This window comes from Mercenaria mercenaria, chromosome 12 (genome assembly GCF_021730395.1).
Source record: "Mercenaria mercenaria strain notata chromosome 12, MADL_Memer_1, whole genome shotgun sequence".
NCBI classification, from domain to species: Eukaryota; Metazoa; Mollusca; class Bivalvia; order Venerida; family Veneridae; genus Mercenaria; species Mercenaria mercenaria.
The window spans coordinates 65489640-65623056 of NC_069372.1; the positions used below are offsets into that span (position 1 = coordinate 65489640).

Below are 133417 nucleotides of genomic sequence, written 5' to 3' on the forward strand. Positions count from 1 at the left end.
TGCATTCATTTTTGACCTGGGCGCAACAGGTCCGCCACGTAGTTCGAATAGGAAGTGTTTGTGTATGAACGTTATCCAAGAGTGTCGTAATTAAAGCAGACCTTTATCTTGTGAGGATATGTGCACTTAATAATAATAATAATAATAATAATAATAATAATAGCCCATCTTCCCTGTGGTCCTTTCAAACATAATTTTCAATCAATTTACATAAAATAGAATATAGAATGACATGCCAACAATTCACAAAAGATAATATACAGAGACAAATTACATCAGGAGAGATTAATTTTTTAACAAATTGTGAGCATTTCTCCTATTGAAAAAGTTACATAGACAATTAATCTAGAGTAACATGGGCAATGCATATCATACTGTCAACAGTCAAACAGTATGTACAACGCCAAAATTTACTAAAATGGCAAAAGTTAGATACAGTATACACATAGTAATTAGAACATACACATTTTTAGAAAATACACATTTTGAGAGACAAAATAAGTTTTCTTTAGTTTTATTTATTTATAATTAAGTCATAGTATTTCCTGTTATGTATTAAAAGATCTGTTATTTATACTTATACTATAAATATTTCTTTTTAAAGTTCTTCTCACCATTACTTTAGACACGGGCTTTAGGTACCAGCGAATTGAAGTAATTACGCCCCCGCCACAAACACATCCGCCGCTTAAACGTTCGAGGGCATATTGCAGTATCTACTATGGCCTCCCGAGCCGCCCTCATACAAGGCATATTGCAGCATCCACTGGTAACAGTTCGTGTCAAGCTCATATACAAGGCCTACTGCAGTATCTACTATCGCCTCCTCATGGTGTCAGTTTGAGCCGCGCTCATACAAGGCAGGTTGCAGTATCTACTATTGCCTCCTCACCGATGTCAGTTCCAGCCGCGCTCATGCAAGGCAGATTGCAGTATCTACTATCGCCTCCTCACCGGTATCATTTCGAGCCGCGCTAATACAAGGCAGATTGCTGTATCTACTATCGCCTCCCCACCGGTGTCATACAAGGCAGATTGCTGTATCTACTATCGCCTCCTCACCGGTGTCAGTTCGAGCCGAGCTCATACAAGGCAGATTGCTGTATTTACTATCGCCTCCTAACCGGTGTTAGTTCGAGCCGCGCTCATACAAGGCAGATTTCTGTATTTACTATCGCCTCCTCACCGGTGTCATTTCGAGCCGCGCTCATACAAGGCAGATTGCTGTATCTACTATCGCCTCCTCACCGGTGTTATTTCGAGCCTCGCTCATACAAGGTAGATTGCCGTATCTACTATAGCCTCCTCACCCGTGTCATTTCTAGCCTCGCTTATACAAGGCAGATTGCTGTATCTTCTATCGCCTCCTCACCGGTGTCATTTCGACCCTCGCTCATACAAGGCAGATTGCTGTATCTACTATCGCCTCCTCATGGTGTCAGTTCGAGCCGCGCTCATACAAGGCAGCTTGTAGCTTCTGATATCACCTCCTCACCGGTGTCAGTTCGAGCCGAGCTCATACAAGGCAGATTGCTGTATCTACTATCGCCTCCTAACCGGTGTTAGTTCGAGCCGCGCTCATACAAGGCAGATTTCTGTATTTACTATCGCCTCCTCACCGGTGTCATTTCGAGCCGCGCTCATACAAGGCAGATTGCTGTATCTACTATCGCCTCCTCACCGGTGTTATTTCGAGCCTCGCTCATACAAGGCAGATTGCCGTATCTACTATAGCCTCCTCACCCGTGTCATTTCTAGCCTCGCTTATACAAGGCAGATTGCTGTATCTACTATCGCCTCCTCACCGGTGTCATTTCGAGCCGCGCTCATACAAGGCAGGTTGCAGTATCTACTATCGTCTCCTCAACGGTATCATTTCGAGCCGGGCTCATACCAGGCAGGTTGCAGTATCTACTATCACCTCCTCACCGGTATCATTTCGAGCCGCGTTAATACAAGGCAGATTGCTGTATCTACTATCGCCTCCCCACCGGTATCATTTCGGGCCTCGCTCATACAAGGTAGGTTGCAGTATCAACTATCGCCTCCTCACCGGTGTCAGTTCGTTCCGAGCTCATACAAGGGAGATTGCTGTATCTACTACCGCCTCCTCACCGGTGTTATTTCGGGCCTCGCTCATACAAGGCAGATTGCCGTATCTACTATAGCCTCCTCACCGGTGTCATTTCTAGCCTCGCTTATACAAGGCAGATTGCTGTATCTACTATCACCTCCTCACCGGTGTCATTTCGAGCCTCGCTCATACAAGGCAGATTGCTGTATTGACTATCGCCTCCTCACCGGTGTCATTTCGAGTCGCGCTCATACAAGGCAGATTGCTGTATCTACTATCGCCTCCTTACCGGTGCCTTACAAGGCAGCTTTTAGTTTTTAATATCGCCTCCTCACCGGTATCATTTCGAGCCGCGTTAATACAAGGCAGATTGCTGTATCTACTATCGCCTCCCCACCGGTATCATTTCGGGCCTCGCTCATACAAGGTAGGTTGCAGTATCTACTATCGCCTCCTCACCGGTGTCATTTCGAGCCGCGTTAATACAAGGCAGATTGCAGTATCTACTATAGCCTCCTCACCGGTATCATTTCGAGCCGCGTTAATACAAGGCAGATTGCTGTATCTACTATCGCCTCCCCACCGGTATCATTTCGGGCCTCGCTCATACAAGGCAGGCTGCTGTATTTACTATCGCCTCCTCACCGGTGTCATTTCGAGCCGAGCTCATACAAGGCAGATTGCTGTATCTACTATCGCCTCCTTACCGGTGTTATTTCGAGCCTCGCTCATACAAGGCAGATTGCCGTATCTACTATAGCCTCCTCACCGGTGTCATTTCTAGCCTCGCTCATACAAGGCAGATTGCTATATCTATTATCGCCTCCTTACCGGTGGCATTTCGAGCATCGCTCATACAAAGCAGATTGCTGTTTCTACTATCGCCTCCTCACCGGTATCATTTCGAGCCTCGCTCATACAAGGCAGATTGCTGTATCTACTATCGCCTCTTCATGGTGTTAGTTCGAGCCTCGCTCATACAAGGCAGCTTTTAGTTTCTAATATCACCTCCACACCGGTGTCAGTTCGAGCCGCGCTCATACAAGGCAGGTTGCAGTATCTACTATCGCCTCCTCACCGGTATCATTTCGAGCCGCGCTCATACCAGGCAGGTTGCAGTATCTACTATCGACTCCTCACCGGTATCATTTCGAGCCGCCCTAATACAAGGCAAATTGCTGTATCTACTATCGCCTCCCCACCGGTATTATTTCGGGCCTAGCTCATACAAGGTAGGTTGCAGTATGTACTATCGCCTCCTCACTGGTATCATTTCGAGCCGCGCTCATACAAGGCAGATTGCTGTATCTACTCTCACATCCTCACTGGTGACATTTCGTGCCGCGCTCATACAAGGCAGATTGCTGTATCAACTATCACCTCCTCGCCGGTGTCTGTTCGAGCCGCGCTCATACAAGGCAGATTACATACAGTATCTACTATCACCTCATCACCTGAATCAGTTCGAGCCATTTTCATACAAGGCAGATTACAGTATCTACTACCATCTCCTCACGATGACAGTTCAAGCCATGCTCATACAAGGCAGCTTACAGTATCTACTATCACCTCTTCAGCGGTGACAGTTCGAGCCGTGCTAATACAAGGCAGATTACAGTATATACTATCACCTCCTCACGTTGACAGTTCAAGCCATGCTCATACAAGGTCGATTACAATACCTACTATCACCTCCTTACCGGTGACAGTTCGTGCCGCGCTCATACAAGACAGCTTGCAGTATCAACTGTCACCTCCTCACCGGTGCCAGTTCTAGCGGTGCTCATACAAGGCGCATATCGGAAGCTACTATCACCACCCCAGCTGTGTGAGTTTGTGCCTGCTTATCAAATAGCTTCCGGAATATCCACCCACTGCCCCACTACTGTGAATTCGGCCCATTACGAGTAAAACATCAGCAGCCGAGATCAAATTACAAATGAACGAACTTATTTTTAAAACCGGTTTCTGTTCTTTGCGCATGTGGAGTCGCACTGTGCTAACGAACCTCTGTGTTGAAATAACAGTTAGGGATAGACTGAGTTATCATTACATTAATTTTAGCTTATAAGCGGTTTTGTGTTTTTTTTTCCTTTTAACAACATCGTGTTTGCTTTTACTTAGCAATCGCGAATAACATTAGGTTCGTAATAATTCGTAAATAAGATTCATTAATATTTGTAAAATTTCAGACACCAAAGTCCTCGTTACTATTTGAGAAACAAGTATTGTTCATCTTTTATTTATAGACTTGCAAGCAAGAAAACTGAAGGTGGGCGTCGATGTTTTGTTACGCCAAAATAAAGAGAAATCGAGAATAAAATAAAAGAAAAAGAAAACTGTATAATATTATTCCATACAAGTAAAATTATCGAACGGGTTTTTTCTCTCGCGTTCACAGGTCAGCGTTAAAACTCGAAATCTTTACAAAGCAATGACACCCTTTTCGTGTTACATTGTAAATTGCTTGCCAAGTTGATGTCGATACAAGCTTAGTCTCAGAAACATCTTGTGTTACTATGTAAAGTAACTGTCTTCGTGTTTGTAAGGAACTATTTATTGCTGTGTGGTGCCGTTTTAGTAATTCATAATTCTATCAATGATATAATAAACGAATTCAAGACATGAAAAGTAAATCTGCACGGCTAAATAATAAAATGTAACCCTATAAGAGAAATGTTGAAATATTTGTCTTCGTTTCAACCTTTACCCTTCTAAATTTCTGAAATGAACTGGTCCATCATTCAATTTGGACAGTACCACTTGTTTATCAAAGGGGTGTTCACTGAACATTTACTGACTGAACAGCGAACAGTGCAGACCATGATCAACCTGCACGGATGCGCTGGCTGATCTTGGTCTACACTGGTCGCAAAGGCAGAAACACTTGCTGCCAGCAGGCTCAAACTCCAACACAGTGTTACCTCCCCTTACAGTAGATGATTGTTTGACAATATTCCTGCGCGGAGGTTGGTTAAAACTGCTTTATTGTGAACTCATTAATATTCTATAAATGCAGCTTGTATTTCACAGATATCACACTGATTCGTATTTCTGTTGGTGGAAATCCGATTTCATACTTTTGCTTCTCTGAATATTCATGACCCAATAAGTAATGAGTTCTCTGGTTGAGAAACAAACAAGGTAAAGGTATCTTATGATAGGATCATTATAAATGAGATTTATTCGACTCGAGTGGATTTAACTAGGTCGTGTTAGGTCGGATAACGGATAACATATGGCACTGTTGCGTCTCCTGTGACGGAGACCTGACAAATCCACTCGATCTTAATATAACATCTAAGTCAATTCAGCAGTGACAATATTCTTAAAAAAATTGTCATAGAGTTTATTGCTGCAATTGGAAGTGTCTCAGTTTTGTATAGAATACAGACGACAAGTGTTGTGTTTATGCCTCAAAGAAATGAGAAAATGGGGAAAATGTCGAATTATTCGCTTCCTTTTTATATCTTTTTATATAAAGACACAACAGATTTCCATCATATGAGTTTTCATTATTCAAAACTACATGTATACGCTTCTGAAATTTCCCACTTATCGCAGAAAGATCGTCTTTTTGTTTGTTTTGGGTTTAAGGCCGTTTTTTTTCAACATTATTTCAGTCATGTAACGGCGGGCAGTTAACCTAACCAGTGTTCATGGATTCTGTACCAGTACAAACCTGTTCTCCGCAAGTAACTGCCAACTTCCCCACATGAATCAGAGGTGGAGGACTAATGACTTCAGACACAATGTCGTTTATCAAATAGCCACGGAGAACATACGCCACGCCCGAGGATCGAACTCACGACCCCGTGATCCGTAGACCAACGCTCTACCTACTGAGCTAAGCGGGCGGGCTTAAAGATCGTCTATGCAAGACGCCGCTTCTATAAGTATAATAATATTCTTGCACATCGTACTGGCGTTTCCGGTGATTTTACCCATGCCGACAAAACCCATCTGGCACCCCGATGCCAGATGACTCTCGTGCTGTTAATGACAACTAGTGGTTCATGCACTGAGAATATATTGTTTATGTAAAATACGAAAAAAGCAGGTACCTTGATAGTTTCTCTCCGTTCCTTACAGTATATTTCTCGATTCAAAATACATTAGTTTACCGTAAGAACATAACGTTACGCTACAAACGATAAAACTAAAGTGGAACTTTATTATGCGTAACGCAAAACATCATGGCGTCACTTCTGCTTACGGACGTTAATTTCCCGCGCTTTGTGTTCATTCTCTACTAAAAGAAAGAGTGCTGTAAAGAAAGCCGGCAAAACCCATCTGGCATCCCCATGCCAGTTGACTCTCGTGCTGTTAATGACAACTATCGATCCATGCATTTTGATATATTGTTTATAAGAAAAAATCAGGTACCTTGATAGTTTCTCTCCGTTTCTTATACATTTTAGAATATTTCTTGATTCAAAATACGTTATTTTATGGTAAGAACATACCGTTACGCAACAAACGATAAAACTAAAGTGGAACTTTGTTATTGTGCGTCACTGAAACGTCATGAAGTCACTTCTGTTTACGGACGTTAATTTTCCGCGCTTTGTATACATACTCTACTATAGGAAAGAGTCCTAAAAAGAAAGCTTTAGTTATTCTATTATTTGTAAAATACGGTATGCAAGTAAAATTATCTGTCAAAATAAAAAGCTTATATGTATACGATATGCAAGAAAAAATATCACTCGGCCAGCCTCTTTACTGCCCATTGCGCAGGTACCCTCGGGTATTTCTATCCGATTCGTAAACACATCACAGATAAGAGTTATGTTTTTACGGACTTAATCTCATGAGTAGGGTACGAAATGGGATATTTATAACAACAACAACAATGGTAATGATAGATTATTAATAAAAACAAAATCCTATGTTTATGTCTGCTAAAGATTCCTGAGCACTTCGGAAGCCTGGATATTTTACCAAAATTGTCAAACCAACACAAACTGCCGTACGTACGGCTACAGTTTCGCGACAAGGTGTTATACGAGTCGAGCGCTGTGTGCGGAGAGGTTGAGATAAATTTGGTAGATACTCTATTGAGCGATTGTTCTGACTTGATTTAAAACCAAACAAGTATAGGTTCACTGTATGGCAACTACATCGGCAGCCTAAGCTTTAGATCTGTACAGTACCACCTCTCTTGAGTGATAAAATGCAAGGCTAGTATTTTTCGAGAAAAAGTCTAAGTTAATCACATGTATGACGTGTGTAACGGGTTGGAATTAGGTGTGTAACAGGTTGAATAGCAATTTAATTCATATGATCGATATAGAGGTTGATAAAACCAGATTATACATCCACAGTCATCTCCTACTATGGGAGTATTGCTACGCACGTATGGCGTAAAGTCAAAATCAATGCCGAGAACTGTGTATAAACTCAAATAACAAGACATGGATCCAACACCACGTTCTAAGAACGTAGCCCGAAAACACGAACCTCTACGGCAGTCTGTAGTTTTATATTTGAGCGTGTGTAAAATGTATAAAAACATCCATATGGACATCATAGACGATGAATACTTGACAACTTGTCCATTAAACTGTACACATCTACACCGAGATTTCAGTTTCGGTGTACTGCTTTTTGTCATCTGATGTAAAGGAAGACTCTATCTTAGACTAACTAACTAACTAACTAACTAACTAACTATGTTATAATTCATAACTAACTAACTAAAGAACCGACTGAATAACTAATAATTAATTTATAACTATAGTAATTAAATAACTAACTAACTATGTTATAATTCATAACTAACTAACTAAAGAACTGACTAACTGAATAAATAAGTAATTAATAATTTATAACTAACTAACTAACTGACTGACTGACTGACTGCCTGACTGACTGACTGACTGACTAGCTAACTAACTAACTAACTAACTAACTTACTAACGAACGAACGAACGAAGGAACGAAGGAACGAACGAACGAACTAACTAACTATGTTACAATTCCCACTGAAGATACCTGCATTTCTTACATACAGCACTTAGTCCAACTTTCACCAGATAATTCACGAACCAATAACTTTAAAAAGATTTTATATTGACTATAATTTTTCAGTATTTAGAATAATCAGTCAATGTTTAAACTAATCTCACACAACTGAGAATGTTCAGTTTTTTTATAGGTTGAAAGTGCTGAAATGTCCTATCTAGTTGTTGAAGTTCCCTTCAGAAACGACAATATACAAGTCCTTTATTAACCCACGGGTATGTTATTGCGACACGCAGAGTAGCGTAATGATACACGAGTATCAGACCACGATCGTATCTATAGATAGATGTTCAGTCTATGGCCTGCAACTCAATAGGTTTGCCCTGACTCCTTGATGCTCAGCAGCCACTATGCCGGTGCTCTAATCTTTGCTATACCGTTTATCATCGTTTGTCTGTAAGCTCGAAAACTCGCCTTTAAAGACCAAGATCTTAGTAGCCATAACTATTGTAGAAATTGTTTGTTCGCTTTTACTTTATGTTTGGGTTCAGTGCCCTTTTTTCGACACAGTACGTTATTTCTATAACGCCGGGCAGTTTAGCATTATTGTAGTATTCAATAGGTATTAGAAAAATTTATTGCCTAGATCTTTACCCATGTCATAAATCCTCAATATATATGTTAATATAATGAATCTGGTTTGACTAATTCAAACGTTGCGGTCGTAATTAGTAGGTGATTGAAACAAATTGAACTAGAACGAATAACGTATGTCTTCGACCGCTTTTAAAGCATTGTAAAATGAATGCCATCAAGCAAGGACCGTAACTTCAGTTAACATCATTAAACCATAACATCTAAATGATAAACGTAAGTTAGCTTGGCACTGATCACTCCTGTGAAGTTTGGTGGAATTCCAGTCAATGGTATAGGAGAAGTAACACAGCTACCATAGAGTTGACAAATCAAGAGTCACAACTGAGAAGTGGCCAAAACATCATGAAACTTGACGAATCAATGGCAATAACTCCGCCGAAAACCACCGAACTGGAATATGCCCATGATATGCACAATTAGGCACGGCAATGATTGCTTGTGTGAAGTTTGTGTTTTTCTTTCTCATGGTATCGGAGCAGTTGCTCGGACAAGGTAAAGAGGAGACATCAAGGGCCAGAACTCCAATAAAAATCAATGAACCGAAACATTCCGATAATATGCACAATCTTTGCCCTGATTACTCATGAAAGGTTTGGTGGAAATCCACACAATACTGTAAGGAAAGTGACTGAAACATCTTAAAATTTGACGAATCTAGGGCTAAAATCCACTGAAAATATGCCAATGATATGAACAACTATACTTAGCAATTAACACTTTTGTGAAGTTAGGTGTAAATCTGCGTGGTGTTGTAACTTTTTTTTGCATCAATTTGACCACCTCCTGCGTCGGTACAAACTGACATTTTTACGCATTTACCGTACGTAGAACATCGAGGAATAGAGTCGGTCTCCATAGCCGATAGGTTAAGGTCGCTGACATTGAATCATCTGCCGCTTACCGATGTTGGTTTGAGCACCGCATGGGGCGTAGAATTCTTCATTTGAGAAAACCATTCAGCTGACGCGTGGAAGGGCGGTGGTTCTACCCTGGTGCCAGCCCGTTACGAAATAATGCACGGAGGGACACATGTTGTCTTCCTCTATCATCTTAAGCTGAAAAGTCGCCATATAATGAATGACGTTAAACCCAACAAATCAAACATATCAGTGATTTGCAACTTCTTCTTTCGGTCTCTGTATTTCTTGGGCGGCAATATCAAATAAATACGAGCAATTTGCACAGTAATATTATTCAACTTTACAGTGTTATAAACTGTATTAGATCAATTCCAAACATCATGTGAAACAGACAGAGCTAATACAAAACATAACTGAGCCAATATGAGAAAAACAGGGCCGATACGAGAAATTCTGGCAGTTGTCAAGGAAAATAAAATAAGAAAATATGGAAACGCAGATTAATTAAAAGGATGAGACTTATCTTTAACAGACATTTTGATAGTGTGGACTATTTGTGCAATGATAAATAGCGATTCAAATGCTGGAAAGTGGATGAATAAATTGGCGAACAAGAGTGTCAGTTGTGAACTGCAAACAATTTCGGATAAGAAAAAAACGAGGCATGGGACTATATAATATGTGCTTGGTTGGTTGTATTATCTTCATCAACACATATGTGTATAATTTTGTGTCTCGTTGCTTGCAGCCTAAAAGGAAATGACTTTTAAAACAGTTTTTTATCACAGTTCAAATGATAAGATACTCGCTAAAGAAAATTAAATAGTAATTCCAAAAAATAAGGTAAGTTCTAGTTACTCTTGATTATGTCGCATTAAAAATATCTCTCAAAATTATTCTCAAGTACCTACATACAACTCATTCTGTTTTACTGGCGAAAATGATTATGATTTCTAAAATACGTCTGAAGATTTTTTCACCTGAACGTGCATAGCTGTCATAAGGTAACTCGCAGAGTTCTTACGGTGTTACCGTCAACAGTCAAAAGTTGAATAATAATATTATCATTAATCAAGCGATTTCATATTGGCCTAGTAATTTGTCCAAGGGTTGTCGTATTGGCCCGAGGCCGTAGGCCAATACGACTGCCCGAGGACAAATAACATGGCCAATATGAAATTGCTTAAGTAATAACATTATTTAATACAATGCATTAACAGTAGGTACCGCTGTGGACCAGTCAATGGCAAAACCAACACCGGGGGAGGGGGTATTTAAATCGACTTGCTGACCCAATCCCAACTATGTGACATTGTGAAAAGAAGAATCTTCTCCTGGTTAGTCCTTTACATATGTAGTGGATTTAGGATATTTCTATGAAATAGTTGTTCTTTTTGTATTCGTTACTTCTGGTAAGAGCTAGTTCTTAGTTATAGTGGAAGTAATAGTTAGGTCATACTGTCTTGAATAGCCAGGGACAAGGAAACGAACGTTTCTAATGGTTAGACCTCATTCATCTTGATTTGTAACAGCGGCGTCGATGGACTTGTTATAGTGATCGATCGTGTACAAGGAACGCTATAGTCATTCCAGTTTGCTATACGTGACAATATTGTAATACTTTGCACAATGTCGGCAGCGTTTCATAAATAAACAACACACGAAATCGATGTACTTGCATGCCAGGCTGGATTTTCCTGTGTTTTTGCCAGTGCGTAAAGACTCGTCTTACACCACGGGGTGTTAGATTAATGCGTGCTGTAATTTACTGTATGCAAGAAAAAAGCGACTGCCACTAGCGTAGGGTGCGGAGGGAAATATCTGACTCTCGGATAACTGTTTTTCGGTATCTCAATAGAGCATCGTAGCTGCAGTTCCTCTTGAGCCATATATTTCCATCCGCATTATAGTATTATATGGTGGCATAAACTGACAAAAGATAATCTGTTCAATCGCGTTAGCTAAACAACACAAAAAACATTTGCTTGTCTAGATTATGTTTGCCATTTGTTTCCAAATAAATGCAAATGAATATAAGCCACAAGAGTACCTAGAATTGCCATCAGTTAAGTTAATATGCTTCCCTTAGTTAACTGGATGATATAATTTCTTATAACTAAGTGGTTCACGAGAACGGATTCCATGTTTTTATTGGACATTTGGAATTCTCTGGGAATATTCGCTCTTCAGATAACTATAGTAACACGAATTTTATCTAGTAAGTATTGTTAACAGTTATTAGACAATCAGAATACTTTGGATGTATTTGCTTGTTATATAACATGCAACAAGAATCTTATATAGTCAAAATTTGTGTTACCAGTTATTGAAGAACCGGAGTACGCTGGAAATATTTGCATTTTAAGATAGCTAGCAACACCAGTATTAAATAGATAAGATTCTTTTTGCTGGTTGTCTGATAGGTCTAGAGTATTCCGAATCATTTGTGTTAAGATATTTATCTTACTGCAAAAAAGCATTAATTAAATAACAAGATGATTTCTCGATATCTATCTAGATAACGCGAATCTGTTCGTAAACCTTAACAATTTAATCTTATGACAGAAATATACCACGTTAATATTTTCCTTAAATAAACATTAACTTCCTTTATGCTATCCTTATATCTTTTATTTTTTCATTTTTTTTCATATTCATCATGTATTTCATAGTTAACATGCATTTATGTTGTGGATGTTTCCAGTAAACTATTTTGTGATATAACACAACTTTCTTGGACATGCTTTCAAGTATCAGTATTTAAAGTACATAGAATATATGGATACGGGAGAGGCGTGTGCTGTGGACAGTAATTTTGAAATTCCTGTAAAGCCATGTATGTCTCGAGTGTTTTAATTAGAATTACATATCTCGCTTATACCCCAGTCATAGTGTTTTTTTTTTTAATTCTACGTAAGTAACCTTGTGAAGGTATACCTACATATAAGGATTTTAATAGTTTTATGTTGTTGACTTAGTCATCTTACTAAATGTTAGGTTTTAGACTATGTAAATATGTATAGATCAAATTGTCTCATATTTCTGTATAGAATGGCAGACGTATTTTTAAAATATTGTAATTTTTTTTTTCATGCTGTACGTATGAAGAGACATAAATAAACTATTTGATTTGACTTGAGTGTCACGTTTTGGTCGTCATGTATATCTATTGTTGGTCTGCACTGGCCGCAAAGGCAGAATCTGTTGCCGCCAGCAGGCTAAAGGTTAAAGAGTTATTTTATACCCATGATAGGTAGGGCCAAATTGTAAGTACATTGTAAATATGTCTTTCAATTAATATATGTTACTTAATAAATATCAAAGGTATTTGAATGCAGGCAACAATGATAGATTTTAGTCCATATTCGCGACTAGTTGGTGCATTGCGAAATTGTGTATATTGATCATTCTTCTATGATACATGTATGAGGTCAAAAGAAACCAATTAAAGGCATTACACTTTATGAGACCCTTATCATCTAATTCAACGGCAAATGGAATATACATACATTCTTTGACAGACACTCCTTGACAGAAGAGGAAGGTGCATACTGTCTTAGTTACAACGATTTGGACTTGTTTCACAGAGCACAGTCTCGAGTATTTCAATATGTAGTACATCGCTACATCTCATTATGTAATTCTATGTGTGGGGAGCATAACATCGCTACATCTCATTATGCAATACTATGTGCGGGGAGCATAACATCGCTACATCTCATTATGTAATACTATGTGGGGGAGCATAACATCGCTACATCACATTATGTAATACTGTGTGGGGGAGCATAACATCGCCACATCTCATTATTTAATACTGTGTGGGGGAGCATAACATCGCCACATCTCATTGTGTAATACTATGTGTGGGGAGCATACGATGCACATACAAAATCAGTTTATATTAATGCAAACTGTCTGCGAATGTATGAAGCAATGAAAATATATGTTAAACTATGATGGTAGACGGGTCTAATATTCTTTTATGGTAATTGTGAATACAAACATGTATAATCAGGCTCAGTTAGTGTTTGAATAGTTAAAATACTTTCCTCAAACGGTTTGGCTTGTCTATACAATGACATATTCAATGGCGTTGTACATTTAATCTAACAAGCTTTAAAGAAATAAATGATGAAATGTAAAAAACGCACACAAAATTTTAAAAAAAAACTTAACACCTCCAGTTATCGCATTTAAAATAATTATCAAAAAAAAAAAAAGAAAAATCAATGCCATAAAGTCTCTAAAATACAGTGTCTTAATATTTTGTTTGAATGTATCAAGTGATTCACTTTTGCGTAATGCTAACGGCAGTTCGTTCCACAGTGTTGGGCTAATAGTACAGAAACTTTCATCATTGAATGTTTTGCACTTGTTGTATGGAACAAGATAACGACATGCACCATACAGTATGACATTGCAGTAACTCAGATTTGAAATAACTAGAGACAAAACTAAAATATCAGCGGCTGCTTTGGTTAAAAAATTTTCGGATGTTCTTAATTCGTAGGTTATTCGACATGGCTGTACGACATTTGCGATTTACATGATCTTTAAAGTTCAAGGTTTCATCAATAAATGCACCAATATATCTTATTGTGCTTTCACGTTTGATATCATCACCATCAATGTTAATCGACTATGTAAAATATTTGTCCAATTGAGGTCTACTACCAAACATGATAAATTCGGATTTTGAAGTGCTAATTGGAGAGGTCTATCAAGACCTCTCCATAGTGTTGGCTTTCAAACTAGAAGGATTTAGACTAACCTACTAATTTTACGGCGTTAGATTTCACTTTCTAGCGCAAATTACAGAGCCAGTCTAAAATGGCCCAATGCGCTTGCGCACAAGTAAGTTTTGAAATCCTCCAAGACGAAAATAATTGTTCATTTAAAATAAAGAAATATAGTGTAATACTATTGTTACAAATGTTGGAAACGGTTCAGTTATTAACAAAAAATATATAGATATATATTTACTATTCTTTGTTCGCAGTATTCAAAGATATGCATATGAATTGAATCACGTTAAAATGTATTTCGTTCAGTTAAATGAATTTATTGTTCATCTGGCGGAGATGTTAATCACGTGATCAAAACAAGGCGGCAATTCGACATATAAACCTTACAAACTGAGTAATAAACTAGAACAAATAAAATGTTTAGAATTTCTTTTTCAAATAGCACATTAACAATAAAAAAATCTCTGAAAAAAAATACATTTAAAAAAAGAATGATATATTTTTTCACTTCCGACAGTCGTCCATTCGATTGGGATTTTCTTCTAAGCTTTTCTAAAGCTTCTCGGAAGCTATTCTCTTAGGCCCAAACGAACGGGGCAGTTGACAAACAAGCCTGTCAGGTGAGGTTCTCGCAGAAATGGTAAGATGCTAATTTGGCAGTTTTCACCAGGGCTAAGTTCAGTGTACAATTATTGCAGTGGTAGCTTTTGAACATTTTTAAATGAAATTCAGTAACTAGAAAATGCTTGGGCCTATGTCCTCGGACTGGCGGAGGCTGATCATAACCTGAAGATGACTTATTGATTTTGAGGGCATTAGGTCATGGTCACAGTGACTGTGACCCTTAATAGGTCACAGTGACCTGCAACTGGGAAACTGTTTTTCGTCTATAGCACAACCTGCCATATAACCAGAGATATAGATAACAATTGTTATATATGTCTCTGATATAACTTTAAAAGGAGCAACACTGAACTTGTCCTAGGTTTCGTTTTTAAAAAGAAGCCGACTTGTTTTAGTTTGTTTCTATTCATCCAGTCATTGATTGTATGCGCACCGTTCGAGGTCTCCGAACGCTTGTGATTCTACGGAAGCAGATGTGGGATAAAAGCTTTATTAGTCCCCTACTGGTTGAAAACCAGTTTCGGAGACTATAGGAATGCACTTTTCCGTCATTCCGTCCATCCGTCTGTCCGTCCGTCCGCAATTTCGTGTCCGGTCCATAACTCTGTCATCCATGAAGGGATTTTAATATTACTCGGCACAAATATTTCCCATGATGAGACGACGTGTCGTGCGCAAAAGCCGGACCCCTAGCTCAAAGGTCAAGGTCACAATTGGAGGTCAAAGGTCAACATGGCTTTTTTCCTGTCCGGTCCATAACTCTCCCATCCATGAAGAGATTTTAATATTACTTGGCACAAATGTTTCCCATGAGAAGACGACGTGTCATGCGCAAAACCTGGACCCCTAGCTTAAAGGTCAAGGTCACAATTGGAGGTCAAAAGTCAACAAGGCTTTTTTGCTGTCCGGTCCATAACTCTCCCATCCATAAAGGGTTTTTAATATTACTTGGCACAAATGTTCCTCATAATAAGACGATGTGTCATGCACAACATTCAGACCCCTTGCTCAAAGGTCAAGGTCATACTTAGCAGTCAAATGTTAACATAGCATGAACAGGGTCTGTTTCGTGTCCGGTCCATAACTCTGACATTCATTAAGGGATTTTAATATCACTTAGCACAAGTGTTCCCCATGATGAGACGACGTGTCATGCGCAAATCCAGGACCCCTAGCTCAAAGGTCAAGGTCACAATTGGGGGTCAAAGGTCAACAGAGTTTTTTTCCTGTCCCGTCCATAACTCTGCCATCCATGAAGGGATTTTAATATTACTTGGCACAAATGTTCCCCATGATGAAACAACATATCGTGCGCAAAGCCTAGACCCTTAGCTTAAAGGTCAAGGTCACAATTGGAGGTCAAAGGTCAATAAGGTTTTTTCCCTGTCCGATCCAGAACTCTGTCATCCATCAAGGGATTACAATATTACTTGGCATAAATGTTCCCCATGATGAGACGACGTGTCATGCACAACACCCAGTACCCTAGCTTAAAGGTCAAGGTCACACTTTGAGGTCAAAGGTCAAGAGGATTTTTTCCTGTCCGGTCTATAACTTTGTCATGCAAAGCAGGATTTAGATATCAGTTGGCACAAATATTCCCCTGGATGAGACAACATGTCATGCGCAAGAACCAGGTCCCTAGGTCTAAGGTCAAGCTCATATTTAGAGGTCAAAGGTCAAATTCAAGAATGACTTTGTACGGAACATTTCTTCTTCATGCATGGAGGGATTTTGATGTAACTTGGACCAAATGTTCACCACCATGAGGTACCCTTGTTTTTAGAATTACGTCCCTTTGTTATTACTATAAATAGATTTTATTGTAACTTTTTTATTACTGGCGGTAGAGAAAATCGAGACCACTTTTCTGTGGTACAGCATGCATCTTACATCCAATTTTTAGGTGTATTTTGACCTATCTCTACCTGGTAAAGAGTTTCTTGTGGACTTATATTATATAGATTTTTTTTTAAAGATTAATTTCCCTTTGTTGTTACTATAAATAACTTACACGATAACAGTTTTATAATCAGCCAAAAAAAATCAATATGAAAACAACTGTGGGTTTTTATATATGCACATTTTAATCCAAGTGTGTTGTTTTAACATATTGTATATGTAGTACAATATTGTTTATACATCATTGACAGATATCAGTTCATTATGTTATACTGCAGTAGAGAAAATTAGGTGCCTTCCAGTAGGGGATTTTGTATTGCATGGCAATACTTCATTCACTTGTTTGCTATGTGATCATCAGCAAAACCGTACTGTAGACTGATATGGACTTGGGAACGACATCAAAAAGAGTTTCAGCATTGGTGAGACACGGCCACGGACCAAGACAACTGCCTTCACTGCATTCAAGCTGGCGGTCTGATGATGAATATGCAGTGTTGATATTAACCTTACAAGTACGAGGCCTTAAGCAGGGACTAACCTTGAATATTTGTTTTATTAAATTACTCAACACGCACACATAGCTGATTAGCTTTCTGAAATTCAGAATTGCAGTACAAAATGATTATCATTACCATTGAATCAAATTTGTTGACATTATCCAATCTTAACATTTACTATTTCTCCTTGTTATTTTTATTTCTCTTGTCGAAAATGGCCCAGATGTGAACGTTATTTCGAAATAGTACCGTACTGTATTGACTAGTATTGCAGATCATTTTACTGGAAGTATTGTATATCAATGTGGCATAGTTTGTACACTCGTCTCCTTTTTATTAGACATCATTTTGTCACGTTTCGGAATGCTGATTAACGATAAGTGTTTTTCCATGGACGGGGCACTTGTCCCAGACTATCTTTTTATGCTATGAAATCGAGTTTATGTTAAACGTATCTCCAGATATACAGGCAAATGCCATCCCCTCGCGCTACTTGGACAATATTTTGAACATAAATAAGCTATATTTTGCTTTTATTGTTACATATATATACAGAGCTTCAGTTAAAGCAAATAACAATCTTAGTACCATCGCTATTATTTTAAGGATGCCTTTCTCTATTAATAATGGAAAATGAAACTGTATGTTTAAACATATATGACCTGAGAGATGACCTTGAATTTGATATGTTGAATTTCCTTTGCCTTGATTGAGATGTATACAGTGCAATATGTAATCTAATTTATAGACCGTCCGCTTAGCTCAGTAGGGAGAGCGTTGGTCTACGGATCGCGGGGTCGCGAGTTCGATCCCCGGGCGGGGCGTATGTTCTCCGTGACGATTTGATAAAAGACATTGTGTCCGAAATCATTCGTCCTCCACCTCCGATAATTCATGTGGGGAAGTTGGCAGTTACTTGCGGAGAACCGGTACAAAATCCAGGCACACTGGTTAGGTTAACTGCCCGCCGTTACATGACTGAAATACTGTTGAAAAATGGCGTTAAACCCAAAACAAACAAATCTAATTTACACTTCAATGTTTTTTTGTCATGTTTTTTATATAAGCATGCGTAAATTGATCAGGAGTATAAAAACATTTCAGTAGCGAGAAATACCACATCTTTATTTTGCAGACAGTATTTGCAAGCTTCAAAACATTTGCAGGCAGATTATTTCCGACTCGGTCAAAGGTTTGTTGGGACATCCGATAAGGAAGAAGTATTGCTAACACTGATAATCCTATTCAATTTTGCCATGTCGGGAGAGGTTTTCCAGTTTAATTTGACTTTAAGACCCACTCACTCACAAAGGACAAACTTGTTTGCCAATCATCCCCTTGTCCTGCTTCGCTGTGCTTCTTGGTCCTTAATTTAAATTCTGCAAAGTAATTTAGGTTCCGTGAGGGTGTTACATCTTTATATAAGCTGTGATTTACAATGTGTTCCTTTGGTTACCTTAACTGTTTCGCAGGGAGCAATTTTATTTATTAAAATGTCTTTAAATATAGAGTCATGACGGTTACTGAACTGTATGATTTTGCGCCAGTAAACACGAGGAAGAATTGATATGGCAGAAAATCGATATCAGGGGAGACAACAGCAATATGGTATTGGTAGCGGGTGATCGGTATTGCGATGATATTTATTTCCTCCGGGTATTGTCACCTGGATGTTTATTTCAATTTCAAGTGTCATAAAAGAGGAGGTTTTCTATAATAAATAATTAAACAAGCTTAAGTGACATGTCACTCGAGTTACAAACTATGTAAAAGAAGAGTCTTTTCATAAGAAATAAAACAAGTCATTTTTACCAAAACAACATTTAATATCTAGTTACTTGAATCATAGTATTATAAACATGTTATTTTTTTTTTTTTTTTTCAAGTCATAAAATACAAATAAACGTGATGGCTTGACTTCCAGATGTTGTTTCGCCACTGCTATACCTAGCAGTATTGTTGTTAAGGTTTGTTAAAAAATGTTATTATGTAAGCAGATAATGAGATTCCACCATGTCTATAAAAATCTTTTCCTAATAGTCTAGTCCAGATTTCAATAAATGTGAGAGGTACAGGCATTTTGTTAGTATTTGGTCTCATATACTTTTTTAGTATAATTTGGGTATGCTGAATTCAAAAATACATGTTGGCCATCTGACAAATAAATTTTGTAGGTCAAAATGGCGGAAAACAAAATGGCCGCCAAATTAAGATATTTCTAATATAAATATGTAATAGTATTACAAGTATCCAAAAATATGTGGGGTTCTTTATCAAAGTTATGTGTAACATAGTAACAGATTAATTTAACAACACTTTTTCAAAGAAAAATTAATTTTTAATCCAAATGTGTGTTCCATTAGGAGAAAAAAAGCTAGCATTTAAAAGCCCACTATAACTTGACTATTTTGCCAAAAAGATGATTATCAAATGTTTCACCTTGGTTATAATTGCAAAGCTATTGCTAAATACAGTACACTAATTTAATATTTGGAATCAGTTTACAGGACAGAAGATAAATCCATAAACTGTTTATCATATAATTGTTTCAAAATAATATAGATTGAAATATTTGCTTTCCCAGTCCCATTTCATGTTAATTTACTGCCTCGAGTTCATACAGCTGGTAATGCTTTATCGCATATACATAATTTATATCTTTTTACATTAATACATCTGAGGGTCCTACATCTAGGTGTATACTTGCAAGCAGTGAACTCAATACAAGCTTGGAGAATTGGATCACGTGTAAGAAGAACTGGCTTAAGTGTGTCATCTGCCACCTTCCATCCCATGTCAGAAGGTGCAGGCAGGTCTGCAATGAGAACAGTTGATTGGTTCTATGCCAGCACTTGATAATCAAGCAATCACTGGTTGGGGGTATGTGTTCAGGACTTGTAGACCTGCCAAACATAACATTTTGAACACTGTCAGTACTTATAGCATCTTGGCCATACATTTTGCAAATAAAATATTCACAGTTTTTCATTACTTCATCAGGCAGTTGTCCATATCCAAGACCTTCTATCAGTTTTGCACTGACTGTAAGCACTTTAAATACAGATCTTTAGAGATTCCACAGAAATCTGATGTTGTGTCTCAGCCAGTGTGTGCATGAAAAGATAGGAAATTTCTACGCAACTCTTCAGTTATTGAGGATTTCTTTAATATTGTGTTGACTTGAATGTATTTTCGTTTTTTCACTGTTCCAATCATCATCAATACTGTTGCATTTGTTTCCTGCAACTGGCATAGTAAGAGCAAATACTTCAGTATCTCTGGCAGTATCTCTGGCAGAAACAACAACAGTGTTACAATTTGATAGTTTACTGCAGTGAACAGCATGAAGAATGATTCTTGTGTCAGCTTCCTTAAGTTTAGCCTTTAATTCATTCAAATGAAGTTCAATGAGTGTTTTCAACAGTTTCTTCTTCCTAAAAGCCGACGCAAACAACCAACGTCTTATCTGTAGGCGATTACATGATCAGCTTCTGATAAAAATCTACTATGTCAATTTTATTTGTAGGAAGTGCTAAAAAGTTACACTAGATTTCAAGTAATTCATTGATATTTGCCAACCACCCATTCTATGTCACTGCCCATTTCAAATCCAAAAGCTTAAAGTAAAGAGCCTGGTCAACAGTTATAACTGAATGTGACTGTCCCAGCCTTTCTGATATATGCATACACTTTTGAACAACAGTGTTTAATGTGTCGATATCTCATTCTCAGTAAGTGTCAGCGGAATAACATGACAAGTTTCAGGATCCATTGATTCCAGGTTTTTTTTCAGTTAAAGATGTGCCTACTATTAGTATGTCTCTGCAGCTCAATGTGTGTCCTGCACTATGAAATAGGTTTACTAAATGTTTTAACCTAGTCATCTAGTGCAATGTACTTGCAACACCTATGTGTTTAGGAGTCCATTTTTTACAATCACTCAGTCCATAAACAACTACACTTAAAAGTTTTGTTTACCTATCAGGTTCAGGATCTTTATGGTCAAATTCTTCATCTAGAAGCTCTTGTCCACCATACGTTAAATTCAGAAACATGAACAGACACTCCGGAACACAGTTTACTGAATCATTTTCAGTCACACTCAGTCCAGGATGTCCTTCCAGAGATAACAAATCAACCCTTAATTTAAGTGCTAATGTCGAAGAAGTCGTCACTGGACTTATATTTCTGTTTTTGTCAGCCGTTCATCACTATTACCAGTAGTATTATAATGAGCATCTCTTAGCATTGACGCAGCACATTCAGATGGAACAAGAAGTGTATTCCTTTCATCAAAAGATATATGTAGTGGAGTTACAAATTAAAACTGGTTTCTCAGTTTACGTTGTAGGGCTTTTTTGAGAGATGATATTCTAGAATTAAATGACAAAGAATTGTTGAAGAAGTCTCTACAGTACGTATGCTGAGTATCTGTTCCAACTGTCTGAAAGCTGCATTATTTGCGATTTCATTGCAGCATACCCATGTTCATGTATAAGAAAGATCATGGCAATATCTGTATTTGAGTTGTCCCGACTTGGTTTTGCGAACTCCGTATCGAAAAGAATTTAAACTTTCTCATGATATTTGCCATCCATTGACATCGGAGAGTCATAATCGCATTGTGTAGTCATGTTTAGAATCCTTCAAAATACTATCACTGACAAGTTATGTTAAAGAGTTTTTCATGTTGTTTTTTTTTTTTCTGTTTTTTTTTTTGTCTTGACAGAACATACACATTGCCCAATTTAGTAGAAGTATATGATAAGTTTGATGAGGATGTAGCTTTATCTGAAGTTTGTCCTATATTAAACTTAGCTTTGACTGAATAGTATGTATTAGTTCTTCGTGGACAAAATTAGAATAACACTTTCTATGGCAATGTATTTCGTCATTTTCAGCTATTTTTTTTTTTAATTCTAATAATGGCTTCATATTTAGAAAAAAATCTCTATAAAAAATCTTGATTCAGCACGCTCTTTTAGAGATGTTATGCCTTGAAGCTGTTTAGTTCCAAGTTTTGACAGATTTTGCTTCCTGACAAATGATGCACTATTCTATGCTATCTTGAAATGGTCTCTTGAGATGCAAAGTCTTGTCCATTCTTACTTCGGAATATTTTAACACATATGAAAACAAAATGATATTATATCATTCACAAGCAATTATAGCATATAAAAAGCTATCTTTAAATAACTTGACTTGACTATAAATAAACTTATCACAGATACTGAAAGTTAAAATGAATACAATTTCACAAAATCTTAAAATATAACGAAGTATATTCTCTAAAAACTCTTAGAAATAAAATATACATGTAAATCTGTCCTACCTATAAAAAATCCTTAGAAAACCTGATTCCATGAAGTATTCTTGACACCTCTAAAACCTTAATGGTCATGAAAGAGTGTGTTCTTGTCAGGGTTAATGTACACTGAATAACAGGTATAACACTCCAAATAGTTTATATGAGGACTTAAACAAAAACCTGATTTGACTCAGATTGTTATTGTGATAGAGACCTGTATCGTTTATACTAATTATGTTAACATGAATTAGCCTTAATCTTAATCCATGTCACACTTAATTTTCACCAATTATTATGATGCTAAGGTATTAAAATGTTGATTATTAAATAAAATGATCTCACCAGGATAAAATAAGTTCTACATGATATTCTGTTCATTACAGACAAATTGTCATGTTAATTAAGTTTTAGCTTCCCCGTTGTTGTTTTTCTTAAATGACAATTTTAAAACTGCAAAATGATTTCATCAAAAAAAAATTTCTTTTTGACATTAAAATTCCAGCGGAAGTTTACAATCTAATACTTAGTCTTATTTCTCTGTTCCATAAATGAAGTTCGATATTTATTTTTTTTTAATTGTCTTCGAATTCCCCTTTTGGAACCCCATAAAATTCACATTTTTAACTTTTGACATATTTTATTGATAAATATTTATTCAATTATACTAATTACATGAAATAATTTGTTGAAACATATCTAAAGATAAAGATTTGTATTATAAAGTAATATCAAAGGAAAAGTTTTTGTTAAAAATAGTGGTCATTTTTGCCCCCATTTTTTACCCTTTCAGAGGTATTTGCCAGATGGCCAACATATATTTTTGGATTCAGCATACCCAAAATATGTTAAAAAAGTATGTTGGACCAAATACTAACAAAATGCTTGTAACTTCTTAAATAAGCTTATATCTGCAAAATCGGACTAGACTATAAGACACCATTCGGCGATATTTGTCCATTTTGTGTCGATTCGCCATAAAACCCAACTCACTAAAAAGAACACATTCCATTTTACTTTACATTACAATATTGAAATACTCAAAACATACATTTTGCACAATATCCATATACATGCAAGTATTAAGTACTAGTATATAACAAAGCGCAAGAAATCAAGCGTGTGTGTTCCTAACATAAATGTTTTACAGTTAACAGTCCAAGCGTACTTTTTACATTCTAGCGCTAACTATTCAGTATGAGTAAGCTAAAATTTCAAACTGTTATCAAATATTTTTATTGTGCATTTATTCTGTATATTTTATTTATTTAACCAGCTTTGTTTGATAGTCTTAATAAGGTTCAACCATATCTTGGTTATTGTATATTCCAAATAAACAAAACATCTTTCCCTAAGGTACATAAAAAGCACACATTCCATTTTACTATACATTACAATATTGAAGTACTCACAACATACATTTTGCACAATATCCATAATATCAAATACTAGTATATAACAAAACGCAAGTAATCAAGGGTGTGTGTTCCTAACATGAATGTATTACAGTTTACAAGGCGTACTTGTTTACATTCTAGCGCTAACTTCCAGCTTGGACTATTCAGAATGAGTAAGCTGAATTTTAAACAGTTATCATATACATTTACGTGCTGCATGCCTTCTGTACAATTTTTTATCTAACCGACTTTATTTGACAATTGTTTACGTGTTAATGTACACACTAGCAATCCAAAAAGTTATTATGTAAGCACATAATGAGGTTCAACCATGTCTTGGTTATTGCATGTACCAAATGAACAAAACATCTTTTCCTAAGGTACATAAAAAAGAACACATTCCATTTTGCTATACAATACAATATTGAAGTACTTACAACATATATTTTGCACAATATCCATAATATCAAATACTAGTATATAACAAAACGCAAGAAATCAAGGATGTGTGTTCCTTACATACTAGTAAATGTTTTACAGTTTACAGTCTAAGCGTACTTTTCTACATTCTAGCTTGGACCATTCAGTACGAGTAAGCTGAATTTTTAACTGTTATCATACATGTACGTTGTGCATGTTTTCTGTATAGTTTTGTCTAATCAGCTTTGTTTGACAGGCTTTTACGCAATAATGTACGCATTAGCAGTCCAAATTTATACATGTCGTTAGATGTGTCGGTAGGTTGTCTGCAAAGGTTTGGTTCCTGGTGCAGTTGAACATCTCCTTGTATCTGTAACATACAGAAATAAGGAATTTACTAAGCAGGTCTTATTGCATCAGTTATTCTAAATAAGAAGTGGAAATGGTGTCCTGTTATGCAACAAAGACGCATGAACACAGGACTTCGTCCTAAAGCACTGCATTTAGTCTGGTTGTAGTCGTTATGAATTCTTTGTAATACTGTTTGTAGGCGAAGTGACTGGAGATGGTATTGGATGTCTGTTTCATATCGACACCGTACCGGTTTTCTTGTGTAAAACATCCATATTACTGACTTGTAAATGATCGGTAGCACTTACTTTAACAATGTTAGGATAACTGGAGAAAATCCGAAACCAGTATCGATGTTCTGGTTATGTGTTCTTACATGCAGGTGGACTAAGTCATTTAAATGAAAAAAATAAATACTCAATCATTTAATTAGAATTCATTGCAACAATTACCGGTGCAAAATAATTCAAACTGTAATTGTGGGCAAATTAAATTGTCCTATAATAGTAACAATTTTACTGACCTTGTTTCCGGCAATCTTTATATAAAGTGATTGTTCCTCAATTTTTCCTAACATCAGCGAGTTGCTGTGCAGAACCTGTAGAGTCTGTGCCAGCTGGTAGGAGATTTTCAAAACAACATCGAGTGGTAAACGTTCTGGTCCCGCAAGAATTTCTGCCAAACTTTTGTATACATTCTCAGATGACGAGTCTTCGACATAAAATCGTCGCATAACGATACACTTGTTGATCAGAAATCTTTTCCCAAGGGCTAAAATGATTATTTCATTTTGGTAAGACAATAGTTCTGTGTCATCATGCTTTCCTAATGTTTTTAAAACGCTTAAGAGATACCTCGTTTGTAATTCAAAAATGCGATGATGCGTGCGGAAACAAATTACTTTGAGCGGTTCTAATTGCTCCAAAATTTCATTGTATGGGGAGTAATTATTTTCTCTTTTGTACAGTTACTTCTTCTGACCATAACAAAAAACAAAACCTTTAGTACTGTTGCCCACAGGGCTACGTTTGAAATATTGCTAGCTCTTTTACGTCGACTCAAAAGAAATCTCTCTTTATCTGCAAGTGGTAGCTTTCAGACATTAATTAAGGGAGCTCGTATTTACACAAGGGCATCTTTTAATTGTAGCGTTATCTCAAAAACATATAATGCTACCTCTTAGTATTGTAAAGATATCTCGTACTTTATTTTCTTAAAAAGCGGTAAAACTTACAGAGATATCTCTATATCTTAAAGCTACAGTCACACATACGGAAATGTCCGTGCGTTGAGGTCCGGTGCGGATTAGATTGGTCGGGGCGGGGGGGGGGGGGCGTGGGGGTCGGAGACATGGTTAAAGCTACAGTCACACATACGGATATGTCCGTGCGTTGAGGTACGGTGCGGATAGGATTAGTCTGTGGGTGTATTACTACGGAGCAGTACGTCTTAGTACGGAGAAAGTGATGAGAAACGGGAAACAAACAAAACAATACAGGACGCGAATAAGTACGGATAGGTACAAGGTACTACGTTGAATTACGTTTTACTGCGCCTTGCAACTTGCCAAGCGCACGGTCGGGTCTGCGGTAAACTACGTTGAACTATGCTTAAATACGAGCAGCCTCGGATAACTACGTTCAGCTACGGTGAGGTACGTAACAGCACGGATAACTACGTTTAAGTACGTTTAACTATGGATGAATAAGTTTCAGCCAAGTTGGCCAAGTCACGCTCAAATGGCTACGGTTCGCTCAAACTTTTGTGCATGTTCAAAAGTTGGAGAAACTTGCAAGTTTGGAATAAGTTTTGAATACGTTTTGACCACGTTTTGGTACGGATTAATACGAATGACTACTTTGAGGTACGGTTCAGGTACGGATCGATACGGATTACTACGTTTCTGTCCGTAGCTAGACGTAGCTATCCGCGCCGTATGTGTGACTGGGGTATATGTAAGGAGCCGTACGTCTTAGTACGGGAAAAATTGTGAGAAACGGGGAACTAAAAAAATACAGGACGCGACTAAGTACGGATAGGTACGGCGTACTACGTTGAACTACGTTTTACTGCGCCTGGGCAAGTTTTGAATAAGTTTCAGCCAAGTTGGACTAAAGTCACGCTCAAATGGCTACGGATCGCTTAAACTTTTGAGCATGTTCACAAGTTGGAGAAACTTGCAAGCGGTTACGACCCAACTGTTTTGAGACATACCGCATGTTTAGTGTTCAACCCGTTTACAGTTGGACACTACGCTCCCCTCTTTGATTGTGTCTGACGGAAGAGGGGGAGGACTCTATGATAAGCAGTTTATAAATCCTACATGGACTGTTTTGATATTTGTCTTCTGGCCTGTTTCGTCGGGCCATTAAGGGTGTTTCTCTTGTTGCTCTGTCTTCTGAAAAGGCATTGAGTACATACGTTTTTGGTTCTTAAGGTTTGCTTTTTATATATTTATACACGAGCATTTTTGTGTTTTACATGCCATGCCTTTTTGTTTCCATTACGTGTGTAAGAGATTCACCTGGAGGGGATTACTTTAATTTACACTGTCCCGTGTCTTTGGAACATGGTGGGGGTAAGAGTGAGGTTGGGTGCGCACCATAAACCGGTTTAAACTCCCCAGTAGTGTTTTTGCCACTGACAGTTCCAAGGCGGTGCCCCACAGTGTTCCTTTGTTTGTTCGTTCGTTTTGTCCTAATGTGTTGGCTGTGTGTGTGTGTGTGTGTGTGTGTGTGTGTGTGTGTGTGTGCGTGCGTGCGTGCGTGCGTACGTACGTGTGTGTGTGTGTGTGGTGCAGGCGTCTGCGTGCTGTGGGTTTCGTTTTGAGGAGGCTGCGTTTTTGGTGCGTGGCATTCCCTGTTTGATATTTGTCTTTGTTGTTTTTGGAATAGGTCTTGAATACGTGTTGGTACTGATTGATACGGATTACTACTTCAAGGTACGTCTCAGGTACGGATCGATACGGATTACTACGTTTCTATCCGTGGCTAGACGTAGCTATCCGCGCCGTATGTGTGACAACAGTACGCCTTCGTACGGAAAAAATGGTGAGAAACGGGGAACAAAAACTACAGGACGCAAATAAGTACTACGTTGAACTACGTTTTACTGCGCACCCGGGTAGAACCACCGACCTTCCGTAAGCTAGCAGGATCGCTTCCTCACATGAAGAGTTCAAAGCCACGAGTGAGGCTCGAACCCACATCGACGAGAGGCAAGTGATTCAAAGTCAGCGACCTTAACCACTCTGCCATGAAGGCACCAAGTTGGACTAAAGTCACTCTAAAATGGTTACGGATCGCTTTTGTGCATGTTCAAAAGTTGAAGAAACTTGCAAGTTTGGAATAAGTCTTGAATGCGTTTTGACCAAATGTTGGTACGCATGGATACGGGTTACTACTTTGAGGTACGGCTCAGATACGGATCGATACGGATAATTATGTTTCAATCCGTCGCTAGACGTAGCTGTCCACGCCGTATGTGTGACTGGGGTATTAAACCGTTCCAGCTGTTATTGAATAAATAGTAAAACAACTTTGCATAGATTTAAACTTACCAGTTTTAAGTTTTTTCTTAGCTTGTTCATCAGTTCTTGGCATAAAGTTCTGCAAAATAGAGTTGAAAATGATAGTTCATCCACAAGAATACCCTTTAAGGTTGTCCCTTATGTTTAAACAACAAAATATGTTGCGTAACGTCACTTGACCGAACAACATTGAATACTATTATATTGCCTTGTAACCATTGGCCGGGTAGCATAAATGTTGTCGGGAATCTGTCATCACCCGTATATAAAGTGTAAAGTGTTACTCTTCAACGCTAGTGTTCTGCTTAATGTCAACTTTGATAAAAGAGAGGTTTGGGTGTAATTTAAAAATAATTTAAAAACAATGCAACTTTGAAAAATATGGTTTAACCAAAATATCTACAATGTAGAACAATATTTGTTTTGTTTCGAACGTGCAAAACAACCCAAGAACCATCACATGGACGCTAAACAGTTGCATAGTTGATTAAATGCACTAAATTTTGGTAAAAGATGGAAACACCAATTAATAAATAAACAACAAAGACATATATGAGAATGACATTCAGTGGAAGTCATAACACAAAGGTTGTAAGTCACCACATGAAACAAAAATCGAAAACCACTACTTAATATTACAGTTTAACTACGATAAGGAAAATATATACGTAACCTTTTTGCCCAGAATAGCGGTCAGTGTGTAGAGCATGGGATTCAATGCCGAATTTACGGGCAGGATAAATACAGCAGCCCATGCGTACACATCTCCGGATATTACATGTCCAGACATAGCCATTAGTCCTAAAAGAAAGTGAACAAGTTAGCCTTTATCGTAAATTAACCAACACACATGACATTGTATGTACCTAACAAATAGATGGTATGTTGATTAGTGAGACACATTTATTGAGCCGCGCCATGAGAAAACCAGCATAGTGCGTTTGCGACCAGTATGGATCCAGACCAGCCTACGCATCCGCGAATCTTAGCTTTTAGCTTTCAAAGAGTATTGCAATGAGAGGAACCATTAGCGAACAGCATTGATCCCGACCAGCCTTCGCATCTGGATCCATGCTGGTCGCAAACGCACTGTTAGTTTTTTCATGGCGCTGCTCAATTATTAATGCCTGCGAGTCGATTAGATCAATGTTTCTCATATTGTGACCTAGATTTATCAAACAAGCATAAAGATAAAGTTTTGAATATTTGTAAACTTGTTTGATATTACTAAGTAACCCGATTGTCATTTTATGATAAAGGAAGTTTCAACTGAAAATAGAAATATCTTAAGGAGTAGCTGAGGTCTCCATTGCTGACCTTGAGGTCTTTGGCTACCTGTATCTTTATCTAGATATAGTACGTTTAAGTATATACTACAGTAGTGTAATTGTTAAGAATACGAAAGATATTCAGCTTACAATTAAACACTTAAATCCAACTTTTTTAGAAATATACATGACAATTTCGAAGGAGCATATGGACATAGGCGGTTGTGCTATATCAGAAAAGGTGACAATGACAGTGGGACAATGAAGTTTGATTCTTTGGTTGCATACGTTGCTGATACGCTTGGGCCTGAGTATCGCTTCAGCGCAATATTAACGTTCCAAATGTCAACACATGACAGAAAGTGAAATGTAGATGCTTTACAGAATATGTTTTAACAAAAGCCCAACCTTTTTGGGACAATTTGTAGATAAAATATGCCTAGTTTTTATCCAGACATTTTCGCTTAATATTTTTAATGTTTCATCAATACATCGTATCTTGCCATACACCAATTATAGATATTTGACTGTCTTAAAACTACCCAAATCAAGTTACTAATTCCATAGGAATGGATGCCACAGTCTCTGTACGCAACTGCAATAGCCTATAGTATATGGAAATCCTGAAGAGGGGATTATAGAAGCGCACTGTCAAACCGTGCAATGACTTTAAGTTTATCGTAACTAAATTGGAAAAATTTGGACTATATACTATTAATACATACTTTGTTCTTAGCTTAATAGAATAATTTGTGATTGTAACGGATCTAAAGTTTTGTTTTACAATGGGTTACAAGTCATTTAACATACATGTAAATTGTATGCTTGGTAAGTGTTTAAATGTAAATTGAACATTTTGTAGCTTCATAAACACTAACCCTTTCCTGACTAAACGTAACTCAACACGCGATTTGATTCAAAAGAACAGGTTTACGAATGATTGATATAAAAGCACAAACCAATGCATCCGATTGGAAACCAGCAAAGGAAATCTGTAGTAACGACCAGGAGCAAATTTTTGGCTACCACCAAGTCTCTCCTCCTTCCTGACATAGCTTTTGTCACACGTTTGCCAGAGGTTCGAATATCCATATAGACAGACCACTGTCCAATCGCAATAAGGAGAAACGTTATGAAATTGAACAGAACAAATATCAAAACCGAATATAGCCAGCCGGGCGGTCGATCTCTAGTTAGTGGCAAAGCGATGCATACACCTGACTTATTATAGAACGAATCTCGAAAATAAGCCGTATACATAAGTGGAAACAACGAAATTATTAAACAAAGGATCCATGTCGCCACGGAAAATACCGCTGCTTTTTTCGTATTAAATCGAACTTGACCAAAAGGATATTTGATGACAAGCAGTCTATCTAACGTAATCAGGCATATGAATATAACGCTTGCTTCGGAGGACAGGGTAGAAAGAACTCCTGCGAGGGTACACCATATGCTGTTCCGCCAGTAGTCGTCCATAAAAATGTACCTGAATTAGAAAAGCTATGTTTCATCCAGTTAATTCGTAACAGGGTGTTTCGTAGAGTGTGGTTTTACAAATCCAGTTTCAAAAGAAATCTTCTTAAACACAAAACACAAAAATGATGAAATTTTCCACTTCTATAATGGCACTATTTACTTTTAATACACTTCTCACATACCTTTGGATAAAAAAGACATAGGAACAAACAATGAAATAAAACAGAAAAAGTAGTAACTCCACTACCTACCGCTTTCTAAATACGGCATCTGCCACAGCTATGATGATCAAATATATGCCCATCAAAAAATCTGCTACTGCCAGGTTTGTGACAAATATACCATAACCAAGCTTCAAGCGTTCTCTGTCGAACTTCAAACGATAGATAAATGATAAAGTATTTCCAAGCAGGGCACATAAACCTATCAACCAAAGCATCGTCTGCAACACTGAAATTCGCATGAGATCTTCGCAAGACGAAAACTCATCCTTTTGAGGAAAACAGCTCTCTTCGGGCACATAGCTTGGTCTTACACAACAATATTTGTACGCTGGTGTCTGCAAAGTTTTCAAGCCTGATACACCGGTAAACATCCCTTTGTCAAAAGAAGAAATTATATTCTTTTCAAACGATATATGCTCCACTGCGAGGTTTCCTAACCCAAACTCTTCAATGTATTGGAAATTATTGTTCTGCAAATCAAGGAGTTCAAGGTTAAGACCAGCAAATGTATTAGAGACAACAGTTATCAGTTTAGTGGCTGCTATTTTTAAAATTTTCACTGACTTCAGATACTGAAAAGTAAAGGATTCCAAACTGGCTAAATTACTGTTTCCGTCAAGCATCAACGTATGAAGGCGCTGTAATCCACTGAATACAAGGGGTGATAACTTCGTTATTAAATTGTTGCTGAGGTCTAGAACCCTTAAATTGATCAACTTTGAAAAAGTATTTGACTGTATATCTTTTATTTTACAACTGCTGAAATTCAGTAGATATAAAAAAGGAAAATCTAATTCATCCTTGCTCAACGAAGTCTCCATTTCACCAACTTTACTTAGTGTTAATGAGCGTGTCCGTTTCGGAAATGTTCTTATACCAGTTTCATTAAGAACATTACATGTCATTTCAAAACCTCTACAAATGCACTGCTTGGGGCAAACAAAATCACAAAGTAACTCGTCGTCTCCATGTATACAGTCTACGATACCATCACAAATTTGACCACGTGTTATGCACATCTTACTCGAGGAGCACTTGTAAAACCCTGGACACGTGGTTGAAAACGCCTCTGAAATGTTAAAGTAAATTATTAATCTGTTTTTACTTAAACAACGCTGATGCAAGAAAACATAAATACTTTACAGTTTTTTTTAAACTGGTAAAACGTTATATTAGATACTACTGAACAAAGAGTGTTATCCAAAGCTAGTCAAAATAACAAACTTCCATGAGTATGTCTTGTCTAAATCATTTGTATTTCAATTGTAACTAAAACTGAGTACTGACATATATGCCCTGCGCCATGAGAAAACCAACATAGAGCGTTTGCGACCAGAATGGATCCAGACGGATCACAGGCTGGTCTGGATCCCCGCTGGTCACAAATGCACTATGTTGGTGTTCTCATGGCGCAGCTCATATATTGTAGCTTGGGGTTTATTTTACATGCAAGTCGAAAACAAAGGTACAGGTTCTGTTTATTTATCAACGCCAGTTTCCAAGAGTACCATGGCAGTTTACACTGACACCAACTTGGTGAAAAATTAACTTAACTATCGTTCCATAGTATTTTTCGCGTTGTTTTTTTTTTGTTGTTGTTTTGGTAGAAGTATTCACATATGCGAAAACATGCAACAGAAAATGACTTCATCTCAGTGTTGTTATATTGTCTGGTTCTTCGAGAACATTGATTTCAACTCATTTAGATTTGAAGATTGAATACTGCTTAAGCCGGTGCTAGGGGGCGTGGGCAGTGTTGCATTTTCCGTTACTGCTCATGAACAGACTCAATAAAACCGAGTTTGCAATTTTCACTGTTTGCTTCGTTCAGGTTTTATTTTATTCACTTGCATGGTCAATATATTCAGGAGTAACATCCATATAGTTCTGGAAGCTTACATCTACATTGGTATTGATAGGATCTCTCAACCGAGCCACTTTCTGAGACGTACAGAGATTATTACGAATGATATTTAAGGCAAAATTTGTGCTTCCTCAGTTTACGTTACACAGTCTGAGTATTTGCCTATTCCCTAAAATATATTTGACACCGTTTTCCTTACATACTTTAATCATGTAGTTCAAACTACTTTAACCAGTTTTCGCCGGCAACTGGCACCTCCCTTCCGCCCATATATCGCAGGCCGATCTTTCGTCAATCGATAATGAGAAAATTTATGCCTCGGTCAGGATTCAAATGTTCTACCTCCTGTTTTGACGTAATTTGGTTTATCTTTTGAGATAACTTGGCAAGCTTGCGTTTTTAACAGATATTGTTGAAAAGATCGGTTGTAAAAATCCAATTAATGTTTATCCGTACCTGTATCCTACAAGGGGTGATCCAGAATATACCGGACTAGGTTTGCAACTTTCTTTTAAAAATTACGACATTTGTAGAACATATATAAACATATATAATATATATGTATATAATTATTTACTTGTTCAGGCTTTATTCCAAAGTTCCTGAACATTTCATGACAATAGTATATCTAACATTGATTTTTACATAACATAACATGATTTACATTTACATAAACACAGAACCCTTCAGAGACCAATTGACAATGGTAAACACATGAAAACCATTGAGGCAATGTCCGGTGAATAAGCTTTGGTGCTCAATGATCTGGAATCCGAGAAGTCCTATCTCTAGCAAAGTGGTCTTCGCAGGCGCGTTGTCCTGATAGAGAAGAACATCTTCAAGATTGACTTTGGGCCTTTTCTTCAATATCGATCATGTGAGGTCTCTTCGCAGAACCTGTAACAAAATGTATTAGCTCCACACGTAATAAGCGTAATGATTTTATATCCTACGTTTCTAAGAACTAATGTAGCATCTGTAAGAAAGCAAGATCATTAAATAATATTTTCAAAAAATAAGTCTTGATCATAAGTTACTCAAACTTACTTTTCCATAGTACGCAGCGTTGACGGTCTGTCCAACTTGAACGGCATGCTGCAAAATCATATCGTGCCCTGTCGGCAAAGAAGATGAATATCTGCTCTCTGCTTGTTTTACAGACTTTTGCTTTCTTCAGAGTTGGAGATCCCGGAGTTTTCCACTGTCGCGACTGTTCTTTTGTTTCGGGATGTAACTGATATATACACGTCTCGTCATTGGTCATGATACGTTCCAGAAAACTGACACCCTCGCGACGATAGCGATGTAGGAATATTTTAAAGGCAGTGACTCGGTTCCGCCTGTGATCGTCAGCGAGTAATCGAGGTATCCATTTCGTACTAATCTTCCTCATGTTCATTTCTTCAGTAATAACACGCTGTAACCTGTCACATCGCAGTTGTCACGTATTGCCACCCGCCTGTCACGATCAACAATGTCTTTGACTGGTCACTAACGTCGTATCCATGGAAGATTTCCGGCTTCTGCCCATATCATTGTTACGCGAGCCCTTTCCTTCACGGAAGGAACCTCCGATCGCACTCAAAATTTTGAGTTCTGGATATCACCTTCCCTGTACATGTCTGTTGGAGCATTTCTGACGTTTTCGTTTGTTTGTGAGTAAACAAGCTGACAACAAAACATAGTAATTGGCAAGTTTCTAGCTGATGACGTAAGAGACGTCACTTTGCTGACATGTTAAAATAACGTCAGCGTAAATTGCGCTATTCAGTCACAAACATACACATTTTAATAAAAGCAAGTACAACATTGATTAAGCAAACTATGAAGTAACTCGAGTGAAAACAGGATAAAAATAGTTATATTGAATATGTAGACAGATATGGGCATAATCCGGTTAATTCTGGACCACCCCTAAGTCGTACAGTTAATTAGATAATATTTCATAATTATCTAAGCTCTGGGACGTTTGATAGATCGTAGGCCAACGATGCCAGTCTCAATATACATTACATTCATGGCAGAAAGACGATTAAAGCAATTATGCAAGGGTAAACATGTTAAGCCTTATTAATGGGGAATATGGTATAAAATAGTGCTTCAAATACAACCTTCAAGAACACCTTTGAAATGATGTTTAGTAAATCGGTCCAAGAGATGTTATGAAAATAGTCAATCCTCTCACGCCCCTTGCATTGCTTTAGTAATGCAGAATAATTGAACAGACTCAATGATACCAAAGGACCAGAAAATGTTACAACAAAAGATATTAGTAAAGCCGATTTTAAACAGTAAGTTTTGTTTTACCTTAAAATTAAGAACTAACCTCTACATATGTCTGGTAGATAACGAGATGCTAACGAAGACAAAACATTCCAATCCTTTACTACCACATCCATAACAAAGGGAAATAATTCAAGATCTTTAAATACCGAGGAAGGGGATTCTATTGCACGATATACGGTGAATTCACGTATCATTTCTGTCATGTTTTCAAACATCAGCTTTGCTATTAGCTCCGATTCTGGGCTACTCTGGATAAATAAAATCGCCTTCTTCAGTTTTGTAAATTTAATTGTCTTCAAAAACTCATTGGCAAGAAGGTTGTATTCACATTCGAAATTTCTATCGGTAAGTTCAAACGCTTTCATTTCTTTGTCCTTTATCTTCAGAAGTCGATGCAGGAAAGGGATTCCAACAGATAACTGCAACGACGAATACTCTATACTTCTTAAAATACTCTTCGGTGTATGTAGTTGTTTGACCAATTTTGCAAAATCCGGGCCTCTTACTGCATCCTTTTCATGTACAATAAGGACTTCTTTTTCTTCATCTTCACAACCTGTACATGAACTGATACATGAATGAACAGAAAAAGATTATAGAATTTGGCATTTCTACTATAAACGATGTTTGTTATTTCTGCTATAGGTTTAATAAGAAGAATATGCAAAATAATATAGAAATGACCAAAATTCACATTTTAAATTAAAATAGTCTTAAATTGCTTACTTTCATTTTATTCTATGAAAGATATAAAATGAAACGTACCGCACCCAAATTCATCTTCTGCGTTAGGACAATGTTCAACCCCATCACATAAGAATTTCAGTGGTAAACAATAACTGTCCGGGCATTTTACTGTTTCTTTTGGACATTCAATTACATCTTAAAATAAAAATCAATCATAACATTCAGATGAGCACATATAATGGTTCAAAATATATTATAATTTTATTTTTTTATCGATGGAATCACATAGAAACTTTAGCTTCACCACCAAACAAAAATGGTGATAAGGATGGAGCTGACGACGTTTTCGTGGTGCAGCTATAACCGGTTTAAAATTGTAAGAATGTACATTCTGTCTTTGTTTAAAAAATCAACCTATTTTGGAACTCGGAGAATGTGATTTGGTGAACACTATTCTTTTTGCCATTTACTTCAAGATCGCTTCAATTCTACTTTTTCTGATAGGAAATTTATTAGTAATATGATAAAGTAAATGTGTTGATTTGCCCAAATCTGAACCAATATAGAAATGTTAATTAGTAGCCACAGATCCAACACTACCGGATAGCGTATCACTAATGCAAGTCATTACGTTTTCAAACTACTCGCATATTTCTTTATAGGGATATTTTATTCATTTTAATGTTTGCCTGTATAGGTATCATACACATTTAGATTATTTGCTTGCGCGATAATGTTCATAGAGTGTGTCTAAGCATTGACATGTAGTGTGAATACGGACAGTTTTCAAAATGTTGAAACGTCTGAAGCAGGAGAAAAGCTATTGACACCTTAATTTACATAACAGATAACGAAATCACACTTAACCTGGCACTACATACTCCGATTTTCGGAATAAGGTTTAACAATTAAATTACAAAACGAAAAGTAAAGTTTACTTACATGTTTACAGTTCGAAACCAGCGATAGCTGCACCACGGAAACGTCGACAACTCCTTTCCTTCTTTCCTTATCACCATTTTTTGATGGTGGAGGTTTGTCTTTTAAGGGTTAAGTAGCCCAGTCTTATCTGTGGCATATTCATACCTTGTTTGCCGTTTTTAAATGTAACCATATCTACCTATAAACTACTTCTCAATTGTGTATATGCTTATACATCTATATATTCTGATGAGCAAAACAAAACATCCTTTTCACCACATTTCCTTAATACATGTCTCTTGTAGGTCAACACACGTATACATGTGTAGCATAATATGATAAGCCATCAAGATCATAACCCAAACACCTGTGACATTAAATTAGATAATCTTTCATATTTACCGCAACTTTGCAAATGAGAGCCAGATCTGCATCCCTTGATGAATCCAGTACTGTCTACATCGTACAAACATCTTACAGAAGCATCATACACATTCGTACCTCCAGCACAACCGACTGGTAGTTCTCGATCAACGTGTAACTCTGCGATACACAAGTAAGGTATAGTAAGTGTTAGTATTATGCTGTTTCGTTCACATTTTAAAACAACTATTTAAGTGTTTTATCAAAATATGTTGTGGCATTTATGTAGAATTATTTAGCTAAACGTTAATCGTAGCAATTTGATACCAGTATTTATGGCATCTATAGTAAGTACGAAAACGAGCTACCTTTTGTTTGACGGCATAATTGTATGATATAGTGGCTATGCAATTTCACGAAACTCAGTGTTGTCACATTTTCTATTCCTATGGGAGTACAGAGTTCATTCAATATATCTATATAGGCAAACAGGCGTTGAATGAAAGAAAATTGTATTGATAACGGTAATAGACTATATGAAACAAAGGTAGTACAAATGAGGCGTAAAACGTACAAACCTTCTTTGCAAGTAATATTGCCAATTTTCAAATGTATGTTCTCGAAATTCACCAACACATTTTTCCATTCGATAGTCCTATGTGAAGTCGTGTATTTGTATTCGAACAGCAAAACATCATCAATGTCTTCTTTGGGTACCCGTATAGAAGAGTTGCAATACTTAACAGATCTATAATAAGTATTAAAATGTTCAGAACTGGTTAAAACGAAACGTTTTCTAAGTATTGTCACGTATTTTGTCAAAGCTTAGCTTTTATCGAAATTAAAGATAAACGAAGTAACACTATTTGCATTTAACGACGTGTAAAATAGTAAACATACTTAATTTGTAGTTCTTGTAATGATAGAATCTGGAAAACACAGTCGGTTGACTTAATTATTTACATGTAAAACTTTAGAACCACTCACGAAATCTCTGGTGTCCAGCCAATTACCAGTGTCACAGTAAGACAAACGCAGTATGAATACATGTGTTCGTAGTCGGGGTCATCAGTTGCAGATATTGCCTCAATTACTGGATTGCAAGATTGCACTATCTGCAATTATAATAGCATGGTAAATGGTATTATTCTTTTATCTGTATAATATAAAACATGCTTTAGTTGTTTTGTCGTCATGGCCCGGCGCATGACCTTTCATGCTAGCTTTAAAACTTCGCCATTGACTTAACTTTAGATATATAAATACTTTTTGCTCAGACAACTATCAATATTAAGACAATTGCAGTACTCCTCTGACTTCTTGCACTTTTTGGGAAGAGTGTTATGTATGTAAAAGTAATGTAAAATCACCGATCCCTGTTGTGGTCCAAAAGTTGTAACAACATATCATCCAGTTTGTACAAACGAGTAGCGGACCGTTTGCCAAATATTTCTGTACATGTTTTTACGGTGAACATTTGATTCGCTAAAACGCCAGTTCTTTGAATGGAAAACTTGTTTTCTAGTACATTGTGTTTTAGTTTTATTTTATGTTTAAATATTGGAACGAAAAGTACTAGTTACCTGCAAGATAACTAATATAGTCTACACAATGAACAAGCCTTAAAAGATATATTAAATCTTTTCGATGGATGAATTCTACACCCGAGATACTTGAATTATTATTTCTGTTCAGTGGCTTTCCAAGCCTGTCAATATATATGCACTCACTTTTGTTCGATCTGCTTAATGAGTATTAAAGTATATGTTTGGCTTAGTTTATACATAATTCATTTTAGGTCGATTGGGAGGGAAGTTATATTAATCACCTCGACACCTCATTTATGATGGAATCCATCGCCATGAGGGTATGAGAGAAAAGGTCAGTTTCCCTTTTAATGCTGAGCGCCAAGCAAGGGAGATACTGGTACCATTGTCACGTCTTTGGTAGGACGACCTCCCGCACTCGAATTGGACGCTCTACCACTAGGCTATCGAGGCGGTATATGTTTGGCTTGTAGTATCACCTGATAGCCCAGATATCACAATCGCTTTATTTGAGACGGAAACTAATGACACTTTTCAATTGTTGCTAATCAATTTTCTACAATCAATGTTATATCATTTATACGAAGAGCAAATACAAGCTAAGATATTTCACATACCTCCTGTGTACAATACGCTCTACCGTCGGTGTTGAAATAAAAGTCAATTGCAAGATCTGCAGGCGTTTCCTCTATAAATGCCGAGTAAATGATCAGTTTTCCATCCCTAGAACAATTTTATTCAAAATTAAAGTACTATATATAATATTATATATCCATGACCAAGTGGATAAGGTCGCTGATTTTCAGTTACTTGCCCCTCATCGATGTGGGTTTGAGCCTCACTCGGGGCGCTGAACTCTTCATGTGAGGAAGTCATCAAGCTGACTTACAGAAGATAGATAGTTCTAACCAGATGCCCTTCCGTGATGAAATAATGAACGAGGGGCCACCTGGGTTCTTCCTCCACCAACAAAGTTGGAAGTCGCCGTATGTCCTAAATTGCGTCGGTGTGACGTTAAACCCGACAAAAATTAACCTCCTTGACAAATACATCGCGGATGAATTTTTATTTAACTACAGTTAATTGTTTTGAAATTTAGGCAGTTTACCACCGGTTACCCGTTACAACGCTTTTCAATTTTAATTTTGAAAGAAACATAGCCTGGTATCTATTAATGTTTTTGTTATTGTCGCACGATCTGGTGGTCAGTGCCTTTAAACATTAAAATACACCAGAAATTTAGAAATAATGCAACTCAATAAAATGATTTCATAAATGATAAAACAAAATAAACAATAACATGCTCGTAAAGTAAAGCTGTGCTTAGGGAAATTATACAAACCATTTCATCACATCCACGTTTGGAAATAGTGTGTGTACTTGGTGTTGTGTCCAAACAGAGTCAAAATCACAGAACACATTTGTTGCAGTTGCCGAATAAACTGTAAAATTTATATATAACATTAAAGTAAAGAAAGAACTGGATGATTTCATCTATGTATCTTCTAACGCATGTCTACACAACTCGATTGTAGTTTATTTAGTGTATTACGTTTAACGAAAGGACCTTAAGAACTTTTAGTGGGATATGCAAGCTGGGATGTTGAGTTAACTTGCTTTCCGATTAAGATAGCCAGAACTTTATTGTTGTCCGTTGTGTATTTTCATTGTTGTGTTTCATATATCCTACACTATATATACATAAATATTTTCAGCTGAGGGCGGAGATATTTTGCAACTATTTACAGGGAAAGTCACGTCCTCCGAAATCCGCAACTCACAGCAGTTCCAAAGACCAACAGTAACACAACAAGCGAGCAAATGAAGGAACATTGTGGTGCACAGTCTTGGGACGGTTGGTGGCAAAAAAAAACACCTTTAGAAAGCTTAAACTGATTTATGGCACGCACCTCTCTCTTAATCTCCACACTGTCCATAGCCACAGGTCAGTGTCGATAAAGGTGACTTCGCCAGGTGAATCCCCAACACCCAATGGTAACATAATCTATGACATAGTCAAATTAACACATGTCCTTTGCATGTAACAATTCACATGTACATCACTTTATCATACATATGCAGGTACATGATAAATCAATACTTCCTATTTTTTTACTTTGAAGTCGGATAAGGCATGCATTAACCACGGACAATTAAGAACCAAACGAACAGTGTCTAGAATTTAAAGGACATAGTCTTAAACTAGATGTAGTTTTTATAACTGCACATTTTTACTAGGTTGTATACTAGTACATTATTTGCCTTGGAATGTTAACAATACTTTTTTACGATTTGGTCATGTGACCTAGTTTCAATCCAGATGATAGGGATACAAACTTGCTCTAACTTTAAATTTAAATTCTGACAATGAGGTTTTGAAGATCAAATAGAAAAATGATGACTAGGTTAATTCAGTCACACAACGTGGCTAGCATCGAGAAGGGTAAAGCATTGCAATCTGAGAGGGTTCAAAGGACGTACCTCCGAAATTGTTAAAACCATATTTTCGAGTACCAAACGTTTCAAAGATCTTGCGGTCATATTACTCAACAAATGATGTTTCCCATGTACTAACAGTAAAATGTTGAAGTCAAAAGACGACCGACTCAGGGTGCTCGTCATAGCACACATTGAGAATCTTTTGAAGAATACTTCTGTTCCTATCGTGGACTATAAACATTTTAGCTACATATCTTCAAAAAGAAATGACTTATATCAAATCAACTGAGCTGAAGACATATTTAAGCACTATTACCAGTGTATATTCCTGATTTCCTATAACCGTTGTCCCACCAGTCCTTGCAAGAAACCTTAACTGATTTATCACACGACGTTTCATCTGCTCCATCGACGCAATCCGGATACTTGTCACATAATACCTTGTTAGGAACACACCTTACGTAGTCGCAGTGAAACGCAGAAGAACTGCACGATTCTATATTTAGATGGATTAAAATATTAAAACGGGTACATAGAATTTTACGACAGTGAAACATTCAACCCAATTTCTGTTTGTTCAAATTCCAAAAATACCATGCAAAATCAAATGTTGAAAAGTACAATAAGATTATGTATATTTAAATGATTTAAATGAACAATAACTAATTTAATGTAACAAGTTAGAATAGGTAACTCAGTTTCTGGTTTAAGGATTTCAGCATATATATCTTTACTAATCTATTGTGATAAAAGATATCGAAACTGTTCTTTAACACTTCTAGAACATAACAGATGCTTAAGGTCCAAGTCATGTAACATTGTACCACAATTATTCTCATCTGTTCCGTCTAAGCAATCAGGATAGGCATTACATCGTGTAGCCAATTGTATACATTGACCATTAGCACATGTGTATTCGTCCGGAGAACACGGAGGGTAATCTAGAACAGATAATCTTTTACAGCTTTCATTTTACAAACGTTTGGCTTTTTTTGCACAGTTTTATTTAGAAAAATACATCTGAATCTGCACGAAAGATTACCTCAATTCAGCGAGAAATTGTCCCTTATTCAGCCTATTAAAAAAATTCAAAAACGGACTCCACCTACTTAAAGGGATCACTTCACTTTATCAGTCCAGTTTTGTGACACGATATACCCCTGAGAAAATACTTAATTCAGGTTTTCCAGCAGGTACATTTTGGTACAAAATATTGTTCATTACAGTTGTTAACAAAATAATTGATTGACATTAGTTTAGTTCGTACGATATATATTTAAACTTTAATACTATTTATCTCATTCTTCATAATTGAAAAATAAAAAAGAAAAACACCAATCAAAAACAGTTTAGATATTACAGAATATCTATTGTTTTATATGTACAACATGGCTCATAAAATCAAGGCCGCTTATCTAAATATTCTTTTTAATACAGGTGTTAAAACCAAACATTTTTACTGGCCTCGTTGCCTTATCAAAGTTCGATATATCATTATTGCATCATAAATACTTTTATATTTTAACCATATTTGTAGAAATAATAAATTTGCAGCATTTGTATGTGTTGCCACCAGAATATGGTTTTGAATGAATGTTTTCGATGTATTACTGGCTATATTAATACATTAATAATTAGCACAGCTGCACTTATAGACAATGGTAATTCTTTACTTCCGCACTGATACAAACTACATCCATGAATGAGCATCAAATTATCATCTCTCAACTTTGAAAACAAATCTACGAACAACGAATAATGATTTTCTGACACACGACGGACGTCTTGTGACCATGCCTATCTGAAGATGTTGACCGCCTAAACGTTAAAGTTGATCCAATTTGGTACCATAGGCTATATGTATCTTTTGCATAATGTGCATACCAATGTCTGATGGTTTACCTATTTACTTCAACGTTTCAAGATTTTTTACCCAAATACTTTGTATTAAATTGACTGGGTTGCTTAGACAGAAGCCGACGTCTCATCAAAATACAACAAATATGTACTGCACAAAAACATCAGCATCATCACGACGTTTACAAAAAATATGTCTCTGTAAATTTTCAAACGGTTTAGCATATAGTTACCACATAGTTCATCCGACAAGTCGATGCAATCATTGATGACATTACATACTAAGCTGACATGGATACACTTGCCATCACCACATTTGAATTGATCTTCAGCACAAGTTACATTGTCTAAAATGGTTTTCAAAAATGTAGCATTTGTATAAAACTAGAGGAGTGACGAATTATACACCCACAATACGGCCTTGTCACAGAAGTAAGCTAATTTCAAAGTGGAACCTCAGACTCAGTAGGGGTCATCTGCTGGTCATGATCAAACTCCCTATTAAGTTTCGTGATCCTAGGCCCAAGCATTCTCAAGTTATCGTCCGGAAACGGTTTTTTAACTGTTCCGGGTCACTGTGACCATGGGCTTTACCAACTGTCCTCAAAATCATTAGGTGTCATTTGCTGGTCATGGCCCACCTTGCTATCAACGTTCAGGTCCTAGGCCCAAGCGTTCTCAAGTTATCGTCCAGAAATGGTTTAAATGTTCCGGGTCACTGTACATTATTGGCAATCGTTTGCAGCATGTGCAGGTGTACACATCCCACCAAACTGAATTAAAGTAGACATTTCCCAACCAACCCGATTCGAATTACACGTTCAAACACTTGGATTGGTGCCGAAAGAGCAGTTGCTTTAAGAGCCCTTTTCAGTAGTTTTCAATGTGCAAACCAATTGACATTTGATCTACTGACCTCAAAATGAATAGGGGTCGTTTGCTGGTCATGACCAACCTACCTATCAACTTCCATGATCTTAGGTCCAAGCGTTCTCAAGTTATCTTCCGGAAATGGTTCGATTGTTCCGGGACATTGTGACATTTACCCTTGACCTACTGACCTCAAAGTCGAAATTTACCTTTATTTTATGATGTTATACAGGTGTACCAAAAGTTTTGATCATAGGCCAAAACACTCTCAAGTTATCATCCAGAAACCGTTTAATTGTTACGGGTCATTGTGACCTTGACCTTTGACCTACTGACCTCAAAGTCGAAATTGACCTGTATTTTACGATGTTACACCTGTGTACCAAAATTTATGATCCTTGGCCAAAGAATTCCCAAGTTATCATCCGGAAACCGTTTAACTGGTCCGGATCATTGTGACCTTGAGCTTTGACCTACTGCCGTCAAAGTCAAAATGTTACGCCTGTGTACAAAAAAAATATTTAAATTTGTCAAGCGTTTCATGCGTTATTGACCGGAAACCATGAAAACTCACGGACCGACCTACCGACAGACCGACTGACAAACCAACAAGCTCATTCCTACATACCCCCTTAAATACCCCCTCAAACTTCTAACTGAAGAGCCGATTCGCCGTAAAAAACAACTCACTCACTCGCTCTAACTGAAGAAGCTTTCGTGCGTACGGGTCCTCCGTAAGGATTTTAATTTACCCAACATAAACTTTTTCTCCTATTTAGAAATACAGTACGGCAACAAACTGGGGTTTTAAATGAGGTCGTAGAAATTTAGCGGTGTGCCGTAACCATGGAAATGGCTACTGAAGCTGGTAATCGCGCAAACTCAAAAACTTTCCTTTGTCATATTTCAAAAGGTAGTAGTATTAGAAACTTGTTTTTTTTTTATATTTTCATTACGTTATGAATACCTATTATTTGCAGAGATTATATTCTAAATATCTTATTGAATTTCATAATTGTCGTCAGCTATTGCATTTTTAGTAATGAGCAAGTGCATTCACTTTTGAACAAAAAAAATGTGCCTTTTTTATCAGAAAATATTTTTTAGACTTAATTACAACTATGGCTGATTTTTGGCTTGAAAATATTGTATAATACGCATGCAATTACAAGAAACGCGGCAATGCCACGAAACCAGGTTTTCAACACTTTTCATAATAAAAAAGTATACTGAATCACAGTGCACCACTTTAAAGCACAACCCTAACCCTAACCCTAACCCTATTTTTAGTAACAATGACCTTGACCTTGATCCCAGAAACCCCAAAGTCAATCCCAAGCTACAACTTTATATAAGTTTTCTATACACCAAGTTTCATCATGATAGCTCATTCCTAAGTTAAGTTATTGACCGGAAACCCTTTCTCTATTTTAAGTAACAGTGACCTTGAACTTGACCCCAGAAACCCCAAAATCAATCCCAGCCTTTGTCTTGATATAAGCTACATACATACCAAGTTTTATTTAAATATCTTTACCGAAACAAAAGTTACTGACCAGAAACCCTTTTTCTATTTTAAGTAACAGTGACCTTGATCTTGACCCCAGAAACCCCAAAATCAATCCCAGCCTTTGTCTTGATATAAGCTACATACATACCAAGTTTTATTCAAATATCTTTACCGAAACCAAAGTTATTGACCGGAAACACCAGTTTGACGCCGCCGTCCGCCCATCCGCCCGCCCGACGAACGACATACCCCAATCTAATAACTCAGGTTTTCGTTGAAAACCTGGTTAAAAATTCTAAAATTTTGGACACGTAAGTTTAACATCATTTTATACAGTAATGCAGCAGATTACATGTCATATAGTATCTTAATTTGCTTCCTTTTTCAGAAATTAACGAGTTATTCCTTAACTTCAGTGTCCATATGTCTCAGCTTGGAATATTCAACGTGTTTTATATGAATAAACAATGTTTATTAAATAAATTGTTGGATAACATGTGGAAAAATCAAGGTTTTTTTTCGGTGACTCTACCTTTTGTTAGCTGTCAGTATTGTAAAGATACGCTAAACATGTAATGCATGCATAAAATCTTTCTCTTTATTTTTTAGTTTGTTTATGTTTTTACTATTACTGTTACGAAATCAAGTAATTTAGAGTTGATACTTCTATCATTTTAATAATTAATCATATAACCGGATTTCTCTCCATAATTCAGCGGTACTGTAATGGGAGTAAAGACATCCAGTGTGTGTAGAGCGGTTTTACCAAAGTGAGGCTAATGTTCATGTACATGTTTCTATGGAAACTCGGTGCACCATGTTAATTGCCAGTTGCTAAATATCAGATATCAATGCTAAATGCCAAACACCTTATGCAAAATGTTTTGAATTATTATATTATTATTTTACAATGGAAGGCTACGAAGGCCGGTGTACCATGTTTATTGTCAAATGCTAAATGACAAATATTTAATGCTAAATGCCAATTACTTAATGCTAAACGCCAAGTACTTAATACTAAATGACAATAACTTAATGCCAAATGCCAAATAGCTGATATAAAATGCAACAAACCAAATGCTATATGCCTATGAAAGGCCAATGTGCCATGCTAACTGCAAAATTGTTAATGCAAAATACTATTTACGGACGGTTTAATGTCAAAAACGGTAATTGTAAATGATAAATGCTAATTGTTAAAACAATAAATGTCAAATGCTCACTGTTAAGTTTTCATTGAAATAAAGAACGGAATATATCACTGGATGAAAGCATCCGTTATATAATCATTGGCCTTCGTTACATAACGTTGTCTCTGTTAAATATGTTAGTCTTAACATTTTAAGGCAAAATGTTTCTGTTCCGTGTCCCCGTAACTGGTGCAACGTTATTGCTTCAAATAAGACTGGCAGAACATTTTATTTCGTTTTTGAAATGAGTAAAAGTTACATTCATTAGTCGAAGAGATAAGAATCATAAAGTTTGATAATTTGAGAATTACCATTTATCATTGGGCAATAAGAATTTGTTTTTTATTACATTTAGCATCTGATATTTACTATTAGTATATAGCATATAGTATTTTGTATGTAGCATTTAGCATTAAATATGTGACATTTAACATTAAGCTGTTGGTATTTAGCATTAACTTTTTCTTATTTAGCATTTGGCAGTTAGCATAGCGCAACGGTCTTCGGCTAACTGCGCAGGGACAATGAGTTCCCGTGTTATGAGTAGTATAAGAAATACCGCTTCTGGAACACTTTTTTCAATTTTAATTAGCCACCTTCTTTTTAAAAATCCAAAGCCGCCCAATTAAAAAACAGATTTTAACAAATTATTGTTTAAACCTTTAATAAAATATGATAAAACGTTTATAAATTATTTTTATTGATAAAATACCGCAACCAAAACAGTTTCACCTAATTTAACCTTTAATCCTTGGTCCGAACCAACTAATGCCGGACAATTAAAAACCCACAGGTTTAAACCCAGTAAAAAGTTTTAAACACATATAATATAATGAGTTTACAGAATAAAATATATTGTTTGAAAGAAAGAAAATTTACTGATAATATAAATCCTCATTATGTTACAACAAAAAACGGGAGATAATGGCTACCTGTTCGTCTTGTGGAAAAATGAAATCAAAGTTTGTTAAAAGTACAGGGGATAATTTAGATATCCATAAAGCAATGTTACCTTTATTACCTAAAAAAGGTTTAACACTTCCAGGATATAACTATTGTGGGCCAGGAAATCCCCTAGATAATGGACCTCCTGTCAATGAACTGGATGCAGTATGTATGGACCATGATTTTTGCTATGACAGTGGTGTAAAAAAGGGTACATGTGATAAGCAAATGCTTTCCAATTTAAATAACACTAAATCAAAAACATTTGGAGAAAAAATTACAAAACATTTAGTTGTGAAACCTATAATTAAAACGAAATACACACTTGGGTTGGGACAGGAACAACAGTTCCCTATGGGCTTAACACCCAGACAAAAGTCAAAAAACGGGAAAAGGGGGTAGAGTATACCCCCGGAATCACATGGAGCGATGAATTAGCAGAAGAATTACACAAACCAATTAAAAGAAAATTTAGGAAACGAAGAGTGATAGTTAATGATATTGATGATACTTGGTCAGCTGATTTAGTTGACATGCAACCTTTTTCAAAATATAATAAAGGAGTAAAGTACTTGTTAACCGTTATTGATATATTTAGTAAATATGCTTGGGTTATTCCATTAAAGAATAAAACTGGAGAATCTGTTACTGAAGCATTTAATAAAATAGTTTCAGAAGGTAGAACTCAGGGACGAAAGTCCTCGAAGACTGCAAGAATTCCAACAAATTTATGGGTAGATGAAGGAAAAGAATTTTATAATAAAAAGTTTGAATCATTTTTAAATAAATATAAGATTAATATGTATCATACATTTAATGAAGGGAAGGCTGTAGTAATAGAAAGATTTAATAGAAGTTTAAAAAGAATAATGTGGAAATATTTTACAGCAAATAATACTTATACTTATTTAGATAATTTGCAGGAAATGGTTGATAAATTTAACAAAACAAAACACTCTAGTATAAAAATGACACCAACCGAAGCTAGTAAAAACTTAAATAAAGGTACTGTTTACTTTAATTTATATGGTGATTTAAAGATATCAAAGAGTAAAACAAAATTTAAAATTGGTGATCGTGTTCGTTTAAGCAAACTTAAAAGACATTTTGAGAAAGGATATACACCAAACTGGACAGAGGAAATATTTATAATTTATGGAATTAATAATACAAATCCCAGAACATACACTATTAAAGATTTAAATGATGAAATAATTCAAGGTTCATTTTATGAACAAGAACTTTTACCTACTACACAAGAGCTTTTTAGAATAGAAAAAGTTATCAGACGAGACTATAAGAAAAAACAAGCTTTAGTAAAATGGAAAGGCTACAATGAAAAATTTAATAGCTGGGTTCCGTTTAGTGAATTGGAAGAAATTTAAATTGAAAAATATTAATATTAATTATATAAATGAGTAATAAAAATCTAATTTCTAATAATAATGGAATAGAAACAATAGATCAATTAATTATTCACTTAACTAAACTAGCTGCTGCTTACAGAAAAAGTTATAAATTTTGTGGGAGAGTAAGTACTGGGTTATATATTACAGCAGGTATCTTTGGTTTCTCAGCTGCATTAGCACTTGTTCCAGCTATTCCTATATTTGTAGCAGTTGCTGGCGCTGTTCCAACAATAATTACCATATTTACTAATAGACTAAAACTTTACGACAAGAAATTTTTTTAAAAACACATCATCACAAAATAAAACAACTTATAACAAAAGCACGGATCGCAGCTTTAGCTGTTCATGACCCTAATGATCCTGGAAAAGTAAATAAAGAAGAAGAGAAAAAAGTTATTCAGGATATTTTTACAATACTATTAGAAATGCAAAAAGAAAAAAATTATTCAACACCTCTTGAAATGCATATGAAGAAATTTAAACTTAACGGATATAAAAGTAAAAAAGAAGAAGAGTTGTATTAAAGGTTATTAAAGGTTAATAAAGATTTTTATATAAATGAGAAAAATCATATCAGTTGAAGGTAATATTGCATCAGGAAAAAGTACGTTTTTAGATATTATTAAAGAATATAATCCTACTTTTAATATAATTCCAGAACCAATTCACGAATGGCAAAATGTAATGGACTCTGATTATAATTCATATAACCTTTTTGAACTTGCTGCTCAAGAACCTTCCAAATATTTATTTCCTTTTAAGCTAACAACTTTAAACAGTCATATAAAAATGTTATCTTCTGCTAAACAGTTTGATGGTGTTTCTGTCCTTGAACGTTGTTATTTAACTAACAGTAACGTTTTTACAAAACAACATCACGACAACGGCGTTATAAATGACCCCGAGTGGGCAGTATACAATCTTTTCTTAACTGATCATATTATAAAACCATACGGAAAAAAACCCAATTGATGGATTTGTTTATGTTAAAACCGATCCAGAAATATGTCTTAAAAGACTCCAAAAAAGAAACAGAACGGAAGAAAACAGAGTTGGTTTAGATTATTTAGAAAAACTACACAAATTACACGAAGAATGGTTAAACAGAATGTCTCAAGAAGGTATTAAAATTTTAACAGTTGATAACAATTTAGAAAAAAAATGACTTTAAAATCTTATTCAAAAGATATAGATAATATAAACAAATTTCTTAAATCAATATAATTTCTTTAGGTGCGTTTTTAAAGATTTTTTTCTATAAGTATATTATATATAAATGGTTAATAGAAAGGTAGATAGAATGATTATGCCAAAATTATCTAGCACTTTAGGAGAAATAATGAATCCAGACAAAAATTCATATAAAAAGTTCTTAAAAGAAGAAATGTTATTAAATCAAAACTTAATCAAATAGTTAGCGATGAATATAAAAATCATGTCATTGATAAATTACAAAATGTTATAGATCCTTATCTTTTTAAAAAATAATTTATTTGAATGGAACTGCGGTTGTCTATTAACTGAAGAAGAAAATGCTGAAAGATTATGTGATTGTCCCAGACCAAATAATATTCGAAACAATCCTAAAAAAGTTATTGCAACCGATTGTGACACTAATGAAGAAAAAACATATAAAAGCACTTATGCAGCATCCAAAGACCTTAATATTAATTCAGGGTTAATAACAATGTGCTGCAAAGGAAAAAACCAAGTTAAAAGTGGAATATCAAAAACCAGCGGAAAAAGATATAAATTTAAATATTTTAGTTCTTCTTAAACTTTATATATTTTATTATTTTTTTAATCCTTTTTTCCTTAGTGATTTTTTTTCTAAATATAATATATAGATGGAAATTGAGAGATCAAAAAATCAATATTATAAGAAATTTGAAATTAAAATTACATATAGACAAGATCCAAAGAATCAATTATATTTAACTTTAAACGACTCTTATGAAATACTTAAATCTGAACTTAAAACTTTAAAAGGTATAAAAATAAACGTTGTTTTAAAATTAACTTTTGTAAAAATGAGTGCAACAGATACAATATATAAATCAGCTTATTTTCAATCAAAGGCTTTAGAAATAATTAATACAAACGAAATAAAAAAAACACTTTACGTCAAGCTTTTGATGAAATAATAAATAGAATTGGTAATTGGATTTCTGAAGGAAGTGGCTGGAGAATAGAGTCAGTTGATGCTCATTATATAAATAGATATAAGTATAGTCCATTGGCTGCTTCAAGTTATTTAGAATTACCAAAACAATTACAACATCCAATGAAAGGATTAATAAATATAAAGAATGATGATAATGAATGTTTTAGATGGTGTCATTTAGCTTACAAATTTCCTGTAACAAAACATTCTGAAAGAGTTTCAAATTATAAAAAAACATATAAACGATCTTGATTATACTGGAATAAAGTTTCCTGTTACATTAAATCAAATACCTAAAATAGAAGTTTTAAATGAAATATCATTTAATATATTTGGTTATGAAGAACCTGCAGGTATTTATCCATTGTACATATCAAAATATCAATACGAAGAACACTGTGACATGTTGCTAATTACTAATGATAAAATAACTGATGATGACTGTAAGAGGGTTAAAGCCACTGTAGTCCAACATTATGTTTGGATAAAAGACTTTAATAGATTAATGTTTAATAAAACCAAAGATCAACATAAAAAACACTTTTGTAAAAGCTGTCTGCAACATTTTACTCAAGAAAGAATATTAAAAGAACATATTCCAAATTGTTTAGCTATTAATGGTACCCAAGGTGTAAAAATGCCAAAAGATGGAAGTAAAGTACAATTTAAAAATTATCATAAAGGTTTAGCAGTACGTTTGTAATTTATGCTGATTTTGAATCAATAACTAAAAAAGTTTTAACTGCTTTACCATCAACTGAATCTTCATTTACTGAACCATATCAAAAGCATATAGATTGTGGTTACGGCTATAAAGTTGTTTGTTGTTATGATAACAGTTATACTAAACCAACCCAGATTTATAGAGGTCCTAACGCAGTTTATAAGTTTATTGAAAAAATGCTTGAGGAAGAGGAATATTGTAAAGAAATATTTAAAGGACATTTTAACAAAGATTTGAGAATGTCTAAAAAAGATGAAAGTGAATTTAAAAAACAAAAGTTTTGTCATATCTGTGAAAAAGAATATATAGAAGGTGAAGTGCCAGTACGTGATCATTGTCATATAACAGGAAAATTCAGAGGAGCTCACTCAGAATGTAATATTAATTTTAGACTAACACACAAAATTCCTCTTATTTTTCATAATTTAAGAGGTTATGACGGTCATTTTATTATGCAACAAATAGGAAAATTCAAAAAAGAAATTAATGTTATTCCGAACAATATGGAAAGATATATGGCATTTATGATTTCCGACTTGGTCTTTATTGATTCATTCCAGTTTATGTCTCCATCATTGGATAACTTAGTAAAAAATATTCCAGAATTTAAATACACATCAACTGAATTTGATAAAAATATTGAATTATTAAAAACAAAAGGTGTTTATCCATATGATTACATGGATTCATTTAAAAAATTCAATGAAACAAAATTACTTTCTAAAGAAGATTTTTATTCAATTTTAAATGAAACACACATATCTGACAACGAATATGAACATGCTAAAAATGTTTGGAATAAATTTAAAATTAAAACAATGGGAGAATATCATGATCTATATTTAAAAACTGACGTATTACTTTTAGCTGATGTATTCGAAAATTTTAGAAAACTATGTTTAGAGTACTACAAATTAGATCCTTGTCATTATTTTAGTAGTCCTGGGTTAGCTTGGGATGCAATGTTAAAAATGACTGGAATTAAGTTAGATTTAATAACTGATATTGATATGTATCTTTTTATTGAAAAGGGACTGAGAGGAGGAAAAAGTTATATTTCAAACAGATACAGTAAAGCAAACAATAAATATATGAAAGATTATGATCCTAAACTTGACAGCAAATACATTATGTACCTCAACGCCAATAACCTTTACGGTTGGGCCATGTGTCAACCTTTACCCTCTGGAAACTTTAAATTTATATCCGAAAAACTATTCAAGAAATTAACTGCAAAAGGTAAAACTAACTTTATAGTTGAATGTAATCTTGAATATCCAAAAGAATTACATAAAACCCACAACGATTATCCTTTAGCTCCTGAAAAATTTAAAATACCAGACGAATGGCTTTCTAACTATAGTAAAACTATTAAAGAAGAATTTGAAATAGGAAAAAGTAATGTAAAAAAATTAGTTCCAACTTTAATGAAAAAACAAAATTATGTAGTTCATTATAAAAATCTTGAACAATATACACAATTAGGGTTAAAAGTAACAAAAATACACAAAATATTAACTTTTGACGAAAGTCCTTGGTTAAAAAAATATATTGATTTTAATACTCAAAAAAGATCTTAAGCAAAAAATTCATTTGAAAAGGACTTTTTTAAGTTAATAAACAACTCTGTATTCGGTAAGACGATGGAGAATTTACGCAAGAGGGTTAATATTAAATTAACCCATGATGAAAACCTTTTATTAAAATACATAGCCAAACCTTCATTTGTTAGTTCAACGATGTTTAATAAGAATTTGTTTGGTATTCATAGAATAAAAGAAAGTTTGTTATTAAACAGACCTTGTTATGTTGGAATGTGCATTCTAGATTTATCAAAATATTTAATGTATGATTTTCATTATAATTATATTAAGGAAAAGTACGAGGGAAATTGTAAATTACTATTCACTGACACTGATTCATTATGTTATGAAATAAAAACCAAAGATGCATATGAGGATTTTTATAAGGACAAAGATTTATTTGATAATAGTGATTATGATAGTAATTCAAAATTTTATTTCGACAATAATAAAAAAGTAATTGGAAAATTTAAAGATGAAGCTGCCGGCATTCCCATTGTTGAATTTGTTGGATTAAGAAGTAAAATGTATTCACATTTATTAGAAAACGAAGTTAATGTTAAAAAATGTAAAGGAATTAAAAAACTTGTTGTTAAGAAAACAATAGTTCATAAAAATTACAAAGATACTTTGTTTAATTCAACCCAAACTAATCACACCTTTAAAGTTATTCGTTCTGATAAACACAATCTTTCCAGTTATGTTATAAATAAAACATCTTTATCATGTTATGACGATAAAAGATATATTCTTGATAATGGTATTGATACATTAGCTTATTCTTAAATTAATTCTTAAATTAATTCTTAAATTATAGAACCATAAATTGTTAACTGAATATTCATAACGTTTAAAAAATTAATATAAATAACATCATTTATTTTAAATTTATTAGCATAATTAATAGAAATAGATTCATTTTTTCTGTTATTTTTTACATTATAACTTTGAAGAATTACATTTTCTTTATTTTTTAGTTGTAATTTAGCTTCTCCTTTATCTAATTTAATTGCATCAACAAGAATAATTAAAATGCAATTAAAATTAATTCTTACATTATTGCCATTTTGAACTAAACCAGGACTAGCATTTACAGTTTTCCATTGAAATAATCCACTACCGGTATCTTGAGTATAACATGTTAGAAACAATGGAGGTTTTCTTATTAATTGTCTTTCTTTTTGTTTTTCTATTTGTTTTTCTATTTGTTTTTCTATTTTATTTACTTTTTCATTTATATTATTAAATATTCCCATTATATTAATTATTCCAGTTAAATAAAAACACAGTAATTAATAAAAACTAAAGATTAACTCAAAATTTTGTTTCCATCATAAAATGCATATTCATCCGATATGTAGAATCTGATGTAACTATCCGTCAAAAGCGTAAAATTTATTTCTGTAGATGATGAACTGTCATAAGGATGAATGTCAAACATTGTCCCTTGTTTTAGATAAATTTTATTTTTTTTTCTTATACATAGATATTGTTTTGTCCGATCCAATGTCAAAGTCCTCGGCTACTATATTTACATTATTGGTAAATATACTAAGAAATGAATCAAAACCAGCATTCCACCACCTAAATATAAAATACGATATTGGGCTTTTCCTCAGTTAAACCCATCTTTAAACCCGGCACCCGATAATAAAATCTTAATATCTATTATATAAATTCCGGCTTTTTCGATTATAAACACACCTTTTAAAAGTATATCTGGTACAGCTATTTTATGTTTTTGGTTTATTTGTATAAAATCTTTATAATCTACGATATTTCCAGATCCTAACTGAAATGCATTTAAATAGTTCAGTCCGGTCATATTTTCATATGTTGAATGTATCCAGGCACCCAGACGGTCAAAATACTTTTTCATTTTTATGTATTCATGAGGACTGTATTTAAACCTTGGATCTGTTTCATAAAAACTGTTATATTCAAAAAGAAACACTTCATGTTTTAGTTTTTCTATTTCTTTTTCCAATTCTTCTCTATCTTTTCTATCTTTCTTTTTAAGTTTAAGAATTATTTCAGCTAAATCATCAAGTCGTTTTGTTGTAGCAACTTCAAAAGCAGATAAACTATCAACAACATCCTTTGTTCTAGCTAATTGTGTTTCTTGTTTTAGAAAAACATTTTTTACTTTTGTAATTTCTTGGGTATTAGTAGAAATTTCTTGAGTATTAGCAGTAATTGATTCTATTTGTTTAGTTGATATTTCAACTACAGAGTCCAGATCATTTATTATTTTTTTAATTTTATTATTAAATTCGCTGATATCTTTTTCTAACATTTCTGTAAGTGTACTTAAATCCGCGTACTTTAAATTGTGGCGTGTGTCAACAGTACTTATCAAGTTCCGAAGTTGTTTCTTAAAATTTTCTAGCTGATCATTAATTGTGTTAATTGCTTTAGCATTAGCAGTAATTGATTCTCCTTGTTTAACTGATTTTTCAACTACAAAGTCCAGTTGGTTTTTATGTTTTTCAACTTAAGCATTAAATTCATTAATATCTTCTTGTAATTATTTTGTAATATTACTTAAGTCTGATTACTTTAAATTATGACGGTTGTCAACAGTACTAATCCAAACTCGAATTTGTTTTTTAAAGTCATCTATTTTAGAATTGAGCTCTTTTTTAAGGTTATCTAATGCTGTGTCATAGTCATCACCTCTTTGTGAAGCTGCCTTTTCCAGTTCAGATTTATATTCTGCAAGTTTATTTGAAAATGTATCGAGTAAATCTTGATTCCCTTTTACCATTTCAGTATTTAGTTTATTTACTTCTGTTTTGATTTCTAACTGATACATATTTTGTAACTTTTTCTCAGCTTCAATAATCTTGTCTTTTAGTTCTTCATGTTTAATCATACTGTCCTTTAGTTATTTTATTTGACCATGAACTATAGCAATGTTTTGCTTAAATACTTCTATTATTTGCTCATCTGTTGTGTCAGTTTTCTCTCTAAGTTCTTTTAATGTTTTATCTAAAGTTTCCATTTCTTTTTCAATTTTTTCTTGGAGTGAAATGATTACTTCGTTATTGTTTTTAAAATCTTTTATTAATTCTTCAATATTCTTTACTTGTGCTTCTAGTGTCTGTTTTATACTTTTAATATCTTCAAGATTATAGTCATCTATTACACTTTGAACTTTTTTATACATAAACCGTCTTGAAACTGCATGGTTGGGTTTATTTGGATCTCCTAGGTTGATTATTTCATTACCTCCCATATCTAATGCTCTGTTCATTGTGTTATCAAGTTCTTTATTTCTGTGAAGATATGATTCCGTTTCCTTTTTAAGTTTTTTTTAATTGTTTTTTAGTAGCATAATGACTTAAATCAATATCAAATTTAACTTTACTTATACTGTCAGGTTCACTTATTTGTTCTATATTATTAAAAACTCCCATTATATATTACCAGTAAAGTTTTTTCTAAAAAACTTCCTTGGTTTGTCAGTATATAAGAAATCATATTTTTGATTTGTTGCATTAGCAAAAGATTTAGGGTTAATATTTTGTTCATTACAAATCATATCATTTTCTCGTTTACCTGGACTTTCAAATAAAATATAATGTGAACAGTTAATACGGATATCTTTTGGTGTTTTATAGTAAGACTGACTTAAATAAATAACACAACAGTTTTTGTGACGTCTTTGAATAAAGTATTTTGTTATTACATTTTGAACCTTTTTATCTTCACATACAAAATCATCAAATATTACTACTTTTGTTTTTCTGATTCAAGATTCTCACAAGGTTCAATTTGGTTGGAATCAGCCGAATATTCAAGTATTTCATTTGGATCTACTTTAATTTTTTTGCAATTTGACTTAATTGGTTAATTAAATCTTGATATTTAGATTGTTCTAGGTTTTCAGCATATAGGTATAATTTATCATAATATATAAGAGGTTTTCGAAGTATATGCATTAATGTATTTGTTTTTCCAGATCCAGAATATCCACATATTAACATTCTAAAACACGAATCTGGCATAAAAGGATAATGTTGTTTAAACTTATTAGATTTATCACTTTTTGTATCATAATTTGGAATTTCCATTTATATATAATAATACATTATTTACATTATCTTACATTATCTTACATTATTTTACATTATCTTACATTATCTTACGTTATTATATAAATGCAATCAAAACTTAATGAAATAAGAATAAGAAAAAACTTGGTCGGGCAAAAGATGAGAGCTCCTAGAGAAGAAATAATGAGAGAAAAAATTAAAAAAAGCTACAAATCGAGATATGTACACTGAAATTTATAAGCCAATTACTGAAGGAATAGAAAGTCAAAAAGAAAAATTATCAAGTCAGTTAAAAGCATTACCTGGAATAAAACAACAATTAGCGTTACTAGGTGATGAAATGAAAGACATACAAACATATCAGGGTTTACCACAGATATTCCAAGAACCGCTACCATCGATACCGGACTCCTCTGAACGTGTTAAAAATCTTGAAAAAATATTGGCAGATTATGAAAATAAAATAAGAAAAGAACAAGCTTTAACACCAACTTCCTATACATCAATAGATTGGGGAGATGAACCTGCTGGATGGGTTCCTCAATATGAACTCAAGAGATTAGAAGATTATGGAAGAAAAAAGATGGGAATAACTGAAACAACTGATGATACAACTAAAGATACAACTAAAAAATCAGAAGAATTGGGAGCAAGACCAAAAGAGAAGAAAATACCTACAGTAGATTTAGATGCTTTTCTGGATAATAATGTTTTAGAAGAATATAAATATTACAAACCGTCTGAAATGTTTGACTTTTTTACTGCAGATGAATCTAATCCAGATAAAATAGATAAAGACGTACTTAAAAGTACAGTAGATGAGGTTACTGAAGATATTAAAAAATTAAATGGTCCAATAACTGGCAAATCAAGATCAAAAGATTCAAATAAGCAAAAAGAAGCAAAATAATTAAAACATAAACAAGACGAATTACTAAAGTACAAAGACCGGTTAAATCATATTCTTGGTATGTCTTCTACATATGGACAAGGAATAAAACATCATAATCCATATAAAGTTTCACCAAATGGACAATATGGTAATTTAATTATTAACTTAAATAAACTATATGGTCAAAACAAATTGGTTGCTAAGGATAAAATAACTGGAAAAGAAGTAATTAACACTAAAGTAGATGATGATTTGATTGATCTAATTAATAAAAGATATAACAATAATAAAAAGCATTCAATTCATTCAAGAAAAATATTCAAAGAATAAACAGAAAAATCAGGATTTCCTATCAATAAAAGATCTATGAAGTTTAAAAAAGTAATTAGAGGACAAGGTTATGACGTTTGTCCATGTAATCCGGAAGAATTGGGTAATGACTTGGAGTTAATTTGTGGTTCAATTAATGCTGGAAATAATAATGAAGAACTTAAAAATGAAGGTATTAGCATAATTGATATACTATTAAAAATGAATTCACTCTTACCAAAAGAACATGAAATGTTATATGAAAATTTTTTTTCTTGAATTTAAATTTTAATTATATATAAATGGAACAAAAAATAATATTAAGTTCTGAAACAGTTAAAGATAATAACAAAAATACTCCGAGTGAATTTACAATCAGATTTAGTCGTTCTTTAACTTTAGATAAAAATAAAACTTATGTTGTTTGTTTGGATAGTATTAACACTATGACCTATTCTTGGCATAATATTAGTGATGAATATGACAATAAAAGAATTCGTTATAATAATGGGAAGGGTAAGGATTGGAAAGATATCATATTTACAAATGATTCTTACAGTTACACAGATATTAATAATTATATTAGGGAAACATTAATAAGTAATGGTGATTATGAATTTGATAAATCAGACATTGCTCCAATAAGTTTGGAATTTGATTTAAGTAGTTTTAAGATTTTGATTTCAATTAAAGATAATTTTTTGTTGGATTTAGGAATGTCAAATTTTCATACATTGCTTGGATTTGAGAAAAAAGAATTGAGAAATACTGAATGGGGAACTACAACACCAAATATAACTAACTCTGTGGATACAATTTACATTCATTGCGATCTTATTGATAATTCACTTGTTGATGGTAATTTCAGTGATATTATTTATGCTTTAAGTACTGCAGATTTAACAAGAGCTTATCCATTTACAAAAGAACCACAAAGAGTTGGATATTCTGAAATTAATAAATATATTATAAATTCAATTGGAATATATATTACGGATGTATTTGGTAGAATAATTAATTTTAATAAGGTTGAAACAAGTTTTACACTAATTTTAAAAGGAATTAATTGAATAATTAAATAATTAATAAATTTTAGTTTTATATTATGTACAAGAAAGTTTATGACAAAATAAAGGAATATTTATTTATGTTGATGCTCACACGTGAAAAGAAATCATACACGGAGCAGGTATCTTTGACACTTTAACTAAATTGTTTTCAAGTTCAGTCGCATCTTCAATTAGCACAGCTGGAAAAAAAGCTTTGGAAACAGCAGGAAAAGCAGCACTTGAAAGTGGAACAAAAAAGGTTGGAACAGAAGTTGGAAATTTAGCTGCTAATAAAATTGTTGAAAAATTTAAAAAGAAACCTGCTCCGGCTGTTGGTAATTTAATTGCCAAGGAATTACAAGAAAAGAATAACAGTAAAAATAATAATAAAAATAATAATGATAAAGAGGAGGATATTCATATGAGAATAAATAGAATATTGTCAGGATCTGGAACTTCAACTCAGCGTAAACGTATTAACAGATTAATTTATAAAAAATAAAATAATATATAATATATACATGTTTAGAACAAAACAATACTGTGAAAGATATGAATTAACTCCTATTCAATTAGATACAGCCTTAATATCTGTCTTGGGAAATAATGTTAAGCAACAAAAAAACGGATATCATTTTACAATTAATGACAGAAGCTCATATTTTTATTGGTTTAATGCTTATTTTTAAGTAAGTTTTAAAGTAAATAAGCTTGCTAATGGTAATAATTATGCTGATGGAGACCAATTGCTCTAATTAATAATGCAGCTTCATTAATTGATCAGTTAGTGGTTAAACAAAATGGAAAAATTGTTTATGATTGTAATAATTTATACAAAGTAATAAATGTAAAGGATTTAGTTGAACTATCTAAGGATTATGCAGAATCAACTGGAACAAAATGAATTTATCTCTTTAGATACTACTGCTGTTGCTGAGAGCAGGAATGGTCAAGCTGGATATAATAAAGGTTTTGCTACTAGGAAGTTATTAATCCAAGGTGGTAATGAGGTAAATGCTAAGATTCCATTAAATAATTATTCATTTTTTCAGGGTTTAGAAACTAATATTATACGTCCAAGTCAAATTCAAATAACACTACAGCTGACAGATGATGATGAATTAATTTTTAGAGCTAATGCTGCTGATGCTGGTAGAGGCATTGTAACAAAATTAATTCTATGGGTTCCACGTTTAATTTTCAATGAATTTCGACTTAATTTCATTTATGAAAGACATACAAAAGCAAGATGGTCATACCTTCGGGAAATGGTGACACAATTAACTGATACACACCAAAATAATATAACCTTTAGAATAACAGCTGGTATAACAAAACCACAACATGTATTTGTTTATTTACAACGACCTGACAAAAGTAATTCACAAGAACATAATCCACATTTATTAGATACATTTAAGGTAAATGCTAATAATTATAATTGCACTTTGAGCTCCTGTCGTCTTGAAGTTGGTAATGGTGTTTTTTATCCAGAAACAGAATACACAAGTATATCAAGAATATACGATGATGTAATTAATTATTATTATAAACAAAATAATAAGACTACTGGAAGTCTTTTAAATAGATTTAATTTTCAAAGTTTGTTTGGATTTGTTCATTTTAACTTAGAATATAAAAAGGAAGTAACTACAGAAGATCCTAAGCATATTACATTAACAGCTAAATTAAATATTCCACCGGCAGCTAATATTCGTGTTTACGCAATTGTATTATATGAGGAAACAGTTGAAATAAATACTATTGGAAATGAACTTGTTATTGTTTAGAAATAAATTAAATATAAATTATATATAATGACATCAAATTATATTGAATATAAAGTTAACCTAACAGATGGACAAAAGAAAAAAATAGCACAAGCTTATAATAATAAAATTCCACATACTTTTAGATTAAAACATGAACAATTACATGGAAACTTCCCTTTACTATTAACAAAAACACAAATTAATAAAATTAAAAAAGCTGTTGCAAATAAGAAGGGATTAGAAATTAAAATATCAAAAAAAAAAAAAACAAATGTCCAGTCAAGGTCAAAATGGCGGATTTTTAGGAGCTTTGGCTGGTTTGTTAGGAAAAACAATTCTTCCAATGGCAGCGAAAATAGTTCCAAAAATATTAGCCCCTCTAGGCATCGGCGCTTTGTCTGGGCTGGCCAGTACTGGTGTTAGTAAAATACTTGGAAATGGTATGATTTCAGTAGCTAATGATAAGAGAAATATGATATCACCATATCTTACACCTAATCAAAGAAAACAACTAGTAGGATCTGGAGTGATTAAATTAACACAAAAACAGAAACAAAATGGCGGGTTCCTGGGTATGCTGGCTGCTAGTCTAGGAATACCTTTGATTACATCTTTGTTAAGTGGTAAGGGACATGGTCAGGGTATACAGATTGATTCTCAGAGAAGACCTAACAGACGAATTCCTATAGTAAAAAAAAAAATAAAATTTATAAACAAACCAATTTCTAACTTTGAAATTGAACAATGGATTAAACAATTAAAAATTAAAAACTTTAGGGGTGTATTTAGTAGAAATAATTTATTAAATTTATTAAAATCAAAAGCAAAGGACGAGTGCGGAATAATCAATTTAGATGACTCTGCTGGACCTGGAACACATTGGGTTTGTTACTTGAATACTTTGTACTTCGATCCATTTGGACTTCCTCCACCAAAGGAAGTAATTAATTATATACCTGGGGTTAAGTATAACAGCATACAATATCAAGACAAAACAAGTACACTCTGTGGTTATTATTGTTTATTTTTCATTAAAATGTTACAAGATAAAATACCGTTGTATGATTTATTGTATAAAATACTAAAAGTAAACAATCAAAGAGTAAATGAACAAACTATTATAATTTTTTTTGATAAAATGAGTTAAAATGTACTAAAATGTACCAAGAACGTAATATTCTTTACTACTAACAAAAATGTACCATAAACGTTATATTCCATACTCCTCTCAAAGGCGTATATGGAAGTGACGTGCGTTTACACTGTAAACGTTACTATAAATAGAAGTATAGATATATAAAAATAAACTTGAACGGAAGTGACGTGCGTTTACAGTGTAAACGTTACTATAAATAAATGTATAGATATATAGAAATTCCACTAATGTTAAAAATAAAATTGAATATGGTATACGGAAGTGACGTGCGTTTACAGTGTAAACGTTACTATAAATAAATGTGAACATTGTACATGGAAATTCCACTAATGTTAAAAATAAACTTGAACGGAAGTGACGTGCGTTTACAGTGTAAACGTTACTATAAATAAATGTGAACATTATACATGGAATCCTTACATAGATTCTTACTGTTAAAAGCTGATTTTGTTACCAATTCAACTCTGTACATATTTCTTCGATTAATTTCCTGTTTTTGATTAAAGTTCCAGTGTTAAAAGCACACTTCAATAAATTCTTATGTTTCTCAATTAATTCATAAACTAAAGCCAGGTTTGGACAGTAGGAATCTGTGTAATGTACACCTCTGAGATGAAAACAAAGTCCCAGATCACAATCCTTTGGGCAAACTGATCTTAAATTTTTAATAATAAATCCAATCTGATGTGTACAATAAACAATATTCCGTTTGTTTCTGTATATCTGCTTGTCTAAATTTCTAATGCTTTCAATACATTTGTCCTCGCTTGAAATATCCACATTAAAATTTTCTAAAACCTCCTCTTGTCCGAATGATTTCGTAATTTCTTCTTTAAGCTTTTCTTTTAACGTACTCCTTGTTTGTCGCTTTGTTGGCTTACATGTATCAACCAATTTCTTGTAATACTTTGAACTGAATGTTGTAGCCCATTCTTGGCATACAAAATCTTCTTTGTAATTATCTTTTAAATTTGTTGTTAATTCTGTCAAATCTTTTAACAGGTCTGCTGTTGTATTTTTATCCCTAAAAAGAAACACAATCTAAAGAATTACATAAGTATAAGCAGGTAAAAATAAATTTATCTCTAAGAAACACAAAATAATATTTCTAAAGTTAGTGAATGAGATCCGTCAAAGATCTGCTAAAGCTTGAACATAGTGGCGTAAATGTGTTTTGAAAAGTAACTTACATTGTAATCGTTTTCCTTGTTTCTGTTCTATCGTTGTATGTATTATAAGTCAGCAAAGACTGTTCTGGTGTTAATCGATTAGGTTTGTGTTGCAAAATACGACCATTTTTCAGAAAATATCACGTAAATCCCATATAACATTTTCAGATAATACGTCAGTTATTTATAACCAGATTTTCCGAAAATACGATAAAACGAAAGTAAAGGAAATATGTCAGTTATTTATAACCAGGTTTTCCGAAAATACAAGAAAACGAAAGTAAAGTAAATATGTCAGTTATTTATAACCGGGTTTTCCGAAAATACGGGAAAACGAAAGTAAAGTTAAAACCTGTGGGTTTTTAATTGTCCGGCATTAGTTGATTCGGACCAAGGATTAAAGGTTAAATTAGGTGAAACTGTTTTGGTTGCGGTATTTTATCAATAAAAATAATTTATAAACGTTTTATCATATTTTATTAAAGGTTTTAACAATAATTTGTTAAAATCTGTTTTTTTAATTGGGCGGCTTTGGATTTTTAAAAAGAAGGTGGCTAATTAAAATTGAAAAAAGTGTTCCAGAAGCGGTATTTCTTATACTACTGTTATGAGAAGAGAATTCGTCAAGCATTTTAGATGACATTAGATGATCGTAATATTTGGCCACTATGTGTTTTCGCAATTCAATCATCAGACATAGTCACAGAGCGAAGGAAACTTAGGGTTTACTAACCTTCTCGTAGTCCGTATCTTGTATGACTGCTGACACCAAATAGGAAGTGACTACTCAGTGTTACATGTGAAGTAGTCCAAAATGTAGTTCCATGTTGTTGACGATATCTGGCATATGAGTCAGATAAGGATGTGACAGTTATAGTTTTGGGTTACTTGTATTGCTTATTGTATTGAGGAAAGATCTAGACCACTTTCATTGTGAATGGCCATGTCTACATACCCGTAATCTTCATGGGTGTATTTTCAGGTGGTGATGTTTTTTCAGAACAGATTATTTTTCTTATATGTAACATAACATCTAAATATATTTATTTCATTTCTGGTAAGAAGACATGTTATATTTAATGGCTATATATGTTTTTGTATCACTAAAAATGCTGTAAAGCACTGAAAATGAGGTCTCAAGATTTAATTGTTTATATGAAACAAAGTAAGAACTGAATTGGTATAATGTAACTTTGTACCATTTCGGTATTCTCACTCGAAGCAAATTGATTCTAAAGTGTGCATATTGATAAGTGCTGGAGCAGTCGTACTAAGTTGCAATAAAGAATTTATTCATAGGATTTATTCAAGTTGCTCAAACTGAGTAAGGGGTGATGGCGATGGAGGGTCAGGGGTTTGGCCACCCGGAGTTATTCATTAATACTCTTATTTCGTCTTTACACGTTGTCCTAAACTAACTTTTTGTTTACTTCTTAAAACAAGATTATGGTATATGTATGTTTCTAAATGTTTAGAATGTAAGTCATCATGGTATAAACCTCATTTGGATTTCATTTTTTTTCTTCATTTTGTCAATATAAAGTGTTCTTGTATATAAAATAACTAAAACATGCGATTTATTGAAGTAACGGAGCCGCAATAAAAACGTATAAAGATAACATTTACTGGCCATCCTTCTGCCAGCTGACACTTAAACATATAGATTTTTTCTTCGTAACCGCATGCAGAGGATGCTTCTACATGAAAGAAATATTAAGAAAGCTGTAAATACAGACATACTCTTTCAAAAACATGGTAAATTCCTTTGATTTTTTGATCCGGATTATATACAAAATATGAAGTGTACTTGGTAACATACCAACGGTGATGATATCTCTTGAAAGTTGATTGCATTATACGAGATATCATTAGAGTAACAATAAGTGACCCACCCTCAAAATAAATATTACGCAAAGCATTATTATTATTTGCAAATTTGATCGTACATTCTTGGCAATCGTTTGCAGCATGTGCAGGTGTACGCATCCCACCAATCTGAATTAAAGTAGACATTTTCCAACCAAACCGATTCGAACTACACGTTCAAACAATTGGGTTGGTGCCGAAAGAGCAGTTGCTTTAAGTGCCCTTTTCAGTAGTTTTCAATGTGCAAACCCATTGACTTTTTCAAAAATTATACCAATTTAAATCAAATCTGATTATTATTTGAAAAGGTATTTTTAGCACAGATTTAGATGTAGTAAACTATTAATTTTTACAAGCCCTTCTCGCTGTACAAGAACTGTAATTTCAAACTTAAAATATGCAGTTCTGTCAGTACCTGTTGGATAGCCATTCTTGTTTTCTTGTTTTATATAAAAGAGAGGTAATTTGTAATTTTTACATTTTAAACAAACGCTCTAGTAGAATGTCTCTGTAATGTTGTAATTCAATGGCTATGTTTTTTTCCAAATTAATAACTAATTATCAGTTCATTTCTATGGAAACTGTACTTTGAAATAATAGGCATGCGATTTACGCTCTATTTTACTTTTTTTTGATACAATAAGCGATAACACTGTTACAAGTAAAATGATCACAGCCTGCAAGTGATCATTTTCCAGCATCCATCAAAATACAAGAAAATATACAATTGATCTATACAAATGAAGCGTGCATCCTCTGAAACAAATATTTTCGATTTTAAAGTGGCCGGTTAATATTTTGATCATGTGCACTGTGACCAAATGTAAAAGAAAAGACAAATGGACTGGGAAACAAGTTTAATATCATATTCTTTTCTGTCAGTTTTAATAGAGATTTTAGCGTAAAAAATAAGCAGTAACATAAAATATCGCTATACATCTAACTTTTAAGAAGAAATCCTTAAAAAACAAATTAATAACTAGAAGATGCTTTTGTAAAAAAGCGCATGTCTCCCCCAATGCAAAGTCGTATAGACAAGAAGTCAATATTGGTCAGGAGCGAAAGTCAAAGAGAACTGATCTCAAGTTACTGACTGGAAACGGTTTTCCATGTTCAGGCCCCTGTGACCTTGACCTTTACTAGAGTGACCCAAACATTAATTGGGGTCATTTACTCTGCATGTCCAATTATCCTATGAAGTTTTAACATTCTGGGTCAAGAGGTTCTCAAGTTATTGATCGGAAACGGTTTTCCATGTTCAGGCCCCTGTGACCTTGACCTTTAATAGAGTGACCCCAAAATTGATAGGGGTCATCTACTCTGCATGTCTAATCATCCTGTTAAGCTTTAACATTCTGGGTCAAGTGGTTCTCAAGTTACAGACCGGAAATTGTTTTCAATGTTCAGGCCCCTGTGACCTTGACCTTTAACAGAGTGACCCCAAAATCAATAGAAGTCATCTACTTTGCATTTACAATCATCCTATGAAGTTTCAACATTCTGGGTCAAGTGGTACTCAAGTTATTGATCGGAAATGGTTTTCAATGTTCAGGCCCCTGTGACCTTCACCTTTAACAGAGTGACCCCAAAAACAATAGGGGTCGTCTACTCCAGCAGCCTTACAACCCTGTGAAGTTTGAAGGTTCTAGATCAAATGGCTCTCCAGTTATTGATCGGAAATGAAGTGTGACGGACGGACGGACGGAGAGGGCAAAAACAATATGTCTCCCCCAGAGAGACATAATTATGCACGTGCCAACTATGTAATTTTGCACGTGCGCCCCAAATCTTTGTCATTGATATAGTAATTTCCATTATGTTCAATCTATGTGATGGGTACTGATGTAATAATACAGTATGTCAAGTTTTACTAAAAAATATTCAGTAATTTTAGTTTAAAATCTTTTTTTTTTAAATCTCAATTTTCGAACGTGACCAGTTTCGTCAACCGTTGTCATGGTAACGCACACCGCTACATTTCTACGACCGATCTTCAAGTTCAGTTCTTATTTTACTTAATTGTTTTATCATAGCAAAAAAGTTTTGTATGATGGGTAAATTAAAGACGCTCGCTACAGTTTCGTATTTTTTTCTCAATAATAGATTTTGATGAAATGTTTTGTATTAAAAGATCATGTTAAGATGTATTGAAAAATTAAATAAAAATACTATGTCGCCAGCTTTGTTTCAATTTAATTTGCCCCTAGATGTGGTGCTATTTTAAACATTTTTCAAAATTTCTGTAATCCTAAAATATCTTTCAGTAAAGTACAATAATCAGCATAAATTTGATTATCTAAGCATTTTTATGACGGAAAATAGTATATCTATTAGAAACATGCACAGAGAAATCAAAAGAACATGATTTTGTAAAGAAAGGAATACTTGTTCAGCAGACCCAATGGCTATTTTTGCATATTTTTGTCAGTTTTAAGTTGGTACTTCTGCTATTTTATCGAGTTTCACATAATAGAATTTAATCAAACTCTGCACATACCTTTGGTTATGTCTACCTAATCTAAAACAAAAAGAAAATTGATAGGTCACCATATTAGATTTCGCTTAAATCAAATTACAACGAGGTGGGGTGTGGTGGGCATTTATACAACGCAGGTTGGTACGAAATACTCTTTCAGTGTTTGAGCAAATGACTTAGAAATATATATATACAATTATCAAACGGCAGATTTCTTAATAAGTGGATTTTAAGGTGTTTCTGAAGCATTTTGATGGCGTAGAACGATGAAAGTTTCCGCCTTTTTTTTAACAAAACCTGTAGTTTACCAATGTACGGTACGAGATTAGAAACAGCTGTGACTCAATGCAGAGTTTGAACGCTGGTAATAAATAACAGACTCCAGTATATGTCGGAATGAAGCAATTTGAACTGAAAGAACTTTAAATGTATATATTTTGTAACCATGGTGATACTTACCCTAACATCTAGTCAGTATATTTAACATTTTGTACATTACATGCATGCGAACAATAATTTGCCGTACGGGACATTAGATAATCAATTCCGGGCATGCGCAGAAGACCGCACAAAGTCTGCAGTGAGCTACATCGAAACCAAATTGGCACGGTGTTGGAGTAAATATCGACCCGTCTGGAAAAACTGTAGCGAGTGCCTTCAAGTGTGGCAGATATTTTGAAAGATTCCTCGTATATCGTTTGTGGGGGTATAATTAATCGGAATAGGTTGTTAATGTAAGGTACACTCATATAAACTACAAACTCATTAGCATTTTACAAAACAAACAAAATATAATGTAGAAAAGATTCATATCTGTCACTAAAACTGTAAATCTTATTTTTACACAATAAGTATATCCTAGTCAGACTGTATAAATAATTTGCTCTAGCCGTATTAAATGTAAATCACAAATGACATAATTATCAGAAAAGAAATTGGTTTGGGAAGATATCTCAACATAGCCTTAGACCTTAAGAACGGTTTCATAAACGCATCCTGAAAAATGCCTTCATTTACTACTTATAATGCTAATCAAAAGCGCGACTTTTTATGCCCCCGAAGGGAGGCATATAGCTTTTGAACCGTCTGTCCGTCTGTCGGTATGTCAGTCTGTCCGCAATTTTCGTGTCCGGTCAATATCTTTGTCATCGATGGATAGATTTTCAAATAACTTGGCATGAATGTGTACCATAGTAAGACGACGTGTCGCGCGCAAGACCCAGGTCCGTAGCTCAAAGGTCAAGGTCACACTTAGACGTTAAAGGTCATTTTTCATGATAGTGCATTCGTGTCCGGTCAATATCTTTGTCATCCATGGATAGATTTTCAAATAACTTGGCATGAAAGTGTACCGCAGTAAGACGACGTGTCGCGCGCAAGACCCAGGTCCGTAGCTCAAAGGTCAAGGTCACACTCAGACGTTAAAGGTCATTTTTCATGATAGTGCATTCGTGTCCGGTCCATATCTTTGTCATCCATGGATGGATTTTCAAATAACTTGGCATGAATGTGTACCACAGTAAGACGACGTGTCACGCGCAAGACCCAGGTCCGTAGCTCAAAGGTCAAGGTCACACTTAGACGTTAAAGGTCATATTTCATGATAGTGCATTGATGGGCGTGTCCGGTCCATAACTTTGTCATTCATGCATGGAGTTTAAAATTATTGGGCATGAATGTGTACCACAGTAAGACGACGTGTCGCGCGCAAGACCCAGGTCCGTAGTTCAAAGGTCCTGAACTCTAACATCGGCCATAACTATTCATTCGAAGTGCCATCGGGGGCATGTGTCATCATATGGAGACAGCTCTTGTTTAAATTAAAATTTTATATTTATCGAAAAATATATATACAATTAATGTGAATGTCAAACGTTTTAATGAAAAAATTCATACGCGTGAAACAAATGCAGAAAGTAAATGAATTCCCTAGGACATTATGTGCTTTATAATGGATTATGTAAAATAAATTTACAAACCTTTAATAACATTTGAACAGTTGATTTCGTCGGAGGCATCTTGACAATCCAGCACACCGTCACATCGAGAAAGAAAGGATATTAATTCTTGATTTGTGCAACGAAATAGTGATACAGAGTCAGTTCCCGTGATGTTAGTTTCCAATGCATCAGTTTTAATGTCTTGTAGAAGAGGGTGATCTGAAATGCAGTTGATATTATAATATATGTTAGTCAGAAGTGTTATATATAAAACGCATGTATTGTAAATTATATTATACTGTTAATAATTGTAATATATAGTTTATTGCTGTCTATATTTCCAGTTGACTGACTGTTATTTCACTCATACAAGATAGTTATATCAGAATAGAAATAATACTATAAAAAAGAACGGGAAACAAACCAGCGTTGCATTTTATAACTTAAAACATTTCAGTCTCAGTAATTCACTAGATCTAGCGCATAAGATATAATGGCAAAATGAAAAGAATAAAGCTTATCAATGTAAAACATGGTTAACACATACTTTCCATCATAATACTAAATGAAATTACTTGTGGCTGTGCAGTTTACTTCGTCTGAGAAGTCACTGCAATCGATGACACCATTACAATGTTTATAAGCATCTACTCGTTGTCCATCGCCGCATTCAAAATATTTCCATGTTGTTGCTGTATCGCTGTTACGACTTTCTTCTAGCCAACTTGAATCTTAAGTACAATACCTTATTTTTAAAAGATGTTTGTCCACCACTTTCCAATAATTGAAATTGCCGTAGACGAATTAAAATAAATTTAAATAAAACAACTTAAAATTCAATTATAATAGTACCTCATTAATTTTTTGCGACAGCTGATTAGAAAAAGAGCGTGTGTGTTCCGCAACTAAAGAAGCTGTTCTTTAGTTTGCTAACTGCTACACTATCAACTTCAATATTTCACTTGATACTGCTTTAAGCATTACAATATATTTGGTTGGGCTGATCCGTGCTTCGAAAATTTCCAACGAACATTCACAATAAAACGATTCTTAGGACAAACCCCGGTCACCAGAACACTACGAGTTCAGTGCAAGTAGGTTTTCAGTCGAATTTTGGCAAAATCGTACGGCGTCCGTACGGACATTGTTGTCTCTTGCGAGCGTCGTACGGATTTTTTTAACTCGTAGAGGAAAATGTTTCACCAAGCTCCCGAGTTCTCTGTGAACTCGTAGAGATTTTCGAACTCGGGAGCAGCTCGCGAGAGCCCCGTACAGGCCCCGGAAGAACATGTACGGGCATCGCAGGATTTGGAAAACTGCGAGGCTTGCCGATGCTCGCACGACTATTGCAGGGGACTCAGAAGGTCAACGTGCGATGTCCGCACGTGGCTCGCAGGGTGTAATGACCACCATACGGACTCCATACGAATTCTATTTCAAGGTTGTATAAAACACACAGTACCTATAGATACCGTTCGAGTGCCGTGCCAGCGCCGTACGAACCCATGAGCATTGTTCGAGGTACGGCCGTGCATCTTGCGAGCTCCGCACGCCTTGTCTGCGATGTCCGTACGGGTATCCTACGAGTGCAACCTCTAAAGTTCGTACGGGCTCGTAGGTACAGACACACTAAGAATTCTAAATATGATTTTTAAAACCGTACGGACATCGTACGGTTTTGTGACCGAGGCATAACTTAAAACAAGGAGCTGCGTTTTCAAAACGCAAAATCATGCCTCGGATGCTGTTTTGAGGTTTTATATATTTATGTGACCTATAGGACCAAAAATTTTGTTTATTAAGTTTTAAGTTTGAAAGTGAAGGTTATATGAGGGTCGAAACATTTATATATAGGTCAGTTTGTAAGGCTGTTGAGTGCGGGTATGAACTAAAGTGGGTCATTAATGTGGGCTGTAGGCGAAACGGTAAATTTGGTTTGTACGGATGGATGAATAGTTCAACCGCTGTATATCCCGTGGGCTTATAGATTATATGCAGATTTCAAAAGTTGCTAAGAACTTGTGTTGGTATTAGTATCCAAATCTTGGCAACTTTGTGATAAGATTGCAGTTTTTGATATTATTGAAGTACAAACTACAATTTACTGCAATTGGCTGAAATTAAAACAAATATACATGTTTCTAGAATGGATTCTAGTAACTTCAATATTTAAAACTTTTGTTTGATTATAATACAGTCTTTCGCTTTATCTTTACCTTTCTATTTCCAATAAAGAAATGAATACTTACGGTTAACTGCACATATTTCCCACATTGTTCCAGGGTATCTAATAAAACACCATTGGAAACCTTTTCCTGTTGGATCACGGCAGTAATTAGAAGCACCTTCAAGGTCACAATCACAAAACTGATACTCATCGAACTTTTCTTGTGAATAGAACATGTCCCATCTCTGACAAGCCTCTCCAGACACTGTAAAATTCCAAGTACCCCTGTACCAATGGAACACGTTCAAACACCTATCACTTGCTGTATCTGGAATGGATGAGGGGGGAATCTAAACACAAACGTTTATACTATTTTGATATCTAGGCAATTTACATGTCACAAAAATCAAGTATTTAAACATGATAAAATGATAAATCAATATAAGAAAAAAAAGACAGGGATACATGATACTAATATTTCGCCTTATCGCCTTCATTTCTCAAATCAAAACCAAGAAATATGGACCAAATACAAGGCTGTCTTTTACAGATTTTATTAAATAAAAAACACACTTTATCAAGAAAACAATTTAAAGATGTAAACTCGTGGTAGAGGAAGGGTGAAACTAGCGCTTTTTTTAAACGAACATGTCTCCCTTAAGGGCTCTTACACGGATACATTATGACTTGCCTTAGTAAAGGAGATACATTAAATGATGGAAAGAAAAATTCCCAGGATATAAAGACGGGTGATATAAAATAATCTCTTCTTGACCTAAGTTTATGATAAGTGAATACACAGTTTTTCTCGATTGGTTAATAGTAATCACTTTTTTTATTCACAAAATTAAAAACATACACCCGCCAAAAATAGAGGAATTAATACTAGTATTTGAAATAAATCTCTTGAAAATATAAGGGAAATGTTTGATTTTTTTTTTGTTTGCTTGATTTTTTATTGAATTGATTGTGATTGGATATTGTTTTTGAACAACGTTGGAATTGATAGGGCATCATTTTGAGCAATATTTTCATAATCGCTTCGGAAGTGTGGATTAAAATCGGAAATAACAAAGTGTTTATAAACTTTTACATGTTAAAATATTGGGTAGGACTAGGGCTGTTCCTTAAATCTTTAACAGAAGGCCAGGTTCTTTATTTTAAACTTACGGGCTTAAAATTGGCAATGTCTGCGTACATTAACAGACTTATGCCTAGAATGTGTAGTTTTGCATATATCAGTAACTAACATTAAAATAACTTGTGACCACATAGAAGGCTCTTGGTTTCATGAAATATCTAGGGTTGAATCCAGTATTCTGGATAATATAGTCTAAAATCAGGTAACTATAAAGAAGTTTGACGTCTTAACCAGAAAATTACTAGTTTTGAAGTAGCAAAACTTGTAATTTAAGTCATTTATGAAGGCTGCAGGGCAAAAAATGTTGTTTATTAAAGTTTTAAGTTTGAAGGTAAAGGTCATATGAGGGTCATTTATTTATTTATTTATTTGGGTTTTACGGCGCACCAACACAGTATAGGTTATATGGCGCCAAACAGGACTACAAATTTTGGTTCCACATCTCATTTACATCGAAATAAAAACATGAGGTATGGAATCAAAATTTGCATACCTGCTGGAATCAAATGTTACTGCAAAACCATGTGTTATACTTTAATAGGATGGCCATTGCGTTTTGTATCAATTCGACACCCTAATATTTGCCAGATGGCCAACATATATTTTTGAACCTGGCATAACCAAATCATACTAAAAAGGTATATGGTACCAAATACTGACAAAATGTTTGTACTTGAACACCAGAAAGTAGTTTAGAATAATCTAGTAAAATATTGTACCTCGAATTACAAAACGTAATAAAAAATCGAAAATGACAGTAAAATATCATTTTAACATTTTGACAGACGATATTATTTAAGCACTGGTATTGGCAGTAGGGGTAAAATGACCTCAAGGGGAGGGGTGCGGTCATGACTGTTTTTTACAATAAGGCTGTAATTAATATCATTGTCATTATTAATATTGTTAAAATAACTATTATTATTATTATTATTATGTACAACGCCATTGAATGTATCATTTATAAAAATAGGCGTTTAATCAAATTATTCAGTTTCAGTTTCAGTTTTATGATTGCCTATGTCCTGTTTTGTGATTTTCCTACATATCTGCGATATGTCACATGTTTAACTGTAAAGCGCCCATGAACGTATATTTCATATGAAAAGAGCGCTAAACAAATCTGGTATAATAATAATGATAATAATAATAATGATATAATTAATACTAAAGAGAGTGCAAAAAGATAATTGTACCCGTTTAACAATTTGAATCATGAAACGTCACTATATGTAAATCTCGATTGTAAGCAAATATTATCGTACTTACTTACCCTTGAAATTGCATACAACGGGGCGAATTTCGCCTTTCACATCAGCGTAACACCATAAAGAGCGATATAATTCTCTTACAAAATAGTTGTTTGCATGTAGGCAGTAATTATGTGACTTGTTTTCCCATTTCTTACATTTCGTTCCATAAGATGTTTTATCCAAATACCCACTGTAGACAGCTGGTGAAACGTCTTCCTGTAATTCTAAGCAATATAATGCATGAAAATCAACAGCAATCATAATATACAAAGACAATTTTATCCGTTTCAAGTATTGCAAAAATGTACATTACAATAAGCCGGAAATCAACAAGTAGGGGTTTAAAAGGGCAGTATTGCAGAGTTCAAATTCAAAACTGTAAAGCGAAACTATTACAAATATGTAAACACATACGTACATGGAGTATTAAACGTAGAATGTATTACTATTAATGTCCATTTTAAGCGCACCTGCAAACTTTTTTCTTTTAGGATAAGCTATGGGGCTGCGCACAGAGATAAAAACATTGATGATGTTAGAAAGTCTAAATAACGTTTAGATGTATAGCTAGATGGACTCTATTGACAGACAACCAAAAAGTGTGGAAACAGGCTATAGGCACATTTCTGTACATAACTTTCCAACAAAAGGTTCTATACTTTTTCTATACTTTTTCTCAGTATTTTCTTGTAACAAGACTTCTCTCCCCAATGGTTGTTTTGACGTTGACCGTTCAAAGGTTCAAAGGCCGTGCCCCACTGTGTTCCTTTATTTGTTCATTTGTTAGTTTTGTACTAGTGTGATTGCTTTTATGAGAGTGTGTTGATCATGATCGTGTGCACGTCCGCGTAATGGGTTATGGTCTGTGTGGGAGTATGAGTTGGGGGGGGGGGGGGGGGGGGGGGGTGCGGAGAGAGAGGGGCGAGCTGCGTTTCTGGAACGTGGCTTTCCCTGTTTGATATTTATCCTTGTTTTTTTTTTAACCTAAGTAATAAATCCTGTGTCTGTGTCTCGAATTGATCTATACCACTATACCACATCGCCTGCCAAGGCTTAACTTTTTGTGTAAATTTATGATCTCCCATAAAAGGTTGAGCGGCCGATTTTTAGCTCACCCGAGCACACAGTGCTCGGGGTGAGCTATTATGATCGCTCACCGTCCGGCGTCCGTCCGTCCGTCCGTCCACACTTTCCTTTAAACAACATCTCCTCCTAAACTAACAGGCCAATTTTGATGAAACTTCACAGGGATGTTCCATGGATGGTTCTCTTTAAAACGTGTTCAAAGAACTGAATTCCATACTGAACTCTGGTTGCCATGGCAACCGAAAGGAAAAACTTAAAAAATCTTCTTGTCCAAAACCTTAAGGCGTAGAGCCTCGATATTTGGCATGTGGCATCAGCTAATGGTTCTCTATGAAGATTGTTCAAATTGTGCCCCTGGGGTGAAAAGAGGCCCCGCCCCGGGGGTCCCAAGTTTTACACAGACTTACATAGGAAAAAACTTTAAAAATCTGCTTGTCTGAAACCACATTTCCTAGGCCTTTGATATTTGGTATGTAGCATTGCCTTGTGGTCCTCTACCAAGATTGTTTAAATTATTACCCTGGGGTGAAAAGAGGCCCCGCCCCGGGGGTCCCAAGTTTTACATAGACTTATATAGGAAAAAAACTTTTAAAATCTTCTTGCCTGAAACTGCAAGGCCTAGGCTTTTGATGTTTGGTAGGTTGCATTGCTTAGTGCTCCTCTACCAAAATTGTTCAAATTATTATGCCCCTGAGATGAAAAGAGGCCTTGTCCTGGGTGTCCCAAGTTTTATATAGACTTACATAGGAAAATACTTTAACAATCTTCTTGTCTGAAAGTTCAAGGCCTAGGCCTTTGATATGTGGTATGTAGCATTGCCTAGTGGTTCTCTAACAAGATTATTCAAATTATACCCCTGGGGTGAAAAGTGGCCCCGACCTGGGGGTCACTTGTGTATGAGTTATATAGCAAAAAATACTTCAAAAATTATCTGATCATATTGCCTAGACTGTTTAATTATAATTACCTGATGGCCCTAAGTAATTAGGGTTTACTTGACTGTGACCTTGACCTACTGACCTACTTTCTTGTTTTTTTAAGATACAGCCTTGAAATTTGGATGGTATTTACAGTTTTGCACACCGATCTTAACACTGACTTTCAGTGACCATGAATGCTAATACTAAGTAAAATACTAACATTCAACAATGGTTTAGAACCTTCATTTTATAGAAACATAATGACAAGCCATCACAAAAACATTAAAAGTGAGATACACAAAAATTGTTGTTATTATTAAGTTAAATGTGTTTAACTGGTCATTTACAAACAGTAACTAGTATATGATAAAATTTAATGTCTTTGGTATTTAGTATCATGTATTGGGCCCAACTAAACTCAGGTGAGCGATATAGGGCCATCATGGCCCTCTTGTTTTAACTTGTCTGACTTGTTGAAAATAGGGTAAATGTTGGGTTGGCATAGCCCAAATGTGTTTAAACCACTAGTTTTCTTCATATAGGTTACTGTCCGTCTCTTGTTTTACAGAAAGTATAGAATATAACTACAAAATGCGAAAATAAAGTTATGTTGCTGCAAAAAATATTTTAATCTGAAGCTAAGGCTTGGATGAAAACAATACCGTGTACTAATTTATAGCTTATAGCTCAGACAGTGCAAATCAAATGTTTACAACGAATGACACTTTAAATGATAAATTCTGTCGCAATACAGGAATGGAATTTTATAAGGCTTTTGTAGGTGACGTATTGTAACAGCTGTATACCCATCACGCCCTTACGTGCACATGGTAGTAAGCATAAATATTCTTACATACAATCGGATTTCAAAACATCGTACTACAGAAACTTTCTTACTATGGTCCTCAATCTATACTTATGATTATTATGATGTATTAGAGAGTCTTCTTTTCATATAGTATTTAATTGAGTCTTACATACCATTCAAGCGACAAACTGCCCATTCAACGGATGGATTCGTAGTTAAGCACCATAGTATTTGCGATTCGGAAGGGTCTCTGCAAAAGTTTTCAGCATCGCTTATGGACTTCTCAGGAAACATTATGTCTTTGTTAAAATGGTGTTTATGTGGATACTGACTGTCCCATCTCTGACAGGTAATTCCAGATTCTGTAACGCTGACATTTCCGGCATATTGTGTAGAAAATAACCGATCTGTAATTTCTGAAAATACCTTTCCCTTTCCAGTATGCGAAAAATTGAAATATGACTTGAAAATAGAAGATTTTATGGAATAAATAAAACTCATTTTAGTGTAGAAATTAACTCGGAAGAGGCAACAAAGTGTGGAGTCTGCCCATGTTGAAAAGTGAGAGTAGACGGCTAATATAAAAGTTTTGCAACCGGCAATCATGGTAAAGAAAGTAGTGGCAAACTTTTTTTTTTACCAAGTCTTCGTATATAAACCATTTTAAAGTAATTTCACCTTCAATCATTATTAATTGTCCCAAAACAGTAAGAACTACTTTACCTTCGGAAGTGTTATCGAATACGTTCTCACATACGAAATAGAAAGCAGACCTTGATAAACAATTATGTGTTTCCCAAGTAAAGTCTACATTTGCCTTGTAGAATCCCATCCTCGTGCAATCCCCACTTGATGGTTCTCCAGCTGCCCTGAAATAACACAACAAAGGAAACATATCAGTGACAAAAAAGATTACTTGTCTTGGTGCCATGTAATACTTAAAACAGTTCCAAATGAAAACTAAGTCGTATTTTGCTAAAGAATACTTGTCTAAATGGCATAAAATATTTAAAACAGTTCCAAATGAAAACTAAGTCGTATTTTGCTAAAGATTTCTTTAACACAGTTCCAAATGAAAACTAAGTCGTATTTTGCTAAAGATTTCTTGTCTAAATGGCATGAAATACTTACAACAGTTTCAAATGAAAACTAAATCGTATTTTGCTAAAGATTACTTGTCTAAATGGCATAAAATACTTAAAACAGTTCCAAATGAAAACTAAGTCGTATTTTGCTAAAGATTTCTTGTCTAAATGGCATGAAATACTTAAAGCAGTTTCAAATGAAAACTAAATCGTATTTTGCTAAAGATTTCTTGTCTAAATGGTATGAAATACTTAAAACAGTTCCAAATGAAAACTAAGTCGGCCCGTTTCACGAAGTCTGCTTATGACAAAATCTTTGAACTTACAAAATAACTTTGGAGTGAACTGTTCAAAAATGGTTAAAGAAACCTGTTTTACTTTGATTCAAACTTAAGTCAAGCTCTAACTTTAGGTGAACTCTGACCTTGATTTAGGCGGTCTGCCTATGTTTCTATACAGAGGTTGCGATTTCATACTTGTGCGTGTATATCTATGTGTAAAAAACCCTAAACGCAACACAGGTGATAATGATAACAAGCAAATTCGATGAATTGGTATCCCCCGCCGAAAGGGTTTGTCGGTGAGGAATGGCATAAAAATATATCCGGCAAAAAGTTAAGGATGTTAATAAGAAGCAAATAATTTCATTAGTCAAAATCAATTTAACAGAAAACAAATGTTTAATTAAAGAGTACATAATAAATGTATGATACTTTGATCCTGACTAAAGAATTTATTTTGAATGGGATGTGCTTACTGTAATAAGCTTAGCTTCTAGAATTAAATGCAGTTAATTGAAATATGTGCTTGAAGTTTAACTGGAACGAAATATTGTCTTTGAGTAGCTTGGCACCAGGTGTTGCTGTTTAACATGTACATTTGAACTCAAAAGAACAGATGTCCTTAAGAGAACACAGGTAAGAAATCTTGAACATGACTGAGGGCAAGGTTTGTGCAGTCACAACTTAACATGTTGAAGGTTTGAACATTTAAAAAAAATAATAAAAGGAATGGACATATATATATGTACATATATTTATTTTTTTAGGGGGTGGGGGTGCGGGGAAACGGGAGAGAAAACAAAATTTCACATGTTGATTATAAATATTGATGGAAAATTAAAAATGAAAAAAAGGGTAAAAGGGTGAAGTTTAGTGGTGGAGAGAGGGGGCAGAGGATGCATGATCAGTGGTGGGCATGACTGGGTGGAGGAGTGAGGTGGGGGAATGGTACAACTTGTATGTTGATAAATAATCATGGAAGGTTTGAAAAAAATCTAAAATAAGAAATATTTTGGGGGTTGGGGTGGGGGATGGAGGTGGGTTGTGAGGGGGAGGGTGTGTGACCAAGGCAAGTGGGCGACCAGGTGTAGTGCGCACCTTCACATGTTTATAATAAATGTTCAGAGAAAAGAATGAAAGAAATTTAATGAAATTCTGCCAAAATGTAAGTTTGTTATGTACAAATATGTGGATTTTTAGACAATTAAACAATTAATGGGCAATAACTCTGCAGTTACAAAAGAAATCCATACGGAATTGTGTGTGCACATCCACATTATAGTGCTCTAAATTCTGTTAAAATTTCATAGTTCAAGGTCAAATATATCAAAAGTTATGATGCAGAAATTGCCATATCTACAGTACCCTATATAGATAACACTAGAAACTTCTATGGGCCATAACTCTGGTGTTACTTGGGCAATCTGTCTGAAACTTGATGGGCCCCATAGTGGTGAACACGTATACGAACTTTGTTTTAAAAAAATCTAAAATAAGGAATGATTTATTTTTTTATTTGGGGGGGGGGGGGGGGAGTCGGGCGATCGGGAGGGGTGGTGTGATCAAGGTAAGGGGGTAACCAGTGTGGGTACACAACTTCACATGTTTACAATAAATGTTCATGGAAAAGAATGAAGGAAATTTAACGAAATTCTACCAAATGGTAGTTTGTTATGTACAAATATGTGGATTTTTATACAATTAAAGGGCAATAACTCTTAATTTACAAATAAATCTGAACGAAATTGTGTGTACACAACCATATTATGGTGATCTAAATTCTGTTTAAGTTTCATAGTTCTAGGTCAAATATATCAAAAGTTATGATGCAGAAATTGCCATAATTATAGTACCCTATATAGTTAACACTAGAAACTTCTAAGGACCATAACTCTGGTGTTACTTGGGCAATCTAACTGAAACTTGACGGGCCGCAAGAACTCATAATGGTGAACACGTATATGAAGTTTTAAATAAATATTCCCAACCATTTTCTAGATATGGCTCCGGACGGACGGATGGACGGACGGAAGGACGGACGGACTGACAACGCCAAAACTATATCCCTCCGACTTTCGTCGAGGGATAATAATAGTAGTAATAAAATAATAATTACGTGTCTGCTGAAATATATTGGGTTAATTTAATCAGGGAGGTGCGTGCTTCATATTAATGTTCAGATATACATTTAACAAGAACAAAAACATTTTGAAACGTGTATATTCTGAATTTTCGTATAGCAGTTGCTTTTTGAAAAGAAAGAATGAAACTAAAACATACATGAACACGTATGAAATCGCAACCTCACTAAAACGGGTTTTCAGTGATGGCAGCGTGACTGAATTTTTATCAAAGTTAAAATTGCCCCCATCGTGTCACTACGGATTTTATCCTTTCAGTATTTTGAGATTAAGAAGACAAGTTTACACCAACATACATGTTCATATTTCATGTTAAACTGTTAAAACTGACAACCAAATTTAGATTCATCTTGATATGTGACTATTCGTGAGTCGGCTCCCTGATAAATTTCTTCATTTGAAAATTAATCAACGAATTCATCATGAAGTGAAATAATGAAAGAACAAATAAAAACCAGTTGTTAATGTATTGTTAATGTAGATAATGTTTATACTTACAACTTAGAACATGTATACATACCAAGCCGAAAATGTTGCAGGAGTTCTATCCTCCCAAAAGAATGCGTTTTTGTCGCTCCCTCTCTCCTTCCGACGCAGTCCTGTTACGATGATAGGTTTTGTAGTTATAAATCTTAACTGTCATAAATTTAACATTGTAACAATCACCTTTAACACGCATAGTTTCGCAAAATTTAATATATTTACGCGACAAAGCATTAGTAAACCTAAATAGACTCATGAGTTACATGCGTAATTGACAAATCTGTGCTTTGTTCCGTGTATGCTTTGCTATGAAATATTCAAAAATGTCCGAAATCATGTTAAACACAATTTATCAATTACAGCAAGAAAACACATGTGCTCACTAATGGGTAAATTATCAGAACAATAGAAAAACCTTTCAAGTGAAAAAGATAAAAGGTAAGGGTAGATTTTTCGAAAGCACAGACAACCCGAAATACAGACATAGAACCAAGTATCACAAAGTAGGCCAACAATAAAAAAGAATCTGTACCTGAAAAATATTGTAGATGGGTTGTTTTAAAACCAGCAACATCTACAATTTCATTATAGGCAAAATACAGAAGGGCGGGGGTAAGGGGTAAATAAAAAGGTCTGGTGTTGGGGCGAAAATGGAAAAAAAACAAGGATAATATTCAACAGGGAAAGCCACGTTCATAAACGCAGTCTCCCAACACCGTAAACCACTACAGCGCAGAAGACAAACATACACACACGCGCGCACGCGCACAAACACATACACACACACACACACACACAACTAGCATACACAGATAAACAAACAGACAAGAAAAAACAACACAGTGGAGCACCGCAGGCCAAACACATACACACACACACACAGAGAGAGAGAAAAAAATAACAGTGGGACATCGCCCAAGGACGACCGGTAGTCAAAATTATGGTGGGCACCGTATCTTGCTCATAGTAAAAGGAGAGGGAGTGCAAATGCAAGGTAGTGCAAATGCAATGGCGAAAGTGTAAAGGCTCTAACATTAGTGACTATATACCAGATCATATAAAGTAAAACATATAAATATGGTTAATCTAAGGTATATTTACACCATTGTATTCAACAACTTGTCCGAGCACCAAGAGCCTAACTTTTATGGGCACGACTAAGCAAACTGAAAAACCCACTTCCTCCGTCCGTTTTTGTAGTATTATATCGGATGTTTAAGACCGAGTTTTAAATGTGTTTCAAGGTTTGTGTTATATTTCTTAAAAAGTTCGGACAATATAGACAACGTATGATGTCGCTCGAGGGACATCTTCATCAAGGTTGGAGAAGTTGGAGAAGTAGACAATTTCGAAACAAAAAATCGTCTGTTTTATCATAATTATTTTTCTAAACTACTATTCACAATTGTTAAATTTAAGTCCAAAAACATTCGTTATTTATAACGGTAAACATACAGGTCTAATCGCTACCAGTTACTCAGCTATCCCAAGATAGTGTCCTTTTTCTTGGAAGCATTTAAAGGCACTCGCTACAGTTTTTTCCAGACGGGTCGATATTTACCCCAACACCGTGCCAATTTGGTTTCGATGTAGCTCACTACAGACTTGGTGCGGTCTTCTGCGCATGCCCGGAAGTGATTATCTAATGTCGCGTTCGGCAAATTATTGTATGTTCGCATGCATTTAATGTACAAAATGTTAAATATACTAACTAGATGTTAGGGTAAGTATCACCATGGTTACAAAATATATACATTTAAAGTACTTTTATTTCAAATTACTTCAATCCGACATATACTGGAGTCTGTTATTTATTACCAGCGTTCAAACTCTGCATTGAGTCACAGCTGTTTCTAATCTCGTACCGTACCCGTACCGTACATTTGTAAACTACAGGTTTTGTTAAAAAAAAGGGCGGAAACTTTCATCGTTCTACGCCATCAAAATGCTTCAGAAACACCTTAAAATCCACTTATTAAGAAATCTGCCGTTTGATAATTGTATATATATATTTCTAAGTCATTTGCTCAAACACTGAAAGAGTATTTCGTACCAACCTGCGTTGTATAAATGCCCGCCACACCCCACCTCGTTGTAATTTGATTTAAGCGAAATCTAATATGGTGACCTGTCAATTTTCTTTTTGTTTTAGATTAGGTAGACATAACCAAAGGTATGTGCAGAGTGTGATTAAATTCTATTATGTGAAACTCGATAAAATAGCAGAAGTACCAACTTAAAACTGACAAAAATATGCAAAAATAGCCATTGGATCTGCTGAACAAGTATTCCTTTCTTTACAAAATCATGTTCATTTGATTTCTCTGAGCATGTTTCTAATAGATATATTGTCTTCCGTTATAAAAATGCTTAGATAATCGAATTTATGCTGATTATTGTACTTTACTAAAGATATTTTAGGATTACAGAAATTTTGAAAAATGTTTAAAATAGCACCACATCTAGGGGCAAATTAAATTGAAACAAAGCTGGTGACCTATTATTTTTATTTAATTTTTCAATACATCTTAACATGATCTTTTAATACAAAACATTTCATCAAAATCTATTATTGAGAAAAAAAAAACGAAACTGTAGCGAGCGTCTTTAAGTATCAATACACTGACAAATTATTTTGACCTTGTTCATGTTATACAGAAAGTCGAACTGTAATAGGAAAGCAATTATGAACATTGACGTATTTCCTGACGATTTTCTTTACAGAGTTTTCAAGTTGGATACCAGGATAAAAGTATACTACAATTTTACACGATACAATTTACACCAGACTGTAATTATTCATTTATTTAGTTTGGAGACACTTTGGTTTGACTGCTCTACAGGCCCGTAGGAACAGGGGGTGGGGGTGGGGGAGAGAGGCCGGGTCCCCAAATAATTTGACAGATAATGGTTATTATCGTAGCAATTTTTGACAGCGAATCAATTTTAGCTGATTTTCATAATGTGCCCCCCACCCCACCCCACCCATATGAAAATGCTTCCTACGGTTCTGCTCTATACCATGATTGATTGGGAAAACACAACTTTTGTAATTTGTCACATTCTAAAATACCCGTATCAATTGACATTCTATTGGGAGACTGAATCACAGCTGAAATATGTGATATGTGTGTTTAAAAAATAGGGCCCACGACCAGGTAGAAATGTATGCATAAAAACGATAAAACATAAAACTGGCCTCCAGGTGGTTCGACAACAAAAAAAGTAATTTTTTTTAGATACTTGGAAATTAATGTTATACTTCTTAAGAATGCAAGGCATTGAAACTCAATTTACTGACAGACTATAATATTATGTTACAGAAACACGAGATAATTGGTTGTTTTACTACTTCGAATAGCGTTTGTAACATTCTGCTTGAGATAAACTGCCTCGATTATAAATATCTATATTTCACGCGCAATGAACACTAAATCCTCTATAGAGTTATTAGTAATGAAACTTCAGTCCGGGTTCGATTCCCTACGCTGTCATCTATTTTTTTACTGAATTTGGCATTTTTTAAAATAGTTTAGAAACAAAAACTCATACTCATAATATGACCAAACTTCAATTTGAAAGAATGATCATTTTTAGCTAAAATCAGGAGGTCAGTGCCTTTAAAGTTCTTAAATGTTTCACATGCCCGATTAATGCAAAAATACTTCTTTAATTGATTTACTCTGTCAGGATATAAAATATGTAATATGTGATCATAATGTATTATACAAAAGAGACAAAATGTCTTAATAAGATATATTTTGCATTCAAGAGCAATTAGTTCTTTTGTGAATACATTCAACTTACCTATATAAGTGTTATAGAAATCAGTCTTGTTGTGTCTGAATGCTGATTCGAAAAGCTCGGAGTCTGTATCAAACAACAGTTTGAAATTTCGTAAAAGATACTTGATCAATTTTAATTCTTCTTCACTACCAATAGACACAAGTCTTTGTCTCCGTATCCAACATTCACCGCCAGCAAAATTCCACGTTCCATAATTCGAAAATATGCTATAACATTTTTTAAATTTCTCCGAGCATGCTGTAATTAAAGGGAAAAACATAGTTAATTATCTGTCATTTAAAAGTCTTTAATGTTCACTTTTGTCAGCAATAAAAAGGTGTTTTGAAATATTCTTATTCTGAATTTTAAATTTTCCGTTTTAGTTTTCACTTACTTTTCAAATAACTTGTAAAATATTAGTTGTAGTGCGGATCAATGGTAAATAGTTTGTTATTTGACCCTGTTGACCTAATAAACGAAGTACAGAAACTATTAAAATATCAGAAGAAACGTTATAAGACAGTAAACACAACAAATATAAGGAAATGGAAAAGACAGTGGTCAATGGATTTCATACGTGTAAATATGCGTATTTTAGACAAAAGTGAAAACAACTGCTATCATGCGGAGGATCGAACTTATAACACACAAAGAGAATTATAAAAGTGCCTAAAGACAGATGAAATCTCTTTAGCGACAAATTATAACAAATGTTCCATAAAGTATGCTATTAAAATGACTTAGATGAGATACCTTTATATAGCAACCGTGGTAAGTTGGATACAGTGTCTGAAAAGTACATAAAGAAGAAACTGTACCCGGGCGACATCAATAAAGTGATCACTTGATATAAGACTATGCACTCATTATTCTATGAAAAATAATGTAAACAAGTCTCTTTGTATTATATTATAAACTGGTTTCCACGAAAGTATAGTATATTTATCTCACAAATTTGACAATTATTTTTTATGCCATTTTTAAAAAAGAAACATGAGAAATTATACTCACATGTGCCAAGATACCCTTTCAGAAACATTTCCCCTGTGAAAGAAAGGAATACACGATGTAAACGATGAGTATCTATAATTTGATAAAAGACACATTGGAGAACCCAATAATCGGTTACCTTAATCCTAAAATATCAGTTGAAGCTCTACTAAGTATACTAGAGTACATTATCACGAAAATAAGAATTTGTTTATGTATACAGTTAGAGGAAATAGGACACTAAAATATGGAATAAAAAGAGTACATAGTGAATCATAGCACAACAAACTAAAACATTCTGAAAAGAAAAATACAAATTTAAGAAATTTCAAGAAATGTCTAATTGTTACTTACTCAGTTCGTGATCTTCCGCCATATATGCTTCAGACAATACACTGCGGTGTATAGCTATAGTTAAAAAAGATAATAAAAATACCAAAATAATTGATAATGAAAGTATCAAATTTTATTAAACTCATTAAATCAGATTTCGAATAAAAATGAGAATGACTAATTAAAATCTGACATATACACTTTGTAAACTTTCTAATGGGTGACCTCAAATTTATGAATATCAGGTGTAAGATTTAATATACTGCTGGTGATAATAACTTTGAAAACGTTCAATAAGCACATTATTTAGTACAAAGAGGATTTCACTGAAACTGAATAATTTGATTAAACGCCTATTTCTATACAATTACATATTTAATGACGAGTACATAATAATAATAATAATAATTACGACAATAATAATAGTAACAATCATAACAGCCTTATTTAAACAAAATGTCATGACCGCACCCTTTCCCTGAGGTTATTTTACCTCTGTTGCGAATACCAGTGTTTAAACCATTACAAGGTACGCCCAGATGGGCTGCATATAGAGGTTCAAACCCTCTGGTTAATGGTGCTATCACAGATTATTTGAAAAGAAAGAAATACTATTCACAGAACATGTACCAACAATTACGTTTAATAAAACAAATCTTGAAAATTTAAATGCTGAAAGGTAAAAACGTTTACAAAAATTTAAAAACTGTCATCTGCCGCTACCGAATATAAAACAGTTATCAAAAAATTTAAAACAATGACACGAAATCTCTGAAATACAGTGGCTTAAGATTTGTTTTCGAATGTGTCAAGTGATTTACTTTTGATAGTTCTAACGACAGTTCATTCCACAGTTTTGGACCAATAGTACAGACACTTATATCATTGAATGTTTTGCACTTGTTGTATAGAACAACATAATAACATTCAGAATTTTCTGACGATCTCTGACCTTGTCTACTAGGAGTATATTGTATAAGCAATTCTGTTAAATACATTGGTGCTCTGCCAATGTGACAGCTATACATGAAAGAAAGTATCTTGACCTCAATCCTTGCTTTCACCAGCAACCAATTAAGGTCATACAATGCTTGTTTGGAACAGTCAAATTTCCTTCTGTAAAACCGTAGACTGATATGGATTTTGGAAGGACATCAAAAAGAGTTCCAGCATAGGTGAGATATAACCACGGACTAAGGCAACTGCCTTAGGGCACACTGCATTCAAGACGGTGGTCTAATGAAATATACATTGTTGATATTAATGTTACAAGTACGAGGCCTTAAGAGGGCGTCTACCCATTGAAGAGCTGTTTCACATACACCATACTGTGCTTTTAAGACATCTATAAAAATGTCGTGGTCGACAGTGTCAAATGCCGCACTTTCAATTGCAATAAGGGCATTGACTTCCTTTTTCTCCATACCACTAAGAAGATCATTAACCAACAGGAGTGGAATTTCCTATATGCAGACTGGTTCTTAGGCAAAAGACTGTTTTGATTTAATCTGTAAAGAACAGCGTTCTCAATAAGTTTTAATAGAAATGATAAATTTCTCACAGGACGATAATTGGAAAGCTCTAGTTCAAGACCTGCTTGTTTTAGCAAAGCACTAACAACTGCATGTCTGTATTTCACAGACAAAAACATCTTGTTGTAATGAGAGATTTACCAATTTAGTGATACTAGGGAGAAGTTCATCTACATGTGATTTCAAAATACGTATTGGCAAAATATCTAGCTCTGAAGACGTAGTATTCAATTCATTTAGGAGTGTTTGCACTTCATCTTGAGTCAAATCAGTACATTTGTTCCATGTTGTACATCCTTTACTCGAAGTTCAAAGTTTTGGTGTTCACTTAGGGATTGACGTATTTTCGAGATTTTGCCATGAAAAGGTCAGCAAATTTTCGGCCAATGAATTACTGGACTCTCCATGAGGCAGTGGGTTTTCGGATTTGGTGCCAGTTACTTCAGATACTAATCCATACAGACTCTTGGAATCACCTTTAGCTTTCTCTATCTTTTCACTGAGTGTGTTTTTCTTTATGACGTTTGATTTCAAAATTGTATTCGTTTCTTACTAATTTATACGACTCCATGTACGCTCGCACTTTCTAACTTGTTGTTTTAGCTGTTGCAAAGTTTTGTTGAATCATGGTTTGGGTGCTCTCTGAATTATTGTTTTCTCTTTTATGGGAGCGTGCTTATTCAGGACGTCCTCTATTTCCGGTTCAGACTCAATCACAAACTTGGTGATATTTTGTAAATCAACGTTTAATTGCACTTAGGTCGCTGGAAAAATCTGATTCATTCAATTTTTTGAAGTTTCTAAATGATACGGTCTTACTAGTAATAGTCTCTTTTTTAATTTCTAAGAGCATCTTAACAACACAGTGATCAGATAAAAATGGTCCAGGCTCACATGTTTCTATTGAACACCATTAAGTGACTCCGTTATGACTAGATCCAAGCTATGTCCTGTATGAGTGCTGAAATCAACAAGTTCTTCCAAGCCCATTGCTACTAGGGAGTCCTTGAAGTTTGTAATAGAACTGTTGTCATCGTTGATATGCAAATTGAAATCACTTATTATAAGTAAGTTGTCATAACCTGGTAGAATGTTTTCAGTGAAATCAAAGAATTCAATAACAAACTGATTACCAGTTGATAGTACCGGGGGTCTATACACACCCACTACGTGTATGATCAAATGTTAGAAAACGAGTTTCCAAATTTCAAAGCTTCGAACAGTACCGTGAGTAACCCTTCGCATATTGATCGTGTTTCTACAAGTGATCGCAACACCACCACCTTTTTGATTTTTTTCTACTAGTTACACTTAATTTATATCCATTCTGGTTCAGGTCAGAAGTTTCAAACTGATGTTGTTTCTCGTCCGAGTACCAAGTTTCAGTCAAAAGAGCGAAATCAATTCTCTCATCTCTGAGGTATTGGTCCACAAAATCATCTTTGTTCACAACAGATCTACAGTTCAGAGTAATGCAAGATACATGTTCGCGTATATTTTTATACTGATTGCATTTCTTAGGGTATATCAAATTGTTAAAGTTCATACCGTTTTGTGTAGGAATTACTTTACTTTTACCAACTCGTTTAGTTCTGTGTGTTTTCTTTTTACAGGCTATATTGTGTAAGTTTATAATCCTACATGCCGCAGTGTCTAGTTTTCTTAATCCGCTATTGTTCGATACACTAGATCCAACATTAAATCACTGATCTCCAGTGTAGGTATACTTTACAGGTGAACGATAGGTAATGTCTGATGTAAATTCATGAAGAAAATTATAAAAACTTTCACTGGATGCAAGTTACTCAATCACTAAAGATGCAACAACATAAAAGCACACACAGTTTGTTTGTTTGTTTTGGGTTTAACGCCGTTTTTCAACAGAATTTCAGTCAAGTAACGGCGGGCAGTTAACCTAACCAGTATTCCTGGATTCTGTACCAGTACAAACCTGTTCTCCGCAAGTAACTGCCAACTTCCCCACATGAATCAGAGGTGGACTAATGATTTCAGACACAATGTCGTTTATCAAATAGTCACGGAGAACATACGCCCCGCCAAAAAACACACACAGATGCAATGTACATTCTTATATATTATATCCAATTTTTAGCACAATTTCAATACAAATAACAGAGTCATTATGGTAAGATTCAGGAGCAAAGAAAACACGTCTGCCTCATACGGCGACAGTGTCCATTCACACATTAGAAACTAGAATTGTGACTGAAAGTTTAAAGCAAATCTTATTCAGATAAGGCTGTGCATCTGCGCAACTTTAAATCCATTCCTTCAGATCTGTATGAGGTGTTATACACATCACATTTCTTCATTATAGCCTATTATGTGAAATCAAGAAAGGACCATAATTCTAAAAATCATAGCCATAGGAAAAAGTTTATTATTAATGGTCATCTTCACACCAAATTGCATTTCTGGTATTATTGTGCATGTGGGCGTTTGAAGTCTTACGTAGGCATTGCTAAACTAGACCAAATTCTACCTAGAAAATATTCCTATTAGTTACAAAATGACAGTTATTTTCAGAGCGTTTTCAATGACTTTTAATTAGTAAAATGCCTAATGAAAAAAAAATCACATTCTATTTGGAAAAATATCTAAGTAAAACATTAAACAGCATTTCTCTCACTATTTTATAAAGTATTGCGGTACAGATTTAATTTTGAAATTTTTATTACATGCATTTTTGAGGTCAATTAACTGAATTTTCAAACTATCTTTTAAATAGAAGTGAGATTATTTCGACAAGATGCATTTATATATATGCTCCAGTAAAATGTTCAAATAATGTAAAAGTAAAACTTTATATTTTTCTAATATGAATAACTGATTTTACTTCTATTAAAACCTGCAAAGTTCTCTACAAACCATTTGATATTTTGTAACATTTGCAATTTGAATGAATCTTACAAGAAAAATGATATTGATCAGCAAACGAATGTAGTCAAAAAACAAAAACCACCAACACTTTTATCATATTCAAATGGGAAAAAAACATATTATCTGTGATGAATATTTGACACAAGAGACCAGTTAGAAACTGAAGAATATGGTTAAAGTATACAGAATAAAGAACGAAATATCATGAATATTTTTTCTAATAACACACTGTTCCGGTATAAAAAATATTAATATTACATTGAAATATTTTACCTGGAATATCTGCAGCCTTTTGGGTTATTGTATCAGGTATGGTGTCGAAGATATTTGTGTATATAAGACGAAATGAGTCTTTAGGATTTGCAGTTCTAAAAAGTACAGTCATATGATTTGAAGACGTAGAAAAACGATAGGCCGGCATGTCAAGGTTACAGTATGTCTTTTCATTTACAGCGAATTTTGTTTCTGAAATTCAAACAAACATGATTTTTTTAACAACTGTATATTTTGCATATCCATCCTCCGAAAAGGTCGATCAAAGTGATACATGAAAACAATATCAGAAATTGATATAAGAAATCTTTGAAATGAAAATTAATTAGATTTTAATAGTAACGTTTACTTTTCCCGGAATAATCCAGTTATAATGGGGACTGGTTTGATAGGTAGGACTATCTGCAAGAGCGGCTACATGTACATGGAAACTCAACAAGAAGTTTCTGAAAATCTTAAAGAACATGATTCAAAATCAAGACTTTAGTATTATAATCGGTCTTGAATGTCATATGTATGCAACCATCATTATTTTAATAGTTTTTAATAACTTTATGTTTTAAGTACTATCACTGCAGTTGGGTACTTGAACCTCAGATAAATCTATAACAAATTTTTATAAGTTAAGCATCATGATTTAGGTCCTTCTTGTCCTACCATATATATAATACGGTTTATTATTTTCAAAATGACCAAAGTCATGTATATATACATAATGTACATAATATCTAAATATTATGCATATTTCAGTAGAAGTTGGACGGAGATTGTATTTTGAATTGTATAAAATCAGTTTAAAAATTTTAATTATATTAGGTATACTTTTTCTTGCATTTTCTTTGCTGCAACCACATGACAGATCAATGTAGCATTTTCGCATTGAAATTATAGCTCGACAGAGCTTTTTATGAAAACTTAGGTCACACATCACCACAAAACTTTGGGGTCTCATTTTGTAGCTGATTTTACGTATTTCTTTGACTGCAAATATTTTTCTTGCCTCAAACATGACCCTCACTCTTCTTTTGACTTTTATTCGGAACTGACAATATTCTTCAAGATACATTTTAAATGTGTCCTGGTTTGCATGATCACCTCATGTGTGAATGTAGTTTTTTTTCTTGTGTGTATTCATTTCATAAAACAAAACATTGAGAAGTTTATCTAAAACGTTTGATTTCAAAAATGATCTTACTGTCATTTTAAATTCGTCTAGATAGAAGGTGTTCTAAGCATCAAGTTATTTATTTAATTATCAAATTCAGAAGCTTGTGCTCAAGCCTTAATAATTCCCAATAATCACAGACTGGTTATTGAGGAGAAAATGTTTGAAGAATCTTTTTACTAACATTATTCTAATAATTGTATTTAGGCAATGAGAACTTCATTTTCATTGTTTCGATTATTGGTGCTTTAAATGAAACGTGTACCATAGAGATATGTATATATGTATATACCCATTTGAAGTATGGACAGAATACTTGAAACGCACATGTGCCCTTTGTTTATATTTGTTTTGAAACATAATTTTAAATGTATAATTTCTGTCTAAGTCATGACTCTAACTCTATTAAGCATATGCGATTAAAAAAGATATGTACAGTTTTATCAAGTCTTTAACCGAAGGTGATATTTGCAAATAAAGTAACGGTGTCCACTTTTCCTCAACTGTAAGTATCAATTGGGATATGAACGAATAGATTCAAGTCTGCTGACTTATGTTTTGCTAGCTCACATGGGATGTTTTGTTGGTCTGAAATCTTGTACGATCTTTTGCCTGGCAATTTTGCCGACGAATATTACGTTGTCCTTTTTCCATTCCACAACTGATGGTGTCTAAGATAGGTAAGTGATGGTCAGTTCTTGTGTTTGCAGTGGACGTATCACAATTGTAAAAAGTCACTTTCTTTGTTTTGTTAAGAAATGCCAAAGAAATTAAGCAGACATTATTGACACATACCTGTATTACATCTGACATCAAATTGGACTATATCGATGCGAAAGAAACCACGTTTTCGGTTCACTGTCCATTTCTCAGTTCGTTTGGTAATTGGTATATTGAAATAAGACATTGACGACAAGGACATAGATGGTTTGTGACAGTATTCAAACCGATCATCAGTTCCATCAGCAAAGTTACTGAGAGAAGTACATGCTGGAGTAACTGAAAAGTGAACTACATCAAATTCTGGTGCATATAAATAAATCCTGTAATTGTCTCAATGTTTAAACACGACTTTCTTGCACTGAAATATAATTATTGCAATATGTATTATATATTTAGAGAGATGTGTATCTATTTATGGAATGATGTATAGCACCAATGTTTAATTATAGAAACAATATAAGAGGTTGACGCTGCGGGGTGGGTATGACTTTGCAGGTGTAATACCATTGTTTGTTTGATATTTGAAACAGTGCTGAATTTTTGTTTATTTCATTCTATATGTATTGGGAGAAATACATTATTGTTTATTTGAAAAGTCAGTTTGCCTTCCTACAGATCAATGACTGAGGTGGGTTATTTAAAGTCAAAGGACCAACCAAATATTAAAAATTTTCAAAATATCATAATATCCGGAATATAACTTTTATTGGGACGGTTTTTGATTTCCATAGACTTTTTCATTAAGTTATTTTTTTTTCTTGTTTTCTGCAAATTTATCGATTTTGCCGATAGATAGATGTTACTTAAAGTTCGTAATGGGCATAGAAGTAAGTAAACCTCTGCACGGCAATAATCTACACGAAATGTGTGAATCAAGTGTAACACCGTTCTGTTATAACATTACTATTCTGAAACGTATTTTTATATCAACTATTGTAGGTAGAACTCTTTCTCGGCTGCTGTATGATACCCAGTGATATGTCGACGTGACGTCATTATTGTCGTATTTCAACAGAAAAGACGATACATTTTTAACATAAGAATTAGTATTAATTTAGGTCTTAAGAAAATAACAAAATATATTGCTATATCATATAGGGAAAAGAAGACAGGAGATATTCTTGGTAAGATGTATAATGTAAACGTTTCATTTAAACGTGTTCTGTCGCCTCCTTAGATAAATTAGATAAAAGAAGTTAAAATGTTTGTAACAATAAGTTACCTACCTTGTTTGGAAACGATTACTCTAAATCCTGTACCTCTTTTAGTAATTTTATCAAGTAGATGACAACTAACAAAGGTAAGCGTCAGGTATGACAAGTCTGTTTCCACGGCAAATATTTTTCTATTAAATGTGCTATCAATATAAAATGTCTTGCCAGCTCTAAGAAAAGTGTTTTGTGTTAATACGTAGTGGTAGTAAAGGTTTGACTGAACTTTGAAAAACCGATAAGCCTCTTCATTTAAACCCACGTGGTCTTTACAGTTGGCCATATCTTTTCTGTTCTGCAATCACAATATTTGACTATATTCATTTGATACTTTACGAAGAATTACAATAAACAACACAAGAAATGTTTTTATTAAGATTTTACATTTTTTAAGTAAAAAACAGCACACAATATGTATACCTACCATGTATAGATTGAAGTTCACATCTGTAAATACAAGCTTTATATACTCCAAATCATCGAAATGTATAAGCCACTTGTAGCTTTCTCCTGTGCCATAATTCAAAGGATATCCAAAACTGGTTAGAACGGTGGACTTTCTAATGACCGACAAATACGTCAAGATAGTTGCATTCCATTGGGCAAGGCTGTGTGCGATTACCATGTAAGCAATGTATGGATACGCTATATAATCTGAAATATTTCAGTTAGTTTAAAATATAATTATAACGCTAAATTTAAGCATATGAATGTACGTTGGATAAATGAAAACAACGTTTGATAGCAATGATTAATAGAAAACTGTATGATTGTACGTTATTATATTAGACTTAGGTGGTACATATGCTACTTCTTATGCACAATCTAAATCGTTTGAAATACTGCAAGATATTAGTGTTTTTAAAAGCGCCAGATAAAAGCTCAACCAGTAGATAAAATATATTTCAATGTATTAATGAAACTCAAGCCAAGTTTATTTTGTTTGCAAAATATACCATGCTTACATACAAACACTCAAAAAAAGGTTTAACTTAATTCAGAAAAGTTGAAGTGTTCATAATATCATGCGAATGGTAAGCACAATTGATACCTGAACTACAGATCTTTGTTGACCAAATCGCAGTTGCTTTTTCCGCTGTGTCTCGCTTCCACACACCGTCATAATTTGATTCATAATGCAAACAGACGCCGTCGAATGAACTCTTAGTTATACTACACTCAGTATTGTTTATACACAATTTATTACACTCATTCACTGTCTGGTTTTTAAACTCTAGCATAGGCTTGACAGACAGATTGGTAATTGCTGGTACATGTTTCATTCTCGTCGACGTTTTGCATTGTAAGTTTCTGGAGTCTAGAAACAAAAATGTGTAGCTATTTTTCTCAAGGTATTTTGTATAATTTTGACATTTGCTGTCGTCTATTTGTTAATTTTTCATAAAAATAATTTTATATGATCAGGTGATATGCTCGAAACAATTGTCAGGACTTCGTAGTTTTCATGTTTACCAATAAACGAATTAAAACAGGGAGTAACATTATTGATGGTAAAATGACTGATCCCAAAGGGCGTAAGCATATTATTATAAAAGCGAAACAAGCAAACACTTACCTGTCTTCCTGCAACCATGTAGTTCAAATCTAAGACAGGAGAGGTTATAAGTCAGTGGTTCCAGCACGTGCATTTTTACATATCGAGCGTAAAATGGGAAGGAAAACATAAAAGTCTGGGGCTCATCCACTGGATACAACGCAACCAGTGTGAACACCTATAATACAATGACTTAAGTTCAAAATATTTTGTGATCTATGCGACCAAACTAGTACTATAGCCCTCAGCAAAAGTTAGGAAACCCTTTATGTTCAAAACAAATGTTCAATAATAATATGTTCAAACTCGTAATTTGTTTAAGTGAAAATAGTTTTCAACATTATATTCATGTCATAGTATCAAGGCGAAATCAATAGTAAAAAACAACTTTTAATTAAAATATACTTATCAATTGTTAAAATAAAGTCATGAAAAATTAATTTAGTAAAAGCAATTGTAAAAATATATCTCAAAAAGGTTGAGCAAACCATTTATATTTCATTATGTAAACAGTGCACAGTCAATGTGTTGGTCTACAATTATTCAACTAGTTAACTGCCATTAATTAATCTCAATACCCCTCCTTACCTGATTATTGTAGAATGTGAAGTTGTATTTCGATTCACCGTAAAAGATGGTGAAGGACCGGGCCCCAATATGTAGAAATTGTTTATGTATTGATCCATTTACGAGTGTCTCAACGACGTGTTCCCAATTCCATATGGTTACTCCTTCTACTTCCATGATGTGATAAAGGTCAACCTTGGATTACACTGTTACATTAATACATGGTAAAATTTGTTTTTACAAATAACTTTTTAAAACATCTTTCCAGTTGTTACGGTTATTTATCCGCTGATATTATGTGTTTACAAAAATGTGCACATGATCTTTATAAATGGCTAAATCATTAAATGAAATGATCACTGATTAATCATTGATCAATGATTTAGTTATTCAATGTAAATCATTTAATCAATGATTTAATCATTAAATGTAACGTAACTTGAATTACCAGTATGAAAGGGTTATTGTCGTCTACATCTGCACACCAACTAGAATGGAAAGGACGAGCATTTCGTGCTGGAAATTCTGGAAGTGAACTCGATGCAGATATCTGTAAATCATCTATGCCATAATCACCCATACCCATGTCAGTATTACAACGTGCTTTCTTGTCATTCACTGTAAATGAAAATTGAATGAAATGGAATGAATTAAAAGCCCGCTCGCTTAGCTCAGTAGGGAGAGCGTTAGTCTACGGATCACGGGGTCGCAGTTACTTGCGGAGAACAGGTTTGTACTGGTACAAAATCCAGGAACACTGGTGAGTTTAACTGTCCGCCGTAACATGACTGAAATACTGTTGAAAAATGGCGTTAAACCCAAAACAAACAAACAAACAAAAATTGATTTAAAGCTGCAACTTTGTTGATAAATCAAATTGAAGGTGAAAAGTGGTACATAGAAAAAAACGCAGATTACACAGCTATGTATGGCGTGTAATGTGTTGCAATATTATATCTTCTATAATTATTGTGTATCTTTATATATTCATTCACTTAAACTATTCATTGTAAAACAGAAATATTTTTTTTCAATGTTTCATATATTTTTTCTATCTTTTGAAATATTTATTGTAAAGCTAAAAAAAGTATATGCAATGTGACAAAATATTTATTCAATGTTTTCAAATTATTTGTTCAACCTACAAACATTTCATTCTATGCAAGGATAATAATTGTGTGTAAAATGTAAATATTCATTCTATCTGCTTAAAATATTTGTTCGGAAGAATTCTGGGTAAATTGCTATTTTGCGGACATCCCTATTCTGCGGTCAGGCGGCCAAATCTTATTACCTCGATGATAAAACAATTACATGTACTTTATGCTTATCACGGATTTTATCGGGAGAAAAAGCTAGAGGGTATATATCATCGACAGAAATATACCAAACAAGAGCTTCGCCTAGCGGGGCAATATACGAGAAGGAGGGAAGCAAAATTTAAAGAAGACACATATCTAAAGATTTTTTGGCGGGGCATGTGAGGGATTGAGAGGGGAGGGGGAGAAGGATGTGTGTGTGTGTGTGCGGTGCTGGTGACAGGAGACAGTTTACTTAAGAGCTAGAAACTAAATAAAAAACGCAGGGTGCGGGGGTGTTTGGGGATTGGATGTGACATAAAACTAAAGGGAAAGAAGCTAAATGAAAAAAGGGGAAAAAAGAGAAAAAAAAATAATTGGTGGGGCGTGGGGTTGGTTGGGCAGGGGGTGATGGTACAGTGTAGATGGGGAAGGCGGTGTAAATGAAAATAAAGATTTTTTTGTGGTCCAGGGGATGTATATGCTCTGGACATGAACTATGATGGGGAGACCTTGCTGTGAACTTATCCACCCTGGTTTCAGCACTCTGCACATCGTCTCATCACCACATACCTACACCCCAAGTTTGAAGTCATTACCTTGAATCGTAAATAAGTTTTTTTTTCCGGACATGAAATTAAACTTACAAATTTCATCTTTAAGCTCATTTTGTGACCTTGACCTTTGATCTTAAGAACCGGTTTAAGTGTTCTGTATAATGTCTAATCGCCACCTAAGAAAATGCCATATTTGTAGTCAATACTTTGCATGGGTATTTAGCTATGCTCTGGACACGAAATATGATGTCAGTTTTGACATTTTAGCTCAGTTTGTGACCTTGACCTTTTACCTAAAGAGCCGATTTAAGTGCGCTATACATTGTCTCACGCCATCTACCTATATGCCAAGTTTAAAGTTACAGAGACGGATTATGACGGACGAAGAGACAGACGAACGAATAGACGGACGCTCGCACCAGCACATATGGTAATTCGGCCGTTTTTCCAAAACGATGCGCCGCAGTTTTCTGCAATATAGCAATTTACCCAGAACAAATATTTTAAGCAGATACAATACATATTTACGTTTTACACAAAATTATTACTGTTGCATCGAACAAAAATTTTGTAGGATTGAATAAAAATATTAAAGTTTAGAATAAATATATTGTGATATGCAATAAATAGTTTTTATTTTGCAAAAAAATACTTTGCAGGATCGAATAAATAAATTGAAAAGATCGAATAAATATTTTGTCACATTGCAGACTATGCAGCTATGGCGTGTAATGTGTTGCAATATTATATCTTCTAAAATTACTGTCTATCTTTATATATTTATTCAATGTCTTAAAATATTTATTGTAAAACAGAAAAATGTTTTCAATGTTTTCATATTTTTTTTTGTATTTTGAAAGAATAATTGTAAAACTGAAAAAAAGTCGAAGCATAACTTTATAACCATTGACTATAAACTTAGCATATAGGTAGATGGCGATGAGACAATGTATAGAGCACTTAAATTGGCTCTTTAGGTGAAAGGTCAAGGTCACAGATTGAGCTAAAAGGTAAAAACTGTCCATCATATTTCGTGTCCGGAGCATAGCTAAATAACCATGCAAGGTATTGACTTCAGATTTGGCATGTTCTTAGGTGGCGAGGAGACAATATACAGAGCACTTAAATCGGCACTGAAGATCAAAGGTCAAGGTCACAAATTGAGCTTAAAGATGAAATTTGTAAGTTTAATTTCATGTCCGGAAAAAAAAACGTATTAACCATTCAAGGTATCGACTTCAAACTTGGGGTGTAGGTATGTGGTGATGATACGATGTACAGAGTGCTGAAACCAGGGTGAATAAGGTCACAGCAAGGTCAAATCTCCCAATTATAGTTCATGTCTAGAGCATATACATATACATCCCCCGGACCACAAAAAACATCTTTATTTTAATTTAAACCCCCATTCCCATCTACATTGTACCATCACCCCCTGCCCAACCAACCCCACGCCCCACCAATTATGTTTTCTCTTTTCCCCCCTTTTTTCTTTTAGCTTCTTGCCCTTTAGTATTATGTCACACCCAATCCCCAAACACTCTCGCACCTTTTTTTAAATTATTTTCTAGCTCTTAAGTAAACTGTCTCCTGTCACCAGCACCGCACACACACATCCTTCTCCCCTCCCTTCCCTCCCCTCCCAATCCCTCAACATGATGCCCCGCCAAAAAATCTTTAGATATGTGTCTTCTTTAAATTTTGGTTCCCTCCCTCACTAAAACCTTTCGGGCGTGTATTCGTTAGGCGAAGCTCTTGTTTTAATATATTTCTGTTATCGATGATATGACCTATACCCTCTAGCGTTTTTACTGAAAAAAAATCAGTGATAAGCATAAAGTACATGTAATTGTTTTATCATCGGGGTAATAAGATTTGGCCGCATGACCGCAGAATAGGGATGTCCGCAAAATAGCAATTTACCCAGAATTATTTCGAACAAACATTTTAAGCAGATAGAATGAATATTTACATTTTACACACAATTATTATCCTTGCATAGAATGAAATGTTTGTAGGATTGAACAAATAATTTGAAAACATTGAATAAATATTTTGTCACACTGCATATTTTTTTAGTTTTACAATAAATATTTCAAAAGATAGAAAAAAATATATGAAACATTGAAGAAAATATTTCTGTTTTACAATAAATATTTTAAGACATTGAATGAATATATAAAGATACACAATAATTATAGAAGATATAATATTGCAACACATTACACGCCAGACACAGCTGACTTAGTTCACAAGTACCTTTTATTTCGTGTACGAGTATTGCTTTACCATGTGTACAAATTTTTTCTAGCTTCAGGCATCAAAATACGAATAAACGACAAATGTATCAGCAAGTTATTGGTACTTACGATGTGAATAGCCTGTGGACAGTACTGTCATTTCAATGTCTTCAGTAAGTGACTTATTTACCATTTTTTGTAAACTGCTAACGAAAGTAAAATACCTGCCCTCGAATACCCTAAAATAGTAATAGACTTACTAAGTCTGATACTAAATGATTACCGAAATGAGAACGAGATACCAAATTTAGACGTTAGGCTAAATCATGACAGTTTAGTACTCACAAGTCAGAACTGAAGTCTGCAGATATTGCCCCAACATACATTCCTCTAATATTATCAGTTACCCAAATATCAATTAAAAAGATCGAATATAAAAGTATATTCACCTTGAAAAGTTACTTTACAACAGCTATTGAAAAATATACGAATTATAATTGACATATCAATAATTTTCATAACGAAATGTAAAACGCAAGACAGTTTTATCATAACATAAATACTAGTACCTAAAGTCTTTGGGATTTATTGAAAACGTCAAAGATAACCAATCATAAAAATTTGCACGTATCAATTCATAACTTTATCAAACTGAAAACATTTACTATTTACTTTTTCATAATCAACAAGTGGCCGACTATTTCTGCAGGGTAGGTACCAGGTCTATGAGAATATGTGACGTTGAAAGTACAAACAGTTGTGTCGAAGTGCAAAAAGCTCCACTTCCTTTCGCCGTAGTAACATCTTAGAATATCGCCATCTGAATCATCATAAGTCGGCCAGTCAGAAACTGTGTAAAAAAAAACAAAAAACAATGGAAGACAAGAATGAAGACGTCTGACCTTCCAAATTATGTCTCTTTATTATTGTCCATTTAACATTTCGTCAACAATATTAGCTACAAACTAAGGTTTATTATATGAAAGTGTGAAGTATCAAAAGAAAATGTTTACTACCTGACTATAAATGTCTTACAGAGGAGTATAAAGTGTAAAAAGATAAGTTGCTGCCTAGGTCCATAAGCGAGTGAAAATAACTTTGAACGTCAAACAAAAGTGTCATCACAAGCCTCTTATTCTCATATTGTAAGATACTAATATTCCTATACAAATAAAAGTAATTAATGAGATATATACTGTACATTTGTTTTTGAGAACAAATAACGGAAAATATACGTTCGAAAGCAAATTTAAATCACGTCTTCCAATAGCAAGTACAATATTCTTATATGTAGGATGGCGTTACGCCTGTTTCTTATATTTAATTCTTTTTAGAAGAAATCAAATGAAAAAAAAAAATAAAAAAATTCTTCTGTTTGATCAACTTAATCTGTAATAGGATTTTTGTGAAATTTGTCCCCGATGTGTTGTTAAATGTTCTGGTCCTTTAGGATCATGGAGTACACTCATTTTTGCTGCAATAGAATTCCGCTTTAGCCGGTGCTTATGGGCGTTAGATGTGTTGCAAATTTCATAACTTCTCATTAACTGACTCAATCAAACCGAGTCTGCTATTTAGTTGCTTATATGCCTTCTGTGCTTCCAAAGGATCTTTTTGAATTTTTTTTGCTGTATGGTATTATATTCTATTTAAAGAGATATAAAAGAACATCTTGTTATTATAACGTGCAGTAGATAGTGTAGAGTCTGGTGATTCACAGAGCCTTGAAACATGAAGCATCAACTTTATGTACCTTCAAATATACTAATCATTGCAGGATGTAATTACATACATGCAATATACATTAGAAAATATCAAAGGAGAAACTTACTTGGTATAAAAATTCCAAACACAGATATTGTTCGACCCATATCCAACATCTTCCAGTGTAATTGTGTTGAAGAACTGAAATCATTCGACAGTATTTCTGCCACCCCTGAAATATCTTCAGGCGAAAGAAGTCAGTATAAAATATACACAATAATATAAATCCTTAAAACATTATATTGTGATTATCAAACACTGAGATTATATAAGATGAATGCCTCTATTAATTTCTCACTACACACAGTTATTAAATTGGTAAGGGTGACAGGTATCTCACTCGAGCGCTATCCATGTGTACCGCCGTATAACCACGTTTAACATGTGCGTGTGGTTTTCACCTAGACGGGTCTTGTGCTAATTACATTTACACATTTTCACATTTTGCGTGAAGATCACTTTTTTGTTATTAGAGCCAGTTATGAAAAAAAAAGTGCAGAATTTACGTGAAATTTATTCTCGGTTTGATTTTGATAAATTCCTGTTTTCGTATATACAGCTACCAAAAATCAACAACAAAATGACCTAATTGTACAGAACATATTAACACAGTCCTCGTTTTAAAGCATGTTATTCAAATTATCTTCAGGTAACATTATGAATACAAGTCAATTTATTTGATTTCAATTTTAAATACTGACATCACTGATATCATGCCTCTTTTGTTTTGTTTACTTTATTATGTTATATGTATCTGTCTATCGTTAACACATACACAAATAGTACATGATTGTATTCGCACATACGTACATACGGTACATACGTACATACATATATATGTTGTTTTGGGAGGCCCGGTTTCAGGATTTAGGGTTCTGGTAACCAGGCCCGGTAAGAGAGCATATGACGTCCAATACATGACTGTGACTCAATGCAGACTTGGAGTGCCGGTATAAATTACAGACTCCGATATATACCGGATTAACTAAATTTGAACGAAAAATATCTTAAATGTATATATTTTGTAACCATGGTGATACTAACCCTAACCTTTAGTCTGTATTTTAAGCATATTATACACTAAATGCGTGCGGACATGCAAAAATATGCATATTTTTGCCGTGCGCTACAACTGATAATCACTTTCGGGCATGCGCAGAAGACCGCTCCAACTCTGCAATGAGTTACATCGCCAATTACATTACTTCTCTCGTGGTTCAATTCTTAATGATTATTTGATTATTTGTTAAATAACTATACTGATACAATCCAGTTAAAACCTTGTTTCAATGCAAGCCTCCGAATGTTGCCAATGTTTTCGAAATTCAGAAAACGTTTTCATTAAACAGAAATTCTAAAAATATTTCTTGTGTACTTTTGTATGTAAAATCAGTCTTTTAATCGATGCAATAACATTATGATATCATTATTTTATAATCTCTGTTCTCTTGTTATTGTGCATTGTGTTGTATATGTGCTGGTATATAAGCTATCAATGAAGCATTCATTTTTGTGAATGTGACATTGGTAGTGTAGTATGCCGGTCCATCTGTATAGCTAGGCGCCCTGCCGTAATTGGATACTAACCTTACAATAACATTATGGTTCAAAAGCTTTAATCACGCTTTTGAAAACTTGATATAGAATAGATGGAATTTAGTTTTAGATTTACTATATCATGCACAATGAAATAACATTTTTATATCTAATTAGAAACTGGAAAGTTTAATGTTCATCCGTGGGCGTTCCCCGTTTAAACTTGGTCTACTATGCAAGTCAATAAAACATGAACCATTTTAGTTAAAATAATATAGAAAATAATATGCATTTTTGTGGCCGCTATAGTTGTTTTATAACGTATTTAATTATGCACAGGTTTACCCTTCAGGATCTTTAAGATATATTAGATCCAAAGTTGATAATTAAAAACATGAAAAATTACTTCATATAGTTTATGTTAAAATAAAATTAACATGTGTAAGATATTAACAGTACAATGCATTAGGTTTAAAGTAGTACACACTGTATACATGTATAGATAAACACGGTATAATTATGTACTACCACTAGAAAAACTGGCTGCTTTTTCACAATCAACTGTAAATACTGCATGACATTTAATTATGAATGTTTCTCTATACGCAAACTTAATTTAAACATATAGTGAAGTTCAATACATTTGATGAGGATTTTATACATTTGAAGTAAACATCTAAAGATAAAATATGTTAGTAAAATGTGGCCATTAGATATCTTTAAGAATATTTTGCCTTACCATATGTTGTGTTAAAATGTATATAATTTCGCTGTCCTTTTTTCTGAGACATTTTCCCTGTAGTTGCAGCAACTCTTGCTACAAACGTCCCTAAGAAATAAATAAGAATATCATTCCGCATGGGACATACAAAACCATTTGAAGTGCCGTTACACTATTTAACTTGTTATTGTGCATTGTGTTTGTTATGGCATAAATATATATAAGACATGTAATTATCAAACATTCATTTCGTACAGTCTAAACAGGTAAAACTTAATGGCTGATTTATTAAGAATAAATACGTACTATTTCATACGTTATTACTTAAAGTGTTTTTTATATTCTATGCTATGTTTTATATATGAAAAGAGTCTAACCTTCCGGAATTGACATTGATTCTTCAAAGTTCGTCGGTGTAGAATCTGAAATCAAATAAGATTTGTATGATCTAGTTCAAGCTATGCTTGGTAGCAGTTATATCAGAATGCATAGTTATCACACAGGAAATTAAAACACATGCATTGATGGTAAAATAAGTGAATAAGCATTTTGACTGCATCATAAATACTGCGATTCGAAAATTTAGCAAATGTCTCAATTTTATTTATGAATACCTTTGAAACATCACCGTGATTGGGAGTATCATTGCTAGATGGACTTAAGTGCAATGACCTATTGCCTTGAACCGAATTATATCTTACAACAAATTGTGTATAGTTATGTTATATTTTCTAAAATGTATTAAGGAAGATCTAACAATGCTGAGTAAAAGTACCTTGCTGCTTCCAGAAGTCTGGACGATAACAGCACAAGCGAAGTAAATAAGTCAGTTGTGTAGTGGTCTCGTCTAGTTGCAAGTACAATGACTCTTGAGTGACATCCATGCCTGGCATTAGGGGGCAACGAAAGCTTTGGTCCCGCGACTACAGTTAGAAAACATGTGAATCATGACTTTGTTTTTATTACTGGAAAACATTATAATGATTAAATATTTTCTCGATAATGTACGTATCCTAATGTAAAGCAACTTAGAGAAAACGGGTATAAATATATAAACTCAAACTCCATATACACAGAGTAATCAAGATTGATATATTTTGTTATTGACAATTAAAGAAAAACAACACATACAGGCACAATACTGGAATGAAGAAGTATAAACGGATCATCAGCTGTGATCCGAGTTGATAAAATCTGTCTGTCATTCTCGTAGATAGTGTGTGAGCATATACGTATTTGTATGAAGTCTGCAAAGAGAATATAAAATAGGGAATGTATAAGAGAAGCTTTATCTGAAATGTTGTAAAAAATGATGGGATCTGACCAGGCCTGCGCATGCGCGCCTCGTCTGAACTGACCTCAAGAGTCAAAAACATCCCAGATCACGTAACCGTTATAATCACCCACTTATTATATATCTTATATTTCTCTCGCCAAGTTATGAATATCAGAGAAAGTAATCTAGGCAAAATACGGAATCAGATTAGTTTATACTAATTTGTTTTAGCTCGATTGTGATGAACCACTTTCGAGTCCGCTTCCTGGAAAAAAGCAGTACTGGTGTCATATGAAAAGTCATGGTCTTGACTCCAGTGGGGCTTGAACCCACGACCCCTGCATTGAGCGGCCGACACCTTATCCTAGACAACCACTCCCCTTAAATCAGATTACAAAGTGTGAACCACTAATTTTAATTTCGATCAATTCTGAACTTGTAAAATGCAATACATTCTTTAAGAATATCTTTTGTTTGCAAAATACGCAATTAAGCAAATTAGTAGCAGAATAGGTTTGATCGAGTCTGTACATATCTGCAACACCAGTCACCGTTTTTTACCGGCTTAAGCTGAATTTTATAATACAAAAGCATTAAATCAACTCCATAACTCCTAGGGACCAAAACACACGTGAATGTGATAAGAGTTGATAATCTCTGTAAGATAATTTTATATCCAAACTGAATACCTGCAGGTATGCAATTAATCACTGTTAACAGCATATATCTTACATGATCTTCAGTCTATTTCCAGTTATTTAACTGGAATCGGTCAATACGTACATAGTGCAAGGACTTACCAATCATCTGCTCATTCTTGTACTGTTTCAATTCTGGAAGCTGCCCATCATACATTGCATACGAAATCTTTCCCAACCGGAAGTTGACCATATCACTAGAAAAGCCTTGAAAAGGAAAAATGTTAAATCAGTAATAAGAGCTATAAAAATAAATAGTTTATACTTCTTTGGTTATAGATAAGTCAAGATTTCTACTGATTTTACAACAAATAGAAAATAAACATCGGCCTAATTCTAATGTAATATCAAAAAATAAGTGTGTATATAGAAACAAAAAAACGTTTAAATTGATTTTCGAAATAGATTCTTCAGAATACAACATTGTTAAAGCAAAATAAATGATATTTTGAACGTCACTTTTGCGAAATTGTTCTCATTCAAATTTTATGAAAAGCTTTACATAATGTCTTAATTCTTTAATAGAAGAAGTAAAAATTATATCTTCGTATAATATACGACGAAGATTTGGTAAACTTTTCCGAAATTAATTATATGAAAGACATTCCCCGTTTTAGATTATAACCTGATTAAGTACATACAGTGTAAATATATTCGTAATTACCACTAGGACAGCCATTTATATCACCGTAAATACTGTAATTCCCATCTGGCCAAGAACCAATGTCAACTGACTCGTTTCGTCTGGTTTTATAACAGAAATTCAGTTTAATTCTATATGCACTGTATGGGCCAAGAAGAATATTTTGTGTTTGTGGTAGTTCTTTTCGTGTAATATCTATCGCTTGTTTTGGCGTAACGAAGGCAGTGTTGGCATCTGTGTTTGATTCAGATCTTGAGAAAACTGCATATGAATTTTGCCATGTTATGTCTGTGTATCCTTCTGTCCATCCCTTCAGTCTAGACTCTGGACAACCATCAACAGGCATTGGTAAGGCATATGGTCCAGGAGGCCATTTACTGGTAATTTCTTGTATATCTTATAAAGATTAAACAGTAAAAGCATAATAAGTCCGTAAACCCTGAAATCAACAGTTAAGTAAGACCATGTTGTCAATACTTTAAAAGTTTGTTACCCGGAACTCTCTTTTTGTTGGGTTTTACTGATACAATAATATACTATATGGCGATTTCCCAGCTTTTCATGGTGGTTGATAGTACATCTGCTATGAAAGATATTTTATGTTAATTAAGCTTATCGCTAAATACGTAAGGTGATGTTACTAGTGCATTTAACTATTTTTCATGTTATATGAACGATATTCTAAACATGGGTAATCCGTATTTTGCTCATGTTTTTGTTAGTAAATATATTCCGGAGAGCTTCAGTTGTATAAGAGTAACAATGCACATACAATTGCTTCTTTTATTAGACTTGTTTTTCATCACAGCAAGTGGCAATATATATTTGAAGATGTATGGCAAGAGAGATGTCAGTCAAACCGAGATATACTCGGGCAACATCTGATAAGATTTATTTTCCACTGCCAATAAGATTTCACAGGGACTAAAGTCATGGTTAACTGTGTAACCCTTAATAAAAACTTTTTAGTAGGGCATTGTTCTCGGTGCTTCCGAGGGATCTACTTTTCAGATTATATTTTATTATCTCAAACTTCGCAAATATTTGACTACTTTATTACCATAATTGGTAATATGTTTAAAACTTGAAAGTAGTCTAAGACACTTATGCAACAATGTGTATCACAACCTGATTTAAATGTAGGTGTTATTTACAATCCTCGTGAAATTATTTGGCATAGCTTTGCGATGGCTTTTTAATACGATTGTCAGTTTTTTAAGGAATAGGCTATGATCGCATTGTTCTGAGAGACATGGCATGTTTACTCTTCAGTCTTTTTACAGCTGGTCGTTTCTCTCTCCTCTTTGATTATGCAGAGTCGAGGCTGAGGACGCAACTGTAATAAGCTCTCAAAAGAACGAACTGGTTAATTGTTCTCGTGATGCTCTTATTGATGTTGTGGCTTCTAGAAAGCTATTGACTACATCAGTATACATTTACGCGGAGTTTTGATTTGAGCATATGCGAGTCTTTTGTAACAGTAATGTGCGTACGGGGAGTAAAGTTTAGCTACGTTTTCGGTGTTCTCCTGTGAACCTAATTCAACTATGTCTGTGTCTATTTGATACTTTTATGTTTTTCATTATTGCATGCAATTTGTGTTTATGTATTTATTCGTGTATACATTTACATCGCCAGTATGCACGCGAATACATTTACACATACCCTTTTCCGACTTGAGTGTTGCATGGGTGATGTGGCTTTTCCTGAGGGACTTTTGTTCTTGATTTTGTGAGGGGATTGAATTCATAAATCAATACAGCATATTCCATGCAGATTTGTGGCAAAGTAAATTAGATTATTATGAAAAGGATTTATTTAATGTCAGAACGATTCATTGAACGGCAATGCCTATCAAATATTAGCAATATATTCGAGAAAAATGGCTTTAACTTGTTAAGTAATTTAAAAATGTGTTTACAAAATACACTCAAATACATAAAAGGTGTGATATTTTGATGTCAGGAAAAGAATCTAGTACATATTTCAGGCAAAAAATGTGTAAATACAAAATTTTCCTTTTAATGGTTGTTTGTTTAATAGCCATATTCATCAAACAAACCATTTCATTTTGAATTCTGTTGCAAGCTTGTTTATATTTTATCTTCATCAATATATTTCCAGTGCTACGAGATGAAAAAGAGGTATAAAAGGCGCATAGGTTCATGAAACAATTCTCTGTTCTATCATATTGTATAACATAATAATTTTATATGTGATTACAAAGAAATTATCATATCTCATACCTCGATTTGAAAATATGAAAAAATATTGAAAGAAGAACATCTGCTTTTTAGACAGGCAAGGGTTTAAACTACCAATGATTTGAAAAAGCAAAGCGCACAGACAATCCTTGTAAATGAACAAACATCGTTGCAAGAAATATAAGATAATACCAACTGAGAAGTAATTGTTTAAATAATATTTCTTAGTATTTTTCCCAAACCTACAAAAGGAAAAAGGTAATATTTTACTTTGTAATTACTCTAACAGTTTATGTATAAAAGGTTACCTGGCTGATCTTTTACATCTTCAAAGCCTGCGTATTTGGATCCATCCCAAATACCCTTCACGTACTTAAACTCTTCGTTTTCTTCATACCCGTTCGTTTTAGTTTCTGAAAATGTACAGATACATGTATGAAAATGTTTGTAATTTCTGCCACTGTATCATTTACTCTGACAAACTCCTTTTTAAACGAACTTCTTGTTCAAAATTGTTTGAGTAATTTTCTCCTCCTTTTCAGCGACTGTATGACACAACAACAAACGGGTTAATTTAATATTGTGAAATATCTTATTTCGTTTAGGAGAACTAACATCAGCTTCATTTAGTTTAATAAATACTTTTTTCGACATCGCCAAGTTCGTTTTCAGCTCACGTGGCACCCAGATGTCGTAGCCGATCAGTACATGGTACTGCTTTTACTTGAAATGTAGCGCTTCTAGTGCAAAGTTTACATTTCTCGAACGAAGAAACACTGGTAGTTGTTTATACAAAGGGCCATACGCCATTGGCCTTAGCAATTTTATCTTAAGTTAAATACCCAATACTTGTAGATGTTTCATAAGCACGGCTTCTTGAATAGTTATAGATGTAAATGGAAGTTGTTGTTCTTTTGAGTGTATGAATTATAAACCTAATTCTGAATTTATATTCTATTTTTAAGAATCTGAGGTGAAGGTCAACATAATATCGACCAAGTTTTAAATTAACACATTAATCATGCATATCTGGATAGAGTATTATGGCTGATTTCTGCTATTTCGTGTTGGTGTGTTGGCGGGGCGAAAACACGACAACACGAAAACTCAACAAAAACCTATTTTTTCTTTCTGTTGGAACGAACCGTCAATTCAGACTTTATTTATATTCACTAAAGCTTAGGAGATTTGAGATTATAAAACAGTACAATAATATGTCAGGTGTCAGTTATCGTTTTAAGAATACGAAGTGTATGTATAACAGACCAGGTTTCAGAAATATTTCATTGGGGTGCGAGGAACGGCAACAGTTAAAGAATGAAGGCGGCATCAGCGAGCTGAGGGGGGTTAGGTACGGAATGAGTTAACCCCTCATGTTAGGTGGGTCATGGCGTGTCCGCCTGGAAACGTTTGAAATATATGTATAAAATGGTGGCCCCTGCTGCATTTTTGAGTCCAAATTTTGAGGTACGGGGATTAGACCCCTCCTGACAGTGGAGTCACGGGGTCTCTCCCTTGTCATTTTTGAAATATAGGTAAGAAATGGTGGTCCCTGTTGCATTTTTTGTCCAAACTTTGAGATACGTTAGGGAGTCATGCCCTCCTATTTAAGGGGTCAGAGGGTATCCTCACAGACATTTTTGAAATATAGGAATAAAATGGTGGCCTCTGGTGCATTTTTGGGTTTAAATTGTGGGAAAATATTATTCCTTTGCCAAAATAGATGGGTTAGGTGCAACTTTGATAAGTACAGGTCACTTCTAAGCCGGCCGATTTGGGGCTGTGGGTAGGGATGGCACGGCTATCGGCCCCGACCCTGGACCCGAGCCTGTACAAGTAGAAAAATTACGCATATGCGTGGGCTTCGATGATGATTAACTTATTCAAATGAGTTTCCTCGTCAATAAGGGTTTTGATTTTATTTTTATGATGAGAACAACCTTATCATAGCATTTTTCTTCGCTGGGTACACATACAATAAATTGATTGTAATTCTGTATTGTCGTCGGGCGGAATTAATATCAGGTTTATATCAAATATTTGTCCTGAAATTTTATAATAATGTTGATATTCTCCATATGTATATATATTAGCTAACAACTAACCCGCAACTTTCGTACTCGCAATATCTTCGCTGTAATAGGAAAGATCGCCGTGACGTCACGCATTCACATCTGTTTATCTGGTGGTGGGCAAAACAAATGTTTTTAGATCGTTTGTGTATGGGATCGAAATTTTTAATTTTTAATAACTTTTTCGCTCATTTATGAATTTTCAAATTACAAGAAGTTTTGAAATAATTACAATTTTCATATTGTCATATTCAAATATCTTTTTTTTAAAAGAATGACCGTTTTAAATGACATATACTTTTAATAGCGGCGTAGTGATATTCAAAACTTTTTTTAAAAAAATACTGAAAGTTAAACGCATAAGTAATTAATTTTATTTAAAAAAAAATAAAAACAATCAATAAATTGTTTGTTTTTATAAACTTACAATTGATAAAAAATATTGATATAATGTGTGTTTTAAGAAAGTTTCAGGCCGTTAGAAAAACATCACTGTTTACAAAAAAAAACATAGAGGTTTGGTGTTTGCCCACCCGATCACTGGCTTATCAGTTCTAAAAGTAGAAAATACAACGGATTTGTATACAAACACGATCTCTCCTATACTGTGTAGAGTTATCAAAATAAAAAAAGGATAAACTGTCAAAAACACATACTTAACAGGTTTGGTCATTATCAAAAAATGCTCCTATAATTCTAGTAAGGAATTGCTTTGATGCATTATGAGAAAATACATGTACATGAAATGTGGGCTAGGAGTAAAAAGGCAGAAGTAATTATTTCATATTCGACGTTCGTCTTTCGATATTTTTTTTGTAACAAAATGGTATTCGGCCGAAATATACATAGAATATAAGTCAATTTTTATTCTTAAACTTATATTTTCTAGTTGTTTTTGTATATTTTTGCATGCAGTTGTCTTGGGTTCAGTTCAGTTATTGCTGTACACATGTCTAACTGTAGACGCCAACACGAAAACTCGACAAATAAGATATTTGTCGTGTCTTCGAGTTTTCATGTTTTCGTGTCGGCGGAGCGAAAACACGAAAACTCGACAAACAAGATATTTGTCGTGTTTTAGTGTTTTCCTGTCGGCAGGGCGGAAGCACGAAAACACAGGGTATAAGGTATTTGTCGTGTTTTCGTGTTGGTGGGGCGAAAACACGACGACACGAAAACTCGACAAATACCTAATTTGTCGAGTTTTCGTGTTTTCGTGTCGGCGGGGCGAAAACACGACAGCACGACAAATAAAGGGCACCAATACGACATATTCATACCCGCCAACACGAAAACTCGACAAATAAATATGTCGTGTCGGCACCCTCTAAACGTCGTGTTTTCGTGTAAAGTTTGTCGTGTTTTCGTGTTGTCGTGTTTTCGCCCCGCCAACACGAAAACACGAAATGGCAGATATCAGCCACCATAGGTTAGTCAAAATACCAAATATTACAAACGATAAAGATTGACCACGCATTATGCAATAAGTGTTTGATAAACAATGTATCCATTATAGGCCGTCCTAATGTCATTAACATGTGCTGATTTATTTGTATAAAACACGCATTCGTGAATTTACATCGTTAAGTTAATACTGTTTTACTTCGTTATTGAATATAATTCATGTTCACATTCAATTGTTTATGAAAGACCTCCTCTGTTTACAGTAAACTGCTAAAGAAAGAACACAACTACTTACAATCAGTTGTTTTAAAAGAAACGCCACTATTAACAGCCAACTCTTTTTAGAAAGGCAGTCTTTGTTTAACATCATTTTTTTTAAAAAAAAGAGCGTCACTGTTTACAGTCAACCTTTTACAAAAAAAGGCCACTATTTGAAGTCAAATGTTTGGGGAAAAACGCCACTATCTACAGTCAGCCGCCACAGTTTATAGTCAACTGTTTAAGAAAAACTGCCAATGTTTACAGTCAGCCGCCTCTATTTGCAGTCAACTGTTTAAGAAAGGCCGCCGCTATTTGCAGTCAACTGTTTGAGAAAAAAACGCCAATGTTTACAGTGAATATTTAAAAAAACTAGCACTATTTGCAGTCAGCTGTTTAAAAAATACACCAGTGTTACAGTCAGCTGTTTAAGAAAGGCCGCCGCTATTTGCAGTCAACTGTTTAAGAAAGACCGCTACTGTTTACAGTTAATGTTTTCAGAAAGAACGCCACAGCTTACAATCAATTGTAAAAGAAAGAATAATAGAACCATGGTTAACCTCTGGTATGCAAGAATGCAAATATAACTTAAATGCTAAAATAAGGTTTCTGAAAAAATTGACCCTGTTAAGAATATGATTCAATCGAATTTGGAATATTTTAAATGGTAACTTTCTTTGAGAATTTACATGTTTCTAACATTAGATACAAGAATATACCTGTTTTCACAGCATGCCTTAAAGTCATATCCCTTTTCAACAAATTGTACATTAATATTTAAAATGCAAGCAGGATACTAAGAAACCAGTTTTTCCTGTGCATAAACCTCATAAAGTTTAAAGCAATTGGTATCAAGCTAAAAACGTAATGGTATCAAACAGTTCCGAACAAAAATTGGTGGAATATTTCTGTTCAAATCTATGCCTCCAAAAATTAGTGTTTACCCTACTTTTCCAAGCAACCATATGCAAGACATTTCAAACATTATACATTATGTGTTCATGAAGTGGACTGCCTAATCAAATCTTTTAAAACTCTTGGTAATATTTAATAAGCAAGCGTGTTAATATAAAGTGCAACTAAATTCAAGCCAACTGGCATGACAAACAATACAAAATGCTTCTTCATGCCCATAGTGCAAAAATTTAGGTTTCATCCTGTTTTTACCTATAAAGACTCTGCAACCATGCCCGCGGGCCAACCTGCCTGTTGTAACATACATACAGCTCTATATACTACATATGTCTACAAATGAAACATTATATAGAACAATAACTTAATGTAATTGTAATAATCATTAATGTGGTAACATGCGATAACTATAATCAGTAAAATGTCAAATGCATATACGCAGTTACATGTCCATTATTTCTAAAGACACCTCGCTAATGTTTATTGTAATGTACAGATATTGACTTCGAATAAAAGTTGTGTTCCGTCTTACATTACTGTACACAAAGTTATATTACTCAGCCATATAAAACATTAAATTACTTTCAAGACTACTTATCTGCTAGACTATTTTACGAATATAATCATGTCTTAGGACTGATTGCTATATTCTTCAAATTCTTAAGATGTGTAACAGAGTTGTTTAATCTGTCGCTGTGTATTTGATACCAATGGCATTGTATGATAGTGTAGTTTATATTTGTAACTTTCCTGTGTGAAATTGTGTATATTTATATTTGCCACCATATCCTCTATAATGATGTTTGTTTGTTGGTATCGAAAATGCCAAGAGTATCTATATGCAAATCTCAGATTGGTAACCTTGGATATACACCAAGTCTTGATGCGCCAAAATAAATATCATTATATATAAATGAAATATTTTTATTTACCTTTGGATGACGTTCCCTCGAATCTTTGACTTTTTCTCTTATTAAACTTCCCTTATTATTGACACATTTATATTAAATTTTTCTTTTAAAATGTTGCCATTTGTTTCGCCAAGAATACTTCAATGTTGTATCATCGGTCGACGTTACACTAGCCTGGGAAGCCGTTGATAATATTCGTGCTTTGTCAGAAGAAATCATACCTTAAATCTATGCGCTAATTACTGTTAATTGGCATGCACCGAGCTTCTGATTTTATCAGTCAATTTGATGGTAGAAAAAGAATTAGAAATTGTTAGACTGGATTCCCAGGCTAGACGTTACGTTTTAACAAGTTTGACTTCAATAAGTCTGTTTCTTTGTTTGTGTTTAGTTTAACGCCGTTTATCGTATGTAAGTACCAGACGTAAAGTATTTTCATTACACTGGATTTAAAACATTTTCAAACTAAACAATTTCATTTACTTTTAAGACATTCATCATTGTTTAAACAGTACTTTTAAGTGGAAGATGCGATTGTTTACTTGTAACGTAATAAGAACACTTGTTATACAGCAAAAATATCCGTTTTTGCGGTTGCTAGTTTACCAACGACAAGTCAGAGGAAAATGTGATTTTTCATGTTATTTTAAGTCATTTATTTTAAGGATATTGATTGTTTCTATTATAATTACAATAAAACTGATACAGTAACAATTACGAATGGCCTGCGACTTGAGTTATATCAATATCGGCGAACGTATGGTGTCATAAAAACACGGTTCTACGTAAACAAAATTACGGAAAAATATGTCTATAATTAACATTTCAATCGCAAGGGACAAAATGAAATTATACATAACACAAACTAGAAAAGAAACAATTTAAGATTTGCGAACACAGCAACGTTGAAATTTATATTTGAATTTGAAAGTTAAAACAAAGTTGAAGCTTCAACCATTATTCAATGTTGATTTTAAGGTTGAAAAAAATGCTGACTGTTAGATCCTATATTGTTAATGGTTGATATACATAGACTTGATAGTTGGTCAAGGACTTGAGTAACAACTAAACTGGCATTGGTTAGACGTTGAAATAACGTTGATAAAATTAACGGTTGATGACTTATTCACTTCACATTTTCATGATTTAACAAGGAAAATCTTTAAAAAAAAGTTGGCCAATTGTAGTAAGACAAGAAGTTTATGAGGTTTACATATCGTGTTATTCTATCATCTACTAGTATCTAACATTTTGCAAATAGCAAAACTAAACACCACACTTAACAATTTAAATGGTTCTCTCTTAATTGTCCACAAAGGTTTCGTAGGTGTGCAATTTTGTTTCGTTTATTCTACGACGAATAAATACAGCAGTGGTCTGGAAGGTACTTCTCTACATAGAAGACTCTAACACCCTTATTCATGTGATACGCAGATCGCATTCAGCTCTTTCTGTAATTTGATATATGGTGGTATTTGAACACGTTTTTATCATAATTATTAAACTTACTTATCATTTGTTAGATATATCAATATTCTTGCTAAATATACTGAGCGAAACTTAGCTTTAAAACTGTGAACAACGTCGTTTAGGATAAACGCATTGTCTACATTTCTCTCAGCGTAGCGCAATCAGCAGAGTGAAACAAATAGACACTCTTGTCCAATCAGGCAGAGTGTTACATAAATTTTTCATTTTGATAAATTATCTATATAGTCTGATTTGCAAACTGAAGTCACGTGGCATGGGTCGGTCAAGGTCACGAATTCGTTCTTAGAACGGCATTCCCTAAGAAAAAAAACTGAATCGGTCCAAATTTATATCCAGTAATCCTCATTTGTGATTATAATCGTTTGCAGCATTTTCCTGAAAGTATAAAGTAATCTGGCTAATTACTGATAACTCATTGCAACTAAAATTCAGGTCTTATGAAATTTTCATTATTTGAAATAGTTTTCTTCGTATGTCTAATTTTCTAGCTAGGATTACTAAACTCTTTCATAGCCATTATACATAAAAACAATAACGGAACGTTATATTCAGAAATTCAGAATAATAATTATGTAGTGCACTTACTGGTATAAGAAAGCACGAACAGTCTTTCATTTTCATTCTCACTAAACGTTAAAGATAGGTACAGCAATACCAACAGAAACGTGAGAGAATATTTTTTTTTCAAAAGGAAAAATAATGTACAGGATTATGAAGACATCAGGGGATAAAGATCAATAGGCGAAAAGGCAATGCGAGCAATCCCTTCAAAGTTTATACGGTAATTCTGTTTACTTGAATTTAAAAAATGTATAGTACCGATAGAACAGAGAAATTGGCATTTTATTTAGACAATAATTTCGCGCACCTTCTCAAGTTGTAATTGTGTTTAAGTTCCTTTTTACCTTTTATTTGCGGGTGTTATTTTGAAATTAGAAGTACGATAATATCTGAGATTTTTTTTTTTGAAACTGTTAATTAAGTCGAAATACATGCCTGTAATTATCTATTTTATTAACAACTGTAAACGTAACTAGAATCATACACTTAATTAAGATATATGTAAAATATGTACCATGTCAAACATACGGGCGCAACAATAAATAACAATGTACTTTAATGTCATACAAGCAATCTGAGTGTACGAGTTAGGCAAGTCAGTTTTGATCTTGAAACAATTTTCAAAGCGCCTTTTTTATCTTAAACTTACAAGAAGGTTGAAACATGACCAATATTCAACGTCTGGAAGCGACCAAACAGCAACAGAGCATCTCCTTTTGTTGCTGAAGGTTGAAATAAAGTTGATCAACGTCGCGACCAAATTTCAATTTATATACACCTGTTTTGTTTTAGAACAAGGTCGTTTCTTGTTAACGTGTTGTTTTTTTTAATCTGTGGTATTGATGATTACGTTGTAAATATTGATAATTACATTGCATCTAAGTATACTCTGCATTCGCATATGTAATTATTACTTTTAGTAAAAAGTCAGTAAATACCTTGAAATGATATCGAAGTGATCAAAACAAATATTCCGATCCCTCTCATCATCTCTGAGAATGCTTTCAGACTATGCGATACAAACTAGTAGAAAGCGCATGTCAGTCGTTTATATGAATCATGGTAAAGAATGGGCGGTGCTTCATATCAGGTAGTTGTCGTATCAGAAATACAGAATTTCTGCTTATTTATGGTTTAACTTAGATATGCAAAAGTCTTCTATTGTCTTTAACCACATATGAACAACACCCACTACAATTAAATCAGGTGGCTTCCTCCGTCGTTTTGTGTTATCCCTGCTCTAACGGGCGGTATCACTTTATCATTATATTTACATCCCATGGTTCTGTGTTTGCACGTGATGTTCGTGAATGATATCGTTGATGTCATAAACTCTGACTTAGATAGAACATTTTCATACGGAGACTTAATAATTAAGGGGAGTCTAATAATTCATTGGTCGAAACATTTGCTGATCTTTTTTATGGCAAAAATTTCAAAAATACGTCAATTCCTAAGTGAATACCAAAAACTTTAAACCTCAAGTAAGGGATGTACAAAATTTAAACAAATTTACTAAATTGGCTCAAGATGAAGTGAAAAAGAAACTTATTAGTGAATTGAATACAACGTCTTCAGAGCCAGATATCTTGCCAACACGTATTCTGAAATCACACGTATTCGAATTTCTCCCTGGTATCACTAATTTGGAAAATCTCTCATTACAACAAGGTGTTGTCCTGTAAAATACAAACAAGCTGTTGTTAGACCTTTGCTAAAAAAGCAGGCCTTGAACTAGAGCTTTCCAACTATCGTTCTGTGAGTAACATATCATTTCTGACAACACTTATTGAGAAAGCTGTTCTCTACAGTTAATCAAAACAGTCTTTTGCCTAAGAACCAGTCTGCATATAGGAAATATCACTCATGTGGGCCGGTGGTCTAGTGGTAACTCGCTTGACTGTCAATCCAGAGGTCCGGGGCTCAAGTCCCGGTCCAGGCACTGAAAATTTGAGTGTCTCGCACCTAACTTAGAGGCATGTACTGGTTCTTCCAAGGAACGAGAGTTTCAAACAAGCACTTTATGGCTTATATTGGTTGCCGATGAAAGCAAGGATTGAGTTTAAGATACTTTCTTTCATGTATAGCTGTCACATTGGCAGAACAACTATGTAACAGAACTGCTTACAGAGAATGTTCCTAGTAAATAAAGTTTGAGATCGTCTGAAAATTCTGAATGCCGTTATGTTGTTCCATACAACAAGTGCAAAACATTTAATGAGAGAAGTTGCTGTACTGTTGGTCAAATACTGTGGAATGAACTGTCGTTAGCATTACACAACAGTAGATCAGTTGATACATTAAAAAAAATCTTAAGACGCTGTATTTTAGAGACTTCATGGCATTATTCTAAATTGTTTTATATGAGATAACTGCAGATGTTAGTTTTTAAATTTTTGTGAGTTTTCACATTTCATCATTTATACGTTTGAAGTTTGTTGAATTAAATGTACAACGCCTGTAAAGAAATAGGCACAATTATCAGTTTCAGTTTAAGTTTTTATAATATTTCTCACATTCCATGTAGACGACCAAATGCTCTCTGCAACTTCACCAGAAACTTTACAATCAATGTTACATGAAATTGAAATATATTGCAACACATGGGGATAATAGATCAATACTCCGAAGACTAAGGTTATGATTTTTGAAAGAAAAAAAAAACACTAGACAATCTGATGTCTAGTGAAAGGCGGGAAAGAAGTATTCAGGACAATATATTGAAAGTTAGTTTTATTTTTGTAGCATTTTTTTTCCATTTAACTCTTCCGAATCATATCTTTAGAATGTTCTAGATGTAATGATATTGAAAAGCTTCTCTCAGTATTTGTTATTACCTTAGTCCAAAATAATGAATTATGGAATATATGTAAAGGAAATAGCTTGTTTAGGCTAGAAACATTGTATATGCTTAATTTCTGAATACATGTTGTTGTTGTTGTTGTGTGAAAGAATTTTAAACACTGTCTTACATTTGCATGGTCGTGAGACTGACCTCTTGGTTATGATACCAGGAGATAGGATAAAGGTTTTTATTCCATGCCTAATATTTTTTTATTTTGGTGTAAATAAGATGTGAAACCCAACAGTTTAGTCATGTTTGGTGCCATATCCAACCTGTATAGTAATTGTGCTCTTTAAAAACTAGAATCAAAAAAGCATTATATCTTCTGTGTTTGAAAAGGATTTGTATTGATGACTGATCTGTTATGCTCGAGTGAGTTACCGAAAAACGTCAATGAACATTTTTGAAATAAACTCGGTACCTCGAAATGCGACTTAAAATTTGTACAATCTTCGACAGAGAGTATAATCACGCATATTTACAGGTGCATTTTTTTTCTGGAGTGTCCAACGGCCGAATTCGCATTCAATGAAATATGCATATTTTTTCCAATAGCTGTTCAAATTCCAATCAAAGCAAAAAAATAAAAAAAAATGTTTTTTTAGTTTTTTTTTTTTTAGACCTATTTTGTGCAATTATAGTGTTGCAACATTGTATTGTAGTTTTATTGAATTTTCAGCTTGAATTGAATATAAACGTTTCCTTTTATGATATAGCAGTAGAATCACAGAAATTACGTAATGAAAAAAAAAGACTGATTTTCGGAATACTTTCCTAATTTGGATGTTTAAACGATACATAATTCCCAATATGCAGTATCGCGAGTCGAAATTCCCAAAAGCAGGGCCTTTTTCCATAAATGCCAGAAAAGCCTGTATTAGTATTTCTTGGAATTAAAGATACAAACCTTCTGCAAGTCGGCTGAAATATTTCTCATTCGTTTACTGCAATTACTGGAGCAATTTACCCATTATTTCCAATTTCAAATGTATCTGTGTGTTTTTTTTTTTAGATATTTCTATAGATTATATCATGAAATTCATAAATCTAATATTAAAACAGATTTCCATCTTATTAATGAGAATTAACGAGCATTATAACTACGTCTTTCCCTAACAATCATTATTGGACAGTGTGGTTAATGTATCCTACGTTTCAATGAACATTATGTCTTATTATTTCAAATTATTTGTTTATGTATTAAGCTAAACACTTTATCATGTAGTCATTTACTTGTATGTAATAACACTTTGTCAAGTTCTTCCATAAATTTAAGCGCAATGGCCGAAATCGTGTAAACAGTATGCATCGATCGTTCAAGTCATTATTTCACCTAAGCTGTGTCTTTCATAATACTATCAACTGTCATTAGAAATGAACGACATAAAATGTAATTTACTCACGAAACTTTATTTGTTAATAAACAGAATGGAATTGGTAATGAAACATTTATTCTGTAGAACATTTTCATTTTTTGGGTTACAACATTAGCACGACACATTATAGTCAATGCGACTTTCAGCTGATCGTGGTGGATCGACCAAGTATGTCCCTCAGTGCATTATTTCATACGAGAAGTATAACCACGACCTTCCGCATGTACGAAATCAGATTTGAATCCACTTGCCCGCTCGGGCTACCAGAGAGGAAATTTTCCAAGCCCGAACTTTAACACATAAATACTTAATTTTTGCACCGTATAACATTTGTTCACAATATCTATGCATGTTTGAAGAATAATAAATACTTAATGTTTGCACCGTATAAATTGTTTCACAGACATCTATTGCATGTTTGAAGGAATGAAAAGACATACATTTTGCATGTTTTCGAACATTTTAATCTGAATAGTCCATCCAATCGCATCGCCAGGTCCAAAATCATCGCAATGACATTATTGCCAAACGAAATCTAACCTTAACGCCTGATTATTCCACAGGTGACAGTAACGTACCTAGGATACAGTATGGATCCATGAGCCATATGCACTAAAATTTACTAGTGACAAATAAATAGTGCATAATATTTTTAGATAAAACACGATTTCTTTGACTCGCTTGAGGTTGCCTTAGTTCATATTAGGTCAAAATATGTATGTTCTAATCAAGCATGCCATTTTACAGTCTTCGTGAAGCCTGATGTATCCGGAGACATTGATTCGCGGTGTTTATTTAATTTAGCGTAAAACTCAATAAATAAAGGTTGTCATAAGAAAATATTACATACTTATCAAATATTCAATATGAATAGGCAAACCTCAAAGCGAGCTCAAAAATCGATTAGCTCAAAATATTATGCATTTGTTGTACAAGAACTATTCCTACTCACAAATTCAGGAGAACCATTCACTTGAAAGTCACATTTAGTTCACCATACTGTAACAGTGAATATCATACGTTGCAAAAATTAGGAACCGGTGTCACGTTGACGTATTACCGCGTCGTTTCTTTCTCTTATTATATATGATTTTTAATGAAAATAATATTCTTTTCAAACAACTGAAACATTCTCATTATTTAGTGAGAATATTTTAGCATTGAATGATTCTGTATCACTCCGGAAAGAAGTACTTCCTGTGAGCACCTATCCGTTAGGGTGCGCTTTTAAGAACTTCCGACAAAACTTTTCAAATCCATCACAAGTGTGGAAGTATACTTGCGTTACCGTAAGCTGATTCTCGAGCAGGCCCTTCGGGCCTGCTCTTCGAGCTCGCTATTATACTATACAAACACCATTCCAATAAATTCTGTTCCATTTAATTAAGAAGTAAAGTTAATTCAAAACAGTCCTGTCAAATAAACAATGTCAGCCGCTTGCAAACCATAAATTCGCGGAAACGGGGCTGTAGCATCCTGGTACTTGAATCACGTGACTTAAAAGGCCAAACTTATTCATTCAGTAGGTTAATGTGTATTTAGTGTTTTCTTTAAGAAAGTATTTCACAACAGTAACAAACAAATAACTATTAACAGTTACTATGGCCTACAACATAGTTTTACTCTTCCATGACTTCACAGTGAGGGCATAGGAATGTGTCCCCTCTTCTTATTACTCTGACATCAGTGCAGTGAATAAGATGGGTCCAGCGATTACATGGATATCCATTCACCATGCCATCACATTGAGTCCACTTTGTGAATGTGATGGAGACTGCATTAGCTAGTGCTGTTGGTGTAAAAAGTCCACAAACACAACATTTTTCTTCATCTTCAATATCCTTATCACAACTAGACTCAGAACTAGCAAGCAAGTTAATGTGTGATGGACCTGGTTTGGGTGATACTGATTTCTTCATTGGAGACTTTTTCTCTAATTTTGACATTTTGGCAGTTTTTTTAGCAGGCTTTTTGGTAGGTTTCTGTTGATCTTTTATGTGCTGTTGTATGGCCTCACATACTTCATCACTTGTCAGCTCTTTTCCTGAAACAAGCTTGCTCATGGTTTTTCGTGGTTTATTAATTAATTTTGACTTTACATTTTTGAGCTTGAGGGTTTGCTTTTCAAAAAGATCTTCAGGTGTTGCTGCATTTGTAGTAATACCCCCTTCTACTGTGGCGTCACTGTCATTCCCATCCTCATTAGCCACTGTCTGACTGCAAAACACCTCTGATGGGATCATATGCTCCTTTGGGATGGCCTCCTTATTTATGGGATAAATACCTGTCCTCTGAAAAGCTGTATGCAAGTTCTCTGCACACAAGGCCTTGGAGTATGCTTTGCAGGCTATTTCACAAATATTGTACCTTGTTATAGCAGCTGAGGTCTGTCTCATTACCTTGTGACAAAGGTTATTATAAATCCTTTGAAAGGGCCCATAGCAAGCCACATCGAGGGGTTGCAATATGTGACTTGTATGGGCTGGTAACACAAAGATAATGATATTCATCTGTTTAGCCCACTCAGCAAGGTCAACTGCAACATGGGAACGATGACCATCTAGTAAAAGAATGATCTTCTCTCCTCGGCGACCAGGTGCAAACTTCATAAAGTGATCTTTCAAGTACTTCCTGAACACATCAGTATTTGACCAGCCACTTTCCGACATAGTCCCTGAAGCTCCGGGTGAAGCCCCATTCAAAAGATCAGAATTCATTCTTTTTCCTGGGAATACGAAAAAAGGTGGAATTGAGACACCACTAGCACTTCCGCAGCCTATCATTGTAACTGTTTGACCTTTACCAGAAGTAACAGCTTGCACAGTTGATGTTGAGCTTCCTACAACATAGGGGGTTTGTGGTCTATCTGCTAGGTCATGTCTGCTAATGCACATCTCTAAATGTTCAAAGTACTCCATGACTGTGCTTTCCTTTGTCATTTTAGCCCGAATGTACTCTAATCCACGTGGTTTCACAACCTTCATTTCTGGCCATCTATGTAAAAATCCTTTCAACCAATTTATTGACAGACGTTTGTCCTTATCCCGTTTTCCCAACTGGACAGCATAATCTGAAGCTATATCAACACATTCTTGTCTTGTGTAACCGTATCCAACAGTTTCTGGGTCAATTTTTCCTAGAACCCTGTCTCTCAGTGTATTTTCAGGTACTCTGTACATTCTAGACGCCTTCAGCACTGACAAACCATCTTCTTTAACACATCTGTATGCACTTGTTAATGCACTTGGTGAATACAGTCTGTACTTTCTTCTGACAGGCTGAGGATTGCTTCTGATAGGCTGAAGATTGGTCTGAAAAGTAAAGAAAAAATATTATAGCTAAGGGATATAGTTACATGAAACTGAATTTTTTATACTTGGCCTAAATTTGTTACAATTATTGTCACGTGACCCCAATTGATAAAATGTCAACAAAGCAGACGGAGGAGTTTTTGACTCCAAACATTCATTTTGTGATAAAAAATGTGTTTTTTTAATGGCTTTAATAAGGGGATAGTGTTTAAAGGTAAAATTTATATAACTGAATAATATTTAGTGCACTCACCTGCTTAAAACGCATTCTTTACTGTTTGACAGCTGGATACGCTAGAGTAAACACTGTAGTAAACGCTGGCGTGATTTCCGGCGCGTGAAGCTTAAATAAACAAAATGGCCGCGAATTAATGGTCTCCGCGATTTTACGGACTCCGACGATATAGTCAAATAGCGCTGCATTTGTCTAATTGTGATATGAAGTGGTGGAAATATTATTTCTCTTGAATAGCCAATGGAAAATGGAAATAGGTAACGTTTGTATGTGTAAACAGGCTAAATACTTACATCGTTTTTGCAGACGCTTAAACCGGAACTGTAGTGATGCGTTCGATATTATATTCTTTATTCAATATAATCGAACAATCCTCGGCGCGTACGATGTTTCAATACTCACCCTACGGAAAGAGACAAGCCAGAATGGAAGGAATGGCCAAATGCAAATCAGAACTCAGGTTGAAAAGAATGAAATGATACTAAATAAATGTTATATCAGACTGCAAGTTATATCTCTTTTCCAAAATATTGGGGGTGGGGCAAATTATAGTGTACACGCCTCGCCCCCCCCCCCCCCCCCCCCTCTCCCCATTCTAGCATTGGACGGTCCAGACACACTAACACCACCCCTCCTCCAACACACACACACACACACACAGGCTCCTGCGCCTATTTATCTATTTATGATCTTGTAGTTTTTGCTAATGTTATAGCCTTTCTCAGTGGGGATTTATTTATGCCTACATTGCGTTGTCTAACTTGTTGAAAATAGAGTAATTGCGAGGTTGGCATGCCCTAAACGCGTTTAAACCCCCAGTTTCCTTTATATATGTAAAAGATCGTTTCAAGGCGGTGCCCCTATTTTCAACTGGTTTTCTGTCTGTCATATTTTTGTTGCGTATGTTGTCCTGTTTGTTCTTAGCTTTTTTCTTCCTTCGCCTCACTCCCAGTATCGCCCCCATCCTTTACCTTGCAATAGCGCTCCCTTGCTTTTAGCATCCCCTCCCCCTTAACTATGAGATAAGTTTCGAGCCCCACTTTATTTTAGCTGCCGGAATCCTAAGGCGGTAGTATTCCCTTTGTATATTCATATTTCACAAACAAACAACCAAAAACACAGCCTTTGAGCCACGCATCTGCAAAGGGAAAAAATATTACAGACAGATTGCTTCAAAAATCCAACAAATACATTTCAATTTTATGCAAAATATAGAGGGGGGATGGTTAAGGGGTAAGAAGGGGTGGTGGTGGGGGAGGTTGAAGGGGAAAGTAGAGCAATGATGAATATAAAAGATTGTGATTAAAGCTTCAAGCTTATTGGAACTACTCTAGAGTCCGCTTCCAGGAAAAACCAGTACTGGTGTCATAACAGAACACATGGTCGTGATCCCAGTGGGTCTCGAGCCCACGACCCCTGGATTGAGCGGCCAACACCATATCCACAAGACCACCGCCCCCTTCATCTCCTTTCTCTACTGCGTACAAATTGCGTGCATCTGTTGCAGTCTATCCCTATCGCATGCTAGATAAAATGGCGGCGTGTGAATTTTAAATGTGTGAATGTGGCTGCTGACAAAGCGGGCTAATTTTCTTACTTAACAGAAAACTACTTTTTCTATAGTAAAGGTATAGTTCTTGGCGGGAATCAGGTCTCTGATAATCCTAGAAAATGTCAAATTAATGTTATAGAGTAGGTTAAATAAAGAATAGCTTAGTAGTGTACAACATTTAATGAGCACTATCTTTCGTTTTTGACCAGACCCTCGAACATGAATCAAAAAGCCACTTATCTATAGTAAACGATGTAAAGTGATGCTTAATAGCTTTAAGTCTTAAATTTCATATTTTTCATAAACATAAGAGAAGGCCACACAAGGATGTCACCGACCAAATTTGGACAATCCATCAAGTGGTAAATGAGAAAAATTCATGTGAAGTTTTTTTCTTTGCTTTTAGCTCTTGAGACCCCCTAAAAGTAGCCAAGAGGACTCATTTAAGCACACTAAGAGGGCGACCGTACAAGAATGTTTTAGCCCAAATTTGGGGAAAATCCTTCAAGCGGCTTAAGGAAAGATATTTAGTGGTTTTATTTCTATTCTTAGCTCTTAAACGGGATCAAACGGAAATATTCGAAAATACGTGAGCCTGAACTCTGCAAGGATGCTAAAGACAATGTTTAGAGTAATTCTTGCAAATAAATGAGTTAAAATGCTGACGACGGATGTCAGAAGACAGAACATCTACCCCTAGTAATAGCTAAAATTGAACTGAGGACTTTTAATTGGATAACAGGCGCAAGATGGCGCAAGATTGCACTCTCTAACTCGCACCATGTTCATATATTACATGATAGTGAATATAAAATCACTCCACGCCAAATCAAAAACACAATACTAACCACAGAAATACATCGTAGTGTAAATTTCAGTAAATAAAAAAACATGGAAGGACAAAGCACTAATATAAACGTCATAAAGGGTTTAACGTCTTTTTCAACAAGTTTTCAGTCATATAAACGACGGTGTCTACTTGTAGCAGAGAGCACAATGCCCAACTTTATAGTGCTGCCTCACTGGAATATCATGCCGTAGACACGTGGCATGATACCCCACCCAGTCGCATTATACTGAAACCGGGCTGACCAGTCCTAGCACTACCCTCTTAATGCTGAGCGCCAAGCGAGGAAGCTACTAGTACCATTTTTTACGTCTTTGGCATGACGCGGCTGGGAATCGAACCCACGACAAGGGCGTAGGGGCAGGGGCGGCGCCCGCCGCCCCAATATTTCGAGAAGCGGCGAAATGCCGAACTCGTAAATTTTTGAAAAGGCTAGAAAATATAATTGAAAATAAAAACAGCGGTCTTCCATTTATCATGAAGTGCATCGGCGACTGATATGTACACAGAATCTTGTAATATCGATTGCTAGATCACCTTGGTGACAGGGTATTGTACATCTGCAACGACCTAGGTCGCTGTATTTTCACGCCCCGCAGACTCGGCATGATTATAGGCAATACATTAATTTAATTAATGAAAGTTAATCATATTTAATTGCTTACTGCCAAAATTGCACTTAATGTTGTGTCTCAAATTCTGCCGACAAAGGAAAGTATCTTGAGTAAAAGACAAACGCAAATCGGGATCTTTAGATGTCTTTACATAAAATATATTAAATTAAATATTTTTGACACTTAAACATATTGTTTGAAAATCAAAGGCACCAATCATAATGATTAAATTCAACGCATAAAATGTAGAAAACTCCTCATGATCCTAGTCCCAAGCGTTTTTGAGTTATCATCACGGATTGGTCTACATACCGACCGACCGACATCTGCAAAACAATATGCCCCTCCTTCTTCGAAGGGGGCAGGGTGGGAGGGGCATAAGTACTGTAACAAGGCAGTCTGAAAGACTGCTAAATTCCCCGCCACTGCTATGGATAGTGAAAGGGTAAACCTTTGATTTTAGCTGTGACCTTGACCTTGAACTGACATGGCTGACTCATGAATTCTGCACAACGTCTTGATGAGGTGATCATTTGACCCAAGTTTCATGAAAATCCTTCAAGGGGTTTAGGAGATACAAAGCTGAAAGCTTTGACCTTCAGTTGTGACCTTGACCTTGAGTTGACATGGCTGACTCATGAGTTCTTGATGAGGTGATCATTTGACCCAAGTTTGATGAAAATCCTTCAAGGGGTTTAGGAGATACAGAGTGGACACAAAATGGAAGGCTCAAACCTTCGACCCTTAGTTGTGACCTTGACCTTGAGCTGGCATTGTTTACTTATAATTTCCGCATATTGTTCTGATGAGGTAATCATCTGACCCAAGTTTTATAAAATACCTTCAAGGGGTTTAGAAGATATAGAGCGGACAAGAAATGGAAGGCTCAAACCTTTGACCTTGAGTTGTGACTTTGACCTTGAGCCGACATGGCTGACTCATAAGTTCTGCACATTGCCTTGATGAGGTGATCGTTTGACGCAAGTTTGATGAAAATCCTTCAAGGGGTTTAGGAGATATAGAGCGGACACAAAATGGAAGGCTCAAACCTTTGACCCTAAGTTGTGACCTTGACCTTGAGCCGGCATGACTGACTCATGGGTTCTGCACATCGTCTTGATGAGGTGATCATTTGACCCAAGTTTTATAAAATTCCTTCAAGGGGTTTAGGAGATATGGAGCGGACACAAAATGGAAGGCTCAAACCTTTGACCTTGAGTTGTTACCTTGACCTTGAGCTGACAAGGCTGACTCATGGGTTCTGCACATCGTCTTGATGAGGTGATCATTTGACCCACGTTTCATGAAAATCCTTCAAGGGGTTTAGGAGATATAGAGCGGACACAAAATGGAAGGCTCAAACCTTTGAACCCAAGTTGTGACCTTGACCTTGAGCCGGCATGGCTGACTCATGGGTTCTGCACATCGTCTTGATGAGGTGATCATTTGACCCAAGTTTTATAAAATTCCTTAAAGGGGTTTAGGAGATATAGAGCGGACACAAAATGGCAGGCTCAAACCTTTGACCTTGAGTTGTGACCTTGACCTTGAGCCGACAAGGCTGACTCATGGGTTTTGCACATCGTCTTGATGAGGTGATCATTTGACCCAAGTTTCATGAAAATCCTTCAAGGGGTTTAGGAGATATGGAGCGGACACGAAAGTGTTACGGACAGACGGAAGGACGGACGGAGACCATTCCTATATCCCCCAGACCACTTGTGGCGGGGGATTAATTAGTGAATACAGTTCACATAAATGATCCAGGGTAGCTTGGAATAGAATCAGTTACAAAATCTTTATGTAATTTTGTCCTTGATATGTTTTGTCACATTTGTTGTTTTATGTTTGTATTCTCTAAAATATGCCCTCTTGGGCCAAGAGATCAAAATTTAATAAATCTTTGAATCTTTAGAAATTTGCCATTTGTCGGTGTGACATAAATCTAAACTAAACAAACAATTCTATGGACCGCCTTCACGTAAGAACTCGATAAAATGATGCACCAGGAATATGTCATAACGTGTGTTAAGATGTGATTATACAACTGTACAACATAATTTTAATATATAAAGTATGGACTTCTGATATCGAAACACCAGGCTTTCTAAAAATGAGCGATTCATCATGTACATTCGCCTGAAGTGAGAATATAACACATTTAATGCTGCAACAACACTTTATTTCAACAATGCACTTCTCATACGAATACAAAAATAATATGCAACGAAGACAAACAGATGATAATATAATTGTTACTACTGAAAAGGATGTGGGCCTTTTCAATGTAGTGTGGCTTTATTTAATCTTCGATTTGGCAGGAAATGAAACACAAGATGACAGTTTTAAAGCATTCACCTAAACTTAAAATTACCAGCAGGTATTTGCATCAAACTGTAAAGCTCAGTCGAAATTATCAATTATTCGTAGACGTAGATAAGACATAAATGATCAGCAATGATTGGTTAATTGTTGGATCTTTATGTATACTAAAGTGAATAAAGAAATTATCTGTACTCTTTCGGCGATATTACAAAAGAAATGAAACACTAAACTAGAGCTTCTTTTGAGAAAAGCGCATGTCTCCCACAACTGTATAGTATACGAGTCAACCATGCACCAAGACTTCAACTGCCTAATCATCTGACATGATTAGGTTTTGGGGCATAAATGACTCATATACTACTGAAGAGTCATTTATGTGCTCCAAGACTTGAGCATTTTTCGGTAATTGTAGAGCCATAATTCCGTAGTGCCTGGGCCGATTTCTGCCTTAAGTTATCATCTGAATAGTAGTATATCAACTGCCTAATCATCTGACATGATTTATAGGTCTTGGGGCATAAATGACTCTCATACTACTAATGATTAATAGTATGCAAGTCATTTATGTGCCCCAAGACCTGGGCGTTTTTCGGTAATTCAAGGGTCATAATTCTGAAGTGCCTGGGCCGATTTGGCTAGTTATCGAACTTGGCCGAGGACTCATTGGCAAACATATTTTGTTCCAGTTTGGTGAAGATTCGGACACAGACAGACAGGAGTAAATCAATATGTCTCCCACCACACAGTGGTGTGGGAGACATAATTATGATCTCAGTAACGTTGATACAAATACAACATAAATAGGTGCCGTATGTGCCTATATATATATTCAGTTCGTAAAGTTTGATCAAGTCAATGATAGACTGATACATAATTTCGATACCACAAAAAAGAACTAGATAGGTGCCCATAGGACACTGGGCCCCCGTTTCCTGTCACTCTGCATCGGTGGTGGTGGTGGGGGGGGGGCGTGTTAACGCCGTTTTTCAACAGTATTTCAGTTATGTAACGGCGGACAGTTAACCTAACTCCTGGATTCTGTATCAGTATAAATCTGTTCTCCGCAAGTAAATGCCACATGAATCAGAGGTTGAGGACGAGTGATCGAACTCGTGATCCCTACTGAGCTAAGCGGGCGGGTGCTTCATGTCTCTAGGTGAAATATTTTAAGATCTGTGCGACACAAACTTTAATGCCCTCTTACGCATATTTTTGACTAGGTCAAAGGTCACAATTCTTGTCTAGCCAAGTGAAATCTCAAATAAAACTCAAGGCGCACAACTTCACATTCACATGCTGAAATGCTGAATGACAATCCTGTGAGGCATGATGCCTCTGTGCAAAATACTTTTTGAAACATGCACAATGAAAACTCTGATGGACGGATGAACAGAAGAATGGACAGACGTACGTACAAGGGCAAATCTAAGTACCTCCCACATCAGCCCCCAACAAATTATGTCCAGTCCTATCAGTAATGAGTCAGATCTGCATTCAATGTTGTTATATAACCAGTCACAAGGCCATAACCAGCATTTTGTCCAGTTATAAACACAGTCAAATGTCTTAACTGTTTAACCAGACACAAGTCACAGTATCATTACATCTAGATACATAACTTCTCAAGAGTCACACCAGCATCACATCTAGCTTTATCAACAGTCATATGTCTGGTTGTTTAACCAGCCAGCAGTCACAGAAGCATTACATCTTAGAATAGTTATAAAACACATCACAAGTCTTGACTGCAAAACGTCTAGCTATATAACCAGTCGCAAGTCACACCATCATTACAGCTAGTTACATAACCAGCCATATTCCGTATCTGAATATTATTATATAACCAATCACGTATCACACCAGCATAAAGTGTAGTTTTAGAACACGTCACATGTCTCACCAGCATTATGTGTATTTATATAACCAGTCACGTTTACACCAGCATTACGGCCAGTAAAATAACCAGTTATGAGTCACACCAGCATTATGTCTAGTAAAATAACCAGTCACAAGTCACACTAGCATTATGTCTAGTAAAATAACCAGTTATGAGTCACACCAGCATTATGTCTTGTCTAGTAAAATAACCAGTAACGAGTCACACCAGAATTATGTCTAGTAAAAAAACCCAGTCATGAGTCACACCAGCATTATGTCTAATAAAATAACCAGTCACAAGACACACCAGCATTATGTCTAGTAAAATAACCAGTCATGAGTCACACCAGCATTATGTCTAGTAAAATAACTTGTCAAGAGTCACACCAGCATTATGTCTAGTAAAATAACCAGTTATGAGTCACACCAGCACTGTGTCTAGTAATATAACCAATTATGAGTCACAACAGCATTATGTCTAGTAAAATAACCAGTCATGAGTCACACAAGTATGAATGGCACAGGCATTACATCTAGGTATTTGAACAGTCAAATGTCTCACCAGTATCAGATCTAACATTTTTACATCAAAATCTCAGCTATACCCAAATATCATACAAATTATACAATGTATATCAATAACATGAATATGCTATTTTTGCCAGATATCACAAGTACATAAAATATAAGGCATCAAAACCTAAACTAGATATCCACATTCATGTCATATACAGTCAGATGTGCATGTAAAGACCACCCTTCGGAAAGGAAATAAGTGGACTTTGTAAGCAGGTGGACACAGGTTAACCGTTACCCTGCTAAATTTCTATAATGAACGTGTCCCTCTTTCAATTTGGACAGTACTAAGTACCATGATGCTTACCTAGAAGATATTGACTGAATGGCGAACAGTGCAGATCATGATCAGACTACACAGAAGTTCGGGCTGATCATGATCTACACTGCTCGCAAAGGCAGAATCAATCGTGTTCAGAACGATAAGGATTAATTTAGACTATATGTAGGTACAAGGGCTGTCAAAAAATAATGAAGACTGTCTCTAGCCTCTTTATACTTTGATGCAGCAAAATATTACATCATCATGATTCACAATCTTTCTACTAACAGTACTGC

The 133417-nt window shown here is 34.5% G+C and overlaps 2 protein-coding genes across 2 annotated transcripts; both read right to left on the bottom strand.

The window, feature by feature from the left end:
* Positions 1-18894: 18894 nt before the first annotated feature.
* On the bottom strand, positions 18895-94921 carry LOC123533444 (uncharacterized). Its single transcript, XM_045315083.2, has 30 exons — positions 94648-94921; positions 93494-93697; positions 91534-91725; positions 86849-86902; positions 86516-86548; positions 86258-86293; positions 85526-85762; positions 81756-81834; positions 78452-78597; positions 77902-78144; positions 74935-75138; positions 72603-72848; positions 70929-71084; positions 70393-70572; positions 43503-43616; positions 42237-42353; positions 41729-41908; positions 40316-40415; positions 39591-39696; positions 38414-38541; positions 38005-38174; positions 37466-37606; positions 36221-36337; positions 35496-36011; positions 31333-32374; positions 30562-31091; positions 29008-29135; positions 28365-28413; positions 25329-25576; positions 18895-24824 (listed from the first exon to the last, which is right to left on the bottom strand). The coding sequence occupies exons 1-30, from the start codon at positions 94913-94915 to the stop codon at positions 24690-24692; spliced, it is 6099 nt and encodes a 2032-aa protein (XP_045171018.2). The 5' UTR covers positions 94916-94921; the 3' UTR covers positions 18895-24689.
* A 12-nt stretch (positions 94922-94933) lies between these two features.
* On the bottom strand, positions 94934-114172 carry LOC123535447 (uncharacterized). Its single transcript, XM_045318108.2, has 16 exons — positions 114145-114172; positions 110000-110104; positions 107509-107883; positions 106947-107051; positions 106002-106117; positions 105646-105793; positions 105248-105292; positions 104889-104978; positions 102681-102794; positions 101522-101699; positions 100979-101088; positions 97203-97372; positions 96776-96949; positions 96209-96365; positions 95684-95950; positions 94934-95286 (listed from the first exon to the last, which is right to left on the bottom strand). The coding sequence occupies exons 1-16, from the start codon at positions 114170-114172 to the stop codon at positions 94934-94936; spliced, it is 2535 nt and encodes an 844-aa protein (XP_045174043.2).
* Positions 114173-133417: the final 19245 nt, after the last annotated feature.

Excerpts from the sequence above, each read along its gene's own strand:
- LOC123533444 (XM_045315083.2), bottom strand. The coding sequence starts at position 94,915 with ATGGCCAACTGTAAAGACCACGTGGGTTTAAATGAAGAGGCTTATCGG. Across the intron at positions 81,835-85,525 it reads TTTCTATAACACTTATATAG|GACTGCGTCGGAAGGAGAGA; the intron begins GTAAGTTGAATG and ends TCATCGTAACAG. Across the intron at positions 25,577-28,364 it reads TAAGAAAAAACTTAAAACTG|CCCTTGGGAAAAGATTTCTG; the intron begins GTAAGTTTAAAT and ends TAATCATTTTAG.
- LOC123535447 (XM_045318108.2), bottom strand. The coding sequence starts at position 114,172 with ATGACTTTAAGGCATGCTGTGAAAACAG. Across the intron at positions 107,052-107,508 it reads TATAAATGGCTGTCCTAGTG|GCTTTTCTAGTGATATGGTC; the intron begins GTAATTACGAAT and ends TTCCTTTTCAAG. Across the intron at positions 95,287-95,683 it reads AACAAAGATCTGTAGTTCAG|ATTATATAGCGTATCCATAC; the intron begins GTATCAATTGTG and ends GAAATATTTCAG.